We start from the raw sequence: 144,179 nt of genomic DNA on the forward strand, positions 1-144,179 counted from the left end.
GGTTTATTAGTAAATGAATGGTGTATATACAAGGAGCAATAGAAAATAAATTACTTTTTGATGCATCATGTTTTATGTCATTCCATCATAAAAAACATTTAGAGAGGTTTTTCAGATGACATTTTCCTAACATATGCTTCCTTAATCTGGAGTCTAGCAGTAATATATTTATCCTATTATTATCCATGGTGCAGCATAATGAAGATTCGACTGTTCATCATATCTTTGGCAGTTAAGCAGTCAAAAGTAGAGTTACTGCATCAAAAGACAGGGATCACCTCTTCCAGTGATGGTATTCAGCCAGTTTGCACCAGTTCGGCAGAACCAGTAGCTAATTTTTTGTTGCCCAGGCCCAGAATGGATTTCCGGAAGCGGCATCTATACAGGGGACCCGTTGTTTACATATTTGAATCCCATCACTGATCTCTTCCCTATGGAATCTTGCTGCTCCATAGATTTGCCTAGTCAGAACGTCATTTTAGAGTGAGGAGGAGTCACCAAAGAGTATCTGAGGAACACATTTTTATCTACTGGGCACTGTAGACAGTTGGATTCCTCATTTGGCTCAACATGCATTGTCCATAAGACTTCAATGCTAATAAAAGAAGAGATTAGCACAGGGTAGATTGCATTTGCATGCATTACTGAATAAATGCATTTTCAGAGTTCCCACAATTCACTTAACTGTTATTCAACAAAATGGGCTGGGTTCATACAACATGTTAAGACAGAAAGGTGCAAATAAGATAAAAATGAACATTATTTCACATTTTACAAATAAGAGTACTAAGTTTGTAACTGATCTGGTGAAGTGTGCTGAGCAAACACAGGCATGAATCAGAACTGGAAGGAATCATGATGGTCATCTCGCCATGAAATATTGTTAAATTAATAAAATGCCCCATTCAAAAGCCAATTTATATTGTCAACATTTTTTCTAAGGATGCAGCACACGTATCCTAGTAATTTTTATGCAATATAAGATGTGTCATAATTCTTCTGGTGGATCAAGCAGCTACAATGGCTGCTTTTCACAAAGCAGCCCATTCCTGGGTTGTGTAAAAGCTGCAGGACTTTTTCAATCAGCTGTCCTGCGGTTTGAATCTCCTCCCTGGGAGAAAGGGAAGAGAAGAGCTGCTCAGATAGACGTAAGAGCTCCCCTGGATCCCCATAATTTCAGGAATTGGAGGGTAGAGTTCCCTCAGAGCCTGAGCCATCTCCGCACTCCAGGACATCTTTATCCCGAAGTTTTGGGATGAAGCAAGGCGCTGCTCCCACATCTGCTTTTTTTGGAGGCTTGTGAGTATTTAAATGCAGACGGAGCAGACCAGGAGAAACTGCGTTTAAGATTGATTGTGACTTTAACTCTAGCAAGTATCTTCTCCTTTTTTTATTGTTTACTTTCCCTTTTGAAGAAAGGGAAAGTGAAAGGCAAAATGGCGATCGTCTTTCTTATTTGATTTAGCAACAAAGTTAAAAGTTGGATATAGATCAATGTTTTAAATATAGAGGCAAGAACTTGGTTTCTTTTTCTCTTTTTTTTCTTTCTTTTTTTTCTTTTTTTTTTTTGCTACTATTTAAAGAACTGTGATTTTATAGGCAAGAATTTTGCTCTTTTGTATTTAAGAGAATGGCTTCAAAACATTTGCTCCCTGCTCCTAAAGCTTCCATCTCCTCTCCAATGTCTCAGTCTGTTTCTCAGAAACCAAAATCACCCCCACCCTCCCCTCCTGCAATTTCTCTTAAAGACTTACAAGAAGCTTTAAAAAAGAATGCTTTGGATATTAAAGAGGAAGTAAAAGATCTTATAATTGCAGAGAGGGCTATTACAGAAGAACTATTGGAGAAAAAAACAAGCAAGTCAGGGAGGACATCCTATTTGCATTTCAAGGTCTTGCTCTGCATATTGAAAGAATTGATGACAAAATGGAGGAGATTACCGAAAATGCAACAAGATTGGAATCTAGAATGGAGGAGGTGGAGAATAAGATAGAAATTACACAGGATGAACAAATTATTTCACAATACAGAGAGATGGAGTTTGCATTGCGTATCAGGGGATTGAGAGAAAACTTTCAGGAGGACTTAAAGATGCTTATTGTGAAAGATATTGCTATTAATCTTGGATGGAGACCTGAAATAATTGGGAATGAGATAGAAAAAAAAATTAGAGTCAACTCATGGGTTGCTAGACAGAGAAACCTACCAAGAGATGTGGTTATTTATTTTTCTAGAAGATTTATTCGTAATGAAATTATACAGGCTCTTTATAAACAGAAGTTTCAAATTGCAGATCAAGATGTGATAATTTTAAAAGAAATACCTCCCAAAATTCTAAGAGGCAGAAAAGACTTTACTTTTCTGTCTGATGAGTTAAAACATCGTCAAATTCAGTTCAGATGGGAGATTCCAAGAGGAATAGTAGTGAATTATGATGGGATACGTCATAGATTAACTACAGTCTCAAAGGCAAGAGATTTTTATCATTCTATTTTAAAGGCAAGATCGTCTTCACCCTCACAAACAAGGATAATTGAAGAGTTGTTATGGCAGGAGCCTCTTCAATGATGGTCATGGAACAAGCTGTACAGAATCTTGAGACAGTTGATTTACAGGCCATGCTCCAGAGGCTCCAGGCTGGTGGAGATGGCCAAGTTCTTGACCTGGAATGTTAATGGCATAAATTCATCACAGAAACGGAGAAAGATTTTTCATTATTTGAAACAACATAATAATGATTTGATATGTTTGCAAGAGACTCATATAACTTCAAAGGACTCAAAATTTTTGATAAACTCTCATCTGGGATCACATTTTATGGCTCCAGCTCCAGGGAAAAAAGGGGGTGTTGAAATTTATGTGAAGAAAAAAAATTTTTCTCCTTTTTTTTCTTTTTCTTTTTTCTTTTTCTTCTTTTTTATTGTCAACTTTGTTATTAATTACCCTGTATTCTGCTCTGGGAAGTGAGGGGAGGGGGGTTGGGGTGGGTGGGTGGAAGAGTGGGTGGGTAAGGATCATATAGATATGGTAGTTTATAAGAAAGGTACAGCCTGGGCATTTCCCCTATGCTGCGTTCATGTGTTTGAGAGGGATGAGAGGAGAAGAAGGTGTAGGGAGGAAGTAGGATGGTAAGAGGAGAGGGGGAGGGGAAGAGAGTAGGAGGGGAGGAGAGAAAGAGGAGGGAAGTAGGGAAGGTTTTAGAGAGGGTGGAAGCGGCCTGGGGGGAATGAACAGGCGGTACCAATGGTTATGAATTTATTTTATTCCAAAATTGTATTTTGTATGATGTACAAATGGAAAAAAAAATAAAAACTTTTAATAATAATAATAATAAAAAAAAGATGTGTCACAATTTACTGCCTGTAATCCTAAAGATAACAGAGTAACAGTTAATATAAAATAATAAATAAAAATAAAAATTAAATTACATTTTAAATAAAATAAAAATAAAATAAAAATAGACATAAATTTAAATTAAATAAAAATAAAATTATAAAAAGTTAAATAAAAAACATTAACTTCAAAGTTAAGATGTTTCAGAGTAGTTTACCCTTCCATTTATGGTACACACATTTATATATTTGTGTGTGTGTGGTTTTTACTTGTGTTCTTCCTTGTTACAATTATTTTCCATTTGGTTTTTCACTGCATTTCCAGCATTACAAATTTTCACTAACTTTCCAAGGAAGCCTCTTTGCTACCATCTTGAGAGAGAGGAGAAAGAGCAATGCATTTTGAAATGCATATGTTATTTTTGCTGTACCATGAGAAATTGGCATGTTACTAGAAATGTTTAAATCTCTCTCCCAGGGTAACTAGGATAATTTGACCAGCTGCACACAAACTGCATTCAGAATGGATATTCCACAAATTGTTCTCTAGCATAAAAGTTTAAATTATAAGAAAAAAATAGCAATTTAAGTGGTTATCTCTAACAGAAATGTTCCATTTTCATATAAACTTCATTTCCTTTTTTTAATTATACAGAGTTAAAAGGCATTCATTTGCCTTTTGATTATAAGCTGGCCTTGCCAAACACCTGTGACTGCTAAAAATTCCAATTTGTTATTTATTTACTTCAAAGCAATTTTATTATCTAAAAGATATGAAGCATCAAGGACCTTAATTATTAATAGTCAATTTGCTTAGCTATGCTTTCTGTGTCCTTGGGATGGGTACATAGCTTTCAGATTCTTTTACTCAAGTATAAACTTCATGGGAGAAAATGTCATTGTTCCTCAGGATTACAATTAATCAGGTTTAAAGCATGGCAGAGAATAAAACTGGCCTCTGCTGTAGGAAAATCCAGATGGCTAGATGTCAGCAGAGTCAAGGTTGCCTATATCTGATCATTCTCTGCTAGTGGCAATTCATAATTTTACAGTCCAAATCTGGTTACCTTATTTATGGTATTAATGAAGACTCATATCTGGGACCATTGCACATTAGTGCTTTATTCCAGCATTCTGGAATCTCGCTTAATCACAAACCAACAACACACTGCCTTGTTGTCTTGATACTATTTTTCTCCCAAGTCCATATTGCTTCCTGCTTTTATTGTGCTTCCCTAGAGTTCCCCAAATCTATTTAATCATATTGCTTATATACCCCTGATTAATTATTGTATTTATATACTGCTGATATAATGAAAGTATTTATAGACTCCAACAGTTTCACAAAATAAATAAGAATAAATTTTCAGCTTAATTCCATGCACAGGATATTATAATGGTATTATAGGTGCATGAATTATTATTACCAGAATCTCTTCCCTCCAGAAAGGCCATAACTGACATCCCAACTAAACCTAGGCAAAGGTTGCTCTACTAACAATAAACCCCACTGAACAGCCATCCTGATTGTTGCTACAGTAGATTGTGCTTTCAGTATCAGGTTGGGGTGGCGGTAGTGACTCAGATGTCACTCCTTACAGAATTGCAACTGTAATATTTAGAAAGCCAGATGATTTCCAAAAAAAACAACAACCAGCACTCCTGTCTTACAGAGATGCAACTTCAGCTTGTTCTTTCCAGTTTAGCCCCTCAGAGCCTTCAGGTACTAGATTAAAGCTTACACATCTCCAGCTTCATATAGGGAGGTATATTTAACTGAGTTTCACTAATGTTCTAAAGATGACATATCTTTTGGAAATGAAGAAAGCATCAAGATTAACTTTGTAGGGTTCAGCTCTGATTGGTTTCCCTACTTCAGGCATCTTAAATATGTAAATAATACACAGCTTTACATCTCAATCCTAATCAAACAAGGCTGTTGAGGCACCATCAAAGTGCCCGGAGGTTCCTGGAGGCTGTTAGGAACTGAAAGGGCAGGAACATGATCAGGCTCAATCTTAGCAAGACAGGATTAATTTTGGATTCCCCACATCAGGGAAATAGAAAAAATGTATTACAAAACCATAGCAACCTATTCAAAAAAGGAAAATCACAATTTATTCTGTCCCTTCACCCATGGAAAAATCAAGCTTTCAAGATTTTACAAAGCCAAAGCAGAATATTCAGGTTATGTATGAAAATCATCAACATACCATATTCATACAAAGGCTCAGGATAGACATCATTCAGCCTATACTGGTTGCACACTTTCTGAAAACTATTGAATATTTAAATAATGAATAGCTAATTAACTGAATAACAGGATCATGAAAATAATACAAAAATGCCCAAACATTGTTTTATTTCTGTTGAATTAGAAGAGAAACTATGTGACCAGATAATTCAACAGCAGGGATAATAAATTGTTATTAGTTAGAGACAATAAATTTAGATTGGTGACTGTGTTTTATATACCTCCATAGCTCAGTGGTAGACCACAGGCCCTGCATGCAGAATGTTTCAGATCCATCACTGACATCTCAAGGTACTGGAAGCAAACAGCCTTGTATGATTCAATTTCATAAATATTCCTCATGTTGTAAACTTTATTGTTAGCTTTAAGCTGAAACAGAACTGTACATGTTACTTTTAATTGTGCCTGTATTGATTGCTATTAATGAAAAAAGAATAATTTGCATAGTGAATCTGAATAAAACATTCATAACCTAGGCTCAAATGAAGTTTTGTAAACACCCAATTGTTGGTGAAATCCAATCCATTCATTCATTTCAGCATTTATATCTTGCCTGATGTGTGCTGCCAAATTTGGCATACTAATGAGGAAAAAAAAACCTCAAATCAAGTTCCAATATTGTTGTCCCTTTATTCATTTACCATACAACAAATATGCACAGTCAATCACTCTGTCTTTTGATGAATTAAACAGGATTTTTTTCATTGAAGAGAGTAGGAATGCCTCTTATTGTCCTTCTATTAAAAGAAGCTTACGCAGTCAGTTTAATGTAGGTTACTACAGGACAAGGTATAGACAGAAAGTCAACCCAAAATAACTAATTAATAGAATTATTTAATCTGCCTCATTCACATAGTGAGCTTCTCTCCACATAGTGCTAGGCAAACATAATTAGCCCCCAAACTACCCATTTTTGGGAACTGAAAGAATGAACAATAATACCACTGCTGCCCTTGGACATTTATACTGCGGAGTTTGAATAGGCAAGTCAATTATTATCCATTTTCTAAGCAGAACTGTGATAAATCCTCTGGCATGAAATATATCTTGGGTAATTTTTCATGCCAAATTTCTATTTGAATTGTAACATCTAAAATGTTGGCTTATTTGCTAAAGTTGCTCTAATTCTTCCCTCATATGCAGCACCCCATTCACACAAGCAAAATAAGAGTTGTAGCAATCACTTTTTGTTTGCTTCACAATTGTTCAGTTACAAGTTATATACATAAAGAAAAAAAATAGATTTATAGTCTGCCCAATTGTTTCCACTCAATAAATAAATAAAAATAGCTAAATCTATAAAGGTAATTTATCCATTTACTACTTGGTGCACATGTGTGCATTTCTTACCCAAAATGAAAGCTGACAGGAGGATATTAGGAATCAGTTTCATTGAAGACAAAACTCAGTGAAGATCTGACTTAATTAGTCCCTTATCTTCTTATAATTCAAAGCAGAACCATGTGTTCAATCTAATCAACAGTTTTTCAGTTAACCAAAATTTAGATACTATTACAATTTTTAGTCTGTTTTGGGAAGACAGATATTGAAATATGTTTTTACTGCCCTCGGGAGCATAATCTTCAGAAAGGGCACTTTAGCTATTGATCCTTTATCTTATTCATCATGTCTGCTTAACTGCTTATGACTATCTTCGATAAACTAATGCTGGTCTATCTTTTTGTTCATTCTGTCAACACTTATTTCATTAGTCCTGTTTACAAACTCCTGGATCTTCTTACCATGACTTTTCATTAAGTTGATTATTAGTCCTGTAATAAACAAATATTGAGAACATAGTCAAAGGTTGTTTTCCACTTAAACATAGGTACATTCTCAGGTTTGCTCAAATTCTCTGTCCTTTCATATTTTGTTACACAGTAGCTGAAGAACTAAACCATCACGTCTCATTCTGTGAATGAAATGACAAACCTCTCCTGCCAGCAATAGCTATTTCTGTTACTATCAGTTTACAGCTGTCACTGAGCATGGAGTCACTCAGCTATCAGGGACAGAGGGAGGAAATAAGAGAAGGAAGGAATGCAGTATATTTTAAAGGGAAAGACAACCTGCATTTGCCTTTCATCCAAGTGCTACAGAGCAGTTATGGGGGATATGTAATGCTTGAAAAGTGATGAGAAGCAGTAGATGCAGTTTGTCTGGTGCTAATTATGGATGTTTTGTGCCTGACTATGCCCATAATGGCAACCATTATGGAAACATGAAATGACTAACCTCACAGAATCAACTTTCCCATGTGAGGGGAAATAGTCATATCAAATATCAATGTAAATGTAGTGTCCTAATATGTTTGCATTCCATAATGTCAACTCCTATCACCCAAGAAATATTTAAAAGTAAGAATTATTATTCCTTATTTATCTGATATTTTTATCCCACCTTCCTCTAGGTTCTTGCAATATTTATAAAAGATATTGCAAAATAAAGGTTAAGGTAAAGAGTCTGTATTATAAGACAATCATTATGCTACATTATTATTTCACTAGCAAGGAATAATAGGGAGAGGCAAGATTGCAAATGATAAAAATATAATCATTTAGAAGAAAAGATAATCAATTAGACCACTAACTGAAGTATAATAATAATATGATTGCACAAACTGATCTGAAATAACATTTGCTGCATCTATACTTTCTATTAGCAGAAGACGGATGACAAAATGAATCATACCCTGACATTCAAACACTAATAATCCCCTTTCTTGAATTTAAATGTTCTGACAGATACCATAACCCTGAGAAACATCATAGTGAATGATTGCTTTGTAGTTTGCTGATCATACCAGTAATACAGTAACTAACATTTACAAAAGACACCTGAAGTCCAAATGAAAAGAAGAGGACAGTGCCAATATTCTGACTTTTAAAAGGATGTTGGTGGTCTAAGATGGTCAGCTAAAATTGAGTGCCTAAAGAAAATGTATATGTCAGGCATTTTTTTAAAACACACACACACACGCACCACTCTCTGTGTGTTGTATGTACATCTTGAAATCAGTCTTGATTCCATGTCAAGATCCAGCCAAATTAAATGTTTGTGAATGGATATATCTATTAGACAGATCTCAACCATCCTAAAATGGTGCTACCAAGGCCCATCACTTCTGAGGTATATACTGAAAACTGATAACAGATTTATTCATTCTTTCATTTTTTTTTTATTGAAAAATTTTAAAATTTTTTACAGTAAAATCCCCTTCCCCAGTCCCTCCCAACCCATCCCAAAACCCTCCCCCAATCTTCCCAGAGCTGAATACAGGCTTAACTAGAACTTAAAAGAAAAAAAAAGAATTTTTTTTTTTAAAACCCAAATAAACCTTAAACAAATATAGTTACAATCAGTAAACAAATTGTAAAATACTCCATTATATATAAAGAACAGAAAGAGGAAAATTAAATGTAAATTATTCAAAAGCTAGATGCTATTCTCTTGTATCATACTTATATTGTATAAAATTTATCCATATCTATAATTCAAAACTTCCGTTTCTTTCACAATTAATAAACCAATCATCTCTCCAACTTAATAACATTACAAAATATCATATTGCATATAAAGTGAATTAGTTAGAATCTAATCCACCATTAAAATATTATAAACTTTAAGTATAAATTATTCAAAAAACTAAACAATATTTTCTAATATCATACTTATATTATATAAAGTTTATCCATCTTTCTTTGTTATCACCATCAAAAACGCACATATAAACATTGCTTGTACCATTAAAATTCCCTTATACATATTTAAAACAAAATATTCCTTTAAATGCTCCTTAAGTTTCTAAGCATGCAATACTTATCTAAAATTTTCATTCAATCTCCCTAATATCATACATATATTATATAAAATTTATCCCTCTTTCTTTGTCATCACAATCCAAAATACACATATAAACATTAATTGTACCATTGAAATTCCCTTATACATATTTAAAACAAAATAATCCTTTAAATGCTCCTTAAATTTCTAAACATACACATCTTATCTAACGTTTTCATTCTCCATAATCTTCTCTCCTCTTTTCCAATGACCAGTTCCATCCGCAATGGACTATGGATTACACCCCAGAGTTCTCAAGGAACTGGCAGATGTGATATCGGAGCCACTCAACTATATTTTTCAAAGATCCTGGAGCACAGGGGAACTACCAGAGGACTGGAAAAGAGCTGATGTAGTTCCCATCCTCAAAAAAGGAAAAAACATGGATCCAGGAAATTACAGACCTATCAGCCTGACCTCAATACCTGGGAAGATCCTGGAAAAGATAATCAAACAACGAATCAACGAACACCTAGAGGCAAACAAAGTCATTACTAAAAGCCAACATGGGTTTGTCAAAAATAGATCATGCCAGACAAATCTTATTGCATTCTTTGACCAAGTGACAAAATTCGTGGATCAGAGGAATGCTGTGGACATAATTTACTTGGACTTCAGTAAGGCATTTGATAAAGTAGATCACAACCTACTACTTGACAAGATAGAAACATGTGGGGTAGACAGAACCACCACCAGATGGATCTGTAGCTGGCTGACCGGCCGTACTCAGTGAGTGGTCCTCAATGGAACTGCATCTATATGGAGGAAAGTGTGTAGTGGGGTGCCCCAGGGCTCTGTTCTGGGCCCAGTACTCTTCAACATTTTCATCAACGATTTGGATGAAGGGATAGATGGGGAACTCATCAAATTTGCAGACGACACCAAGCTGGCAGGAATAGCCAACACTCCAGAAGACAGGCTTCAGATACAGAAGGATCTGGACAGACTTGAACACTGGGCACTAACTAACAAAATGAAATTCAATGGTGAAAAAAAGCAAGGTTCTACATTTAGGCAAGAAAAACCAAATGCACAAGTACAGCATAGGTGGCACCATGCTCAATAGTAGTAACTGTGAGAGGGACCTCGGAGTCCTAGTAGACAATCACCTAAATATGAGCCAGCAGTGTGCTGCAGCTGCCAAAAGGGCCAACACAGTGCTAGGCTGCATTAACAGAGGGATAGAATCAAGATCACGTGAAGTATTAATACCACTTTACAATGCCTTGGTAAGGCCACACTTGGAATACTGCATCCCGTTTTGGTCACCACGATGTAAAAAAGATGTTGAGACTCTAGAAAGAGTACAGAGAAGAGCAAGAAAGATGATTAGGGGACTGGAGGCTAAAACATATAAGGAACGGTTGCTAGAATTGGGTATGTCTAGTTTAATGAAGAGAAGGACAAGGGGGGACATGATAGCGTATTCCAATATCTCAGGGGCTGCCATAAAGAAGAGGGAATCAAGCTATTTTCCAAAGCACCTGAAGGCAGGACAAGACGCAACGGGTGGAAACTAATCAAGGAGAGAAGCAACCTAGAACTAAGGAGAAACTTCCTGACAGTGAGAACAATTAATCAGTGGAACAGCTTGCCTCCAGAAGCAGTAAATGCTCCAACACTGGAAGTTTTTAAGAAGAGACTGGACAGCCATTTGTCCAAAATGGTGTAGGGTTTCCTGCCTGAGCAGGGGATTGGACTAGATGACCTCCAAGGTCCCTTCCAACTTTACTACTATTATTATTATTATGTACATTCTTTACCCATCTCTCTTAACCAATAACCTCGAAAAAACTGCTTGAAGATCTGCCATTGAAGATTGCGCCAAAGAACTCTTAGGTCTTGCTTCTCCCACAGACTCAGAAACAAATTCTTATAAAACTTCCTTAACCTCCTTCTTCTGTTGTTCCTTTTCCTTGCGTTTATATGCTGCCCGAGTCATTCTCTGCTCCTTCATCTCCACTTGTTGAGACCCCTCAGTCTGTGATTTTCCAACTTTTCAACAATAGAGGCAAGTCCTTTTAAAGCCAAAACTATATCTTGCCTCAAGATCCTGTTATTTTCCACTAAAATCTCTTTCACTTCTCCCCTAATTTGAGATATAGCATTTCCCATTACATCTTGCAAATCTTTTACCGTTAGTGACTGTACAGGAGAAGAAGGTAATAATGTTGATTTAGGTTATTGCACTGGTAATATCACCAAAGAAGAAACCAGCTTGGGAATTGTAGAAATTACTGGGCGTTTTGAAGCCATCTTGAAAGAAAAAAAATTATTTTCCTCTTTCCTCCTTCTTAAAAAATACAAAAAAAAGAAAAAAAGAAAAAAGGAAAAAAGAGTTAAACAAAAGAGAGGGAGATTAACTCAAAAAACCCAAATCCTCCTTCAAAAAAATCATTGTAATAAAAAAAAGAGAAATAGGAAAAGAAGAGAAAGAAAAAAAAATAATAATTAAATAGACAAAATCCATTCCGTCTCTTTAAAAGAAAAAACTTCAAATCGCCATTTTACTTTCCCTCTCAACAAAGGAAAAAAAAGAAAATGAAAGTAACTCTTTAAATTTGAAATCCAAACTTAAAATCCAAGTAAAATCAAAAAATAAAATCCTCTAATCAGCTCTGTCCGCTTTTTAAATAACTCACCAGTTCTCTTTAAGTGCGGAGGTGGGAGCGGCGTCTTGCTTTGTCCCAAACAACAAGGGACAAAGGCACCTGAGAAGCGGAGACACCCTGAACTCTGTGGGAGCACTCCTTTCACCCCAAAAGAAACTCCTTTGGGGATCTCAGAGGATCAACCACTATTCAGGGTGAAACTCCCCTCCCTCCCTTGGCCCGGGAAGGAGGTTTCGAACTGAGGAACAGCTGATGCCTGCTGTTCTCAGCGGTTTTAACGCTGTCTCAGGAGGATGGCTACAAAGTAGCCGCCATCGCCAGCGCTACACCACCGGAAGACTCTTCATTCTTTCAATTTGTATGGCCACCTATCTCAATAAGTTTCTCTGGGTGATACACAGTTTTAAAATAAATTAAAAAAAATCCAAACACAAATAAAATAATTAAAATATACAAGAACCAAGAAAACTATCACAACAGTAGCTAGCACAGCCAGCTAATGGGATCCTTCACACACACTATGCCTCTGTCTTTAGGACCCTTTGAGAGATCAATAGATCAGGGCCATCCTAAATCCAATTTGAGTCCAAAGGAAGGAAGGGGAAGGACAAAGCCTCTCAGAAAGGATCTCCTTAGGTTGCCTGGAAGAAAAGGGCAGGTGAGGGGAAAATGCTTTGAGTGTTGATGCTGTGACAATGGATGTCCACGCTCTGACAACTGAGAATCAGCAGCCATTTTACTTTTGTTTTTAATATGCCTTTTGCTGTTCTTTTAGAGTTCAGATGTAGAAGAGAGGATGGGGTAAGTGCTTGAGGGTTTAGCTATCCATAACAATGCAGAAGTGTGGGAATTCAAGGACGTTGTCTGATAAGCTTTTGGCGGGCTGAGGAGCCAGAGAGAAAAGCTGGCGTTTTATGCTAATTGGGGAATGTGATTTATGACAGTTTTTGTGGGGTGGGAATCACAACTTGTTACTTTGTATCTGGGGGGAGGGAATCTCAGTCTTTGATACAACTATGTAAGTGCCGATACTTTGTTTTCTGAATAAAATGTTCTTAAAGGAAGAATTCCTTGCCTTGAAGATCTTTTGTTTGGTTTCATCTATCAGAACCATAACATTGAGACTTGGAAGATTCTGTTACTTTAACTGTACAATAAGGTACAGTTGTACTTTCACGTTTCATGTCTGGACTATATCGAAAGGATGTCACTATGGCATGCATAAATGCTTTATGCATTATGTAACATATTTGCAACTTACAATTCTAAAAGCAACAGCAATCAAAATGCAATTTTACCTGAAAATTAAGCCAATGCATTCTCTTTCTGTGTCATACACAATGTGTCATTAGCCTTAGATAGATTATTTAAACTGGAATAAATCTGTATGATCCTTTTAAAAGGAGGTGGTGCTCAGTCACTATAAACTGAGTAGCAATGCTACTGTACATCCTGCTATCTTTTAAAAACTGATTATTTCAGGTTCTATCCACAACCACCTGCAAATCAATGAAATGCTTTATTGATACTCATTTAGTGCTTTTGCTTGTCAGTGCTAATCTCTAATTGTGCATCATAGAATGCTGATAAGAAGGATAAAACATGGCATTCAATTAACCAGCCATGCTAGTTAAGAGATATTGGCTGAATTGTTTTGTCAGGCATATGGCTCTCAGTTGCAGATGGACACATTTCATTAAAGCTGTTTACCATATGTTTACACTTAGAGCTGCTTTGCAGTACTCCCATAGGAACAAACCAAGTGCTATAAGACAAGAAACTTCAGGCTTCATTATTTTCTTCAGTCTAGTCCCAAATCATCACCTTTCCTTTCCTTTCCTTTCCTTTCCTTTCCTTTCCTTTCCTTTCCTTATTTGTTTCTCAGTTATCATTTTCATACTGCCTTTCTGTTTAAAATATCTTGATTGTAACTGAGATATCTGTCCACATTTAAGTGAAATGGATACAATGACAACACATTACTGAACAGGTTGAGGAGTTGTCTATCCTTTTAGTGAGTTTCTTTGAAAAGTAGCCAATTGCTGTCAATGTATCTATCACCTTGCCAAAATAACTTAAGAATGTAGAGCAACAATGTTTAATTTTTGAGATGGTTGCTATGATCAGTTTAGTAATTTAATCTCAACATTTTTCCAATTCAAAAAGTCTTTTGGAATCAGAGATTCAAGAAACTTTCCTTTGTCATTACTATACTCTTTTGAAATATAAGTTAATATAATTTTGCAATAAATTGTCTACATAGCCCATAAGCACCATTCTTAATTATATGTACTTAAAGAAGAATGATTTGTAAGGATTATACACAACTCTTCCAAAATATATTTTTCATATATAAATATTTTGTATGAAAATTTAAGGTAATAAATATTTCATGAATGAGTACTGGAGAACTCTGTGAGCTACATGTTTATTCATAATTCAACAGATCATAATCTGGCAAAACTCACCATTTTGCTTGAAAATAAACCTGTGATGAATTCTCTTATGTCCCTAGTTTCATAAATGTATCAGGAGAACAGGCATATATGAATTTACAATTCCAAACTTTCCTTAATCCATGCCTAACATGACTCCCAAATATTCCACTTTTTGCTGGCCCTGCTATCAAAGTGTCATGAACAGAACAGTGAGAATAGATGGTTCTACAAAAGTATTGTAACCTTAATGTTATGTTTTTTCCCAAGATCAATCCTCAGAGAGGTAAGAAAATTTTATATAGCTTCAATACAAACAAAATGAAGTGAGAAATAATGATAATTGGCTACATAAATTTTTCAGACATCATGTAAAGAGATAAATTCTAGCCTTTCACCCAGTTTATTGAAGTTAATGAAACTATTTTAACAAAGGTACACAGTTGTTGCTGATTTTATTCTAAGGGATAAGCAGGGCTCTTATATATGTTTTTGTTTTCCTCAAGAATGCCATTAAAATGTCCTTATATTTTACATCTGTACATTTTTTTCTCTAAAGTTTGTTTCTTCACTTTTACTTTATTGCTTTAGATTTACTTCAAAAGAAGTTATGGTTTTCTTTGTTCAGTATGTTATTTAGGCCATAAATTTATAGCCAGTTAGTTTTATGGTGTCCAATACATTAATAGAAATATGGCTTTATTTCCATTATTCAACACATGAATATTATAAAAAGGGAAGTCTATGGAATGGAAGCAGAATCTACAAGTTAGATCAAGCTCCTTTCAGTGAGTCTTTGAAACTACTATCAAAATTTAGTTGTGATATTTTTTTTATAATTAAAAGAAAGGAAAAGAAGTATTAAATCAAATATAGAAAAATCTATACCTTATTAAATACATTGATTTTCATATGTAATGATTTCATATGTAATCTTTGTAACTATGTTGCTCTTATGAATCTTTTGAAAGTTGTTTGTAATTAAGAACTAAATTACAAATCTTCCTAATGCCGCAACTCCCCAACCATGTGGTCATAAGTCGAGGACTACCTGTATTTCCCTGTGGGCGGGGCAGGAGGAGGCACACACGCTCCGCCTCCTCTCCTGTGGCTGGAGCACATGCTGGGCAGGCCGAGGGTGCACGCAGGCCATCGCCCAGCAACTGCCTTGGCCCGGGAGCGTGGTGCCATCCCCTATGCCGGCTGAGGCATAGCTGGCCCAGCCCAAGGGAGGTAAGCCACCCGCGGGGCCCCACGCGTGCCAGCAACCCTCCCTGCGCCCACCGGCATCCCACCTCCCACCCCTGGCCTTCTTTTACTTATATTTAGTAGTTGCTCAGCAGGAAGGGGTGGAAACATCCAGAAAGCTCGCCTTAGCTACAGACAACTTGCAGCACCATTTGCAGATGGGACTTTTGGTGGGCTCAGCAGGGCAGAGACAGCCTGGACAATTCCTATTGGCTTTTGAAAGCCAATAGAATTAGACTCTATTCAAGAGAGTCTATTCTATTGGCTTTCGAAAGCCAATAGAATAAGAGGGAGTAGCACAGCTAAGGAAAAGGGGGGAAAAAATGGTGGACTGCGTTGTTTGGCAACCCCTGTGAAATGGTCATTCAGCCCCAAATGGAGTCGCGACCCACAAGTTGAGAACCACTGTTATAGATGATATTTAAAAAAATTAAAACCACCTGTTTGATTTAAAAAAAGAATGACAAAAAAAAAAAAAAACCAATCCATGAGATACTGCTAGAGCAGAGGCCTGATTGAAAAGAGGTTCTTCAAGAGGTGTCATCAAACAGATGTAATTGAAAGAACCTCATGTAATTTGGAGAGTGAGCATTTCAAAGTACTGATGTTACAGGCAAAAAGGTAAGTGATTTCCAAAGTCATATACAGTGACAGATCCCATTCTCAGTTATTGGGAAGCTCACAAGCTAGATGATGATGATGATGATGATGATGATGATGATGATGATAATAATAATAACAATAATAATAATAACAATAATAATAATAATAAAGTTGGAAGGGACCTTGGAGGTTATCAAGTCCAACCTCCTGCTCAGGCAGGTAACCCTTTACCATTTTGGACAAATGGCTTTTATAGGCTTTTACAGGAGCCTTGCTTATTTACTTCTTTATGGGGTTAGGCGAAACCTATTTGATAAGCAAATTTAATTGCCTTTCCAATCTGTAACTACAGGTAGTTCTTGACTTACATTTAGTGACCATTAGAAGTTACAACAACACTGGAAAAAAAGTGACTTATAACCATTTTTCACACTTATGACCGTTGCAGCATCCACATGGTCATGTGATTTACATTTGGATGCTTGACAACTGACTCAGTTTTACAACAGTTGAAGTGTCCATTGACTTTGCTTGTCAGAAGGTTGTAAATCAGATTCACTTAACAACCATGTTATTAATTTAAGAATTGCTCTGATTCACTTCACAAATGTGGCAAGAAAAGTCGTAAATTGGCGCAAAACTCACTTAACAAATTTCTCATCAATGGGGGGCTCAGTTGTAGTTATAACTTGAGGACTATCTGTACTTTCCAGTTAAAGTCAATTAAATGAAAAATTAAATTAAGATTTTATTTGGTCTCAACACACTTATTTCTCCTCGCCCTGGCATTGAAAGTCAAAGGTGTCACCCACAGTCCCCAAAGATATGATATAGCTCAGGTGAAAGATATACATGTGGAAAGGGAGGGGAAACCCATCCAATTATCCTGATGGGGGCACCAAGGGAAGCTAAAGTCTGACAGCCTCCAACACTCGTTTTTCCATTCTCATCCAGTTTTATTTTGTCATGAAGTGAAGATCTTCATCTAAGCTGCAGTTCCATCTTAATCCACTTTGTTTTTACATTGTATTTTGAATTTATTATTTTTTATTTAATTTTTATGTTTGTACTAATAGTACTCATTCTGAAATCTATTAATATAGGAAGGATTATCTCAGGAATTGTATCATTTAGCCATCCCTGAAATGTACCTTTGCATTTTTGACAACAAAGCAAAGAGTGGTAGATTAAAAAAGTTTTTTTTTAAATAATATCAGTTGATGAGACAATGGGAATAATGCGGAGCCCTTAATAATAGACTCCTGGATACAATGTAAAAACATGCAAACTATTGTCTTGTGCAAGCTATCAGTGCTAAACTATCTATTCCACCAACAAATTTTATCTATCTCACTGATAACCTATTACAGGTCCCTAAATTTCTTTCTCTCTCCATTCTTCTTTACTTTCTTCCCAATCACAAGTTAAAATAAATACAAGGAGGAGTCAATTAACCATGAAACATATGTGATAATCCAGAATTACTAAACTTAAATATTCTGCTATAGCTCACAGCTAGAAAAGAAAATAAGACTCCATTCTTAATTTGGATCTCAGATATATTTGGAAAACAGAAGTTTTACTGCTTTCTGGGTATCTCCAAGGTTGAAAGTGACCTTAAAATGGTGAAACTTTCTATTTCTCTACATCATGGAGGTAGGGAAAAAAAGAGCAAAGTCTCACTTTTATCCAGTGCTTTTTTTGTAAAAAAAAAAAAAAAAAAAAAAAAAGGTGCCGGAACTCATACATGTCATACAACCCACCTTGCCTATCCTAGAAGGTTTACCTTTGTAGTTGAAAAAAAAACACCCTTCAATTTTTAGTGTATTTAAAACACTAGGATTTTGTTCAAGGTAAGTTAATACTATTAATGTTACCATGCACTGTGTGGCTTTAAATTACAAGAAGGCATTTTATTAATCTTTTAGGACATTTACCACTGGCATACCCATTTAGTTTAATGAGTGGAAATGTCAGCTTTCTATGTGGAATGAAATTGGCCCAATAAAACAAAATTTGGTTGCTTATAAAAGATTGAATTATTTTTAAGAAGTTGTCAAAGAAGTGGAAAAAATTACATTTGGAATTTAATATGGATATTGACTTGAAACAAATTAAAGTTGAAATTTGTCAGTGAACAGATTACTTTTAATTTACCTTTAAATTAAACCTAATTTAATAAATAGATCTGATTAAATCTTATACTGTAGGTCTACCTTTACATCTGACCAATACATAATATATATAATCCCTCCAAATCAAAAGACATTGGCTTTATTTTTATTCTTCCCCTCTGCAGTTTGAATATAAAGTATAAAAGACTAAAAGGAGATTTTCATAGATATCGAGCCATTGAACTACCCAAGAAACTGAAAGAGCAAAGTTTTGCTGTTGGGCAAGCTTCCATGCCAGCTGCCTTTCTTTCTTCTTGCTTACCTCTTTTTAACCTCTCAACATACCACCTTCTGTAAAGGAAGGCAAAAGGCTTGCTCACCCTATTGTGAAAGATTGCCTCCATGTTTATGTGTCCCTTACCGCCACCATCAGCTTTCATAGTTTTTAAGAAGAGACTGGACAACCATTTGTCTGAAATGGTATAGGGTTTTCTCCCTGAGCAGAGGGTTGGACCAATGAAGTCCCTTCCAACTTTATTGTTGTTATTATTGTTATTGTTGTTATTATTATTATTATTATTATTATTATTATTATTATTATTATCATCATCATCATTATCACCACTACATGGTCCATCCCAACCAATCAAGCTACGCTCTGGCTGTGGTGCTCTGGCTCCTCATGGCTCCTCCTAGAGGAGACAGACAGCACCGGACTGGACCCTACTCACACTGTACCACCAGTGGGGCATTTTCAAAAACAAACGAGGCTAGGAAGGGAAACAATAGGAAAACAACGCAACTCTGGAAAATCCATCAAAAAAATATGCCGGAACTCTGTTCTGGTGCGTTCCCTGCCTTTATCTATTCCTGGTCAGGAACTTACAACTACCTGTGACAGAGCATAGCTGAGCAGTCTTAATTTTCCCATCCATTTAACACAAATATCAGAAACATATTTGTGCAAAAATATTGAAAATTCAGTTTTGTTCATAAGCTTTTAGTACAACTGTAGATTGTGTGCATATGTATGTGTGTGTGAGAAGAGTGTGTGTAGAAAATTCTTAGCACTCTTTAAAATGTAATTCTTTTATTTCTCCTAGCTGAGCTACTGCAGGCTTTTGTTGCATGATCATTTGTGGTTTTGTTGTTGTTCTTTCTTATAAAATTTGAATAAAACATTTCTCTCTTTTTTCAAAAAAACTGCAGTTGTTTAGAAATGTTACCATTAAATAGCAAAATGTTTTATACACTTCACTGGTTCTTCTCTGAAAATATTTTTAAAAAGTGGAGCTATTATATTTGGGAAGAAAACTAAGATAGAAGGCTTTAAAAAAAACTTTCCTACTAACAATAGATAATGTGAGATTAATAAATATACATACAATGTGTGACTGATTTGATTCTGCAGATAAAAACAATATCAGTGACAGGGGAGATCATAAAAAGAGAATCAAACTGAGACAAATAGTTCATAGTATCACTTGGAGCTCAAACTATTAAGAAAAGCTGCTTTTACAAACTCATGAGTTGAGGGATTTTTGGTGCTCTCTGAGCTTGGTTGTTTTCTTGCAGATGTTTCATTACCAAACTAAGTAACATCATCAGTCTAGCAGTGATGATATTACCTAGTTTGGGTAATGAAATGTCTGCAAGAAAACAATCAATCTCAAAGCACACTAAGGACCCCTTCTTTCATCCCTCAGCTAAAAATATTCTCCTTTATTGAAACTCAGAGGTATAGCATTGCAAGAGGCATCCTTAAATTGACTCTGCTTCTTTATACAATAAAAACAAGTTGAATATAAGAACATTAAACATAACAATGAAGGGAATAAATAAATCATACAGAGAGTAGGAAATGTTTGCATCTTACTGATTGTGTATCATTCAATATCACAAGTCATCTGGGGAAAAATGGTTTAAATGAGAGAAGTAAAAATACTTCAAAATATTGTTCTGCAGAATAACTATCTGGCTTATTTTCTTATATGGAGACTTTGCAGTCAAGTGAGATTAAGGACAAACTCACTATACTGTGTCAGTAAATATACATTTACTAAACTTGCATTAACTCTGCCAGGTCCAATCTGTAGGCCTCATTTTGTCTTAGTTTGGAATAAATATGAACTTAAAAGGAGCCTTGTTTAATTTCTCTTTTAATCACCTTTCTGTTTGTCCTGACAATAGGAAAGAAAAGAAGGAAAGATATATGTAAAAGGAAACCTTCAATTCCCCTTTTCATCAAGATCAATAAGCAAGAAAACTATGAAAAAATAATTAATTCCAAAGTTACAAAAGAAAAATATAATATTTCCTGACAATTACATAATGTAGAAATAGAATTTCTTATGAAGTTTCATTATGAAGCTATTGTATAAAATAGAAACTATATATGTTAGTGTTGATTCAAGAAAATCCAAACATTTATAGTTTAATATGCATTTCAGAAAACTAATGGAGTGTGTTTATTTCTTAAAAAAAAAACCACAAGGCTGAGAGAAAAATATATATATAGAAAGTTATGAGATAACATGGAAATGGAAAAAATGTATTACATTAAGAAAAAGGAACTGCCAGAAATGTTTCCAATTCTTTTTTTGCTGCTTATTTCTCATACTCAAATAGTCACTACAGATCTTTTATTTTATCTTTATCTATCTATCTGTGTGTGTGTGTGTGTGTGTGTGTGTATGTATGTGTGTGTGTGTGTCTAATTATATTAAAAATACAAATCCTGGGTAAAGCCATGTGATAAAATAAATAAATTCGAACACCAGGATAATATCAAACTAAAAGCTGTTTAATACAAATGCTGAGCTTTCGTCAGCCAATACTGCCGACATCATCAGAGCATAAAAACAAGTTAATGGGAGTTCTCTTTATGTTACTAGCTGGCTTTGTGCCTGGCTTTTCGACCTGGTCATTGGGCCACTCGATGTCTCTAATTGTTTTATTTTTAAAGGGCACGTGTTTGCTGCTCCCTTGGTAGTTTCCAAAACTGCTGTTCCCTTTTCCCCTTTCCTTTCTCCAATCCCTTTCCTCGTATGCAAGGGGGAGAAAAGGGGAAGGGAGAACAGCAACTTTGGAAACCAACAGTGTGACAGAAGACAGCTGGATGCATACAAGGAAAGGGATTGGAGGAAGGAAAGGGGACCAATGACCAGGTCAAAAAGCCGGGCGTAAATCCAGCTAGTAACATAAAGAGAACTCCCATTAACTTGCTTTTATGCTCTGATGATGTCGGCAGTGCTGGCCGACGAAAGCTCAGCATTTGTATTAAACAGATTTTAGTTTGATATTATCCTGGTGTTCAAATTTATTTATTTTATCGCATAGATAGATAGATAGATAGAGAGAGAGAGAGAGAGAGAGAGAGAGAGAGAGAGAGAGAGAGAGAGAGAGAGAGAGATAGATTCATATTCAATACTACACAATCTTCGAACTCCAGGATAAATATAAATCAGCTGTTTATTGTTAAAAAATTTAAAACAATAAAAACAACTTTTTACAATGTTAAAACAAACTTAGCTTTTGCTGGTCCACTGCCAGTGTCTCCAGAGTAAAGCATTGGGGTGAAGAAAGATCTCTTATAAGCCTTGCTAACCTAGTTTTTTACACATTGATTGCATGATAGGGCCATTTGTCCTAACTGACCGTAATTGCCTTAAATGTCCCGCCTCCCCTTGTTTGCACTCCAGTTCCACAACTTCTCTCTCTCCCCTCCTTATCCTTCCTCTCCTTTTTGGTGCTGTTACCTACTAACCACTCCCCCACACTCACTTTGGGCCATGGATCTGAGTCTAGTATCCCAAGTGCTCTTACACTGCTGTTCCCCTCTCCTCCATTCCATTTGTCTGTCTGTTGTTCTTGTCCTCCAATGGCCCTATCACACGGTCAATGTGTAAAAAACATTTCTCATCATGTTTAAAATTATTAAGTTCCCTGTAGATATTATAGCAACAACTTCAATACGTTTTGCAGTTTTAAAATTATCCTATGGTTTCCTAAACTGCATTTTAAAAAGGAAAAGAAAGATTATTCTCTGGTGATATTGCTTCTGCCTCCAAGAAACTGCCAATGTACCTTCACTTTATATTTGATGTAGAATTAAGACATGCTGTCTGGAAATGTCTTTTCCCATTTTTCATAAGCACAACTGTCACTGGCAGTTCTATGGAGAAAGCAAAAGACAGATGGAAGAAAAAAGCTGAAGAAGCTTGCCAATAACATTCAACAAGATCACAATACAAGACAGTGTGTGGCAGAGAATTGGCATGCTTCAGCTGATAAAAGGGATGAAGATTTAACATTAATTCAAAGAATGATAGAACATGCTGTAAGAACTGATAGAGGAAGCAATTTTCTGGCCATGAAGATACAGAATAATGACCAAAAGCAGGATATCTACTGATATCTTGCATCAGTAGAGGTTAAAGACAGCTTTGAGGCCCTTGAAGAAGAAAGATAAAGAAGACATCATGGAAAAGAGAGAAGAAATTAGATCCCTGAAAGGTAGAAGGGATGTAGCTGCACCTTGGAAGAAGACAGAGAAATCTTGGTAGCAGATGACTCACTATAATAGATGAGTAACTATAATAGATATGTGAACCCTAACTGAAATGGCTGCAGATAATCCATGTCCAATAGAGCCAAGAATAGAATAGAATAGAATAGAATAGAATAGAATAGAATAGAATAGAATTGAATAGAATAGAATAGAATAGAATAGAATAGAATGAGTTAGAAGCAGACTTACTGGGTGACCTAAGGTTGTGATTGTAGGAATGGCACTTTTACGGATCCTTTCCAGGGTTCCTGGCTTCTCTCTCTCCTGGAATGAGGCAATAACTAGAGTCTCTATTAATACTGTGTCCCCTCTGCCAGCATGTACAAGCATATAGGGCATGGGTCCAGAGCACAGGGAATACAATTCACCAAAGACTCCATCTTCTTTCTCTGGGTTAACAGCATCAAACTGCCCCCTGCCCCACCTTGCAACCTGTCATGTCTTTGGTGTCTGTCCATCTGGCTTCCAAGTCTGAGTGAATGCAAGTTATTTTATCTGCAACGGTTTCCACTATCATCTCAAAATTTCCTACAATAGTTATTCTGACCCATATTTCCCTAAAGTAGTCTATATCCATTTTAAAAGGATATTGAATAATGGCAAAGGAGTAAGTCTACTTCTTTTTACCACCAGTATTTCTCTAAGCATGTCTTCTGACATTTACCTCCTGGAGTACTTCAGAAATGAAAGAGCTCCCCAAGATCAACACATAGAAGATAACTTTTAGTGCTAACCTGTCAAGAGTCCTCACCACCTTCTTGTTCCAAAGACTGACTAAGTTCTCAACAGAATTGCCCACCAAGTTGTTGGGGAATTCCCCAAAAGCCCTCTAAAATCCAGTTCAATACATAAGATGCTTAAGATGGATCATTCAAAAGGGTATAACCTCTGGAAGAATCATGATACTATTCAACTGATCTGTCATGAAAAAGATATCAATGTTATATCCACCATTACCATTCAAATGCTGCAGGATATTAAAAAAGATTTAATGTGTAGCCTTCATTCTGCTTTAGGCCTATGGTCACCTGGGACAATCCTATAATTGTCATGGCATGAGGAACTCCTGATTCCATCCCTAGCATCTCTGCATATTATCAATCACCAAGCAGTTCCCAGATATCCAAGTGGGCTCAAAAAGAGTTATTTTGCTTTCCTTCCTCATTCTCTTTATAGAAAGGGCCTGAATAATAAAGAAGCAAATGTAAAGTTAAATTGTCTAGAGAAGGAATTAACATAACAAAACCCAGAGATTAAGTTAGGTGATATGTGGATAAAGATGAGGGAGGAAACGAGAGACAGAAGTTGAAGAGCATCAAGGGAGCTTTGTAGATAAATGTATGCTAGATTTGTTAATTTAAGCTTAATTTAATTTAATTAAGAACTCACATGCAGACACACTCATCAAATTGATAAGAACACAGATTTGTAAATTATTCATTGTGTTGGACTTTGTATAAGGATAAAATGCAACTTAGTTGATCCCTGATCTTTATTTGTCTATTTTTTTCTATTTTTTTCCTATCCACAATTACAGACTCTTTAGAAAAAGAATAATACGTAAATATAAGATCTATTACTAAAAGATCTATCTATATACTACTAAAAATCTCATGTCTATTTTGTAAATTTCAGTTGGGTAAAATGGGCAACAATTTTTGAATGAATGTACTTCAAATGGGCTAACCTACAGAATATGTTTAAAATCCAGGAACCATCACTTCTTTGGGATAGCAATAACATTTAGCACTGAAATATTAATTTTTGTTACTATTAAACTTTTATGCCACTTATTTTGCCAAGGTGACTCTAAGTGGCTTATAGTCATTAATGAGGATTAAGTGTCTAGCAGGGTGCCTACTATGACAAATGAAGAAAATAGTTACCTGACTGTGGTTGGAACAAAATTTGTTATCACACAATATGCAAGAGTAAATAGGAAAAGCCAGCTTGTCTAAGCAGTCTCTCTTTCAGGTGTTAATTGAAAAAGTCAGATCATTCTACAGAACAAGGACACGTAAGATGCATGGGAAGATAGAATGAATCAGAAGAAGGTTCAAAGTAAAGAAAGCAGAGCATTCTGTACAAATAAAATGCAAAAGAGTTCCTCTTTAGATAGATAGATAAATAGACAGATAGACAGACAGACAGACAGATAGTAGATAGATAAATAGATAGATAGATAGATAGATTGATAGATAGATAGATAGATGCATGCATGCATGCATGCATGCATGCATGCATACATACATACATACATACATACATACATACATACATACATACATAATTCGTTTGATCTTTGGGCTTGGTAATTAGGTTACAAACCTTTTGTCTCCATTCAGGAGGGGGGGAATCTTCAGTGAGGTTTGAATTTTGTTTGGTTTGTTTGGAATGTTGCTTCCAGTATTTCAGTTGAAGTAACTCTCTCGCTCTCAGTGGTTGGTAGGCAGGGTTGATGCCAATGTGTCTACTTACTGATTAGTTGGTGGAGAATGAGGCCCCAAAGAATTCTCTTTCTCTCCTTGATTTTGCTTGGGTTATAATTGTGGTTTGCAACCTAATTACGAAAGCCTGGAAATCAAACCAACTGCCACCAATCCCAGCTACTAATATTCAAACACATTTCAGACAGACAGACAGACTGACAACTAATAAAGAATGAGGCAGATAATCCTATCTGAAAGAGTTAAAGGGTAGAATATTGTGGCAGTTAAACTATTGGAGTTTTAGCTGGATTTATAAAAATGATGTATTTTGAGGGCTACCTGTTACCATTCTGCTAGTGAAATGGATTTTTAACTTTCTGAATTTTCTTCTAGCTGTAGGAAGTTATGTATGGAACCTTTGTACATAATAACCCTTGTTATTATGGCCAAGGATCATGTGTGAATATTCTGTCATTCACCTGCTCAGACATTTCTCCTGGGCATCAATTCAATTACTAAAGAAGATATTGTGTGGAAACTTCTCCCACTGGACATTTTTTGAGTGGAAATTTAGGTAGCTAAGGGGACTTTAAAGTGATGGAAAGATTATGATGAAATAACAGTCACAATAATAGCATTCTTGTCATTACTCAAGTAATCTTAGAGATCGAAAAAAATACTCAAAGATCTTAATATCAGGTATGAAAAATGGAATACTAATCTGTAGGCATATTTTGGCATGATTCTTCATATATCAAATCTAAGGCATATGCAAAGTGGGACGCGGCAGGGATGAGCAGCAGTAGGAAGCCACATTGCCCAAAGAGTAGTTCTAGATTTGGGTAAGAAGATTCTTCTATGCACTGAAGCTTCACAGAACTTCAATTCAAAGCTAGACTTTATCTCAGAACATCCTGTTGTTTCATGCCTTATAAGAAAGGAGAACTATGTTTTTATGTTATCCTTGGCCAAAATGATTTATTTTTCATAACTGTTAAGATCAGAACACTGCTAATGGTTGTTTTTTCTACTTCTCATTCTGAGAGCAGAATGACAACTAGTGACATAAAGAAAACACAAACACAATAGTGTCAAGGTACACCCACCACATGCTGCCTGGTTAATGCATAACTCCAGGAAATGAGCAGAGTCATTTCAGTCACACTCTTCATTGGAACAGTAATAACCCATGGGTCCATTTTCCCTAAAAGCCCTAGAGGCAGAACAAAATATCCTGTCAAAATGTATCAACACAGTGGAACAAGGAAAAGAGAGAGAGAGAGAGAGAGAGAGAGAGAGAGAGAGAGAGAGAGAGAGAGACTGTATACAATCAGATGATCCGCTAAAAAATGCTCACACTGAATACACACTATGAATGCTGTTGTTTTTTACAGTCAATGTTCAGCAATTTTTAATAAAGATGTTTGTTCTCAGAGTTTTGTTTATCCATTTGTCCCACTATTTTACTTGCACAATCTGCAAACCAGTGTAAATTTCAACAGAATAGAAAGCAAATGATATTACATACTGGAATAAAGAGGCAAGACAAAGTAAGCAGATTCAATTTCTTAAGCATTGTTAAACAATATTTGCTGTGATGATGAGTTTTTCAGGAGAGTCACTTCTGAAGAATCTGCTGAGCAATTGTATTTGCTTATAATTTGGACAAACTTTTCTCTGATGTGAGTTAGAAGTAAAAGAAGACAGCCCTTCTTTCAATGGATTTTACCTCTTCAAATATTGATAAAACTTCGCTGACAAACTTCTCTCAGCCCTAGAATTCAGGTGAGGTGAGAGTAAATGCAGTAAATTTGGGGAACAGTAGAATGCCTCATGATGCTTAGCTAAGATCTACCACTGCAATTTTTCCACTGCCAAAATGTGAGCTTAAAAATACAACTAGGACTATATACACTTTTACTAAAATATAAATAAGAAAAAGCAAAGCTATCTTATGCTCCAGTTCTCATTTTATTGTTGATTATTTGCCATCAAGTTGTTGTCCACTTTTAGCAACCACATAGATAGATTTTCTCCATGATGATCATCTGTCCCTAGTCTGATCTTTTAGGTCTTCCAGTGGTGCATCCATTTCTACTGTAACTGAAGCCACCACCCACCTTGCTGCAGGTCAACATTTCCTCTTTCCTTCCATTTCTCCCAGCATGAAGGCTTTCTCCAGAGAGCTGAATCTTTTCATACGGTGCATGAAGTAGGATAATTTGAGCTTGGTCATTTGTGCCTCAAGAAAGAACTGATTTGATTTGTTCAATGATTCTCATTTTACTAACCCTAAATTTGTTCATTTCCATATCAATAAATATTTTGTTCCCCCCCCAAAAAAATGTACCAACCAATTCATTTGTACTATTGTGCTCGTGCATATGTATTGTAATATTTGTATTTTTGTATACACATAACCTGTTCTTCATTTTTTCCTAATGTCTCTAATGTGATTTCCGATACATGTAGTTACATATTTTTATTGAAGAGCTGTACACTTTTTGAATTAGAAAGGTCCGAGGGCTCAGATTATGGTGTATTACTTTCAGTTTGTATGGACCCATTTAATAAGTGAAGCAAATAAATACTTTTCTTGAATATAAAAATAGTCTTGCCCTCTGTGCCATATCTTCTAGATACTTAGCTGATATTGAAGAGAATTTTCTCCTTGATATTACTTGTCCTGTGGAATAATTTTTGCCTGTGTTATACTAAACCATTAGAGAGACATGTTGTAGGAGTCTTCTGAAAAACAAACTTTGTAAATTGGTCTTTCCCAAACATTAAATTGTTCCCCCTGACATTTATATTTAATAACCTGCCTTTATTTTGTTTTTTAATTGTATTTATAAATCACTACAGATTTTTTTTCCTGTGCATCTGATAGAAAAGCCACTTTTAAAAATAAACAATTAAATGAGAAACCACAAATTATACCCAATTCCTAGACACATTAGTATTAGGATGGGGACTTGTACTGTTACCTGTGATATTAGTCTCAGTTGTTATTGTAATCACCAAGACAAGAACATTGTACCATCATTTGTTTGGAAATATTCCCCTTTTTTAATAATACTTTTTAAAATTAATTTTATTATATGTGTTCTTATTCATCATTAGATTATGTGCAGTGCATTTTTATATATATTTATGTATGTAAGTAGCCTACAACTGAATATTTTACTGTGATTTGATATTGTAATCACCAATTTCACAAACAAAGGAAAACCCAGAAATCCAAAGTGGGCAGAACCAAATTGAACTAGACTTGTACCATCTGATAAAATAACATTTCATCCACATGCAGAACAAAAAGTAATCAAACAATTCTGTGATAACTTGCAATACAACACCAACGATATCATACTAATTATCACAGTCTGGAATGCTAACTATGGAAGTAAAATAGCAGTTTGACTACTAGGTTAGAGCCAGGCATGATTGATAATAAATTTAAATGGGTCCTAGAATATATCTATTACTAACAATAAAGCTACACAAGTTGGTGAAAAAGCATTTAAAATGTTTAAAATCTTGTGAACTGATGCAGTTAAAGTGTCACTCTGAAGTTTGTAAGCAGAAATGGAAAAAATATATGAGTTGAAAATATAGTGGAAAAGATCACCTTATATTTCAATACCGAACATAACATTACATTACTAACAAAACCTGCAAATGACAGATGCCTCCAAGTCATACAGTAAATATCTGTATGACTTGGAGGCATAATAAAGATATCACTTTATTATCTCTATATTATCTCTGAAAAAATCTATTCTCTAACTTTGGCTTTTGCATATAGAACCTTTGGGGTGATCAACAGGCCACACTTTCCATATACTAACCCCCCCCCAAAACACACACATAGGTAGTTCCTTTCTGGTATGAAATTGTTTCATGCTATCTGTGATCTGAGAACATAGATAAAAATGGCTGCATCAATTTATTATTGTTTACAACATGCTCTGATAACTGGCATATTTCCATTCATATAATTATGACAAGATGTTTGCTCTTAAAAGTAATTTCTAATTTACTAAACATGTTAAAATCCCACAGCTGCTTACTAACTTGCACATATATTTACTGCTGCAATTTATAAATTTACCTGATGTTATGAAATAATCCTTTCATTGCTTTTATTAAAGAATTATCTCATCATCAAGCCAAATAAAATATAAACAAAGATGCACTAGTGGTTAATGGATGGACCTGATTATACAATAAAAACAGATTAAAAGACCACTGAATTTCTTTTTCCCATCTATTTCTCATTAAATATTCTATAGAGAAAGAAAGCAGCAAGAGTGTTTGTTTTCTTATCTCTTGCACTGTACTTGCCAAAAAGGATGATTGAAAATTGGTATGAAGATCATTTTCTTTGGTATCTGATATAAATGGACAATAGCTGAATTCTTGTTTATAAAACAAGAAATAATGAACTGGGTGGGGATTTACTTATACAATATCTGGTAGTATTAAAAAAAATCCTAAGAAAGAAAGGAAGGAAGGAAGGAAGGAAGGAAGGAAGGAAGGAAGGAAGGAAGGAAGGAAGGAAGGAAGGAAGGAAGGAAGGAAGGCTTTCCAGATTTTATGCTTAGATTTCATCCATACTGTTTTATAGCAAGCAAAAGAAACAAAACCTGTTTTAACCCAAGACCATCATCCATGCTGGGGAATAGCAATTAATAGCACAAATTCAACATTTCATTACAAGGCCATGTAGCTTGAGGTGCTTTCTACTAAATGTATGGTATATACAATATCTATGAAGGTCTTTTTCTGTCTTTATAATTTCATAGATTATATTCATAGTAGTAAATATATGCATAGCCAGAAAATTTTCTAGAATTTTTTTAAAAAATTCCATTTTCAGACCAAGAATAATAACTTTATTGTCACGTTGAAGGTACACTAATCGGAATACATTAAAATGAAATTTCATTGCATACAGCTCTCAAAAGGTCACCACCTCCAATATACACTACACAAATATGACAAAAATAAATAAATATACCCACATATATTATATGATGCAGAGAAACAACACAATCTAGTTCAGATTATGTATACATGTGCATGGCGAGAAAAATGAATCTTGTGAGTTTACTAGATGGATGGTATAGGAAACAAAGCTATTACAGAATTGGGTAGTCCTGCTAGAAATACTTCAAAATCTCCTCCCAAAGGGGAACAACAGAAACAGACCATAAAGTGGGAGCTCTAAGCACATAGCGCTTATAAGCAGCATCCTGAATACCAGCAAGTATACCAGCTTCCTACAATCTTCTCAGCTGTCCTTACTACTCTTTGTGTGGGCTTTCTATCTGAGGCACTGATGCCACCAACCAGACAGTAATACAGTTTGTTAAAATGCTCTCAATTGTGCTTCTGTAAAAAGTGGCCAGGACAGAAAAACAGAGCTGTGTTCTCCTCATCCAACACAGGAAATGCAGATGCTGGTTTGCACGGTTCACTAAGGTTGAGCTGTGGAGAGACCAATTCAGATTGTTAGTTGTCTGCACCCCCAGATACTTAATGCTGTTGAACTACAGCTGCATCCTTGAAACCAAGTGGAATATGACTGTGATTCAGTCTTTCATTCTAATCTTAAAATTTGTGAACTAATTGCTGTTTTAAAAAAAACAAAATTAAAAAAATCAATTATTTTAATCGGATAATTTAGTATTCTTTTAAAGAGGTTAGAACTACAGCAACTGATAACACTACCCAATATATATAAGGTAAGGATTATGGTTCTCCCTCCATCTCCACCATACAGTTCCTATTTTTCCTCTTCATTTCTATAGTTTCAGAAGTTACTATCAATCAAAGATACAGATATGAGAGGTTTAGGTTCAAAATATAGTCAGGATTACACCATATTGCTCTTTGAAATCTTGTAATAAGCAGTGCAACGATCTATATTGATGAAAATGTAGTCCTCACATTCTCTCATTTCAATTCTTACTCTGTTGAGCAGCAAAGTATCTGAAGACACTTTTTAATTTTTAATTATATGAATGGGCATAAAGATCTTTATATTGCATGGACTGATTCCAATGACAGCTATAGATTACTCCATTAACAATAGAAATTCTACATCTCCTGTTTCATCTGTACTCCTTCTTTTGCAAGTATCTAGGAAGCGCTGAATATACAAGGATATTTGTGTGCAGGTAGTTATTGAGAGTGTAAGCATGATACTGTAGGTAGTTAACCTCAGCAAACCCCTGCTTATGGGAATAAGCAAGGCAATCTCATATCAAATCACTAGGACAGGAATTGCAGAATCCTTCTGTGCCTAAGAAAAACTGGTTTTTTGCACATTTTAGTTCATGGAACGAAATGGCTGATTTAATATTAATTCACTCTTCCAGCACTGAAATGAATCAATGACCAGTACTCTTCTTTCATGCCTTTCAGGAAATTGAAATTGTTATATTAAAAAGTATCTGCATGTGTATCGTGGGGCCTGATTACTTGAGGACAACCTGTCTCCCATAATATCTGCCCAATTTGTTCCTGCAGGGTTGGCACTCCAAGTTCCAACAATCAAACAGTGCCACCTATCAGGACCCCTGAAGTGCACCTTCTTGGTAACAACTCCTGTGCACTGGAATGAAATTTTTCTTTACATTCAAACATCTCCCATCCTATGGATTTTCAAAGGGCCTTAAAGATCTGGTGCATCTCACAAGTCTTTTGAGAAGACAATTGATTCCCCTTTCTTCCTTTCTCTTCCTCTCTACCAACAATATTTCATTGTCTTGTGCTGTTTTTGTCTTTTTTGTATTGTTCTATGTTTTTAACAGTTGTGAACTACCCATTTTATATTTTATCATATTAAATAACAAATGATCATGGGGCATAAATGCTATGGGAAGGAATGGACGGAGGAGGAGGAGGAAGAGGAGGAGGAGGAGGAAGAAACTGATGTTGCACCTTTTGTCAGTCTCCCATGAAAACCAGACAGGAAACAAAATGAGATGAGCTAATACTGCTTTATTATAAAGCCACATTTACAGATTCTTGCAAGTCTGAAAGTGCAAATCTCCTGCTTTCACTTTATCCCCTGATTAGTTAGACAGTTCCTTTCTAAGTTTCCTTCTCAGCCCATTACTCAGTTGTGAGTTTATTTCTCTTTAATATGATTGGTCTCTAGGCAGCATCTCTTCATCCCATCTTCCAAGGCCATCTCAAAAAAAAAAAAAAAAAAGGAAGAAAGAAAGAAAGAGATCTTTGGAGATCTATATATGCCTAGAGACTTCTGGGCTCACTTGTTGCTCTCCTGGTCAGTAGAACTTGTATAGTTCAAGACACCCATATATTGTGACGATGATTGAACTTTGTGATATAATCAAGGGTCATCCTTTGCCATATTTTAATTGACATTTCCCAAGAGAATGTGATTCTAGGGAGAGCATTGTGAAGTAATTATTCTTCCTTTTCCCGTCTGTGTTTTCACTCTAAGTGATGTAAATATATAATTTCATAGGATCCATTATCATTGCCTAGGAAACCATCTGCTATAGTAAAACTATGCAGTGGCACATGAAACTATCATGTGTTTCTGGGGTGAACAATTTTCCTACTAATATGAATGATATTCTTAAAGGTTTTCTGGCAACACTGCATTTACACCCAAAAATTCTAGTCTACATTTGTCATTTTTTTCAGCTTGAGTAGCAAGAAAAAAGGTTAGCTGAATGAATAAAATAAATACATAAGATTCCATTAACAAAATAGAACTTTAAAAGTGGGACTTATTCATTGAGGAAGACATTATAAATGTATTTTTGCTTATATTCTTTCTTCATTGAATCTTCTTTCTACTTTGAGCATACTTAAAACTTTCTCATAGGTAATTAATCAATCAGACCTAAAATCGGTCCAGAAAGTTTAACTAAATGACAAAATACAAGTCAAAATTTAAAAATAATTATGTAAATAAAAGGTAGTTATTCATTGTGGTTTGTTGACTACGTGGCATTTAAATTAATTTTCTTATGCAAAATACATCTTATTCCTTCAAAAAAGACATTTATGACTTCTTATTTCAGTGTAATCAAAATGATGACTTGCATTTAAATATTCAGTTTCCTAATAATTTAGCTTAATTTGACATCTCCTTCTAAGAAATATTATTTGTGAGAAAAGTGATTTCTGCTGAGAAATAGCAGTTACCTAGTGCTTTAACATTGATAATGACCTGGTGAATATTTGAAAGTTCTATTTATTTAATTAAAAAGTGATATGCTTTTAACATTAGATAAATGATGATGATGATGATGATGATGATGATGATAATGATGATATACAAAAGCTAAGACAACTTTTTATATTGATAATTATGTATTATTATTCCAAGAATTGGTAACCAATCATGGCCTTATCTTCCAAGAATTTAATCTTTTATTTTATTTATTGGTGCCTTCAAGACTGTGTTCACTTCTGGACAAGTCCCTGCAGTCTTCTTTGCATTGTTTTTCATACATAGTTTATCATTCCTTTCTACCTAAAGTTGACTGGCCCAATGTACCCAGCTGGATTTTTTGCCTAAGGAGAGCCTAGAAACCATACTCTCTCATTTTCTAGTCTGGATCCTTAGCCAATATACTAAACTAGCTCCTCAATTTGATCTAATTCCCTCTATCTGTTGTCTATTTGCTGTACAAGCAAATTCTATAGATTAACTGTTATATAAAGAAGCACTGACTTTTAAGTGATGTGAATCTCCAACTATTCACTGAATCCTAATATTGTCTCTACTTTCATCACAGCATGTTTAATAAAAACAACATTAAGCCATGAGAAATTTCAAAAGTACCCTAGAACTTTTTCTTCCTTGATTTTTGAAAGCAAGGTCTGGCCAATAATAATTAAGTGGTCTAAATCTCCTACCTCACACCTGATCACTGATAGAACCCTTTCACATCCAGATAGTTTTACTTTATGGTAATAGCCACTTGTCTCATCTTTTTATGAATAAATGGAAACTTTCTTCTTGCTCCCCTTTACAGACCTGACAAAAAAGACAGAACAACTTTCCCAGATGTGACAAAATAAGGTGACAATTTTCTCATGATTTTCTCTTTATTACATTTTGAATTTGCCTTCTTTCTTCAAGATTGAGCAAATTCAAAACAAAATAAAGAAAAACACACACATCCAGCTAGGAAGGAGTTTTTATCTGAGCAAAATAGTCTTCAGCTAGAATCAGTTATAGAAAAACAGTTTGCAAATGGGATGCATTAATAAAAACATACTAAATGCTATCCAGGCTATGTGCTTTAGCGGCTTTACTTTGTTTAGATAATAATATCCATTTTTGAAAAGTCTCAGGGCACATAATAGTATCAACATAAAATAAAGCAATAATCCAATCTCCTCCAAATAATTATATAAAGCACAGCAAAAAGAAACAAGCAAAACTTCTAGGAAATAAAAGAATCATGTGCCCATGAGCCCACTATCATTATGGCACACCTTCCTTTGTTCCAGGCAGAACAAACAGATCTTTAACATATTCTGGAAGCCCAAAAATGATGAAGCTGGCCAAATCTTAACTGGGAAGCAATTCCAAAGATCATTAATGTATATCAAAAGTTAGTGTGTATTGTGTATATTTTTAGACCACATTTAATTTGCCATCTAATTTGTCACATTTAATTTACTCTTAAATCCCAAAGATGCTTTTTTTTTATGAGGCAACTGGACTTTCTTGTTTTTCTTTGAAAATGTTTTGCTTCTCATCCAAGAAGTTTCTTCAGCTCTGACTGGATGGTGGGGAATGGAAAGATTTATACTCCTGCAGACAGCTCTTCATTTGCATTATTTTAGCGAGTCATTAATGCTACCTGGAGGTTTATCTGTGTCTTCAGAGTCACCTGGTATGCAAATGGGTGTGGAGCCTTCTTGAAACTGTTGAAAGGACTGTGTTGTAGACTGGAGATAAATGATGTTGTGTCCCTCCCACTCTGTTGAGAAAGGGCAGTTCAATTTTGTCATAGATAGTTTGACCCCTCTTTCAAACCAGCAGTCCTCTCTGTCCAAAATGTGGACTTTGCTGTCTTCAAAAGAGTGACCTTTTTTTTTTAATCCAGAAAGACTGCTGACTCTTGTACTGATGGGTTTGTTCTCCTATGTTGTGCCATACATTTATGAAGTTGTTGTTTTGTTTTCCCAATGTACAGATCTGTACGTGGCTCACTGCATTGTACTGCATATACCACATTGCTCAGTTTGTGTCTTGGTGTTTTATCCTTGGGTTAGACAAGCGTCTGCCTTAGTGAACACTGTTCCAGGAGACAATGCTTATTAATGAGCTATTTCACTATTTAGAGGATTACTGTCCCTCAAAACAAACAAACAAACAAAAAGATCTTACCCATATGACAAGGACCATAATGGAAGAGGAAGAAAAAGAGGTTTTTAAAGGCCAGAATGAAATAGTAACCCATAGATTGATTATTTTATATAGTTTGAGCTGGTCAGATCTTCCCTTGCTACTCTACTTGGTTGAATAAGAATTAGTCACCCTTGCCTAATAGGCGTCTGAGCCAAATGTCAAAAGAATTGAATGTTCTATCTGGCAAGATGAAGCTAAATTGCCTGCAACTGTTTCTTCTTTAATCTGTGTAAGGGAAAAATGGCTTTTCTTTATGAAATTCTTCTCTAGAGATATGGGGTACAGATTCCTACTGAGTTTGATCTGGCCAATGGCTAACATAAGAATATGCTTCTCTTCAGGACTTCTATTACAAGGTATTCAATATGGAAATGAATATAAACTCTGCATCATACAAATTAAAAAAATTATAGTATAATTAATATAGGGCGAGTTGGAGATAGCTTAACATTCTAATCTAAATTGGTCAGGATGGTATATTCTTTTCTGCTTTATCAGCTGCCCTATTGATCTAAGTTTTTATCTGCAGTATCTAGGTTTTTGGGATAATGAAAGATTTAGTAACATACTTTTGCTTTAATTTCTGAGAGGTGTTCAGGGGATAGGAGCTGCATGATTGTCTTGTCTTATTTTGCATCATTTTATAAATACATTCATAAATCTGCCTTTACTAACCCAAACATACTTTGTAGTAGAACCATATCCCACTGAGACCAGACCAGCAAGGAGGTCATTTCATCTCCCTATGCAATCTAGAGAATTAATCATAGTATAGTTGCAAGTGAGCTTATTGGACTAATGCATAAATTCAGCTGTTTTCAAAAAGGGTTGGTTATTTAAAAGATAAATGAAAAACTATCTTGATAAATTTTGATTATGTATATTAATTGAATTAGTCTCCAAAGCAATCATTATGTGTCAGGGCATATCTGTATTAGAAAAAAAAATTCCTATTCTCATAAAAGAGAGCCAGTTGAGTGTAGTAGATAAGGCTCAGCCTAGAGCAGAGGTCCCCAACACCTGGGCATGGCCCATTTTGAAGATTCGGTTGTGTGAGCACATGCAACTCCATTTGAGCAAGCAGTGGATGTGTGTGCCTGCCACTTGCACAAATGGAGCTTTGTACACAAGCGCCTTCTGCTTCTGTGGAACCATCCACTCTCTTCCCTCCCCCCATTTGTACACAAATCTAGAAAGTTTGGAGACCCCTGGTCTAGAGACTGGGAGACCATGAGTTCAGTCCAACCTTAGGCACAAAGCCAGCTAGGTGATTTTAGGTCAGTCACTCTCTTTCAACTCTACAAAGGAGGCAACTGCAAACCACTTCTGAAAAGCCTTGCTAAGAAAACTACCAGGACCTGTCCAGGCAATCTCTAAGAACTATACAAGATTGAACAGAACAAGAAAAACATTCACAAAATCCTGAATTCCTTCTTGTTATGGCTTAGAGACTTCTGTCCATTCCCAAACAGTGGGAAACTTGTTTGCCATTATTTTCATTTGTCTTTTTTTTTCTTTTTGATTTACTGATTTAGTCTTCAGTAGGTGAGAACTACTCAACTCATTTTTTACATCCGTATTTACCCAAAGGGAAAAAACAGTCCAACCTATCAAAAACAGTACTGTTAAAAAAAAAAGAATAGAAACACAAGTTAAGATAGGTAAGAAAATGGTAAATTAGAAAAAAATGGATCCAGGAAACCTCTGATCCATCAGCCTGAGCTCAATACCTGAGAAGATCTTGGAAAAGATAAGGAATGAATCAGCGAGGCAAACAAAGCCAACATGGGTTTGTCAAAAACATGCCAGACAAATCTTATTGCATTCTTTGACTAGGTGACAAAATTAGTGGACCAGATGAATGCTGTGGATATAATTTATTTGGACTTCAGTAAAGTAGACCACAACCTACTACTTGCTAAGATAAAAAAATGTGGGTTAGACAGCATCACCACCATATGGATTCGTACCTGGCTGACTGTACTCAGCATGTGGTCCTCAATTGAACTGCATCTACATGGAGGGAAATGTGTAGCGGGATGCCCCAGGGCTTTGTTCTGGGCCCAATGCTATTCAACATCTTCATCAATGATTTGGATGAGGGGAAGAGAAGGACGAGGGGTGACATGATAGCAGTGTTCCAATATCTCAGGGGCTGCTGCAAAGAAGAGGGAGTCAAGCTATTCTCCAAAGCACCTGAAGGCAGGATAAGAAATAATAGATGGAAACTAATCAAGGAGAGAAACAACCTAGAACTAAGGAGACATTTTCTGAGAGTTAGAACAATTAATCAGTGGAACAATCTACCCCCAGAAGCTGTGAATGCTCCAACACTGGAAGTTTTTAAGAAGAGTCTGGACAGCCATTTGTCTGAAATGGTATAAGTTTTCTTGCCTGAGGAGGGAGTTGGACTAGATGACCTTCAAGATCCGTTCCAATTATTATTATTGTTGTTGTTGTTCTTATATTCTCTGAAAGTCTTCCATTCAAATACTAACTAAACTCAATCTCATTTAACTGCCAAAATCTCAGACAATGTTGGACATGTGCTATCATATGCTGAGATGACTGAAGAGTACAAAATGTTCATGAAGATAGTTTCCAGAAAGTGATGAAACTATGTGAGTTAAAATGCCTTAACAATTTACCACAGTGGTCAACATAAGTGTAGATATACTGAGTCAGGATTCATAAAAAGCACTCTGTTTAATTGTGCAATTGGGAGGGGGGGAGAGGTGTATATTCCAATCCACCAAATTTTATATTTTTTTTTAATTAAAGGTTTTGTTAAAGGAATCACAACTCCTAAGACTGTCAGAAATGAGCCTTTTTTAAGGAGAATTTTCAAATCGGTTTAAATGATAGAAGATATCCCTCATAAATTTTGAAAAGAAGTGAATCCCTATCTATCCCACCATGGATTCTTTTTCTTGGGAAAGGATGAATGATAGTTGTACATTATATATTATAGTTTAATGTATATAACCTATATTATATCTTCCAAATATCCCAATTCATCGTAGCACACTCTATTATTAAAGCCATCCTTTTTCTTCCATGTTAAATATGATTTCCAATACAAATGACTGATTTAAATTTCCTCCATCAATTCTTCTCTGAATATCAGCATGCAGTGCAACAGCTAATGCTGGATACAAGCTTTAAGAAAAAAAGAGAAAAGAAGAAAAGCTTTTACATTGATGAACATTTTCATTAATTTATCAGACATTAAAGTAAGTGGCAAAGGAAGAAATATCTTCTATCCCAATTCTGTTTTGTTCTATTTTGTCTTTGCTTTTATATGAAGAATTGTGAGGTCAATGTGACTCTGGGATATTCATTATAATTTTTCCCTTGGGTAATACCGTAAAGGTCACAGAATGGAGTAATCATCTCCTTTATGTCTTACTGGCAAGCTTATGACTGAAGTATTGCTGCACTAATATGTGTTTAAATGAGGAGCAGCAATGTTAGTGGTATTTAAAAGAGTGCTGGCATTTGAAATAGTTGACAACAAGAGATCTTGCTGGTAAACAGGAACACTTTTGATGTCATAGTTAGTTTGGTGGGTGATGGCTTTAATGGATGCTCTGAGAGTTATTATTTACTATAGTTTTATTTTAAAATATGAGAACATTATTTTGAATGCCATAGGGACTATGATAATAAAGAAATACACAATGGTATTAAAATGCTTAAACATATCAGCATATAAAACTAGCTGGAAGCATCAGTATCTGATCAGAGAGGAATTAGCTCAGCAAGATGGAATGACATAGATTCAGAAATTGGCTGATTCTAGGTCTTTACTACATTTGATTCTCAATTTGGTTGAGCTCTCTGGAGAGAGACCAGGTTCACTGTCTGGGTGTTTTCTTGGACTAGTGGCTCTTGCAGGAGTGTCAAACTGAAGCCACGCCCACCCCATTGCTAGCAATGGCGAAACCGTCCCGATACATTGTGTGATATCATGTGACATCACAAGTTTGACATGTCTGTGCTAGAGGAATGAGTGGAGTTATGTCTTTGTTCAGCTCCAGCAGATATGCCAATTCCCACCTTACCTGGAACACTGGGGATAGTAAATTCTCTTCTGTTGTTTAAACTACTGTAATTAGTAATTATCTTTACATCAGACTTCCCTTGAAGATCACTCAGAAACGTGAGCAAGAGCAAATTGCAACAACCCATTTATATACTTTTGTCTGTGGTGAGTTAAGTGACGCTGCAACTGCCTTCTCTCTGTGCCTAGAGGTTTGTTGAGGTCTGAATGGAAAACAACAGTCTAAAACTGAACCCTGGCAAGATAATGGCTTTGGGTTCAGAGCTCTGTGGGTCTTGGACAATTACTCTCTCTGGTAACGGATGAGGTTGCACTAATCAAAGAGATCTGGTACATAATCTGGGGGTTCTCTTGGACTTGCAACTCTTGCTCAAGGAAGGGCTTTGCACAACTGTAAGTTGTGCACAAGTTAAGCCCATTTTTGGACCAACATGCCCTTCTCATAGTCACTAATGTCCTAGTCACCTCCCGTTTCAACTAATGTAATGTAATATGGGGCTGTCTTTGAAGAGTGTCCAGAAGCTTCAGTTGGTTCAAGATGCTGTGACTGACACAGTTTTGTGCAAGCCTAGATTCCTATGTTACCTCTTCTGAGGGACATGCACTGGTTGCCAATTTACTTCCAGAAACAATTCAAGGTGGTGGAACTTTAAAGTCCTACATGGCTTGAGGTGGTCATTTGAATGCCCACCTTTCCTGAGTAAATCTACCAAGCCCATCAAGGGTGGATGGGAGGGTATATTGCAGGCCCCATCTTTTAGAGAGATACATTTGGTGGAATCAAGAAAAAGAACCTCCTTACTGGTGACCCCACTCCATATGGAATATAATTCCCCAAGAGATAGTAGCTAGAGTGACTGTATTGATTGTTGCTGCAGGGAGGGAGAGGCGGGTTTTCTGTTGTGAATTTTTAATGCTATAAGTTGCCCAAAGCCACCATATGTGGGTTGGGCATCTACATATATATGTTTAATAAATAAATAGATTCTTCCATATTAAAACATTGCTATGAGGATTATATTAATTGCCAGTGTCTTTCCAAATACAGTTCAAGGTGCTGGTTGAAGTCCTCACTGTTTCAGAGCCTAAGAACTTTTCCTTGATAAATTATTCCCATTTGATTTGGAAAAATCAGAGAATGCCTACTGGGAAATGCTCAGGAAGGATCCTGTCAGTGATCTCTGAAGGGGTTCCACTCCAGTAGAACAGTTTATCTTCTGAAATAAGAACACCTAAATGTTTTAGGACTTCCAGAAGTTGTAAATGTCTCGCTTTCTCAGAAAACTTTCTGGGATTTATTCTAAAGCCATTGTTATAAAATTTATAATAGCAGGTACAAATAAATAAATTTAGTTTTATCATGTTTTATATTATGTTATGTTTTATTATCATTATATTATACTTTATTCTACAGTAGAATGTTTGTGTATGTGTATACACACACATCCGCACATATACACATGTGCTGTTTAGCGTTCAGCTGGAATGAGGCATTGCATAAATAAGATAGATTTTTTTCTTTTTGCTAAGGCAAATCTATGTTAATTGAAATATACTGAAAAGCAAGACAGTTTAATGAGAGTTTAAATTCAACATGTATAAGTTTGAAGGGGGGCTTCTTTCAGTTTAATTAAATGTTAATTTAATCTATTCTGTTCTCTTGGCTATTATCTGAAAGTCTAACTATTTAGTGTGGGGAAAATTCATTCAAAACAAATCAGTCTGAGGCTCATGTGAAGATTTATGATGGTTCAGTGTTATCTGTGGTCTAACACAGTCACTAAATGTTTATGATCAGACAGAAATGCTGTTTTGAGTAGCATACAAGAAGACTTTCTGCTACAGCCTCTGCTTTTCAGATTGTAATAAAGATACTTACATGTGGATGAAGAGGAATATTTATCAGTTTTACAGACATTATAAGCCTGAGTAGAATAAGTGACACAATGGACAACAGAAACAAGATTCAGAATCTTAACAGGTAATAATATTCCACTGAAATCAAAAGCATAAAGTTTGGAAGGGACAAATGTAAAACCTTTTATTTAGGTACAAAAGCAGACAGTTCAAACAGCAGATAAGATCTGACCAGGAAGAACTACACACAACAAAAGGTCTAGGCATATTGATTAACAAAGTATATAGCTTCTAAAAAAATCATGTAATGTTTGGTTGACTTAAGAGAATTTAATGTACACATTATGAGAAGTAATCATTTTACTCTTTTCTTCTCCAGCTAGGCCACAATTCCAGAAAGTCACTGTCAAAAAGAAAAATGTTAAAAGGGCAACCAGGATGTGAAAGACTGGAATAAATTCTTATGAGAAATAGCTTAAAGAATCTTATTTATTTTGCCCAGAGAAGATTAAGGAGAACCACAAAAACTGCCTTCAAACATCTGAAGGATTTTCACAGAGAAACTGAAACCAACTTGTTATACATTTTTCAGATGGCAGATTTAGACTCACGGGTGAAAATGGCAAGGAAGGAGATTTCAGCTATAGTCAAGATGAAATTTCTAACAAAAAGAACAGCAAACAATCTGGAAAAATGACTGACTCTTCATTGGGGATTTTTTAAGAAGAAGTTAGTTTAAAGTGAGGACAATATATATGCAAAGTAAGGTCAGATTGGATGATCCCAAATCCTTTATGATTGTATGATTGTAATGAATGTCTGATCATGATTAATATATGTACTGTTTTACACTTAAAATAGCCCTAGATCATTTCATAGACTTGTGGCTGAAGTCACATATTACCAAACACAAATGTGCTGGGAAATATAAAACTGCACAATTTCAAAATTCCTCAGGTAGCTTTCTTACTATTATGCAATAAAATTCTTAAGCACTTAAGATGGAAGAACCCAACAATGAGTTTCTTTAAAATGCACTCTGGAGAATAGTAACAAAATAGCTCTCCAGTTATAAGGCTTTTGTGTAAATAAAGCCAGTTTTTCATTGAAAATAATTATGACAAACAGATTTACACCTTACTACCTTTTGCTTTCTTCAAGGAACCTTACATTTTAATAGTTTCTTTATTATTACACTTTTGGTTTCATTTACCGCCAAGTGCTCAGGCTCAATCACAATTTCAGCTGGGAAATGGTGAACATTCTAGGCCAAGTTAAATACAAAAATGCAAGCTAATTCCTTGAAGCTGGCATCCAAGGAAATAAAAAGACCAGAACACATTCCTTCCAGCAGTCAACCCCCAGATAAATGGGGATTACCAAGGAAAATCCACACACCCACCAACACCAGAAGGACAAGCTGCACAGGGAGCAAACCCCACACTCACTTGCACTGATGAGGCTACTTGGTTGGGGACTGAAATGTTTGCAAGCAAACAACCAAACTCAGAGAGGACCAAGGACCACAAAGTACACTTTAATAGCTAAAAACACTTGAATGCATGAAAGTATTAATGGTTTGTTACCAGTTGCCAGAGGTCTAATGGGTTCATTCCTGAGAGGCTAGATGTCTTCAGGCCTGCTTAGCCTTTTCATATCATCATGTCCAGCATTTTATTAGATCTTGCAAAAAAAAAATAAATATCTTCAGTCCTCTAAAACAAAGAGAAGAAATGTGGTTTCATCAGTTACTTTATAATTTTATTCACTTGCATCTTTTTTTTAATTTATCCACATAAATTTATCTGTGCAACAATCAGGTTTTTCTCATGGAGTCCAAAGACATTGTTTCAAGATGTTTATATTAGGTATCTTATGATAACAAAGAATATGAAGCCAATAATGTAGCTTTTATACAGGGATGTTCCCTTTAAAATGTCTATGGAGATAACCCAGCTGTCAGAAAAGCTATTTCACTCTTGGTTCATCAGGGAAGCAGGGAAGAAGGAAGGAAGATATTTGTCATACATAGACACTTTTCTAATACAAAAAGTTGACTGGGCAGCTTACATTTTAAAATGTTACTGTAGTGCACACTTCAACCAAGAAAGTTTCTGGAGTTAAAATCAAAAGATAAAATATTATCTGAAGTCACCTTTTGTAATTTACCCAAACCACATTATGTCTAAGTGGGTGTTGAATCCTGGTGCCACATAAAATAATAGAATAGATAATATAAAATCTATCAATTTTCGTAACAGGTGCTAATATACAGCCATGTAGGGTAAAGTAATTCATTCTATCTTTTCTCTACCTTCCATCCTGGTGGGATGAACTCAGAAAGACTTTTGGGTTGCAATTCATCCATTATGACTTTCCCCCCTCTCTGAACTAGAATTGTTTTGTTTCTGTTATACTTGCTTAAGTTCAGATAAAAAGGTGAGCAAAATATCATACAAAAGGAATTTGCATGTAATTATGCATATGATTACTGAACAATGCTTTGGGGGTATTGACACACGTCTGTGTTGCTAAGAAAGAGAAACAAAAAGTACTTATGAGAAAGAAGAGATAAATTCTTATTTATGGAATTAATTTTAGAAATTTAAATTTAATGGATATTCAGGGCAGCTGCAGGAAAAATAAAGGATATAAGGAGAATCTTCTTATCTGCACACAAGTATACCATTCAGATCTGTTGCTCCAAGTGATAATTTTGCAAGAGTCCCTTTGCAAGATTTTAGATGAATTTTTACACAATAGGAGAATTTTATACAATAGGAGTGCAGTATGTGGCAGCCAAGAATGAGAAGGAAAATGGCTGCAACTATGCTCATTTCTGCTTTATTCATCTCTATCTGTTGGAACCATGACAGTATGTTTCACCCGGGTTCAAATTACAGTTCCTGGAGTAGATATAACAGTCCCATTGAAACATATGTGCCTGGAAATACTTCCCTTGAGGTCTGCCAAGCTCCCCTAGCTGCCTATTAAAAGACCTCCCCACCAATCTTTAGCATAATCTTCTAGCCCAAAATAAAATTGGTTTGTGGCTGCTTTGTTAAGCTGGATTCATAGAGCTCATTCTGATGACAAAAGGGTGACAAAGACCAATCTTGCTATTTGTAGCTGGATTATCCATAACCATGATGGCAGCCATTTTGTTAATGAGGGGTCCTTGGTGCTCTCTGAGCTTGCTTATTTTCTTGCAAACATTTCATTACCCTTGCCTGAGTGGGTAGGTGGGAGTGTCTTAGGGATCCTTTGGTTGGGCTGTATACTAATAGCTCTTTGGCAATTTATTGATTGAGGTATTGTTTACTTGATTATTGGTCTGAAGTTGACTTGGAGTTAATCTATGCTTTTGTGAATGTACATGCTTCCAAAATCAGTAAGCATTCTTAAGACATGCTCTTAAAAGGGTAACTGTTTCTACTTTTTGTTAATTCTTTATCTAGAATATTGGTCCAGCACTTATCATTTACAGTATACAGTTCTCGATTATCTATTTGCTACAATGATTTGAAATGATTATAAATCTAATTGGTGACTTACAGCTTTAGAGCATGCCCAAATTTGAAATTGATATAAAATGGGGGGGGGAGAGACAGAATGTTAGGTTGCATATTCTGCTGTTCCTAAGTTCATATGTTAAGAAAACAGTCATTTGAAAATGACTGTTGATGCTGTTAAGGCCCTTGTATTACTATGATATGGTGAGTACCACCTCAGTTATTGTAGAACATGAAATGTCAGGTTCTAAGAGAACCCTATGGCTCTAGGAAAATAAATAATGGCCTGCTGAATTGGACCCCTGACCCATCTAATCCAGCAGCATATTCTCACAATGACCAACCAATTCCACAAGTAAGTCCACTAGTCTCACAGCAGATGGTTGTGACAGATGGCTGTCACAGAGAGGAGAGGATCAGCCTGTTTTCCAAAGCACCTGAAGGCCAGAAAAGGAGTAACAGATGGAAACTAATGAAGGAGAGATTCAACCTAGAGATAAGGAGAATTTTTCTGACAGTGAGAACAATCAACCAGTAAGAACAATCAACCAGTGGAACAGTTTGTCTTCAGATATTGGGGCAGTTTCATCACTGGAAGCTTTCAAGAAGAGACTGGATTGCCATCTGTCAGAAATGGTGTAGGGTCTTGTGGTTGGGCAGGGGGTTGGACTAGATGACCTACAAGTTCCCTTCCAACTCTGTTATTCTGATTCAGATGGTCTTCAGAGATAGTCATTCTATATTCAATGCTAATAGTTATTAATTCCTATGATTTCCATGAATTGTTCCAATCCCTTTTTTTATAACCAGCCAAGCTATTAGTCAGCACCAGATATCATGGTAACAATAAAGCAGATCTGGACACTGGAGTGCAGATGGTGTAAATCTCAGAAGATGACTGATTATAGGCTAGAGTACATTACCGTATCTATTGTAAAAGACATGAAAAGGGCATTATTTTGGTCCACTACTGCATTTTTATTAGCTATCCAGTACAATGATATCATATGGTTTGAGAGCATTTAGCAATTATCCCAACCAATGGAGTATTAGAGCCCAGAGATGTGTAGGGGCAATTCATTTGAAAGGCATCTTGAGAATAAAATCATCTAGGCTTCCAGGACTATAGTCTATATGCTTGTAATGGTTGCCATAAGTAATTCAATGTCATTTTCCCATCTGGTCCAGTACTATAGGATCATTTTCACTTATGAAATCTGAGGAGATGAACAAGGTGCTTTGTAGTTACACATCTGATCATGTGTTTTTGTGAGCCCTGTCATTTGTAGCTGCTTAGTTCTAGCAGAAGATTTAAGTGGAGAATGCAGAGTGTGGAAAATGCATCTCTGCAAAAGTGAATGCCAGATACCTTCAAAAGTTAATATTTTGTCTACTCTTCAAGAAAATTGATTGGATAACTTAATAGCCATCAGTTACTAATATCTTATTCCTACAAAGGAGCAGATATTCATTCAATATCTGTTTCTCTGAACAGATCTATCTATTCAGTATAGATTCAGAGACTGGTTGTGATGGATAACTTTTAGTGGGAGAAGAGAGGAGAATACCACATTGTTAATTCTCAGATTTTTCTGTAGATTACCATATCATTGAAAAAGTATCCTTTAGAACTGGCTCTGTGAATTGGGAGTTGATGGCATTTTTAAAAAAAGTTTCAGACCTTTATGAGGTAACTCATCTATACAATGACTCTGGATAGTGTGCAATAAAAACAAACATATATTAAAAAGATAAACCCAAATGCAAGAAAACAGCAACTAATAAAATACAATCAAACATAGAACTTATTCTCTTTCAAAGCTCATTTGATCACAGCCAAATTGCGGGGAAGGGGGAGACATATCTTGGGGACAATTAAGTTTTAAAGAGCAGATGTCGCAACAAGTAGGTACTCCTAGGTCCCATCAGGTGACATTGTTTAACAGATGGAATCTGGAGCAGGGGAACTGTGCCTGATAGTTCTGGCTGGAAAAGCTGTTATGGAAAATAGTCATTTAGATAATATGGTCTACTCCATTAAGGCAAGTGTGTCAAATTTGCAACATCACTTGATGTGTCATGACATATCGCAACTTTTTTTCCATTGCCAGCAATGGGATGGGCGCAGTTTCGGCATGATGCATCCAGCCCGCAGGCCGGTAGTTTGACACCCCTGCATTAAGGCTATAAATAATAATAATAATGGTAATAATGGTAATCATCATCATCATCAGTTGGAAGGGACCTTGGAAGTCATCTATTCCAACCCCTGTGCTCAGGCAGGAAAACTTATACCATTTCAGACAAATGGCTGTCCATTTAAATAATAATAACCAGCACTTTGAATGACACAAACTTCTATAAGTAAGCAACGCAGCTCATGGAGGAAAGGTGTTATATGAGCCTGACAAGGTATGTTGACAATTCCCACTCTTCCACATTCTGTACCAGTTGCAGACTATGATCAATTTTCAAGAGCAGCCCTAAGGACAATGCATTGCCATAGTCCATATCCATCAACATCATCAAAGAATAAACAAATGGTAAAAGGCCTCCCAGACAAGGTCAGGGCACAATTGATACACAAGATGGATATGTACAAAGGCTTTCTTGGCCACAGTTGCTAACTGCTTCTCAACTGGGAAATGTGAGTCCAGAACTTTCAAACTATACACTAGTCCTGAAGGGAAAATTTCAATCACAATCAGGACTAAAGGTGAAACATTCCCAGACCTGGGATGGGGGGTGAGTCCAAAAACCTGCAAATATTGCTAGGTTGATTTAAGCCTGTTCTCTATGAAACAAGATTTCACTCTGCCTGAATACTGTTCAATATCTATGCAAACATTTCAGGGACAATCATTAAGAGATTTGGAGTGAATCAATAAAATAAATAAATCTTGCCTAAAATTCCCATGATCTGAAAAAAATACATTTATCAAAAATTTCCTTTTTTGTTCTATCATTTTCAACAGCCTATCAAGTGGGGTAAAGGAAAGAATAATTCACCAGGCAAGCAAATAAAATATTTTTAATAGAGATGTGAAGATTTCAAGTTTCATTTTCAAGCAAAATTCTAATATTTTGGATTGGGCATGATATTTAGCTTATTCATATTAGTCAAAACAGAAATACCCATATCACAAAACTGATTCATTAAAATAAGTCTCATGAATCTGTCTTATAGGAAGAGAAAATTGTACCCTTTCTAACAAATTAATTTGTTTAATTTATTTTTTCTATCAGTTAGAAGTAGCTTGCTACTGTTTAGTCTATATGCAACTCATGCCCCTTTCATATTATTTAATCCTTGATTAGCACATATATTTTCCACTTCAAAACTACTTTAAAAAACAATTAAATCTGCATTTCAATATATAGCTAACCCTTTAACCAAATCTGCATTTTAGCTGGACTTTTTTTTCATAATTTCCATTTTGATTCCTTTCTGAGAAATTTTAAAAAATGAAGTGCAAAATCTGAAGATATAGTCAGGACGGTATGGATTGAGTCCATTCACATTGTAATTTGCAAGAAGAAATCAAGTTCTCAGTCATTCTTAGTACTGGCAAGTCCTACATACAAGGTAGAATCAGTAGACCACTTATATTAGTACTTTATTAAATTTCATTTCTAGTTTTAGAAAATCAGATTTTTAATTTGTGAAAGTTTAAAAAGTTGTCATTTTAAGAAATGGCAGATCATACTGGTACTGTCCTCTCACTTCTTCTCTCAATACTTCATAATGGAGTTTTCATAATTTCATAGTCATAATTATGTTCTCATTATTTAATGAACATTCTAAGAATGTGTGGCGTAACATGACTATTGTAGAAATATGTTTTAAAATGTCATATGTTATTTCTACATTCCTTATTAATTAAATACTCGTTACAGTTTATAGATCTTTCGAGCTATTTTAAATAGTTGTTTCCTTATTCTACACTTTGGGTTAAGGTTGCTATATCAGCCTTCAAATTTATATTATCCTCTCCATGAGGAAAATATTTTGTTTTAGTATTTGTATATATAAATTGACTCATATTGTTTTTATTTTACTTACCATTTTGAGTCTGTGATCTTTAACAAGCACTGTCTTTAACCCAGAAAATTGCAAACATTCAAATTACAAATATAACTGCCACATTAGCAGAAGACATCAAAGCACAGATTGGTTAATACACGTGCTTTGATTTATCTTTAGACCATAGCATTCCTTCTGCCAATATATATTATTTTTGATAGGCTTTCTTCTCTTCATCTTCTGCTGCTCTAGGGTTCAAATGACAGACTAATAAATAGTCATGTACTCTAGAATCACAGCCAACCCAAATCAACTCAGTGGAATCTGTAAACAAAAGCAGAAATCATCCAGACTTGTTAGTGAAGTTCAGTATGAAGAATAGATTCAGTAATTTGGCAGAAAAGCTTCTCAATGTTCAAGATGATGTCAAGTCAATAATTAATACATTCATTCATTCATTCATCTTATATCTCATAGAGGCATCTTTGGCTAGCGTACAACACATTAAAACAATTAAAAACATTTTCAACAAAATATAAAGAACTTACTATGAATGCCAAGAATAAGATAAAGTGATCTTCAGGACAACAGTATGAGGGCCATCTTATCACCTGCCTCCAGTGGTGGGATTCAAATATGTAAACAACCAGTTCTCTGTGTGGATGCCACTTCCTGAAGTCCATTCTGGGCCTGGGCAACAAAAAATTAGCTACCGGTTCTGCTGAACTGGTGTGAACTGGCTGAATCCCACCACTGCCTGACCCTCATATTCTTCACTTCCAGATTTTCAATGCTTTGCAATCGCCCAGCAGGGTTGAGGCCAATGTAATTCAATGGGGAGGGGAATGTTCCAGAATTCAAGCACTGCAGCAATAATTCAAGAAGTTAAAGCAAGAAATAAATTCAATACATTCAAAGTCACAAAGTCATGGAAGTTGTTCCAGCATTGCCCTGTCCTCAGACAAAAAGCTTTTATACTAGAAGAGGCTATATCTCTCCAAACATAATGGGCTGGAATAAAATGCAGAAGCCAGGCTATTTAGAAGAAAAAACATATTCCCAAGTAGACATCATCTTTAAGGTACACCTTTAAGCAACCAGGCACTTCTCTGCTTCTCTGCTATTTGTCAAGATTCTCACTGATTTGGAGGCTATGTTTCTGTATCAAGATCATAATCCAGGATTATAGAGTTAGGATCAGAGATAGTTGATTATGCTGACATTTCTGATTTAATATCCTGATATCAGGCTTAAATCTCCCAATTACTAACAGCAGGGGTCTTCAAACATGGCCCTTTTATGACTTGTGGACTTCAACTCCCAGAATTCCTCAGCCACCATGCCTGGCTGAGGAATTCTGGCAGTTGAAGTCCACAAGTTATAAAAGGGCCAAGTTTGAAGACCCCCGACTAACAGTAACAATTATCACCACCACATGTGAACCACATGGGGAGAGCAGTGAGATCTAGATTTTTTTCTACATCTTCACATATGCCTATGTGAATGGCATAGGTCTCCAATTAAATGGTGGACTAATTTTGTACAGATCATTTTGAGACGTGTCTGCTGATGTTGTTATATTGGGCTATCATAGTTGCATACAAAAACCCATATGATCAGTACAGGAGTACAAGAAATTGGACTTCCTATCTCTTTATTGTAACCTATTGGCAAAATTTGCAGCCCAAAATGATAGCCTTTGAAACATAAGTTAATGTTATGTGTCTTAAAATCAATCATGTCCATATTCTTATTGATCTGTTTTTAAGGTCTGCTGCAGGTAGTTCTCAACAATTGAACCCAATATTTCTGTTGCTAAGCAAAACATTTGTTAAGTGATGTTTACCTTATTTTACAATCTTTCTTGCCATAATTGTTAAGTGAATCACTGCAGATGTTAAGTTAATAACATAGTTGTTAAGTGAATATGGCTGCCCCATGGACTTTGCTTGTCAGAAGATCACAAAAGATGATCACATGGCCCCAAGACAATGCAATTATCATAAATATGAGTCAGTTGTCAAGTGTCTGAATTGTGATGACATGACCATGGGAATGCTACAATGGTTGTAAGTTTGAAAAATGGTTATAAGTCACTTTTTTTAGTGCCATTGAAACTTTGAACAGTCACTAAACAAACCTCTGTAATTCAAGGACTACCTATATTGTCTTAATAGAAAATACATTTCTTCATTCTTACAACTTTACCAGTTCTTTAAACAACATATCAAAGTCCCACATTCATTTTCACTAAACTCTTTATCTATCATTCTTAGATTAATACTGCCACTCTAGACATTACACAATCAGTTGATTCTTTGGCTCTAGGAGTAGATTAACAATCTCTCATAGATGTTTATATTCTCCTGAAGAGGAAGAGGAAAGGAATGGTGGACAGAATTGTGTTGTGGTGGTAGTTAAGTTTTTAACTCTATTGTTTGCTTCTATGTGCTGTATTGTTCCTGCTTCTTTATATATTTAGGGTAATATCTGGGATAGAAAGCTAATTCTAAATCAAGACATTGAAATATGAAAAGGGACTTCTTTGTTGCTCATATCTAGTTGCTAAATAAGGTATCAATTAGACTAGAACGATCATATCTAATCTGCAGAAATGTAGATTGCCATTAAATGATAGTAGATATTAACATTTTGCAGTCATCTAAGGTTGTCCAAGGCTCTGTGGCCCAGATATGGTAGCCTAGCAAAACAGCACCAGTGTCAATTAATCACAATTTTAAAGGTCAACTTTAAGGTTAATATCACTACATTCTTAAACATTGTCTGCTGAAACTCTTACTTAAACATTTTTCCCATTGGGAAATGGTGGTGAGGAGGACAGAATAAAAATTAGCCGTAATCAGAAAAAATGTGTCTTATCTTCTTCCAATGCCTCATCTATTAGACACTATTTAATAAACAGCTCAGTGTAAAGCCTTCCATCATTATTAGACACTGCCAAGAAAGGTCTCCTTTTCCTTTGCCAAGTTCACATGGACTGAATGGATGGAGCAGACAAAAGGGCTATATTTCACTTCCTATGGGTCTTCCATCATAGCTCAGGCATAGACCTTTTGCTGTTGAGTGTTATCGTAGTTCCAGCTGCCATCATAATGACAGAAAAATTAGGGATCCTTATGTTCTGAGAAGAAGCAAACATAATCTTTTTAAACCCTTGATACCAAAAAAAGCAACTTAAAAAACCCCACCCCTCTGCAGATGTTTCTTATATGTGACTAAATGTGGTTAATTCTGATATTTTCTACCTACAAAACCCAGTGGGTTTAGATTATAGCCACGTTGGAAGTCTGAATTAAATTTGAGGCTTTGCTAAATAGAATTGTTCCCTGAAAGTGGACAGAACAAATGATTACATCCTTCAATTAGCAAATTCTGCAGAAGTTTATGTCATTTAGTGTTTAACTGAATTTGAAAGCGATCCCAAGCACAATGAATTTCAGTTCTTATTTTAAACAAAGCTGTGTCAATTCTTCCACCAGCAAGGCACTTTGTTTCCTTCCAGGGCATCCTGTAAAGAAAATACATTATTGCAATTGCAATTTTTATGGATTTTACTTATCTCATTAAGTAACAATATACACATACACAAACAGTATAACACAGATACATTAGTATTTTTAAACCTCACCAAACTATTTAACTTCATAGGAAGAATTTCTCCAACATCCTACAACAGAGTTGCTTCAAACTGGGAGTCTTTTCTCTTATCCAACAACCTGAGCAGTCATTTTAAAGATAGAGTATTTTCAAAAGTGTGGGCCATATGCCAACTATGCTTAACACTATCCTGTTTAATGAAACAAGTGCTGATGCCTTTGAATTCTGGTGTTGGAGAAGAGTTCTGAAAATACTGTGGATAGCCAGGGAAACAAACCGAAGGCTCATCAAACAAATCATGCAAAGTCAGGAAAGTGGCTAAATTCAGTTACAGTGGCAATAAACATACTATTGGGAGACCTAAAAGTACAGGATAAGGATAGATCATCTTGGAGAAATTCATTCTATGTGGTGCAAGAAGTCAAAAATGGCTTGATGGTACATAATTAATAAAACAGTATGCCAACAAGCATACTGAAGGTAATTTTTCTTGCCTTCTTGGAAAGTTGTCAAACAGCTGACTTTTCGAAGTCTCCATTAACAGATTTCCTCATTCTCTTTCTTCATGGCTGCTTAATCACTCCTTTGTTAGACTTTTTCCCATTTGGCCTTTATGAATCTAGTGAGTTTCTTCTCTTTTCAACTCTCCCACTCTCAAACCTCCCCCACCCATATCTACTGTAATTTCCTTGGGGATGAAAGTTTCAGTTTCTATCCATATTTATTGAGCTGCCATTCACTGTTCCTAAATTCTTTATGCCCAAGATACATGGAGTAGAATCCTAGTAGAGGATTCTATATAGGCAAAGAGGGAAAAAAACGTTCCTGTTTTTCTTCTTTCCATTCGTGAGTAGTCTTTTTATCAGCAAAGGAAGGAGTCCCCTCTCTGTTGGCTCTCAATAACCTTCTTTTCTTCTTCTTTTCTCTCCTTTCTCTGACTTGCAACATTCAGAATCCTATTTGTTTTTGAGCTAAAACTCTTCCTAGTTCCAAAACCAAATCATTTTCTCTTCTACTGTACTCTTTCTTCCTACTTGTTCTTAGGGATTAGTTAAACTATGTCCTGGATGGGAAAGGATGTAGCAGGAAAAACAATACAGTTCTAAGATCTTATTTTCTGCTTCCTGAAATTCAATTATAATCTTTTCCTGGGTTGTACCAATTTTACTGCAATTGAGCTGCATGACTATAATCATAATATTTATGAAATAAAACATCTAAAACATGCTTTCTTAATAGTGTGGGAAAAAATTAAAGCTAAAATATATTCAAAAATTCCAGGGTAGTTATCAACGATGGAGGCATTTATTCATCCGAACCTGATAGACTTTGAAAAAACATGGACATATAAAGATATTTTAGATATGAATGGGAAATTAAAATCTAAACAACAGATTGGAAAATCAGGGAATTAATCTGTCTTGGTGGGCAGATTTACAGATACAAAGTAGATATGAAAAAGATGTAAAAATGTATGGATTTTACAAGGACCAATCTGTGTTTGATAAGATTTTGTTATCCTCAGATGAGTAATCAAGAAAATGTATAACTTTTTGTTAATTTTAGATATGAAAAGTGAACAAGTGAAAGAAACGATGACAAGATGGGCGAAATTTTTTGGTTATAATATAGAATTAGAAAAATGGCAAATGTTATGGGAGAGAAACTATAAATGAACAATGTCAACTTCATACAAAGAAAATTTGTATAAAATGTTTTATAGGTGGCACCTTCCACCAGCAAGATTAGCAAAAATGTTTAAAAATATGTCAGATAGATGTTGGAAATGTAAACATAACATAGGCACATATTATCTTATTTGGTGGACATGTGGGAAGGCAAAGGCTTATTGGAAAAATATACATACGTGGTTAGAAAAAATATTGGGTGAACAAATGGATTTTAAACCTGAGCTTTTTCTACTAGGCATTATGCCTGAAAAGACTAATAAGCAGAAATTATATTTAATTGTACACATCACCACAGCAGCGAGAATAATTTTTGCACAATACTGGAAGAATGAAGGATTGCCATCAGAAGAAGAAATAATTAGGAAAATACTGGAATGTGCAGAGATGGACAGATTAACTATGAGATTGAAAGACAAAGAAGATACAGACTACTATCAAATTTGGAATTTATTTTATTCTTGGTTAGAGAAAAGAATGAAGGATTAGGAATTGGATATGTATTAGCTTAGCAAACTCCAGACAACTTTGTTGATTGGAAAAATTAACATATGTTGATGAAAAAAAAATTAATAAAAAATAAATAAATAAGAAATAAAACATCTGAAACCTATCATTACATGAGAAATGGCAAATGAATCGCAAATGAATATTCAGAACAACTTAAATATAAATGTTGCTTGTCCATGGCTGTTAGCTTAGGCAATAAAGTTCATTACATTTAGCCTGCATGCAATGCCTAATGCTGTTGAGAATTAACCAGTTTACTTTGCTATAGTCAGTGCTTTTTTTCTAAAAAAAAAAAAAAAGGTGCCAGAACTCACACATGTCATACAACCCACCTTGCCTACCCTACAAGGTTCCATCCCAAAAAGGTGCCAGAACTCTGTTCTGGGCATTCTATGAGAATAAAAGCCCTGGCTATAGTATTATCTAGCACGATGCAAAGGAATACTAGTCATATATACATTCCACTTTCTTCTGCATCCACTTTACTCTGTAGTCAACACCACTGATCTGAATTTAACTCATCCAACTCTTAATTAAATCAGTCTATTTCATCAACCAAATACTTTGATTTTTCCAATTCATACTAAGTAACCTACCAATTTATTCATTTTTCCCCCATCCTTAATTATTAGTTTGGTACCATTTCTTCCAGGTTACATACAGGTTTTTTAATGAGTCATTCAGGAGGAGTCTGGTGTCTACATGGAAGTCTCAGAAAATGCTGCTTCACAAAGGTGTTGTATGAATCAAATGTAGGTCAGAAATGCTAAGTCTACATCTTCATCACCACTATGTAAAAATCATATACTGTTGTTCACTAAGAATTTATTCTAGCTTCTGTTAGTCCTGAAAAATCAGTTCAACTCTATTGAGTAGGTTCATGCATTGTGAGGAATTCTGGGAGTTGAAGTCCACAAGTCATAAACGACCCCTGCATTATGACCATTATTAATAAGCAAACAAAACATTCTTCTAAGAAAACCTACTATCAGCCCATCCAACAGCTCCTTAGGAAAGGTGATAATTAGACTTTGGGTGAATCTAATGGTGAACTGATATTCTTCTAAAAGAGAGGAGCACATTGCAACCACAAATCAGGCAACTCAATCTCTTTGGAGTTAAAGAGAGATTGTCAGATTAACCACATATACTCTGCAGAATTGCTTTTGTGTGTGTGTGTGTGTGTGTGTGTGTGTGAATGGAAGGTAGGAGATGTGTTTTTGCAGTCAGCTTGCGATTGTCTAGATCAGGGGTGTCAAACTGCTTGCCCGCAGGCCAGACGCATCAACCGGAAGCCGGGCCCACCCCATTGCCAGCAATGGCAAAACTGTCCCAATACGTTACGCGACATCATGTGACGTTGCAAGTTTGACATTGTCTGGTCTAGAGGTTATGGGATTCCATCATGCTTATAGGCACTCCTATATGAATTCTAAGTTCAACTAGCTCATCTCTTAATCACTTTGAACTTTATTTTTTTTATTCTTTCTCTTACTTTAAAGATTTAGAATCTTTCAACTGGTATGTTTTATTGAAATCACTGGGTGAATGTCCTTTAATCCTTAAAAATTTTTAACTATAAGTTAAAAAATTGTATTTTAGGTAATATACAGCAAAAGGATGATTATTGTTGGCTTTGGAAAGTTTCACACAAATTAGGCACTCAGATGGACTTGATTTAAGATTGTGATGTTGATTGAAAGGATCCTTTCCCATAATAGAAGCCTCTATTTACATTCTATACATTTTGTACAGACATCAGAGAGCACCAGATGACTATTTTAAAAAAGTGTTTGGCTCATGGTGATAAGAGATTTTTGAATATTTAACTATTTATTAGCCTTGGCTGGTGTAATTGAAAAGGATCAAGCCCTATTAAATAAAACTGATTTACAGTTTTAAAAAATCACAGTTTACAATGAGATGGAAAAATGGATTTACAAATGAAAGATGACAGCTCAAAAATTGAAAAAACAAATAGAAATAATAAACCAGATGAGATTTCATATATTGAGAATATAATAAAACCAGATTAATTTCTTATACCGAATTTACAAGAGGGTTTGCTAGAGATACTCTATTGAAAATACAAAGAGGGTTTGATAAAAATAAAGAAAATAATTTTGAGAGAAGAGAAAGGCAGATGCTATAACTTTTTTTGAGAATTTTAAAGACTGCAAAAAAGAAAAAGAAAAAAATATGAACTTAATTTATCTGGCCAAAGTTAAAATAATGAGTTGTTTCTTTGAGGGATATACTATAGTCTTAATTAAGACATGATGACAATGGTTATTTCTGGTGATGTTTAAATTGTTTTTTGAATGGACTATATTTTGATTATTTGAAAACAAGAAACAGGAGAAATTGTTTAAAGGAAAAAGATGGATTCAGATTGAGTATAATAGATATAGTTTGTAATACTTATGGTTATTTTTCATAATCTCTATTGGACTTTTTTATTTGATAAGGTGGGTTTATAGAAATTAAGGAAAGATATAAAATGAACAAATTTTTGGTTTTATTTTAAGAGAGGATAAATTCTTAATCTTGATTAAAATTGCTGGGGATGAAGATGAAAATTTCTTTTTTTCTTTTCTGTCTTTCTTTCTTTTTTCCTCTTTTCTGCATCTTATTTTTTGTTATTTTCTTTAAGGTATTTATTTTGTACTTGTATAAGTTTTCCTTGTATAATATAGTCCCTATTTTTTTAAAAAGGAAAGATGATAAACTTTAGATGGAGTCTATCCTTCAAAATCCTGCAATGCCCATTTGGAAAAAAAAATCTACTGTTTTTGATACTGCTGATGAGATGCACAAGAAAAAGAGAGCCTGGGAAGGAAAGAGAATTGTCAAAATATAGCAGTCACATAATAAACTGCTGTATAACATTGCTCTGAATTAAACACCAAAGACATCCTGAGATCTCTTGAGATGCTTTACTAACCACCCAGATGACCTCTTATTTTGGAGTCATATGCTTTTGTATTATTTTATTTCTGTGATTGAACTACATTGTCTTAGAGCATAAATCATAAAAAAGAAAGAATGGTATATTTTGATTGGGTGATTTCAACCTTCAAAATTCTGGTTTCAAGTATTTATTTTTGCTATTGTTTTTATAGACTTTCAGAATTATTTGAAAGCAGTATTTCTGGCTATAAATTAATAGAAGAAAGGTAGAGAGAGTAAGAACTATTATTCCATTATTTTTATTTTATAGGAGTATTTTATTTAGTTATTTCATTACTTGCAACATGCTTTTAATATTTTTTCTTGTTTTACTTATTTTTTATATCAAAGAGAAAATGAAGAAGATAAGTCACTGTTCTATCAAATTCCATCAAACCTTGATAAAGTAATATAATCACATTTAGGAGTGAAGAGTATGATAATCTCAGTATAAAAACAAATCTTTCTTGTTTTACCCATTGATCATTTGTTATAAAAGGTTCATTTCCAGTTTCATCATAATGCCTCAAATCCCAAGACATTGTTATTCATGAATGAAGAGGCAGAAGACAAGAGATAGAGACAAAGAAATAAAAATAATAATAAAAAAGAAAGGCTAGAGGTTACTTTTTTATAGCCTATAATGGGAAGAGAAAATACAGTAAGTAGAAAAAGAGCTAGATTTTGACAATTCAGAGTACAAAGATCACTGAATCTGTACTAGTAATGTATAGATAACAGAAGCAAACATAGGAAATATTCCTGCTAGCATAGTTCAGCTATTTTCAGCTATTTTCTCTACAGTTACTGTTAAATTCTTTTTGAATAGAAAACAAGTGACTAAGGATGTTTGAATCAAACAATAAGCACTGTTTTGGGAAAAAGTATAGAAATGCCAAAAGTCATATCTTCTTGTTATGCTGCACGTAGTGAGATGCTTTAGATTAGCAGTTCTATATTACCAAGATGCTGTTTCAGAAATCTATTTCCTTTCACCATACTGGAAATGTAACTGCTTTGATTCCTGAGAATTCCATGAACAACCTAGAAAACAAACTAATAGATCATTGAACCAATCAACCCAGAGTTTTTGCTCAAGGCATAATTCACCAGATTCAAATTATCCTGCATTTTCTGCGTTGGATGAGGAGAGCACATCTTTCTCCTTCTGTCCTGGCCACTTTTTACAGAGGCACAATTAAAAGCATTTTAACAAACTGCATCACTGTCTGGTTTGGTGGGAGTAGTGCCTCAGATAGAAAGTCCATACACAAAATGGTAAGGACAGCCAAGAAGATCATCGGAAGCCTGCTTCCTGGTATTCAGGATGCTGCTTATAAGTGCTATGTGCTTAGAGCTCAAAGCATTGTTAGAGACCCCACACACCCACTTTACAGTCTGTTTCTGTTGCTCTCCTCTGCGAGGAGGTTTTGAAGTATTTCTAGTAGGACTACCCGATTCTGTAATAGCTTTGTTCCCTATGTCATCCATCTGATAAACTCTCAAGATTCGTTTTTCTCGCCATGCACATGTATACATAATCCAAACTAGATTGTTGTTTCTCTTTGTCATATAAAAATGTGGGTATATGCATAATTCTGTATTTATTTATTTATTTTTGTCATATTTATACAGTGTATATTGGAGGTGATGACCCTTTGAGAGCTGTATGCAATGAAATTTCATTTTAATGTAATGCCAGTTAGTGTACATTTAAAGTGACAATAAAGTTATTATTCTATTCTATATTATTCTATTCTATCTAATTTCAGACACATTATGTGAAGACTTAGCTGCCTACAGCAGGCTCTAATGCTAGGAAAGATAGAAGAAGAAGAGGGCAAGCAGGGCAAGACGCAAGGGCTCTTTTAGGATGACAATAGGTATACCTGTGGAAGACCCTGTTAGGGAAAGATCATCATGGAGAAAATCTGGGGTTGTAAGAGTTGATACTAATTTGATGGCACATAATCAGAAAACAATTGTATGTACAGACACATATCTTGGTATGTGTGATCTATGTATCTGTCTGTCTGTCTGCCTGTCTGTCTAGCTAATTAGCTATTTCTATTATTTTTCACTGTCCTCAACCCTATAACTCTGGTGTACATTATATATGATATATACAGAAAAATAATCTAACCTTGGTTGCAAAAAAAAAAAAAAGAACCAAGTAATTTTATGCTGTCTCTCACATCTCTGTCTTTCAGAGACTTGCAGCTTTATATCTGGAAGATTAATTTGGTTGCTATAGATTTTTCTTGGCTTAGTAAAAGGTCTGGAGTTAGAAGGAGGAATATTCTTATATTTCCAGAGCATATACTGAAAGTTAATTGTTTAATGTCAAGATAGAGCACTGTCCCATGAAATCCTTCCATCACAAGATATTCAGTAGGTGTCACTCTGTAAGGTGCACTAAATTGATTTGTTTTTATTTTCAAGATGGGGCAGTCAACCCAAAACAGATGAAATTGCTGTGATGAATAGTCTCTGTACATTCATTTTGCCACCATTGCACACATTTTAAAAATCAGCCCATAAAGCTTTTGTTTTTCCTGTTTTTGTTGTTTACCCTTTTCCTCTAATTCATATTTTATGTAAAAGTAATTTCTTTTGAGGTCTAATTGTTATGTAGGCACACTTACAGCATACATCAGAAGCAGCTGTTTCCTGGATTTCCCAGTTATTTGCTACAGTTTATGTGTGATACCTCAAAAACTCAATATGTAGTTTAAGAAGATCGTAATAAATGCTGCATGAATGCTCCCTCATGATTCAAATTGTATTTTTCTCATAAAATTAGGAACACTATGCAGTACTAGGTATTGTGGAAAACAATGTATTTAATACATTTGATTAAATACATTTAAATATGTAGTTGTAACAGTGTTTTAATGGACATGTATTATTGTATCTTTGATTGATTATTTTTATAAACTGTCATGCATAAAAGTGTAAGATTGAGAGATATTTCTGTCCATAAAACAAATTAGGAGTACTCAGGATCAATCAAAAATAACTTTTCCCCCCAAGTAACTAATTGAGTTCAAGGGACTTTGGGAATATCTATTTTTGACATTCCTTCTCCTCTACCCAAAGCCCAAGCAATTTTCAAATCTATGAAAGATGATGAAGATGGAAAGGATGACAGCTTATTGAATATTTCTCACTGGGTTTACTAATTGGAAAATTATACTGCTTGTGTTACTTCTCGTGAGAGCTAGATCTGGAAAGGTCAGAAGCAAACTGGTACCAGACTGGTCTATTACAATTTATTTATTTATAATTCACATTTCTAAGGCTGATCAATTCACTGACAAACCTCCGGGCCATACAGTTTTAGTAATAAAAACACATTATATCTACTGGTTCACCTGACCAAAAGTAGAGTGAAGTACAATATTTGCTTCACGGCCCATTGTGAAGCACATATTGGAGTATACATAGAATTTATTCTTAAATCCCTGCATGTAAAGAATAACAGAATAGCAGAATGACAGTTGGAAGGGACTTTGGAGGTCTTCTAGTCCAACCCCTTACTCAGGCAGGAAAACCTATACCATTTCATTCAAAGCTTCAACTTTTAGTGTTGGCCTTTAGACATCTCTGAGTATCCATTGCAGAAAAGGTCCAATGTACTATTTCAGATTCTGAGGCTCAAATATTTTACTTTAGTCTACTAATTTACAATAGTACGATGCTATAATGAGACAATGAGAATTAAAAAAATGCCTTTTTCACATTTCTGTTGGTCTAGGAGGAGGAGAAGGAAATCCTTTTAGTACCATTATTTCAACAAATGATTTCCTTCAGCTTTCGAGAAGATCAAGACCTGAGTTGCAGCCTCCTGTACTCATTGTCCAATTTAGGATCATAGAACCAGAGCTGGATGGTACAATCCCAGCCCTATAAATTGCTGAACAAAGAAAATAAATGTTTAACCAGAGTTTCAGAACAAGTATTTGGGAAAGGAAATATAATGGTTCTCAATGAAGACTCTGATTTATTAAATTACCTGACCACCAATCAAGTAAAGCTGAAACAAAAGCAATTTCAGTTCAGTAGAAGTGAGCCCAGTGATCTTATGTGCAACATATTATATTTCTTGTTTTCACCATCTAGTTGCATCAATGGATGAGCAATCTCATATAGGTTTAAATTTAGAACCTACCATTATTGTGGAAAAATGATTTGAAAAAGGTATAAGGCTTGCTTGGTCCTTACCAAATTGCAGTATGTAAGGCAGCAAATCTCTTTCTTTGCAGCAAAGGAAAACTATCCTCTTTGGGCTGGATTAACAGACAATAAAATCCAAGAGCCAGCACTTGCTATAGTTTTGTATTCCTCACCTGAGGATTTTTAAAACTATTATATTTGAGCTCAGAGGGCCTGATTTTGATAATCACCATTTCATTTTATAGTCTGGTTCATCTGAAGAGAAATGGAGCTTAGAGCCATTCTCTGTAGAGAAATGTTATGACAAGAAAGAATGTCCTGCAGAACTGCCTGGGGTTTTAGGCTGTCCAAAGAGAGCCTTTGTATGCCTAAAATGTATATCTAACCTGGATTTGTTTTGTTTTATTTAAAAAGAGATGCATTTTAGGCACAAGCAGGCAAAACTCACTGTTGTCTGCTTTTATACTTTTTAATAGTAGGACAATGTAAATTGTTAGCTGAACTCCTGATATCATGTGCAAAAGTACATTTAGTGACAATCCCATCTTATGTGTTTCTATTCTGCTGTTCTTTGCTTGAGAGACCATAATTAAAGGCCCAAGTGAACTATAGCCAGAGGTTTGTTTTAGCAATTTTTGTTGCAGTCTTGGATAACACTGAATAAGTATGTAGAGATTTACAGTCAAATAAAGAAAAATATTTTTATCCCAGTGTCTGAATGTCAAACTAAAGCATTAAGTAAAACATGTTCTTTTTAAATTTTAGCATAAGTATGATTTACTAGATAAAAGCAAACAAGAATGTAGCTCTGGCCAAAAATATTTCTACCACATGTAAAAAACAGAATATCCACAGTAGATCTGCCTCAGCAGAAACTGACTTTAATTATAATTAATACATTCTAGGCTTTGTACACTCCTTTGCATGCCTCTATTAACACTGCACTGCCTTTCACATATTGGTTTAGCTTTGCTGAGCCCATGGAGAAAGAATTGCTTCATGACTTTAGGGCAGTGGTGGCACACGTGCCAGAGGCGGCACTCAGAGCCCTCTCTGTGGGCACGCATGCCATCGCCCCAGCCCCGCCTCTCCCCGCCACCTCTCCTCACCAGCAGTGCCCCAGGAGGAGAGTTGCCCCTGGGTGCAGCCTGCATGGAGCAGCACAGGCAAGCACATGGCAGCTGGGCAGCAGGGTCAAGACTCCACCCTCATGCCCCAGATGATGCTCAGGGCATGGGCGGAGGGCATAGCCACCATGGTGCTGCAGGGCTGTCTGGGTGATCTGCTGCGGCGGGCCGTGGAGGCAGTGGGTGGCCCTGCGGGCAGATGGGGTGGGGCAGAATGGGGGGGTGGAGCAGGGGCAGATGAGGCAGAGGGCAGAGCAGGTGAGGTGGGGGCAAACGGGGCAGGGCGGGGGTGGGGCAGTTTTGGGGCACTCAGTCTCTAAAAGGTTTGCCATCACTGCTTTAGGGTATTCAGCTGATAAACTGAACAAAGTTCATTCACTTCCAATAGTTGGAAAGATATGAGACCATTTCTCCCATATAGAATCCACCCATGAGTGAGAGCATACAAGACTTTCAATTTCATAACTGACATTCACAACAAAAATGACCTTCGGATTCATCCCATATTTCTATTTCCATCTATTAATTAAACTTTGTTATATGAAAATTATACACCTATCTTATATGCCTGCAAAAATCTTACAGACCTATGGTCATTGCTGCTGCACAGAAGCCATGGTGGCACTGTGGTTAGAATGCAACATTGCAGGCTAACTCTGCCAACTGCCAGCAGTTTGATCCTGACCGGCTCAAGGTTGACTCAGCCTTCCATCATTCCAGTGTTGGTAAAACGAGGACCCAGATAATTGGAGGCAATGTGCTGACACTGTAAATTGCTTAAAGAGGCTGGTATGACTTGTTTCCATATTTACAGTCAGCCAATATGACCTAAAGTTAAGTGTTTCATCCTTGGAAGCATCTTTCCTATTCTAACCTTTTTAATCAGAGGATATGAGTCAAAGTGTTACAGAACACTTCAGGTTCCCTCCATGCAAACATTGTTTTTTTCTAGAACCTCTGTGCAGCAGCAATTAATTTTAGGATCTAGATCCTTGTGCAAAAGATATCCAGTAGTTGTTTCTGAATACCAAATCTGGAGAGTTGAATGACAGGAAAGGTTATTGTGGGTTCTCCTGCCTCCAGGTTACTATTGTTAAACAATTCTTGTAATTATTTTGTCTTCCTCCTAAATCTGTCAGAATATCCCAATCTATGTTTTATTCACTTCTGCTGTAGGGTTTCCTGCATCCTTCACTTCCACCACTTTCTTCCAAGCAAGAGAAGCAAGCACATCAAGGAGAATCAAAAGGGAAATATCCCCTCCCATCTTCAAAAGCAGCATATGACTCATTTTATGAAGCGCTGGTCTAGGCAGCCATCTGAGACCCTTTCAAATGACAAGGGCAACCTTGGTTGTCATTTTCTACAAATAACTAAGCTGCCCTTTTTATTGTTTCAATTTGAAATGAAAAGCACCCTGTTTCCCACCAAAGGATTTGCAATGACATTAAAGGTGGAAGGATGCTGGTTTCTGTCTATAATTAGAGTGCAGGGTTACAGCAAAGAACCTTTTACACTTTGGATTTTGGACTCAACATAAAGTTTCAGCATTTTTCTGATTATTAATTTTCTTTGGAAGTCCACTGTGGCTGGTTACATATATAACAGATGAAATATTGTTTACTTACTCAGCTTTCTGTTTCTTGTAAGATTGGATGGCTCCAGAGCTTTCAAGGATATCCAGCTTCTAATAGTAAATGGAAACAAAACAAACTTGGTGAAAATGCATTAATAACAGCATCCTCTACTAATAAACATATTAGCTGTTGGTGAACCATAAATCTTGGCAGAACTTAAAGTCTTCAGTAATGTTTCTCTCATTTTTTTGCTTTGCAATGGTAGTAATAGGACAAAACAAATGCTTCCATTTTCTATCAGTCATGCTACATGTTATAATATACTGTATATTTTCTCTTACAATTTAAAGTAATGTGCTATCTCATTTTATTTTACTCATGATTAATTGGTTCCAATGAGTACAAAAAACAAAGAGTACCAAACATAAGGAATAATATAGTGAGTCACAGGTAACCAACATCAACAACTGGCTGACAAACTGTACCCAATGAGTAGTTCTTAATGGTACTACATCTACATGGAAAGAAATAAGCAGTGGGGTACCACAAGGCTCTGTGGTACCCCACTTCTAGTCCTACTTGAGCAAGGAGTTGGACTAGAAGATCTCCAAGATTCCTTCCAGCTCTATTCTGATTGATTGGCAGGTGCTAATGTGCATTGAGTACTAAACAAAAGATGAATATTGGGACAAAATTTTGGAGTCAAAATGCATTGAGTGCTAAATTTGATCAGTTTCAAAGCAGTTGAGTACCAAGGTACCACTGTACTTACATTTGGAGTCTAGCTTCTGTAGAAAATATTAAAGAAGAAATACAGATTCTAGAACATCAAACTATGTGTTATTTTTATGTTATGAAATGTTGACTTCATACTACAATAGGTAGGGCTGTGTCTTAGGTTCACATCCAGATAGAGCTGGAAAAACTAAAAGCTCAAAGGAAGTGATGGCAAGTTGTAACATTAAACTACAATGGAGGAAAAAAAGTAGATTTTTGATTACGGCAGCCACATGAAGATATGTGACCCAAAGTAAAAATTAATATATGAATTCTAGCTTAGGTTTCAATAGTATTCAAACTATATTAACTAAGATAACCATACTTTAGTCCCATTAAAAGTAATTAATCCTGACTAATACCTGTATATCTCAGTGATTTCAATAAGATTAATTTGATATGGAGCCAATATTGAAAGCTATGAATGGGGAAAAGTTGAAGAATTTTAACAGAAACTATTACAATTAGTATTTAATAAATCTTATTCATTTTGCATGAACACTTGGGCTCATGAAAAAGTATATAAACATTTAAATTATGCAAATCATTTGATTCTTATCTCGCAAAGGCAAATGTTCACTGATAGAAAATGAGTCTTTTTTTACACATGAATAAATTTATTAAATATCTGAATATATATTACAAATAAATTAATCATGAAAGCTAAACCTATAAAGTTGTCAAAGACCTCTGCCTCTGATGGTTTTTTAATGAATTAAATAAAGTATACTTTTTTGCCATATGCTACCAGAGGTATTTCAGAAGAACAAGTTCTTGTTATCATGCTGAATTATCACAACTTTAGCTTCCATTTTCTATCATTATTTTCAAATAGATCATGCCTACTTCTGGTGAAAACCTGTTAAAATAATTCTGTTTATGACAGGGAAGAATGAATCTACAGTTGTTGAAATGCAATGACATTTTCAAAAGTGATTCATTCTCAACACATATTTAAATTTTGGATGCATTTTAGATAAAGGCAGATAAACTAGGGAAGTAATCCAATTTTAAATTGACTATGCATTCTATCCCATGTATATTATTTGATCATATACTGTATTCATTGCAACAAATTTATAGCCCAATGATGTGGTTGTATTTTGAATGGGCAAAATTCAGAGGTTTCATATTAGCTATAGTTTGGCAGAATGAAGCAACCACTTCACCAGCAGATTTGGGTGATGAGGATCATGAGCAGAGAGTGACTATTAATATTCTACTGTAATTTCCAAAGACGAGGAATGAAGAATGAGCTACCTGAATATTAGGACTATGCCTATCCTTATGAAAAGGTTCTGGCCTCTGGAAAAAAAAATTCAAAGTATCCAAAAGAGGTATGACTACTTTAACAATGTGAAAATAAGTACTTGATATATGCTGTCATATATCAGGCATTTCTTTTAAAGGATTGAACAGCTCTATTAGGTGTGATGCACCCTGATTTCAGGAGAAAACATGTTGGCTTCTCTAATACAGCAAAATGTCTTGGCCCAACCTCCTCCGATTGTATGAGCTTGTGCTATTCACCTCTACTCCCCTTTATGCAGTTATATGCCCAACTTTTGAATTTAAAACCGTGTTGCTTCTGTTTCAATGCTTTGAGTTCCTCAGGCTGTCTCTGAGATGGTCCCTACTGAAACTGCCCAAGTGGGATTTTCTTTAGAAGTGGAAACATGCATCCTCTGAAGGAAGCATGTCTTTTATTTATTAAAAGCATTAATATTTTCCTTTTCCGTGCCAGTACAAAACACTCAAGGGAATTTAAAACAAACCAACAACTAAAATCAAAATTAAAGCAATCAAACACTATAATTAATTAAAAGGGAATACACACTTAATGAGAGACATCAAATAATAACAATATAACCAAATTATCAGGTTTTTTAAAGATAAAAATTAAACAAAATGTGTTCATCCAGAAGAACAAAATGCAACCAAGAACAGAACTACTTCAGCTTGGATTTGAATGTCATCCAAAGGAAGACCAAATAAATCCAGACAGAAGGGTATTCCACAATTTTGTGGCAACAACAGCAAAAAAGTCTTGTTGCACAATTCTGCTGAATCCTTATCATTCTAATTGACCTAAGAATACTAACTTTTGGAAAGCACAAAAGAAAACAGAAATGTTCATGATTCCATCATTCTAAGACACAGCTTTTTAGGAAAATTGGGAACTACACTTTGAAATGTAATTGTAACAAGGACATAAATCCATACATGCATACATGCTTTGTTGGTTTGGGTCACATTCCTTGACATTTAGATGCTTAATCAGTATAGGCAAAAATCCTCAAAACTGAAAAGTAGATAGCTTCCCACACTGGGGACCAAACTGGATCAGCTATATTTGTAATGATGCCTTCTGACATAAATGTTTCATCTAACTTCTTCCTGGTAGAGTCCCTTTCTGGAAAATCATACTGCATACTTTCTGGCAGCTTAGAATGGACTGACAATCTTGCATGATTTGTGAGGAAAAAGCAGACTTACAGCTGGAAAAGAAACAGAGGATTTGGCCTCTCCTAAAGTTTTCTGTCCCGCTACTTTTTTATAGTGAGGTTAAAGTTTACAAACTGTTGCTAAAAGAACAGATAAATTGCCCCTACTTGCCCCCATATTTTGTCTAGCTACAGTCTGGAAAGGATTTTTAATTGTCAATCCTTTGAGATAGGCCATATCAAGAAATAGACACCACTGGGATATAGAAATGCTACTTTATTGTTACACAATCTTGAAACCTTGCCCAAAAGCTTCAATGCCACTTTTTTATGAACAAGATCAAGGAAGGTCTGTTCCAAGTCTCTTTCTCATGCTTTATACTTTCTCTGTGCCAGTTAATCATTTTACCTCTTTTTCAAGACCAGAATTGAATTCCTCTACATTTATACGTGGGTTTTCATCAACTTTGAAACAATAGTGAATAATGAGAAGGAAGGGGAAGGAAAGAGTAGCAGTAGAATCTATAAGCTATGACTTCCCAGAGGAAACAAAAATGGACATATCTGATCAGGATATTTGATCTTAAGCTATTCATTTTAGATCTTATATATGAATCATTCTTTTACACTAGCTAATATAATAATGCATTAATTCCATTTAGAAATGCATAAATATTCTTTTGAATTGCAATTTTCCCTGGAAAGAGAGATCAGTGTCTTCTAAAATCCTGTAATACCTCTTGTTATGCCTGGGCCTGTGATTGACAGAGCAGGTGCAGGAAGCTTCAGAGAGACCCGGGCAGACTACATGGCTGCCCGGGCCAGACAGGCTGTCTCCAGCCTATTGCGCACGCACAAAGCGGGAAAATACATTGCATTTATTGGCTGACACTGTTCCCTGCAAAAGGGTATAAAAGGGATCCGTGCCATTTTATGTTGTGCTGTTGAAGCTTGAATAAAAAAGCAACTGTTGTTACTCCCGCTTCGTCTCAATGCCTTACCAATGCACAGAACAGGACTGAATCAGAATAGAGCTGGAAGGGACCTTAGGACTGAATCAGAATAGAGTTGGAAGACACCTTGGAAATCTTCTAGTCCAACCCCCTGCTCAAGCAGGAGACCCGTTACTATCTCAGACAAGTGACTGCCCAGTCTCTTCTTAAAAACCTCCAGTGATGTAGCACCCACAACTTTTGAAGGCAAGCTGTTCCACTGGTTAATTGTTCACACTGTTAGGAAGTTTTTCCTGAATTCCAGGTTGCTCCTCTCCTTTATTAGTTTACATCCATTGTTTCTTGTCCTGTCCTGTGGTGCTTTGGAAAATAAGTTGACCCCCTCCTCTTTGTGCAACTTCTCAGATACTGGAATACTGCTATCATGTCCCCCGTAGTCCCTCTTTTCTCTAGATTAGCCAAACCAAAATCCTGCAATGGTTCTTCATATGTTTTGAACCGTTAAGCTAAATGTTATTTGTTATATCACTGGTTTGGGGATTTATAAAAGCTCAGTTTTAAGGTGAAAATATGGCACATCTGGGCCCATGGAGGGAAGGATTAATGGTCCTAGCCTCTTCTTCCAGAAACCTTTTTGATTTATGACCCATGGACCCATCTTTCTGCTATGGCTTAGCTACATGGAAGCTACTGCAGTTCCACTTATCTTTGGAATATCCTGGTATTCATCCCTTAGTCTTACTCTATGAGAACTTGATCTGTCCTTCTGGCAAATAACAAGTTTTAAAATGGAAATAATGAAATGATTTCTGCACTAGGAACCTTGTCTTATTTCATAATGGCATTTGGAAAATGGATTAATCTACAAGAGAAAAAAACAAAATCAAAGGTAGGCTTTATTTTTTTATGGATAACTCAAAAGTTATACTTTACAAAACTGCATGTAATTGTCTCAGTAGACTGGTCTGCTATAATCAGTGAACTCCAGAAATACTGTTTTCAAGTTCCCAAAGCTGATATTTGCGATGAAGGGTGGAGGGCAAAGAGGGTAATTACCAACTCTTACTGTACACCATACTATCACAACATATGTTTTGTTATGTTGGTATTATCATGGTTAGGTAGAAGAATCAGTGACCCCAGATATTAGCAAAAAAGAAGTAAATCTTGAACTCAGACATTATGCCGGTAACTTGCATGTGCAGAGAAATAAAAGTAAGAGAGAACAAAGCTTCTACTGCACAAACAACAACTAATGCTGTTTCCTGGTTGAAAACATGTACTTATTTCTACAGAAATAAACAAGGCTCTTGAAAGAAATGCCCCCTTGTTTCTTTTTACCTGGATTTATATTTTCCCAGAAACTTTCAATCAATAAAGAATGAGGCTGGGAGAAAATGATAAATCCCACCAGTTTCCTGTCTTAATCCAACACTTTTACCTCTAGTTTTAAACCCCCAAACTTTCCCTTCCAGTTCAAAGAATGGGTGGGGAAAACATCACCCTGTTTCTAAATGCCCAAATCCAAGTCTTGTCCTAATGAGAGTACTGTATGTATTTAGAAATAAATGCTATCTAAATGGCTGGGAGGCTACTTAGGTAATAGCACTAGATTTCCTTCTAGTTCCCCAACCTAAAACTTTGCCAATGGGGCAAAGAAAGGGGGAAAAGTTTATAGGCATTACTATAGAAGCCACAGTAGCGTAGCTTGTATTCCTGAATTCAACATAAGGTACTATTTAATCAGTAAAAAAAATAATATTGGTCTACCCACCATGATACAAACAACATAAATTCCCCAAACTATGATGACAATGATTAGACCCAGTGTTATCCTTGGAGTGAAAACTTGTTTTGCCAGAGTATCTCTGTAGTCTTTTTTTTCTAAGCTAAGTAACTAGATCTGATGGATAGAGGGGAGATAATGGTCATACTTTCCTGGATCTCATTTGAACAGGGTCACTTCCTTTCTTAAATGCTGTACTTGATTGTTCATGACATCCCTAGTTGCCCAGATACACAATACAATACAATCTCTCAGGGCGTTGTGAGACTCAGGCAGTTAGATGTGGTAATGTGAACACTTCTCTTAAATGGTTTAGCAGAACAAGCCATTCTTGCTATTAGTTCAGCTAGGGATGAACGAATCTGTCATATTCAATTTTTCTCAGGTTCTTATTTTTGTACTCTTAAATTCAGTTTGTTCTGTTTCCAGGTCAGTCTGAGTTTCTCAAAAACACACCATTGAAAATCTGAACATGTTTTTTCCATATTTCTACTAATATCTGAATGGATATAGATACAGATTTGACTAACATGTATTCATTTATGGTAGTTTTCCCTTTCTTGATGCAATTTGAATGTTATTTTCACAATATTTCTATTTCTTCTGCATATCTTTCCTTGCGTTGCTTTCCTATGTGCATTTTTAATAGGAAAATTGCACTGAGACTTAAAGCTTGAAAGATTGTTGTTGTTGCTGTTCATTTATTTAGTTGCTTCCTACTCTTTGTAACCCAGACTTTGTAAAAGACACTGTGTGTGTTTCTGAGAAAAGCCTGACAATAACAGGACAATGATGTCAGCAGGACTGAATCTGACCCAGAAGATAGCTCAGGGCTAGACTTGATGCCCACTTCGTCAGACAGGATACCCTTATTTTTTTAATCAATTTCCTCACTCAGACATGACTAGTCATTTGGGTGTCATAACTCAAGATCATTCTTGGGCAGGGAGAAGCAATTGGGGTTATTATAGACAGACAGATATATGACATGCTAATCAAACTACTTGCCCTTTTTCATATCCAAACATCAGCTATATGGATAATTTACTGCAAAAATATTTGAGACTGTTAATTATGAAAATTATGAGGCTATTTGGAATACTGAATCTCAATCATGACATTTTTATTTTTTGCCACAAATCAGATTGAACACGATGACCAGCTCTTCTATGTTTTAAATCATTAGCAGCAGTACATCACACACCCTGACAAGTGTGAATACAAGTTAACCATTAGAATTCTTCAATTGTATCTTTCAACTGCTCACATTTCACTGATTCCAGGGAAGCTGATGGCATCCAGAATGCAGCAAACTCTAAAACCTGTATTTGTCTGAAATGGTATGGGGTCCCCTTCAAGGCCAACAGAGATTCCCAGATGACAGTATTACCCCTCTTTCCCTGCCCTGGGGCCTTGGCTGGTGGAATATCCTAAATCCATCCAGGCACATTTCAGAAAGGGAAACTCTCTCTTTAGTCAGCTCTTGGTAATACATGCCAGGTCTTTAATGAGGTTATGAATAAGAAGAGCTATATTATTAATTGGCCTGCCATTAAACAACAGCTGAACACCGGGCCTCTGTTGGTCTGCTGAAGTTAAAGTCATATCATAACATAAGCTGCAAAAATGTACAGAGTTGTTCTAGGCTATCTTGAATACAGAAAAAAAAAGTTCTTGCTTTGCAGTTTAAACAACCTGGCAGGAGGGAGTAATTAGCAAGGAAATTCATTGTATTTAGTTTGCTTGTCAGGTCAGGCTAAGAAATGAAACTGCTTATGCTTCCTGTTTTAATATGCTGCTTATTAAAAGGATTTTAAAAATCTAAAAGGCCTGCCTTTGCATTGTGTCATAACATCAGTTCCTATGAACTCAGAGAATGCTGTGGTCACTGCATAACTGAATCATTTTTGTGATGATACTGTATCATGATGCACCTCTTACTTTTTTGACATCACAGTAGGTTGCTATCAATGCCAATGAGGTTTCTCTCTTGTTTAGCTTGTTGCATGAGTTTTATTAGTGTCTACATTTCATTAATGCATATTCAGTTGTTATCAACTCATTGTATGTGGTATATTTTTCCCTCACAACCCCATCTGAGATTAGTAGACTTCATAACAGAAAGAGTGTAAACTGCCCTGAAGCCGTAGCAGTCAGTAGCAAGTGTTCAGAGTGAAGATTGTGTAGAACAAGCTTGTAAACACTTGCACCAAGTTATATGTGAAAACAACCCCATTTTATTTCAATGTGGTAAGTGAAATCATAGCCCCACTCTGGTAATGAAAATATATGCTTATACAGTACCCATTCGTGTTTAATAGGTTGTATATACACTTCTAGATGACAATTGCACAAAATCAGATCTGCAATAATATACTTAATATACAATATTACTTAGATGTATGTTTCTGTTTGTTTGTCTTTGCAGACAGTAAAGAGCTAGCATGAAAAAAATCTTGTTTAATTGCCTTCCAAGGTCTTTGTCTCAAGAATTCCAAGAATATAATCTTTCCTTTCATGGATATTAATTTTGAAAACTTCAACAACTTTTATTATTGACTAGGACCAGTGATAATTCCAGCAAGATCAGATATTTATATGATATCAACATCAATAAGATAAGAGCCACGGTGGTGCATTGGTTAGAATGCAGTTGTCAAGGTTCCAACTGATGGAACCAAATAAATCAGAACTCCAAGGCACATGATTTCCTCAAAGAACATGTTTATTGGATACATAATGTCAGCACGGTCAAATGTGAAACCAAATCTAAAATCCCCCTCAAGGATTCAGAGTAATTCAAAGTAATAGTTCCCACCCCCCTATTTAGCTATAAATCACATTCTCTGATACAGGCATGTCAAACTCGTGACATCACATGACATCATGCAACGTATTAGAGCTTTTTTGCCATTGCCAGCAATGGGGTGGGCACGGCTCTGGTATGATGAAACCGGCCCGCGGGCTGGCAGTTTGACACCCCTGTTCTAATAGAACTACTTGGTGGGCTTTCTAACAGAATGTCCCTCCTTCTCCACTATGGTGTGGGGATGACCATGGTTCCCACAGGATCTATTCATGTTTAGACTAGCAGAAATGCCTCATCACCCCTCGCTGTCTTGTGGCAGCCTAGATTGACAAAGAGAGCTGCCAGGTTCATTGTAAAGTTGACAGCAATACTAACTTCTGCTGACTCCTGGCTGCCAGCAGTTCAGCAGTTCAATTCTCACTGGCTCAAGGTTGACTCAGCCTTCCATCCTTCTGAGGTCGGTAAAAAGAGGATCCAGATTGTTGGGGACAATATGCTGACTGTCAATGCATCCGCTGTCGTCCGTAAGTAAGAACAAAAGGAACGCCGGTACACACTGAGCTCATCGACCGATTTATTGTGAAGATGAAACAAAGTCAGCACTGGGAGTGGTTTTCTCCCAGCGCTCTATAACTGTGTGCCACACCCTGTGCTCCTGCCCCCAACTCCAAACCAACATCCACTCAAATTGGATAAATGCTCCACCCTTTCCCTGTGCTCTCCCTTTCACCGATGGAGCCCCACCCCCACATCCCTCTGTCCGTGCGTCCGGTCCGCGTGTTACCTTCCCGCCGCCAAGCTCTCCCTGCCTACCGGCCCATCTGTCTGGTAAGTATCCCCCACCCTTTACCCACGCTGGATTCTCCTGTAGGGGCATAGGGTTCCCGTTCCGCGTCGACGTGCCGGCAGTCATTCGACTTGCCGACCGCAGCTGCCCCTCGGGGAATTCCGGGTTTGCCGACACCAGCTGATCTGCAGGGAATTCCGGGCTTGCTGACACCAACTGATCGTCGGGGGATTCCGGGCTCGTAAACAGGCCGGCGCCCGTTTGCGCTTGCGCGTCTGCATGGAGAGGTGGGTCAATCAAGTAGCCCTGCTCAGGTTGGGCTTCAGCTGTGACGGCATGTGGCTCAGCGGATTCCGGAGGTTGTGGGCTGCCGTCTGCTCCCCCCCATCCCCATTTGCATGTCAAGCCCCCGGGAGCTTGACATGCGGCCCCTTCTACCATGTCTCCTCCTGGAAAAGAGAGAAGAGGGTATGAGTACATGGCATTACACCCGTTTTGCCCTGGCTTCCCCGGACACCTACAGTGGAATGCTCGGATCAGCTTTGGGGTGTTTATATCCCCCTCCCCTACCCAGGTTGCGTCCGAGAGCGGATACCCCTTCCACCGTAAGAGGTATTAGAGTTTCCCATACCGCCTTCGGGAGTCCAGGACCTCCTGTACCTCGTAATGGGACCCCGAGACTGGCCCTGGCACCCCGGTAGTGTAGGGACTCCCATGTGCAGGTTTGAGGAGGCTACTGTGAAACACAGGATAGATTCTTCCTAAGGAGGCGGGTAACCGTAATTGGACTGTGACTGGGTTGATCACTTTAGTTATCTGAAAGGGACCTACATATTTCGGACACAGTTTCCTGCGTGGCACCTGTAATCGAAGATACTTGGTGGCTAGGTACATCCAATCTCCTACCTTGAACGGTTTGTGCTCTGCCCTTTTTTTATCCACCTGGGCTTTGACAGCCGCCTCGGCCTTCCTCCGTGTTGCTCTAACCCGTTCCCATAACCCTGTTACTTGGGAATACCATGTCTGGGGTGTCTGTCCACTATCTACCTCTGGCGACCATTCGGGAATTGGGTTAAACTCTACCCCATGCACTATCTTGAACGGGGTATACCCAGTACTGTTGTGGACGGTGTTATTATAGGCCACCTCAGCAAACGGTAGGAGGTCCACCCAGTCCGTTTGCTGAAACGACACATAACTGCGAAGGTATCGCTCCACCATTGTGTTTGCTCTTTCTGCCGCCCCGTTGGTGCTAGGATGATAAGCTGAGCTTAGCCCCTGGGATAAACCCAGTAGACAAATGAACTCCCTCCAAAACCGTGCAGTAAATTGCACCCCTCTATCTGATATAATTCTCTTGGGTGTGCCATGGAGCCTATAGATATGTTGAATGAACAGCCGTGACAGTCGCCGTGCTGATGGCAGGCCTCTACATGGAATAAAATGCGCCTGTTTGGAGAACAGATCGACCTCCGTCCAGATCACGTTATAACCTCGGTTTTCGGGTAGCTCTACAATGAAATCCATGGCGATCTCCTCCCAGGGCCGGGATGGGTTGGCCACTGTCTGCAACAGTCCCATGGGCTTTCCTATCCAAGGCTTAGCACTGGCACACACATGGCATTCTCTTACGTATTGTTCCACATCTACTTTCAGCTTAGGCCACCAGAATTGTCGCCGTAGTAAATGTAAGGTTTTTAGAAATCCAAAATGGCCTGCCTGCTTAGCATCATGGCACCTTCGAAGGACAGATTTATGCAGAGCTTCAGGCACATACATCTTATCGCCTTTCCAGGCCACGCCATCTCGATTGGTCAGCCACCCTGGATGCTCATTCGCCCACTTGTCCGTCAGCATGGCGGTCCTAAAGGCGTCTAACTCGTCCACTTGCAATTTGTGAATTGCACTATTGGTTATCTCCTGCTGAGCACGGGGCATTAGTGCCTGGATGACCTCCTCCCGTTTGCTATGATACTGCGGCATCCGCGATAACGCGTCGGCCAGAAAGTTCTTCCCTCCCGGCACATACCTCAGCACGAACTTAAATCGGCTGAAGTATTGGGCCCATTGGACATGTTTGGGGGCTAAGCCCCTCAGGGATTGTAGTGCCTCCAGGTTCTTGTGGTCTGTCCACACCTCAAAAGGTAATTCAGCCCATTCTAGAAGATGTCGCCATGTCGTCAAAGCCATATCAACGGTTGGCCCGGGCGGGGTTTCCCCGTAAGGTGTTTCGTCCGCAAAAGCTCTGTGAGGGGCTGAACTACGGTGGCAAATGATGGAATGAATTGGCGGTAGAAATTCGCGAATCCAAGGAAACTTTGCAGCTGACGCCTGGTCTTGGGGGCTTGCCAGTCCAGTACCGCCTGTACCTTACTCGGATCCATTTCCACCCCATTCCCCGAAATACGATACCTCAGGTAATCTAGGCGCTCTTGGTGGAACTCGCATTTAGACAATTTTACATAAAGTTGAGCGTCGAGAAGCTTCTGTAGTACTTGTCTAACAAGACGAATATGTTCGTCCCTCGTTGTGGTGTATATTAAAATATCATCCAGGTACACGAGGACCCCTGGATATAGGTGCTCATGCAACACCTGATTTATTAATTGCATGAACACCGCAGGGGCCCCTTGCAATCCGAATGGCATGACGCGGAATTGAAAACTGCCTAATGGGCAGTTAAATGCCGTCTTCCACTCGTTGCCAGCTTTAATCCGTACCCTATAGTAGGCTTCTCGGAGATCTAATTTGGTAAATATGCGGCCCTTTCCTAAATGTGCCAATAAATCCTTCATAAGGGGGAGGGGGTATAAATGCTCGACGCACACTGCATTTAAACCCCGAAAATCGACACACAGGCGCAACGATCCATCCTTCTTTTCCTTGAAGAGCACGGGAGCCGCTATCCGAGAACGGGCTGGCTGGATGAACCCTCGCGCTAGATTTTGGTCAATATACCTACGGAGTTCTTGTACTTCGGTCAGTGTCATAGCGTACATCCGTGGTTTTGGGAGTTTAACCCCCGGCAGTAATTCAATAGCGCAGTCCGTGGGTCGGTGAGGGGGCAAGTGATTGCAATCTTTTTCGCTGAAGACATCCGCTAAATCCCTGTATTCCTCAGGGTATGGAAATTCCCCCTCCTTCTCCCGAAGTTGTGCCGCTAGCCCCGAGACCACAGGGACCCGATCTCCCGTACCAACATCCACTGGACTTGGGCCTATCCCAAGACGCACTTTACGGTAACCCCCCTCCCACCATATAGTGGGGGTCCATTTATCTAGCCATGCCAACCCTAGTATGACAGTCTCCATCATAATGGGCACCATGATAAAGCGTAGTACCTCCCAGTGGTCTCCCAAGTCCATGCGTACCCATTCAGTGACATGAGTAGCGGGGGCTCCTCCCAAAAGTGAACCATTCACCTGTTCAAATCGGATAGGTTGTGTTAATTTATATATCCGGAACCCACTATCCACCGCGACTTTCTTACTGATCAGACATCGTGTACATCCGGTGTCTAGTAAAGCCTGGCACGCCCTCTGTACCCCCGTTACCGGACTCGTTAGGACTATGGGTAGCACAAATGGCCTAATGGGGTCACTCACCATCGGGTCGACGGACCCGTCATCTGGAATGTCCTCATCGTCCCCTGGTTGGTAGCATGCCACCGCCGCAGACTCTGGAGTGGCCGGGGCGCCCCTTATCACAGCCGGTGTTGCCTGCTGGGTGACAGCTCTCGAATTCTCGGCAGCCTTCTTCATGGGGGTAGCTTTACCAATCGTTGCGGGCTTACGTGGGCTAGGCGCTGGGCATTCGGCTGCTCGATGGCCCGGTTGGTTGCAGCGGAAACACCGGAAACCAGCTTCCCCAGATGCACCAGACGATTTGGGTGTTGCCCGTGGCGGCTCCTGGCCTCCCTCTCAAGGCCTATCTCCAGAACGCCATGGCCGCAGGATGTCCCTACTCCTCGATGCACCTCTTTAACGCCCACCTCCAATTCGACCACTACCTTGAACCAGTCCCGAAGTCTATTCGGAACTCCCCTGTATACGCAAGCTTGACATAGGTCGTGGTCCAGCCCGGCCCGAAAATGATGCACCAGCATGCGTTCCGGCCATGAAGAATACAAGCGGCCGGCTAACCTACGGAAGTCCCACACATATTCGATAGCCGGGCGCTTCCCCTGCTGTAGCGCAAGGAGGTCTGCCTCTGCTCTCTGCGCTCGGGTAGGATCTTCGAATCTCCCATGCAAAGCGTCCAAAAACAGGCCCGCACTCCCCAATTCAGGGGCATGGTCGCTGTACAGGTCGGCTGCCCAGGCAGCCGCCTCTCCGCGCAGAGCAGCAGTGACTGCACTGACCATGGCCCATTGGGAGGCATATAATTGGGCATATTGATCTAAATGGCTTATAGCCTGACCCAGGAACATTGCCAGTTGATCAGGATTGCCGTCAAATGTGACAGGGATAGGAGGGGGTCCCCATGAACTCCCTGGACCCCATGGTCCCAGGGGTTGGCCTGACCTGATGTTGGCATATCCGGGTACAGGCCCCTGCTGTTCCACACCCCCTCTCACTACAGGACCTCTAGCCACATTCCTGGGACCAGCCTGCTGGGTTGGTTGCGGGTGACCCGGCGGGCCGCCCGACAGGAGACCCGTGACGGCTGACCCACCTGCTGGAGGCGGCAACCGCAGCCGTGGACTACTCAGATGGAACCTGGACGACAGGGTGCGCGCCGCGGAATTTTCTTCCGATTGCCACATGTTGGAAGCACCCCTGTAGCTCGCCTCGCCAAACCGATGTCGCAAAATCTCCATTGTATCTTGGCCCGGAGCCGTGGAATAGCTCCAGTCCTCATCATCCTCGGCAGTGACACGCCTCTCCCTCCATCCCGAGTGAATGGGTTTCGGCTTGGGCGTCAGAGGTTGCCCGGTCTGCACCCCGGTCAACGCCGGGCTTTGCCACCACTCCTCCTGTGGCTTCACAGCCCCTGTCTCATCCACTCCGGGCCCCGGGTTTGTGGCCAACAGCAACTTTGGCCGCACCACAGGCTACTCAGCCGCCTGGTCCGGCACCGGAACAGCCTCAACAACGTTGCCAGCCTGCACCTCCCCCTCGGCCAGGGAAATGCCCTGCGTGCCTTCCACCATACCTCTCTCCTCTACAGCAAGCACAAAATTGAAGGAAGAAAAGGGAGTGCTGACTTACTGTCAATGCATCCGCTGTCATCTGTAAGTAAGAATAAAAGGAACGCCGGTACACACTGAGCTCATCGACCGATTTATTGTGAAGATGAAACAAAGTCAGCACTGGGAGTGGTTTTCTCCCAGCGCTCTATAACTGTGTGCCACACCCTGTGCTCCTGCCCCCAACTCCAAACCAACATCCGCTCAAATTGGATAAATGCTCCACCCTTTCCCTGTGCTCTCCCTTTCACCGACGGAGCCCCACCCCCGCATCCCTCTGTCCGTGCGTCCGGTCTGCATGTTACCTTCCTGCCGCCAAGCTCTCCCTGCCTACCGGCCCACCTGTCTGGTAAGTATCCCCCACCCTTTACCAACGCTGGATTCTCCTGTAGGGGCATAGGGTTCCCGTTCCGCGTCGACGTGCCGGCAGTCGTTCGACTTGCCGACCGCAGCTGCCCCTCAGGGAATTCCGGGTTTGCCGACACCAGTTGATCTGCGGGGAATCCCGGGCTTGCTGACACCAGCTGATCGTCGGGGGATTCCGGGCTCGTAAACAGGCCGGCGCCCGTTTGCGCTTGCGCGTCTGCGCGGAGAGGCGGGTCAATCAAGTAGCCCTGCTCAGGTTGGGCTTCAGCTGTGATGGCGTGCGGCTCGGTGTATTCCGGAGGTTGTGGGCTGCCGTCTGCTCCCCCCCGTCCTCGTTTGCATGTCAAGCCCCCGGGAGCTTGACACTGACTCTGTAAACCGCTTAAGAGGACTGTAAAGCACTGTGAAGCAGTATATAAGTTTAAGTGCTATTGTTATATTGAATAATATTGATAAGATATGTAACAGAGACAGTTTGGTCTAGTGGTTAAGGCACCAAACTAGAAACCAAGAACTGTGAATTTTAATTCTGCCTTAGGCATAAAAACTGGTCAGGTGACCTTGGGCAGTCACTCTCTCTCAGCGCAGCTCACCTCACAGGGTTGTTGTTGTGGGCAAAACAGGAGGAAGTATGTTTGCTGCTTTGAAGAATTATTATTATTATTATTATTATTATTATTATTATTGCTGTTGTTGCTGTTGTTAAGGATGGGATAAAAAAATCTAAAAAATAATAAAAAATAACAGAAAATATGATCAAGTAGAATGTAAGATTCAGATACAGTGCAATGACAAAATGACAAAAAATAATTTCTACTGGGAAAGTGATCCTGAAAACAGTGACTATAGTTCTGTGCTTATATACTGCACCTCCAGAGTGCAGTGAGACTTATGTCTTTACTGAACCATACAGACCTACAAGAGGATGTAGAACTATTCCTAGTTCTTCTCTTCTAGGACTGATCTTCCAGAAGTACTCCAAGCAAGCAAATATAATCATGGGGTTATTTTTTGTGTGTGAGCATCAAGAACTTAGAAAGGTACACCAGAAATATAAAAAAATAGGAAAATTTTAGCCCAGTTTTAAAAGCCAGGGATTTTTCATTACATAGAGATGGGCAAGTCAGTATTTTTCCAGTCCATGTCCATTTCACAGATATTATTTCATAAATATTTTTCATTCTTTTTCTGTTTTAATCTCAGCTTGTTTTTTAAAACTTCAGAGAAACGTGTATTTAAATACAGATCTTTTATGTATACCCTGCATTTATATCAAAGTATGAATTTTAGATGCATTACAAGTCAACACGCACTTGCTGGCACATAATACACATTTTAAAGTGAACTTTGAGAATATTTAGCTGAGTATTGCATTATGAAAACCTAAAGAAGTGCAAAATCTGAAGAGTAGGTTAGCCTAGGAGGAGTGAATCAGTTCAGCTTACACCATATCAGAAATTTTTAAAAAGGTTTTTTAATGCATCAGGATCTTTGCATTTCTATTTAGTAATGGGGCTTTTAAAGTAATCCCCTTTAAATATTACTTCAGTGCATAGCAACAAAATCTTTAAAAAGTCTTCATTCTGTGGGAGTTACAATCTACATTAGCATAAAGCAAAAAGGCTGCAGATGATTTCACAAGGAGGTGAGAATAAGATATAGGCACTGTTTTCTCAAGTTAAAAAAAAAAGGAGCAACAGATCAGAACAAACAAAAGTAGGGATATATACCACATGGAAAAAGTGTAGATGCAAAAATCTTTATTGACCTACTCACAATCTTAAAATTTTCATATTTTACACCAACTTAATACCCCCAAAATGAATGTGGCACCACTGAAAATTTTACATTACACTACCTGAATGCTAGAGGTGGATATTGCTGTAGGCCATATCATTTAACTGAACAGCAGGTATCATTTTTACTTTTAAAAAAAAATCAAACAACTCTATTAGTATTTTTCTTTAGGTTAGCAACAGGTATTTTGCTGTTCTTATTTGTAGATCAACTCAGAGAAACGATCTCTTTATTCTGTCCTTCATTGCATCTAGAGACAGGAATTGATTATAAAAATTCAAAAGATGAGGAAAAATGCTAGCATTACAATATTTGAACAGAACAGCTGAAAGCAACTGGAGGGAATGGAATGGAGAGATAAAAGTGGTTCTTATCTCAGTGGCTTCTAAAGCTGTTTACTCAGAAGAATACATGGAAGGAGCACAATTCAAAACTTGCTAAGCAAAGGTATAAATACAGTTGGCATTAGGGGAAAAATACATTCCTAAGGGATAAGAAATCATGTGAAGAACTGCAACAATTTTATTTCTGTGTTTAAATCCATTCCTCTCCATCCCCAATTTCTTACAATTAAAAATTGTAAGAATAAATAAGCAACAACTACACATATATTGCACCACTCATGATCATAATTTATATATTTAACAGAGCAAAATTCTGAAAATTGAGAAGATTTTTTTTACTTCAAAAATGTATCATGGAAAATAGATTTTTTTTAAAAAATCTGACACTTCTGTGTTTACTTTTAAAGTCAATAATACAATCATAACTGTATTACATTTCCCTTGTGATGGTTGTTTTATCTGTAATTGAAAGAGGAATGCAATAATTTCCATCAGTCTGAACAAAATCTAAATACCATTAATACAGTAACTATTTGACTGCACAAATGTGAATAACCACTGGATAGCAGCAAAGAGATATAGATTTTTTTTACTGCCTAGGTAATCCCTGATAATGTTTTAATAAGTCTTTGATTAAAGAAGAATAGGTATGGTCTTTTACAACAGAAAAATGTCCTCACAGGGTAACTTCTTGTCATTTATTCTCTTGGTCAACTTTTTTTTGTAATAGATACTCCAACAATATAAATCAATATTTAACCATATTCGAGAAAATGTTATATTGATTTTACTGCAGAGAATGATGGAGAAAAATTGTCCCATACTCTGAATGATTATATACAGTAACCTTTTAGTGGGTAGTAGCTGAAATATAACCAAGGGATCTGATACTCTGGAATGATTTAATTTATAGCAATATGAGATTCTGAACACCGCTCTCACCATTTTCAGTGGTGCTACAAGCAGGAAATGAGCTCGGGAAATAAGACGGTTATATTTGTTGAGTACACAGAAAAATAAAATAGAACTGATGAGGTGAGTACTAAGATGTATTTGTTACTAATGCCAGGAAAAAAAAATATCTTTGTCCCCAATAGTCATACAGCTCATATAGTTTATATTGCTTTCTAAATCAGCTGAAGCTGATTTTTCAGACATGGATAATAAGTAGTATGTTGTCTGTTGCAAGAAATGAAACTTTGTTGAGAAAAGGAAATATCTATGTGTGTGTATATATATATGTATATATAGGAAGTTTTTCAGACAGATGTCTAATTGATTACACCTTGACATATTTTTAACTGCTATACTGCAGTTTTACTTTTTACAATCTCTTTTGCCTTGCAGCCCCCAACTAGGGGCGTTAAGCAGGCTCAAGTTGCAACTGCGAAACATTACAAATCCAAATTTCTTTTTCTGACAAAGAATTAAAGAATTAAATTGGGAGACTAAGATGGCCATTTTGAGCTCATTCTGCTCTCTTCAGTTAGCCACACCCTTTATGGGATTCGAACCTGGGCAGTTTACATACTAGGCAGTGATTTAACCACCAAGCCATAGGCTCTCCTCCCTCTTTGCCAGCTGAGTCAAGGGAGTATATGCAGGAAGTTTTTCAGACAGATGTCTAATTGATTACACCTTGACATTTTTTTAACTGCTATACTGCAGTTTTACTTTTTACAATCTCTTTTGCCTTGCAGCCCCCAACTAGGGGCATTAAGCAGGCTCAAGTCGCAACTGCGAAACATTACAAATCCAAATTTCTTTTTCTGACAAAGAATTAAAGAATTAAATTAAATTAAATTAAAAATCTATCTATCTATCTATCTATCTATCTATCTATCTATCTATCTATCTTTGGTTATTCGGGTTTTCTCCTGCGTCAAATTGGAAGTGTCTTGGCAACGTTTCGATGAAGTCTCATTCGTCATCTTCAGGCTGGTGTTTTCGGCTTCGTGCTTCTAGGAGCAATGTGTGATCGTAGTTGTTTCTTCCTTTTAACTGCCAGTGGGGGTATGAACTGATTGGATGAGAGCTTGGCTGTGTTCTGATTGGATGGAGGTGTGTTCTGATTGGTTAGGAGCTTGGCTGTGCTCTGATTGGATGGGGGGTTGGCTGTGCTCTGATTGGTTGTGGACGCTCCATAACTGGAGGTTGGGAATGTTCTCTTTGGGTGGGGGCTTTGTTGTGCTCAGGTTAGTCTGAGTTGCATGGGAATGTGAGATGGTGAGCTGCATTGCTATTGTTTGGCTTCGTGTTCGTGGTCGTGCCTCATCTTCATGGTGGGTGTCAGTTTGCTTCATGTATGGATTGGAGGGGTTTAAAGTGGCTAATGATGCAGCTGTGGTCTGGCTTCTGGTTTGTGGTCATGCCTCATCATCGGTGTGGGTTTGGGTTTGCTTTTTGCATGATCATGTGGTGGTGACATCCTGTGTGGCTTTTGTGAGTGTGGGTCTGGTGTCATTCTTTGTGTTAGGGAGTTGTTTGTCAATAAGGGCGGGTTTCCAAATGGCTGGTAGGCGGGAGGTATCATCACATTTGTTCATGCTGTGTGGGCGTTTTTCTATCTTGATGGCTTCTCTGATTATTCTGTTATTAAAGTGTTCATCCAATCAGAACACAGCCAAGCTCTCATCCAATCAGTTCATACCCCCACTGGCAGTTAAAAGGAAGAAACAGTTACAATCACACATTGCTCCTAGAAGCACGAAGCCGAAAACACCAGCCTGAAGATGACGAATGAGACTTCATCAAAACGTCGCCAAGACACTTCCAATTTGACACGGGAGAAAACCCAAATAACCAAAGACCTACATACAAACACCCGCGAAAACTGTCTTATCTCCACTTTGTTATACAGAACTAGTTAGTGTGAATAGAATAGAATGGAATGGAATGGAATGGAATGGAATGGAATGGCATGGCATGGCATGGCATGGCATGGCATGGCATGGCATGGCATGGCATGGCATGGCATGGAAGAGAAGAGAAGAGAGGAGAGGAGAGGAGAAGAGAAGAGAAGAGAAGAGAAGAGAAGAGAAGAGAAGAGAAGAGAAGAGAAGAGAAGAGAAGAGAAGAGAAGAGAAGAGACTTGGAAAGGACCTTTGAGATCTTCTAGTCCAGCTCCTTCTCAAGCAAGAGAACCTATTCCAATTCAGATAAGTGACTGTCTAGTCTCTTCTTAAAAACCTCCAGTGATGGAGCGCCCACAATTTCTGAAGGAAAGCTGTTCCACTGGTTAATTGTGCTCACTGTTAGGAAATTTCTCAGTTCCAGGTTGCTTCTCTCTTAATTAAGACAAAAGAAACTGAGAAGTAAGCTGAATGCAATGGGATTGGGGTACTTAACTATTATGTCTGTAAAACATGAAGAGATAGCATCAAGAATAAATTGGTGATAAATGATTGTGGATTGGATACAAGAATGATGCAACCTAGCACTGTGTTGATGAATGATGCAACCTAGCATTGTGTTGGCATTTTTGGCTGAGGCAGCAGTGTGCCACAGCTGCCAAAAAAGTCAATACAGTGCTAGGCTGCATTAACAGAGGGATAGAATCAAGATCACATGAAAAGCTAAGACCACTTTATAACACCTTGGTAAGATCACATTGGAATACTGCATCCAGTTTTGGTCACCACAATGTAAAAAGAGGTTGAAACTCTAGAAAGAATACAGAGAAGAGCAACAAAAATGATCAAGGGACTGGAGGCTAAAACATATAAAGAACAGTTGCTGGAATTGGGTATGTCTAGTTTAATGAAGAGAAGGACTAGGGGTGACATGATGGCAGTGTTCCAATATCTCAGAGGTTGCCACAAAGAAGAGGGAGTCAAGCTACTATATTCTCCAAAGCACCTGAAGGCAGGAGAAGAAGCAATGGATGGAAACTAATCAAAGAGAGAAGCAATCTAGAACTAAGGAGAAATTTCCTGACAGTTAGAACAATTAATCAGTGGAACAACCTGCCTCCAGAAGTTGTGAATGCTCCAACACTGGAAGTTTTTAAGAAGAGACTGGACAGCCATTTGTCTGAAATGGTGTAGGGTTTCCTGTCTGAGCAGGGGGTTGGACTAGAAAACTTCTAAGCTTCCTTCCAACTCTTATTCTTATTATAATGAGCAACCTCTACAAATGAAATGTGTTGAGGCAGTTAGGTTATACAGAGAACTAGATGAACATCAGACTTCAAAACAATTACCTGAAGGAAAAATGAAAAGATCAAGATGAAAGGAATGTTCTATAAAGGTAAGATTGATGAAGTTGATGAGAGCCTTAAAAATTCATAGGTGAGAAGTTTAAAGAACAAATAAACAAGGTAGGATTAGAACAAGAACTATTCACAAGAATAAAAATGAAGAAATGTAATGAATTTTGTTGGTCTAAATTACTTTTAACTTTTTTTTTCTTTTTTCATACTTTTAATTACTTTGACTTGCTATTTCCCATTTATTTCTTGCATTGTACAGTAGCTAACTCTGTTTGCCCTATAGGAAATAGTATGATAGTTCTGTCTTTATTAATATATTGCGTGCATGAATTTAAATATTGAACGTTTATGACAGTATGCTATAAGGAGGTATTTTACATAACACTTGTTTGTCCTGCAATTAGATTTCTTTTTTTCCATCAGCACCTTTTTTGAAGCTTCTGGTGAATTGTTCCTAAAGCATTTTAAAAGGCATACTTTTAAAAATGCATACAATTTATTGTTCCTGACTTTCACTGATGCAAAAATAGATTTTTAACAATCATTTTCATTAGTATGCACTTTAAAAAGAGAAAGCAAGGATACCTATGCTAATTTCATCCACTGTTCTGTGTTTGCTGCTGACATGGAAAAATCATTGTATACAAATGTAAAAGCAAAATAAGTATACAACTTAACAAAATAAGAATGAATTGCAAAGATACAGATACAATCCTGGGTTGTATAAACAGAGGCATAGAATCAAGATCATGTGAAGTATTAGTACCACTTTATAAAACCCTAGTAAGACCGCACCTGGAATACTGCAGCCAATTTTGGTCACCATATCACAAAAAAGATGTTGAGAGGTTGAAAAAAATTCAGAGGAGAAAAACAAAGATGATCAAAGGCCTGGAGACTAAAACATACAAAGAACACTATGGGACTTTGATTTGGCTAGTCTAAAGAAAAGAAGAAATAGGGGAGACGTGATAGCAGTATTCCAGTATCTAAGGAGCTGCCACAAGGCAGAGGGGGCCAGGTTGTTCACCAAAGCACCAGAGGGAAAGACGAGAAACAATGGTTGGAAACTGATCAAAGAGAGAAGCAACCGGGAATTAAGGAGAAACTTCCTGACAGTGAGGATAATCAACCAGTGGAACAGTTTACTCCTAGAAATTGTGGGCACTCCATCACTGGAGATTTTTAAGAGACTAGATATTCACCTGTCTGAGATGGTATAGGTTCTCCTGCTTGAGCTGGGGACTAGACTAGAAGAGCTCCAAGGTCCCTTCCAGCTCTGTTCTGTTCCATTCTGTTCTCTTCTAAACAACCAGAACTGGACACAAAAGGCTTGTAGAAAGTAGCTGGCCCTTTAAGGAACAAACCAGACTTATGGACCCAGAGGAAATCACCTGTTTCCTGTAAGCCAATAGGCAAGTCAGGTTTGGAGTTTTTGAGGTGTAACCTCAATCAAGGGTACTACCTGAAGCAAGGCTGGGAAATAAGGTTGTTCTTGTTGTTGTAGCTTAGAATTAGGGATTTTGAATTTTACTGTGTGTGAAAACTTTATCTTCCTTTGTGACCTTTAATACAGTGGTGTTTATTTGTTTTGCTTTGTTTTGTTTTGTTTTAATCCTGGAGTTGACTAGTTGCCTTCTATCATACTCCTCGGCTGGTCTGAGCTACTGACTTCAAAAAGTTTTGTACCTTCTTAGCCAGTCTGACGATGGAGTGAAGGATTCCCCCTCAGTCTTCTGGTTCCCTCATAGATCTGATGAGAAAGTGAAAAAAATATTTGCAATAACAGGGAGGTGACAGTAAGGGGACCTGATTTTCTGGTCATTGTTAATCCCCACATGCAAATTACCTCAGAACCAGACTACCTCAAGATGGGGTTTGGTTTGACCTTCACATGCCTTATTACAGTATGTATAGAAAAACTGGGGAGATGACTTCTCCATATTTTTCTAGGACAAGAAGGAATTCTCTACCAGTTTCAAATAACAATTTTTCAAAAGTAGGTGATAGTAGCATGCTACTACTTAAAAAGGGGGGTTTCATAAGAGGATTTATTTACTCTGTGATGCCTTTCCTTGGAATTTAATTGAAGCATGGGAAACCAGAATATCTGCAGATCACTGGAGAGACTATTGAATTAGAAAAGGAGAAGGTTGACATATACTCCTTGGACTTCTAATTACTAAAACCGCTTCCATATAGGTTCTCTTTGCAAGATCCAGGAAACTACAGTCTTGCCCTTTTGTAGTCATTCTGCAAAGATTTCATATCTCTCCTGGCTGTTAAAGGATTATTACTTGGAGGCAGTTGGGTTGCTGCTGATTGCTCCCTTTGGGAATGCCCTTAAGATGGTCACTTGGATTAGCCAACTTGTTTTTCTTTAGGTATGACCCCTGAGAGAAAGAGAGAGTAAGGGCTCTAATTGAGGTTGCTGGTTTTCATTAGCTGTAGCCTAGTGTTATGAGGTTTCTCAGGGAGATGGGGCTGAGCAAAATATGATATGCTCTATAAATAAATATTGGGAGAGAAAAATACAGTATAATGGGAGATTAAAATTTAACCTTTCCAAGGCAAGAAGAGGATCCCTTTACATCCTCTTTTCACATGGTGGTCTAATCAAGGAAGTAAAGGTGAGAACAAAGATGATTTCTCAGTGCAATGGTCTTGCTTTTGTTTATTTATTTATTTATTTGCCTATACAGTTGCTGATAAAAACCTTATTATCCAAGTGCTGACATTTCATGTATTATAGAGACCTGGAATTAATTTCTTCCAGCTCAGTATATATTAGGTTAAAGGCTGGAGGGGGTATGTGACCTAATGCTGACATGAAGAAATCAATGTATGCACATATAGAAATATAATTAGCACATCCCTTAGCGAAATAAAAGCAAATTGCATCTGTTTCATCTTTTAAGCAGAAGCTTCATCCAATAGTCTGCCAGTTTTGAGGCTCTGCTGCTGTGATTGGGATGTCACACTTGTGTATATGAACTATTAGTGTAATGTTCGTAGGCCTGCACAAGTGATCTAGCCATCATGATCTCTACTGTGGTCTGCTTTAGGCTTCTTACTTTGGATGGTTTCCATAATGAAGCTGCCACATGGACTTCACGTTTATTCATGGGAATCTTTGAGGGGGGGAAGAGGGTTAAATAATGTATGTGATGATGTCATCATGCAAATATCATGCTCTTCTTAATTATATCAGACATTGTGGTATTTCATACAATATTTGTGTGTGCCATATTTTGCTACCATTGCAGCTTGTGACACATGTTGCTATGCTGACTGCAATGACCATAAACCTGTCGCAATTTGTATTTGATATTTTGTTCAGGTGAACCCAGTAATCTTGCACTGGGATTTCTGACATGAAACTGTGAAACTAAAAATATTGTTACTGTTTTTTTATTCTTTTATATTGGGTTTTTTATTGTTTGTAAGCTGTCCAGAGTAATTGAAAATGTGTTGGCTGCCATATAAATCTTATTAATAAACAAATAAATGAAAAAGAAAGAAAGAAAGAAAGAAAGAAAGAAAGAAAGAAAGAAAGAAAGAAAGAAAGAAAGAAAGAAAGAAAGAAAGAACTGTGGGATCCATAGAATTGTGGTTACTATACAGAGGTAGAAGCAGAGGCTCAGTCAAAATGGTTCAGTATAAATACTTGGTCAAATTGGACAACATTCCAAATGTCTCAAGGAATTTCCCACCTGAATTGTAGCAATATTGAAATCCTGGCTAATTTATGAAAAACAGAGATGGCACATCAATTCACTTCTAATATCTTCCTCCTTCTAGCAGAAATAAATCAGCAACACCATAAGGGAAAAGCAAGAAGAGAGGCCATAATTACATTCTCTTAAACATGATTCAAGTGTAATTTACTGTATACTTAGGAATTCTCTACAACAGCAATCTCCAACCTTTGCAGCTTGGTGGCCCAGCTGGGGGGTGGGAAGAGGGGAACCAGACTGTGTGAGTGGCAGGCTGGTATGCATGCACACATGTGCAGCTCAACTTGTGCGAGTGGCGGGCCTGCATGCATGCTCAGCTCAACTTGGGCTGGGCAGACATCTGCATGTGGGCTGGCCCGCCACTCACACAAGTTCAGCTGTGCATATGTGCACATATCGACCCACTGGTCTCACGGTACAGTTGCAAATAGGCTATGGCCCAATAGAGGTCTGCAGCCTGGGGAGTTGGAGACCCCTGTTCTACAAAATAGGAGGTACTGTATAATTAAAAATATTCTGTGAATCATGCTTGACTTCCATGGAATTTATGATGGAGATGTAGTTATCTTGGCAGCATCATAGAAGTAGTTATCCATTACTTTTATCTGGGATAGTTTTCAGTTTCTGGGTCTACACATTGAGTTTTATGATTTTCTCCCTAGATTTGACCAAATTTTGTTTATCAAAATCAGCCAAAGAAAATTTAATTCATTTTATAATCTATCTTCTGGCTTTTCCAGGGAAAGTTTTATTTAGAAGAAGATGGGGGGGTGGAGTTTTGTCCCCATCACTTTTCTATGTTTAGGGTTTTTGAATACCAAAGGACTATTGTATATGATGGCCTAAATGTTTACTTCCAACATTCTAAATTTATGATTCTTGGCTTTGATGACCATTCCTTTTACAAAAATTAGGAGCAGATTAAGCCAACATTTGTCAAGTGATGCCATGTGAAAGTTAGATGCAGCGTTATGCAATCAGAAGTAAAATAGTTGGCTATATGATCTATATGATCTTGGCTTGGCTTGCAGAGTTCATAGATGTCATTTGCTACAGTCTCAGGCAATGAAAGTACCAAATGCAAAGTTCTCAGAATATATCTAATCTAAAGCAGCAGACAATCCAAATGGCAAAGAGAAAATTGATTCTATGCACTATTAAATTATATAGAATACCGTAAATTGATAGTGGGAAAAATCTTCCTCTTTAAGTAATTATACGTTAACATAACTTGGCTGTTTCTTCCTATTCCCTTGATTGACCAGCCTTTCATCAAAACTAATATGTTAGTGGTTCTAAGTATTCTAACCACAGATCCATATGTTGTCAGATTGTAAATATTTCACAGCTGAGCTTTCTATTATATCAACTAACTAAGGCTTTGAATCCACCCTCTATTGTTTTTTTAGTCTTCATTTTTGGCTCATTCTATGTTTTCTTGTGCATTAAAGTAAACCATTTCCTTACGCCTGCAGGCCTATAACCTGAGTTGATTGAAAAATTCATTTACCATAGAAGTATTTTTCCCCATGCACTCTTCATAATAATCTCCTTTCCTGCATGATTGCTTGGTCATAGAGAACAGATGTGTCCTTGGAATCCTGAAAATTTGGACTGTATTTCATACAATTATTACCTCTATGAACAATGGGTAACTTCTATTTATAGTAGACAAGTTGATTAGCATTTAGACCTAGCCTTCAAATCCACTTAGCCACTGATTAAGCCATTCTAGCTTTTCTCTTTTCTAAATTTTCATATTATAATGGGAAATTTCTGGGAAGAGTAAAGATGTACTGTTATATGGGATTCATCTCTTTTCACAGGATAAAAGTAAAATATGTGAAACAACAGATTATTATTTTCTTTTCTCAAAACCAAGACAAGAGTACAGCCTCTTACCATCATGGCTTATACAACATACATGACAAGATTACTAAATCCACAAATTATTTTTGGTTTCCACATAGAATTGACACAAACATCAATAAAAAAATCAAAGTTCATAGTATAATTGAACAAAATAGGAGACTATGAGTTCTAGTCTAGCTTAGCAATAAAAGCTTTCTGGGTGACTTTGTGCCAATCACTCTCTCACCACAATATTGGTCTTGGGCAATAAGCCCAATGTCACAACCAATAGTTCAACACTTGGTTGACAGAAGAAGAAGAAGAAGAAGAAGAAGAAGGAGAAGGAGAAGGAGAAGGAGAAGGAGAAGGAAAAGGAAAAGGAAAAGAAGAAGGACAACGACAACGACAATGACAACAACCTTGCACTTGTGGGAAAATACTAGAAAGAAAAAAATAATCAGAAATCCAATAGTAAAGGCCTGTTAAGAGAAAGGTCAAGTGAACATTGACTTGGAAAAGCAGGATAAAAAAGCCCAGAATTTAAATGTACTATATATAGAACTTCATTTCTGTTCTGCAGTAGGCAAATCTTTGTGTATAAGACTTGATTGTTTTTTTTCAGCCAAGATACAAATCCTGCAGAACTGCAGCTATGAGCTTTCTGCAATAACACAATCCAGAATAAAAGGGTAAATGTCCAGAAATCTGAATTGCCTGTTGAGTTCACCCACTTGTAAGCCAAGGGAATGAAGCAAATCAATCTTGTTTTCATCTGGGGGAATGTTGAGGCAAAAATGGGTTATATTGAGCTTTGCAGCATTTATTTAATAAATTATGGATTTCATCTTCTCTTTCCAGGCATTGGGCTCTTGACCCTATCCATTTTTGATGCTGCCTACATTCTGATGAAAATTGTGCTCCATTGTTGTAGCAGCAATGCAAAGCATAGAGCTACTCTGAGAGTGAGATGAGAGGTACCTAAATAAATAAATCTGCATTAATGGCTTCCACTCATCCAGATTATTAGATCTGCCTTGACAATAAAAAAACTTATTAAAGGGCTTCCAGGTCCAGTAAAAGTGCATTCAGTTTTCTGGAGCAATGTTTTTCTTGTACAGTTTTAATGTAATTCAACACAGACTTTTAGTTGGTTATCAGTACTGATTTAGTCTGTCATTCTAATTTACTCTTAATGGATGTACAGAAAGATTGAGGGTTAATTATTTTATATTTGTGGCATGATCCCAGGAACAATAATTGGTTGTTCAAAACTGAGGTAGAACACTGTTTATAATAATATGCTATGCTCAACAAAAGTTTTACATGGATACATGAAAGTCTTTTCTTTTATCCATGATTGATGCCTTCCCACATTTTATTTTTAAGACCAGGGCAGAAGTAAAGTATCTTTTTACACATGTTTACTGGAGATTTGAAGAAAATTTGAAAAAAAGGATTTTCTAAACAGAAACAGATAATCCAAATATGTATGTAGTAAATTCAGTAATTTTAGCTTACAATTAGATTTCTTACCAAATTTCATATGTAATAATCTACTGAAGAGAAATTGGAAGATTGCCCACTAACAATTTATGTTCTCTGTTACTTTCTTATTTCCTTGCAGAAACATTGACTGAGAATTGTTTATATATTTTTTTAAAAAATGCAAATGTGGAAGGTCCACCAACAATATGAACTATAATGATTTGACTTTATTTCTTTGCTTGCTGCTGCAGTTTCTCCTGACCATTGCACAATACATTCTTTGTCACACCAGTTAATTTCTGTCATTCTTACTGTAGGTATTATAATTCTATATTGATTTCAAATCTACATAAATCCAGATCTTCTTTTCTGATACTGTTAACTTTGGAGCTGCTGTTGAGTAATAATCTGCCTAATTTTAAAAAGAAATGCTTCAGATCAGATAATCATGTCATCCCATTCAGGATACTGCAAGATTTTTTTTCCCCCAAGAAACCTTATCTTATAAAATTATGGGTACTGAGTTGCTAAAGAATGCAGTACTGTTTATTTTTAATCACTTTCATTTGTTATTTCAGAGAACTTTTTTTTCATTCCTTTTTCTAATACATTCTTATACTTTTATTTTTCGTAGATATGAATTAGAAACAAATGCTGCATTTCTTTTGGAAATCAATGCATACAATTTACTTCAACAGAATTGGTATAAATCTACATCATGTAACCCACAATTACCAAATTGCAACCAGGCTTATGAAACTTTTATAAAATGAAAAGATTTCATCAATCGTCAGAAATGTTCCAGCATAGAACTGGCAAAGCAACATGCTTTGTACTGTTCTACTTCATAAAGCAATTAGCTAAGCTGAGTGAAAAAAGCTGCCTGGCTATACATTGCATTCTAGCATTTCTGGAAAGCAATAGCATTGCCTTTTCTCTTGTTCATGCAGTTCATTTTCCCAAAAGAGACACTTACTTTGACACCTCCTGCTGTGACCCCTAGGGTATCTTCATAATGCCAGCTAACTGCCAGCTAAATAAATCCCAATGATCAGCCCACTTTCCATCATTTGTGAGCTGCTCTACTTGTGATCTGCATAAGTGACCTTCAGCTTTGTAGGGCTGTCAACATCAAGGGGTGACATTTGATATAAATTAATCCCTTGCTGCAAGCTCCATGAAACTGCCTTTTCCAGTGTTTGAAGTCTATTCTGTGTTAGCCATTCCTCAGAAGTGCATCTGTATATATTGAATAAATGCATGGGTGATGGAGAATTCTTTTTCTTGGCTTGCTTAGTATATTACCAGTCAGCTGAATTCATCCAAGCTTCACTGCTGATCATTCCCAGTATGAGAAACAAATTTCTTCTATCTGGCTTTTTATAAGATCATCTTCAATACAGCTGAAACAGGATACAGAATATTATTTGCCTTTCCTCCCATCACACGACAAAATCTTTATAGTATTTTAGAATATAAAAATGTAAGTTATCCATGGCAAAGCAATGTATTGTTTCAAATGCACCTACCAAGAACAGCAAAGATCATATCTCCCTAAGCCAAAAAATATTTTCTGTGAAAAACAAAAATATATGCATTGTTGTTTTGTGGTAATGTGTACTTTTCTAACCCAGTCAAGCAATCTTTTTTTAAAAAGTCTAGTAATCTCAGGCCCTGAAGTTTTTTCTTAATGATATACAAGATTTTGTGCAACAACATACCAGTTTTCTTCCCTCTTTTGCCTCCCCTGATAGTTTGGAAATAAGATTATAAAAGTTTCATACATTTGATGGTCTCTTGCATAGCTGTAGCTAGAAATAAACATTCCACACCTGCTGCCCAAAACAAAGCCCCATGCTGAGTTTATCTTCTTTCCCTTTATAATGAGCAATAATACCCATCCACATAACAAATTGCCACTAATGCAAAGCATGTTATAATAAATGAAAAAGAAAGAAAGAAAGAAAGAAAGAAAGAAAGAAAGAAAGAAAGAAAGAAAGAAAGAAAGAAAGAAAGAAAGAAAGAAAGAAAGAAATCTAAACTTGTGGTGGACTGGCCTAGGTCTCTCATTATGGTGAGTTTTATTCTCTTTTCCCCCACAAGGTTTAGGATGGATCTCATTAATGGATCAAATTATTTGTTCATCTCTATTAAAATGCTAGCATGTTGCATATTGAATTCTAAGATCATAATGATAACTATGTATAGGTATTCATTATCAAACCAATGGTTTATTTATGATGCAGAATATATAGCAAACATTGAAAATGTCACTACACTTCCTTTTTTTGAAGTGGCAGTCATATATACAGAAAGAGGATGAAATAGAGGACTTTTCATTCTTTGAACGCCCATCAGTGTTCCACAACCGTTATCAAAAATTTAAAAAATGGAAAATTGAAAAAAATAGATAAAATGAAGAAGTGGTCAGAATCAGGACAAAATCTCCATTGATTTTATTTATATTTACTTTACTATCTTAAATAGGAATATAATCTTATGTTCCACCTTTTTTACATATATCATGTTAAACATTACAATTTTGTGAAAGCTTTGGGATTTTCTCCAAGGTTTCAAAATTTCTATAATTTGCACAATCGTACCTTGAATTTTGTTCAGAGAAATCTAAATTCAGCCCAGTTTGCATGGTGACTGCTCATATAATGAGCAACCTCTCACCAACATTCAATAATCAAATGTGTTTATGTGTGAACCAGCCATTATGTTGGGTATGCTGTCATTCAATTACTGTACATTTGGCAGCAATATTCTCTTTTCTTTTTTGCATTATTTGATGGTCTATTCTGCTTCTGCCTGTCATTTTGGCTGCTTCTTCCAAAACATATATTTCTGAACTTTGTTGCTATTCTGTGAGTGCTGCCATCTTGGAGATTATATTGCATGTGTTTATACATATATTCTGGCCAAAAAAGAACACCATGATTTTTTTAAAACAATAATAGTTCTAGGTATTTGCAGATACTCTCTTTGGAGGCAGCATTACAAAATATGATTCATTTTTTTTTAAAGTTGATGCCAGAAATTTTAAAGCACTTTTCCATCCTCAGCTGGACCATCTGTCCTAGATAATGCCAGAAGATGTCTCTGAAACTGATGACTGACAAGAGACAGATACTCTAAGGAGAAGATTATAAGCAAAGCAAGGCAATAGGTTGTTTAAAGGAATAAGGGTTCTCAGATCAGCAGTTATTCAGAAAAAAAAGTGTTTTCTCAAACTCTAGGGCAGCCTATCACCTCCAGTTTGTATAGTCCCACCTGCCACCATTAAAAGAGTAAGCAATATCTGTACTTGGAGTGCTTGATATTTATGCTCTTTTTGCCTGAATGTTGAGAAAATCCATTACTCAAGATCTCAGTCATCAAATGCTTCTAAATCACACTATAGGGAACTATGCAACTGCATCTACTTAATAAATATGTATTGATATTGCTTTATCTAATTGCTTCCAATGGGATCCTAAATAGATCCTATGGATCAAAAACAATATGTAAGACAGGAAAGAAAAAAGAAAGAAAGATGTATATGATTCTTGTGAGTCGTGGAGAAAACTCCAGAGGCAACTTTCTTTTTTATCACTTTTTTACTTGTTTTAGTAAGATGGATTGGTGAAGATGGTTGAGGAGAAAAGCTAAACCTGCATTCAAGCACTTAAATCCCAAATGTTTTTCTTTCTTTCTTTATTGTGGATGGTGGGGATACAATTTAAACTACAGTATGTGATGCTGATGCTGTATGTGATGCTGTAGTTTAATGCTGATTTTTCAGAAACCTTTTTCTGTTGATTTATTTAAAGGGAATTCAGGGAGTAATAAAACCATAATTAAGCATTATGTGTGTGTATTATTCATATTATTATGTACAGGTAGTCCTTGACTTATGACCACAATTGAGTCCAAAATTTATGTTGCTAAGTGAGAAATTTGTTAAATGAGTTTTGCCTCATTTTATAACTTTTCTTGCCATATTTGTTACGTGAATCACTGCAGTTGCTAAATTAGTAACACCATTGTTAAGTGAATCTGGCTTTCCCATTGACTTTGCTTGTCAGAAGTTCACAAAAGATGATCACATGACCTTGGGACACTGCAACTGTCATAAATATGAACCAGTTGTCAAGCATCCAAATGTAAATCATATGACCATGGGGATGTTGTAATGGTCATAAGTGTAAAAAATGGTCATAAGTCATTTTTTTTCAATGCCATTGTAACTTCGAACGGTGACTAAACGAAGTGTTGTAAGTTTAGGACTATCTGTATAATTGCGAGAAACAGCTTCTCTTCTTCAGCAAATATTTTTAAATAGGGATAAAAATATAAGAACTCTTCTTACCTATAAACCAGAATCTTGATCATTGAATTATGATCAAACAAACACAGATGAGGTTCCTCCAGTGCAATCATCTATTTTACATCTTTTCTAGTTTAGCCTAGAGGGTTCTCTGGTAACAACCTCTTAGTAATTTGTATTTATTTATTGGTTGATGCAGTTTCACATTATTTGCCAAGGTCCTATTTTATGAATGTTCTAAATCCATTGATTCCAATTCCAAGGCCTCCCCATCCTTAAATAAACATTTTATTTCCTAATTTATCTTAGTTTGATTGTACTCATATACCAAGCAAAGCCTACTGTATCTGACTAATCAGTAAGAATGATGCTCTCATTATGTTGTTTCAGCAGCTACAAGATAATTAATGTCTATTGATAGACACATTCAAAATAGCATTAATTATATTATTAATGATCTTAATTAACTTCAAATGCTTCATGTTTTCCAATAAGATTATCTGTTTAAGAAAATTGTTGGCACAGCCTTCAATCATTTGCTGGTGTTTGTTTACAATAGATTTATCCATGAGGATGCTTTGGAAATTAACTTCAGATCTGTTTTATGAACTACTCACTTGTTTTTATTATATTTGCCAAGCAAAGACTGTATTAACAAAGAAATGATTTAACTTTGCTGGATATTACCTATCTTTTTATTCATCTCTTAAGAGTGGATTTCTTTTTGAATGAATTGTTCTATTAATAAAAGGTAGAAGTAGGTATTATTTGGTCAATGTGTCTATACTCCATTCCTCCAAACAAAACTTTTACATCTGGATTTTTTAACTTATGTATTTATTGAATAACAAATAAATAACAGTATCCATTGCATTGTATCTACTACAATCTTTGCCTTTTGAAAAACATTGCTATAAACATATATTTTTCCCCTATTAGTGTGATTTTGAACTATAGAAAATTGTCATTCCCCAAAGGCATATTATTCTTCCAATAATCTGTTTATTTGTTGTGGGAAAAATAGGAGGAAGAAGGAGTATTAGGTATATTCATTGTCTTGTGTTATTTATAAAAAAATAATAAAGGTGGGGGGAAATTCTTTTAAGAGGGGATTTGTAGAATCAGAGGCTTTCATAAAAATAATAAAAGTAGTATTGTACTGTTACAATGCAAGTTCTACCCCAGCATACCACTGTATTGTTCATCGTTTGCCCCCCCTTTAAAAAAAATTGAGAGAGTTTTGAAAAGTCTGGTTAAATCAGGAAGTGGCTTTATAATTCTCATCATAGTTGCCTTTCCTTTGAAATTGGAGGATCAGTTGCTTCTAGGCATAACTACAGACATGAGAAATGTTCTGAAGAAAAATATTGTTGTCAAATTTGCAGGTGGGTAGAGAAGAAAAGAAACCAGCAGTTGACAAATCTTAGAAATGTGAGGATGATAGAGGCCTTGTGTTTATGTATAATTCAAATTCACATACTCATTGCCATCCTTATGGTATCCTTACAATTGTATATAAAATATTTGGGTTAAAGTCACTTATATTACATGCAGCAAAGTAACATTTTATACTATTATGTACTCAGGTGGTAAATGGCCAGTTAAACTCGGTATTATTACTTCTGCTATTGATCTGAATGCAAGCTGAATCACTTGTAACCTTGCCATAAACCATGATTTATTTTGGTTGTAAAGATCAAACTAATATTGGTTCTTTCCTTACATTTATTCTACAATGGCAAAAAATATTTCTAGTAACTTTGCATAATGTCACTTCTGTGAAAAATTCACATATTCCTTCCCATCAAAAGTATTAACCATGTTAAACACATAGGGTGCATTGAAACTGTTTCCACTTTACTTGGGCTATAAATAACTTTCCATTGTTATGTTTCTTCCATGTTAAGCAATTGAATGAATAAAGTTTTATTTTAACTAGTCTCATTTATGTCAAATCCCATCAAACTAAAAAAAAAAATCTATTGTTCATTCTGGAGAACATTCAGTTATTACTGAACCTCCATGGCCTTTGCAGAAAGTGTTTATTCACTGCTGCAACTAACTGGTAGGCTATGAAAACAGGAAGACTGTACTGATACCTCAATGGCCCTGACCACTTGAAGGACTGTTTGAAAGGTATAGTGACTAATGTTTTTCACTGGACACCCATCCTGCACTGTTCAGCAATCTCTTTTGAGAAAATTGTACAGAAATAGATATACAGTAAGCAAGGATGATGCAACCAGGTTGCTTATGAAGTATTGGTTATAATGGAAAAGGAGACATTTGAGAGTTGTTAAGCAGCAAACTGTTTTCAGTTGGCATTTAGGATGGATAGACATAATATTGTAGTCCTGGAATTAATATAGTGCTACCTCCAGTCAAATAATTCATCTCTCCTCTGCAAAAATTGTAATAATCTTTCCATAGTCTATAAAGTTAGCATAACAAGAAAAAAGATAACTCTATGAAAATCACTGGTGGAACGATTCCCACGAAACATTTAACATTTTAACTTTTGACCTTTTTTGCATGGCTCAGAAACTGAATTAAAACATCATCAATCTTCTATTCAAATATTTTAGTATAATCATTTTTCCAACATGATCTATTTTGTTATCCATTCTGTAACTCCTTGTTAATGTCCTTGTGTCTCTGCTGAACTTGTTAATGTCCTTGTGTCTCTGCTGAATTTTCAGTGGTCTCCCCACTCCCAAAAACAAAACTTTGAGTTGTGAGTAGTATTGTGAAGCAAACAGGAGTCTTCTAGGAATTCAACTCTCCCTGTAATTTCTCTAACAGACATGCATGTAATTTTGTAGTATGTATGTTTGTATATAAGTATGTTCAACCTTTCCCCTCCTTTTCAGCTTCTTCCTCAGTTGATTTGTCTCTCTTATTAAAAGGCAATGTCACTTTGAGTCAATTCCCATGCAGGTTCATGCAGTTCTCTTAACAAGATGAAGAAGTCTTGTCATTGCCTTCTTTTGAGAAACCTTCCAATTTATGAAGCTAGTATATAAACACAATCAACTCCATCCTTGAATTAACCAGCCCCTTCTCTGCCTTCTATGAGCCCAGGCATGATTGACAGTATATTACCACCTACTGAAACTTATTATAAGAAAACCCTGTATGTTCTTGGCAAAGGAATCTTCTTTTCCCCATTTAATGGATATACAATATATTAGTAGCATAATAATAAAATTAATGGGTTCAGTTCAAGTAAAACTCCATGTCCTTTTGCATTTAATAAGCAAATCATACTTTTCAAACCTGAATATGGAACTCTGTCTCTCCATGGAAGAGGAGTTCCAACCAATAGGATTGAAACCTAGCTAATGAAAATTTAATTGTGATCTGCAGTGATGGATGTTTAATAACTGTGATCTCACTGAGAACAATTTTTAGAAGACAATATTTGGGTTTCATGATGACATGTGAGGAATAATGATAAAGATCCAGAAGAATAACTTATAATTTTTCTTGACCGTATATCTCTATCCACAAGTTGCTAAAGCCAGGAAGCCAGGAAGAAAGAGCTTCAGTTGTATTTGGCAGAAAGAACCATGAAATATACTAATACATTTAGTGAGACACCACTTGGGTTTCTATTTCATCCAGTAAACAAATATGAGAGGATGTTTATATGTAAATGATTCAGTTCCATGTCATGAACAGATGAACTAACCATCAAGTACTGAATCAATCTTCATATGGTTTGAAAATAAAAATAGCAGCCAACAACAAGCCCTCTTCAATTATGTCCCTGTATGCAACCTTTATGTTGAGCCCACCCATGAAGTAGCAAGATTATAAGTAAAGAGGGAATTGCCCCAGGATAGTTCTATTGATGGAAATAATTCCATTGGCAAAGGGGGTTAATTGGACATGACACAATAGTTGTGCAGATATCTGAAGAGGTGCTTCACTGCAAAAAGCATTTGAGTAGCTTGGTAAGTGCGATAATGTTCTCTTTTTTTGCCAACTGAGTAAAGACCACTTTCATTTTTTTGTTAAAGCAAAGAAGCCAGTGGAGGCAGATTATATTTTGCCCCAGTACTTTGCAGAGGTCAAACATCTCATTACCACAGAACATTTCATTGAGAGGGGTTGTCTGTGATCCTCCTTACAAGCCTACTTAGTGCCTACCATCTTTTCAGTTTGTGTTTCATATCTGTTAAAGCAGGATGAAGTGATCTTCAGTGTTGTAAACTCAGCATTTGCTTGTGTGCATGCAAAAATCCAATACACTGTAAGTTTTACACTTTTGTAATTTTCTATCAATGCCTTGAACAACCCAAAACTCATTCATGGCAACAGAATAACAGAGTTGGAAGGGACCATGGAGGTCCAACCCCCTGCTCCAGCAAAAGATCCTGTACCATTTCAGACAAACTAGAAGGAAAAAGTAATCCCAGCAGGATCACTGTGTACCAAGAAATGGATTTAGTGGCAATGCCAGACAGGATTCAGCCCCAAGTTGCAGCTTGTTCTAGAGGCCCATCCTGCATGCCAGGGAACAATTGGAGAGAGCTACATTATTTTAAAATATTTGTTCATGTGTCATATCTCTATTATGTTTTCTGAGCACATACAGTAATATCATTACATTAGGTTACTAGAGATAGGTCCAAGACACTGCAGACAATGTGTCAGGATCAGACACATTAAAAAAAAATAAACAGTAAAGGTCCTGCCTCTTACTTCTGGAAGAAGAAAGAAGTATTCCAGATTTGATTGGAACTTTGCTACATCCTCAAACTCTTTAATTCAATATTTTGATCAGCACTCACTCAAATTAATGCAATTTAAGTAGCCAATTTTTAACATTCTAGAAAATTCTGGAAAGGAAAAGATTGGACTAGAGAACTTTAAAGTTCCTTCCAGGTGTGTGATTATCTATTGCACTGAGATAAAATAACCAAAGAATTTGCTTCCTTTCTTTTTATTTTACCTGTGATTGATGCTACTTTTTCTGTAGTCTGACAGGAGGATGAATATGTGAGCCTATCCAACCTGCAATGTATGAAAATTAAATCCTGCCGTTAGGCACCCCAAAAGCTGGGCAACTTGCCAAGGGGTAACAAATTGGAATATGAACCTGTTTTTCAGGCTATTCCCAAAAGCTTGCACAGGTGGGAAGTTGACAGGAACAACCTGTTTTTCCCATCTTGTTTTCAAGTAAATTTTTCTCTCTTTGGGTCTCTCTTACTGTGAGAGAGATCCAACTCTTAAGTTGTGATTATTTGGGCTCAAAATATGGTTGTGGGAATGAGAGAATAGGAGAAAAGAGAAGCTGGAGGTGAAATGGAAAACATTGCAAAATGTTATCACGGAACTGAAATATGCTAAAGTGTTTTGTGGTAGTTTTGCTCCTTATATTTAGGACCATTTATAACATTTGATTTAATGTCATTTTATTGGTTCCCAGGATCACTGATTAATGATAAATAAAGTATTTGGTGCTTTGGGGGAAAAGTTGCACTGATACATTTATAGCTTTTCTAGGTCAGAATACATGTTTTACAGTACATTCATCGTAAGGCTGAATTTAAAGACCAAAATCATATGCATACAAAACAATCCAAAGGCAAAGCAATACTTTAAGAAAACTAGCCCTTAGTTTTCTAATTCCCAGGTATTTTCCTCTCAAAATGCAACCTGGATAGGACCAAGAAGGGACAATTCAGGGATGCAGGAGAAGTTCCTAGTTCCTATCTCACAGAGGAGATAGTAATCATTAGTTAAGACAAAAGATACCAGTATCATCTTGTTTTCTGGATTTTTGCAGCTGTACTATCAGATGATCTTTAATGTGCTAATTAACAACCAAGGGCAACTGAGATGTGCTATGCCTTACACTACAGTATAGTGAACACTCTATTCAATCAAGTCCAAAAACTAGTCCAATCCTATTCCATGTCTTTACTGAGTAACAAATCTACAAATAGAATTCAAAGGTAGCACATAATTTTGTCTACATCCTAACATTTATTCATTTGCAACATTGGTAACTAATATGATCTAGCTAAGACATATTATTCGATTTTATTATAATAGAGTTTTCTCTGAAAAAATTGTACCAAAATAGAACTGATACAGAATATGGCAGCCAGACAGTTAGCCAATAATGAACACAGAGAACATTCAGTGCATGGGACATTTAGGCTTGTTTTTATCTGTGGTAACTCTCTTTATTTATTTATTTATTTATTTATGAGACTTATATACCACTTTAAGTGCAAGCACTCTCTAAGCGGTGTACACCAGTAAGCAATGTATATATATATTTACATTGCCCCCAACAATCTGGGTCCTCATTTTACCTACCTCGGAAGGATGGAAGGCTGAGTCAACCTTGAGCCGGTGAGATTTGAACCGCTGACCTGCTGAACACAGTCAGCTAAAGTGGCCTGCAGTACTGCACTCTAACTGCTGCGCCACCTCGGCTCTTTGTTGTACTTTTACTGAATATGCTTCATGGCAACTGCTATGAAGTTCTGTTTGTGGTATATAGACATTAGAATATAAAATGAATACAATAAAGGCCTAAAAAGCTTTGGCTTTAGATATGTCAAGGACCAGAGAAATTGATTTTAACTCTGTTTTGACCATAGTGACTGGGAAATTTTGGGAGTTAACATCAGATGCATATGTTGAATCTAGAAGTGTCATCTTAATGACAAAATGTATGCCATAATTTGCAATGCAAACTCTACTTCTTATTCATGCCCATGCAATATCCCACTGTGTTTGCCCTCTGAGTGAAATATCGAGATTTGGATGGCTTTGGATGGCTTCTACTCTGAGCCTATTCAAATAAGCCCTTAAAACTTGGCTCTTCAGCCTTAGGCTAAGAAAGTTGGTAAACTGTTGTGAGATATTGGCTTTGTTGGTATTATCATTCTTTTTTCCAGGTAATTATTTTGTCTTATCTGTGTCAAACAATCTAGTAGTAGTAGTAGTAGTAGTAGTAGTAGTAGTAGTAGTAGTAGTAGTAGTAATAGGCATTACAAGATATGTCCCTTTATTTGACCCATTTTACCTTCTTCTGGAAATGTTCATGGATGCAATTCCAACAAGGATAATGTTAGCCAGGGAAGGCTTGGTATATATGTGGGAATCAGGAGTTAACTGACATTACTTAAACAATTTAAAAGCTTTTGCAGCTTACAAGTCACAAAGCTCATTCCTGGCTCCTTTCTTTTTGATTCCAAAATAGATGGTTTCTTAATTTATTCCAGTATATTGATGTAGTTTAGGTTGCTGTGTCAATTTCACAGAAAAAATTCTATAAATATTTGGTCTTCTAGTTTGCCAAATCCTCAAGGTAGAAAGGTTAATACCATCCATGACATCCATTTGCAAAGAACAAAAACACTATTGTTTAATTACAGAATACTCTGGCCAGGAAATTCAAGAGTTAAATATTTCAGACTAAAGATAACATAACGGAAGTGCTCACTATTTGTGAGTGAGAAGAAAGAGTAATACTCTGATCCCTTAATACATATAGATTAGAAAATCATGTCATTTTTTTTTTGTTTGTTTGGGTTGGGTCAGTCTTTTTTTTCCCCTGTGGTTTTGTTTTGTTTTTGTTTCACAACCAATTTATCTATCCAATGCTAGTCAATATAGCAAGTGAGAAAACCAAGTAATGAAAATTTTATATATGAAAAAAGAGGGGTTTTTTTAAAGCTATTTAGCAGGATGCATGGAATTAATGACAATATATATTTTTTTAAGTTACAGCTCAGAAGGCTCACAGACATTGGAACTTGCAGGTAGCAGTGTTATTTATTTTGTAACATTTTATTTTGCCCTCAAATTACAAGACTCGGGACAATTTATACAGCAGAACAACAAGGATTAATGGAATTGTACATTAACAAATCCCCATAAAACCAAGTTCAAATTAATAGCAATTTAAAAATATATTAAAGGTCATCCCATACTCATTAGTAGGCATCAAATGTCTGCTTAAAAATACAGTTTTCAGTGCTTTCTGAAATACCAGAACTATGTGGACTAAGCACACCTAAGAATGCAGCTTATTCCAGTAGGACAAAAACAAAGAAGATCTCTTGTTATACTTCTCTCTCATGGAGACAGAATTTTCAATAGTTCCTTTTTAGATGTCTATGCAGAACGAACAGAATCATTTGGTTCAGGCATACAGTAGCTATAATTGTAACTGTTGAAAAAAAAAAAACTGGGCAAAGGGTCCTGGTCATAATTTCTACCTGCTGTGAGACAAGGAGGACCCTAGATCCCACCTAAAGTTGATGTTTATTTGATTTGATTTGATTTGATTTCTTAAAAAATAACTCTGGGTGGACCACAACAGCAATAAAAACCAGAAAACAGTAAAAACCCAAACCTGGCACCTAGAAAAATGATATGTTTACAACATCTCTGTCTTGTCATTTAATCTGGGTTTGTTTCTCCCCATCTAATCCCTCATACTTTCCAGGCACTGTCCAACATTTCTACAACATCTCCAGCTCAGTCCAGAGCAGTGTTATTATAGAATATCACCAGCACATTGATAGTACCTCACCCTAGATTGACAGATGACCTCTTTCAAATGTTTAAAATATATGTTAATATCATGGAGGGGAGAACTAAAGCCTCACAGTACTCTGCACTGGAGCAACAAAACTCTCAGTGCCCCAATACTATTCAGTGGAATTGCTTCTTCAGACAGAAGTGGAGCTATTACTAATGTGCCTCCACCTCCCAGTTCTAAGAAGTGGTCTAGAAAGTTATCATGGTTGGTGACAAATTGACCAAAAAATCTAATGGGACTAGAGGGATGCACAGACAAGCATGGACACGCACACACACATACACACACAGAGAGAGAGAGAGAGAGAAAGAGAGGGAGGGAGGGAGGAGGAGATAGAGAGAGAGACAGAGACAGAGAGACAGAGACAGAGACAGAGACAGAGACAGAGATTAACACACACTTCTTACCCTTATAGATGGTCTTCTCTGGTTTCTCACTGTCCTTCTTCCTGATACTGCAGATATTAGTGGATGGAAAGAGCTTGACTAAAAGACAACACTGAGGCACTGATCATAGCAGACCTAGAAAAGGAACAAAGCTTAGAAGCAGAGGTCCACCATATTAGACAGGACCCAAAATGCAGATTATGCAGAGAGGCTTCAGAGACAGTCCATATAGTGGCAGGGTATAAGAAGCAGGCAGGAATAGTATACACATAACAGCACAACCAAGTAGCTGGCATTGTGTACAGGAACATCTATACAGAATATGGGTTAGACCCTTCCAAGTGTAGATGAGAAATCCCACAGAAACTTGTAGAAAATAAGATCCTGTAGGATTTCCAAATTCCAACAGACAGATAGGTACTGGCCAATGAACTAAACATTGTGGTAGTAGGCAAAGACTAGAAGACAGTAATGGTGATTGATGTAGCAGTGAAGGAGTGAAACTGATGGTAGTATTGTGTCTTGTTTTGCCATGCCACTTCTTCTGCTTGATCTTTCTCCCACATCTGTTGCTGCCCAAGCATTCTCTCAGCAGCTCATCTTTGAGTGCTATCTTACTGATGTAATTGTGGATGCTTTGTTTTGTCCAGGATGGTGGCTTTGACACTCACCAAACTCCCCCCACCTTCCTTCCACCTTGTGTACAGTCTCTGGGTGTTGGACCAGGGGTGGATTTGGCTTGCTCATTGGCAAATTGTACAAGGTAGAGGAAAATATTTTCCTTTCTCTTCTCTATGCTTTTAACTAGGGTTATGGCAAATGTGGAAGAGTCCTATATTAATTTAGATTTTTTCAGTTTTGAAAAGAAGACTGCAGAAAATATCAAAAGTTCTGAATTATCTCTATTTTTCTTTGTAGCATGATGGAAGAATAAAGAGAGAGAGAGAGAGGGAGGGAGGGAGGGAGAGAGAGAGAGAGAGGGAGGGAGGGAGAGAGAGAGAGAGAGAGAGAGAGAGAGAGAGAGAGGGAGAGAGAGAGAGAGAGAGAGAGAGAGAGAGAGAGAGAGAGAGAGAGGGAGGGAGGGAGGGAGGGAGATAAGATCAGTAACTGTGACAGGACAAAAACCATAATTTCCTCCAACAAATTTTCTCATCCAGCTTAGCCTAGGGTACTATATCTGTGATTGCTCTGACCTTTGAAAATATAACATACCACATGCTTATTATATCCTGAAATATACAGTCAAACCTTTTGTCAAGGCAGGTCAGCTAGATCATGAGCAGGTTTGACAAACATGTCAATCACTAAAATTGCAAAGATGAATGTTTTTAACACTTGCTTCTAATGGCCGACAGCAGAAAAGAGAAAACCACAAGCGAAGGCTTCATCATTGTGAGTGAGGATCAAAAAAGACTGAAACTTTTGAGATGGATCGTTATTGCCCTGGTCCTTCAAAAATGATAAGAGGAATAAGAAAAAAGTTTGGAGCCAACAGGCACTACAAGTTAGCTTTCCATAATATAACTGCATTGTGTGGTGATAAGAGAGGAATATGTGTTCCTGCCAATTGCACTTTGGAATGATGGAGGCATTTCATGTTTACAGCATGGAAATGCTAGCTTTCTTCACCTGATGCGAGAGGGCATGGGCTGGTTGTGGAAGTAGTAAAGTAGTGAGTAACTTGGTTGGCAGGTTATCTCACAAATAGCAGCTCAGCCCAGGTAAGGAGGGATTTGGAAAAAGATATTCAAACAAACCCTGTCTTCATTTACATATTTATTTATTGCTTTTAAAATAATAACAAAAGGAGGGGAACAAAACACAAAGATAATGACAAAAATACATACATTGTTAAAGAAAATGAAAAGAAAAAAGAAAAAAAATGAAAAATATAACAAAGAAAAATGTACAGTAAGGTTAAAAGACACAATAATTATATAAATGTATTAGAAATACACATGCACTTGAATGGTATTTGCATTACATATAAACTTATAACTATTTACTGTTAAAAGAAACTTTGTCTTAATTTATTCAGTATAAATGAGGCTTGAAAATGTCTTTGACGGTTTCCAAGAGTCTTCCTTTACTCCAGACTAGCATTAATGATATTGTGCTGAAATCTTTGTCTTGCCTGTTATGTGAAGCTTGATACAAGATCAAGAAACCTTTAAAAATATCATCCCCAATTATGCAGAGAAAGTGTTTTTCTCATTTAGTTTTATTTAAGTCTTTTCTATGCTTCCTAATTAATGAGATGTTGGCTATTCCGTAACTCTAAGTATTAGTGCAATATCTGAAAAGAGTCTTAAAATTTCATTTTAATTACTTTTTAAAGAAAATCATTTAAGCCCTGCCCAACCCAGAACAGCTGATGAACACAGAAAAACATGAGGCCAGTGAAAAAGAAAGCAGTAGACAAGCAGAGTACTTCTGTTTTTGCCAGATGTAATATATTTGTAGCTTTTCCTTGTGTAGGTTTTGTGATCCTTGTGACCCTGCATACAGTGTGAATGACAGAAAATTTCTTAGAGCATGGCAATAATCATCATTGTGATTTTTTTTTCAGTTATTCCATCTTATTATGAATCCTCTCTCTGTGGAGGTGCATCATGTCTCTTCAATGTTGCACTTTTGACAATTATTCAAGATGCTTCTCTTCATCCAGATATTAGCTCCTAGCTGGCCTCTTGGTTTACTTTTGTTATTTTGCATTTTATTTATGCACAAACCAGCCTCCAATGCTTTGTATTATTCTTACAATTCTTATTTATATTATTCCAGCTCTTTTAATCATGTATCATAAATATTGGTGTCTGGTTTTCTTCTTCATGATTTGAGCCCTACACAAGAATTTGGGAATTGTAAAAGTAACAGCTAATTATGTATGAAATACTCCAAAGTGATGTTGTTTGAAGCTTTGCTATTGTAATTTTTTCTCGATTTAGACTTTCCAAATTCATCCTAAATCACTGTGATATTGCTTTTGGTTTCCCAATAAGAATGGTTACATTGTGACTTCTTTTAGTAGTAATGACAATAACGTGTAATGTGTTGTTCCAGATGTTAATCAATTATTATATTTTTGGTTCTATCATTTTTATGACATCTGTGATTTTATGATTCCTGTAAACTGTATTAACTATGAATCCATGCTTTTCACATAAATATGAATAACTTACTGGTCTTTCCTATTTTTATATTTATACTTGTGCATGGAATCAGAGTCAGAATAGAGCTGGAAGGGACCTTGGAGATCTTCTAATCCAGCAGGAGAGCCTATACCAGTGATGGCGAATCTTTTAGAGACTGAGTGCCCAAACTGCAACCCAAAACCCACTTATGTATTGTCGGGTGCCAGATGGGCATGGCCCATTGGCTGGGTGTGGCCAATTGGGTGGACATGGCCATTGGGTTGGCGTGGCTGCGGTGGTAATGGCAGACTGGGTGGGACTAAAAAGTTCAATCAATCAATTCCAACTTTGTGAGATCTTTTTTTTTCCTGCGAGTTGAAATTGATTGATTGATTGAACCTTTTTTTTTTTTTTTGCAAACAGCGGTGGAGGTCTAAAGTGAAAAGATGTTATAAAACCCAGCTGAAGTCCTAGGAGTGGGGCAATGGCGTGTGTGTCCACAGAGACAGCTCTGTGTGCCACCTGTGGCACACGTGCCATAGGTTCGGCACCACGGTCCTATACCATTTCAGACAAGTGGCTGTCCAATCTTTTCTTAAAAACCTCCAGTGATGAAGCCCCTACAACTTCTTTTTTTTAACAATTTTTATTGGTTTTTTTTTAATTCTTAAGACAAAGTACTCATGACAGGCCATGGTGGTGGGGTAATCAAACCTCCAAAAACAAAACATGTATACATAGTACAATCAATACATCAAATATTCCCTCTCTTTTTCCCTCAAATAGCACAGTATATTTAAAATAATCCAATTCTAGCTTAAATTTTTTCAACCTGAACCTGTTTTAAAGCTTTATGAATTTAAAATACCATAATCAAATTAACTTTAAATAAAAACATTATCAATTCAGGTATCCCTTCCAAATATATTCTAGTTCCTTAATTTTAACATCTTATTTATTTCTTCTTCCACGAATATCCCCTATTTAAACAAAATAATGTCAGACCTTAAATCATTTCAATCCATTAAACAGTCTTGAAATTACATGCAGTTAAATATCATAACTACTAACATCCATGTCATCAAACAAACACATCGTCTTAAGCCCCTACAACTTCTGAAGGCAAGCTATTCCACTGGTTAATTGTCCTTGCTGTTAGAAAGTTTCTCCTTAATTCCAGGTTGCTTGTCTCCTTTATTAGTTTCTATCCATTGTTTCTTGTTCTGCCCTCTGGTGCTTTGGAAAATGAATTGACCCCCTCCTCTTTGTGGCAGCATCTCAAATATTGGAATCGTGCTTTCATGTCCTTGCCAATCCTTCTATTCTCTTGACTAGCCAAATCCAAATCCTGCAACCTTTCTTCATATGCTTTAGTCTTCAGGCCTTTAATCATCTTAGTTGCTCTTCTTTGCACTTTTTCCAAAGTCTCAACATCTTTCTTCTAATGTAGTGACCAAAATTGGATCCAGTGTTCCAGGTGTGGTCTTACTAAGGTTTTATGAAGCAGTACTAATACTTCATGTGATTTTGATTCTATACTTCTTTTTATACTAGCAAGGATTGTATTAGCTTTTTTGGCTGCTCTGCACACTGCTGACTCATGTTTAAGTGATCTTCCACTAGGATTCCAAGGTCCCTCTCACAGTTACTATTTTGGAGCCAGGTTTTTGCTTAATCTGTACTTGTATCTTTGGTTTTTCCTGCCCAGATGTAAAACCTTGCTTTTGTCTTAAATTTCTTTCTTTCTTAAATTTCATGTTGTTGGATAGGGTCCATTGTTCAAATCTGTCAAGATATTTTTGGATCCTGAATTTGTCTTCTGGGGTATTGGCTATTCCTGCCAGCTTAGTGTCATCTGCAAATTTGATGAGTTCCCTTTCTATGCCCTTGTCTAAATAATTTATTTAAAGCTATCAACCTGCTATCTTTATGCACCATGCTGGTTTCTTCTTGGATTTCTTGTTTTTCTTTTTTAGTGGTATTGTATTGGACTGGGCTTTCAGTGTTTCTCATGCTTCTTGAGTTGTTTTCCCCTTTAGGATTTTTATCCATGGAATTTTTCTTAGGCTGTCTCTGAGCTTGTTAAAACCAGCTCATTTAAATCTTAAGACACTGGTTGGATTATATTCTACTGCTTGTGTTTGTAATAGCAAAAGTGGGGGGGTGCAGGATTTACCCTTGGGCTCAGTCTGTGTGGAAAGCTAGTCCAGTCAGGAAGGGAGAGGATTGGTCAGGATGGGGGTACTCCGGGGAGGGGAGAAGGTTGGAGCATCCCGCTTATGACTGGGATGGGCAGATATGGCGGGAGCGAAGGGCAGGCCATCTTTGGGGAATGAGGACTCGCTATATTAGAGCAATTCCTTGTTCCAGCCCCTCAAAAGGCCCATCCAGTAGTACTGGTGACAGGGGAGTACAGGGCCCTAGTTGTAGGCTGCTGTTGCTCAATGTCAGGTCCATTGTCAACAAAGCCCCCCCTTGTCCATGATTTAATATTGGACAGCGGGGCGGACCTGATATGTATAACCGAAACCTGGCTGGGCCCTGAGGGGGGGTGTTTCCCTCTCGGAGATGTGCCCGGAGAGGTTCGTGGTGCTTCATCAGCCTCGACATCAGGGCAGGGGTGGGGGAGTGGCAGTCATTGCTCGGAGGTCCTTGAGTCCTCGTGGGATTCCTGTCCTGGAGGTTGTTGGGTGTGAGTCCCTCCTATTGAAGTTGGGTTCACGGGTTCAGTTGGGCTTGCTGCTGATGTACCTACCTCCCAGCTCTGTTGCAACAGCCCTGCCTGCGCTCCTGGAGTCAGTAGCCGGGTTGGGGGTGGAGTTCCCCAGACCTATGGTACTGGGGGACTTTAACCTGCCATCACTCAGCGAACGCTCAGAGGCGGCGCAAGAGTTCATGGCTTCCATGGCAACCATGGACCTGACCCAGGTAATCCAGGATCCGACTCATAGGGGTGGTCACACACTCGACCTTGTGTTTCTCTCGGGGCAATGGAGACATGATCTGGAATTAAGGGGAATAGAGATCTCTCCCTTGTCATGGACAGATCATTTCCTATTGAGGCTGGACTTCAGAGCATCACTCCCCCATCGCAGGGAGAGGGAGCCAACTAGGTGGTTCCGCCCCAGGCGCCTAATGGACCCAGATCAGTTCCAGGAGGAGCTTGGGGAAATACCTGACTCCCTTGTCCACAACTCGTCCAGGTCCCTGGTTGCGGCCTGGAATGAGGAGGTGTCCCGGGCCCTGGATCGAATTGCGCCTTTGCGACCTCTGTGTGGTGATGGTCCCCAGAGGGCGCCTTGGTTTACTGAGGAGCTCCGGGAGATGAAGCACCACAAGAGACGTCTAGAGCGACGTTGGAGGGGCAGTAACTCTGAATCTGACCGATCACTATCAAGAGCCTATCTTAGGACTTATTTAGTGGCAATAAAGGTGGCAAAGCGTGTTCACTTTTCCGCACTTATTGCGTCTGCAGAATCTCGCCCAGCCACCTTGTTTAGGGTGACCCGCTCCCTTCTTAAAGTGGAGGAGGCAGAGGAACCCTTGCAGGGGAGAGCTGAGGAGTTTGTTCAGTTTCTTTCGGACAAAATCGCTCAGATTCAGAGAGACCGGGACTCCGACTGGGCAGTGCCAGCCGAGTTGCCGGGGGCTGGTCTTAGTCATGTTATCTGGAGCGAGTTTGAGCCTGTGACCCCTGATGAAGTGGACAAGGTCGGGAGGGCAATGAATGCTGCCACTGTTTATTGGACCCGTGCCCCTCCTGGCTGGTTTCTGTCAGTAGGGAGGTGACACGAGGCTGGCTCCAAGCGATAATCAACGCCTCTTTGATGGAGGGGTCTTTCCCGCAACCTTTAAAGGAAGCAGTGGTGAGGCCCCTCCTCAAGAAGCCTTTCCTGGACCCAGCTGTTTTGAAGAATTTTCGTCCTGTCTCCAACCTCCCCTTTGTGGGGAAGGTTGTAGAGAAGGTGGTGGCGTCCCAACTTTTGTGATCCTTGGATGAAACTAATTATCTGGAACCTTTTCAATCTGATTTCAGGCCTGGCTACAGCACTGAGACTGCTTTAGTCGCACTGACCACCACTCTGGCGAGCCCGGGATAGGGGTCATTTCTCTATCTTGGTGCTTCTTGACCTCTCAGCAGCTTTCGATACCATCGACCATGGTATCCTTCTGCGTCGTCTCGGACAGGTGGGGGTGGGCGGCACCGTATTGCGGTGGTTCTCCTCCTACCTCTCTGACAGGTCACAGTCGGTGTTGGCGGGCGGACAGAGATCGACCCCTAGGCGTCTCGATCATGGGATGTCTCAGGGCTTGGTCCTGTCCCCCCTTTTTTTAAACATCTACATGAAACCGCTGGGTGAGATCATTCGGCGACACGGGGTGAGGTATCATCAGTACGCAAATGATACCAATTTTATATCTCCACCCCTTGTCCTTTTGGTAAAGCAGTCGACATAATGTGCCGGTGCCTGGAAGATGTGAGGGTCTGGATGGGAGTGAACAGGCTTAGACTCAACCCTGACAAGACTGAGTGGCTCTGGGTCTTGCCTCCCAAAGGTCAACTGGATGGTCCATCATTAGTCCTGGGGGGCTAAATTTACCTCCCTCAGTGCATGCACGCAACTTGGGTGTCCTCCTGGACTCACAGCTAAATTTGGAACAACATCTATCGGCTGTGGCCAGGGGGACCTTTGCCCAGGTTCACCTGGTGCACCAGTTGCGGCCTTATTTGGACCGGGAGGATTTACTCACGGTCACTCATGCCCTTGTCACCTCAAGACTGGATTACTGTAACGCACTCTACATGGGGCTACCCTTAAAGAGCGTTCGGAGGCTGCAGTTGGTTTAGAATGCAGCTGCGAGGGCGATTGTGGGTGCGCCAAGGTACGCCCACGTGTCACCTATCCTCCGCAAGCTGCACTGGCTTCCTGTGGGTCTCTGGACGCAATTCAAGGTGTTGGTTATCACCTTTAAAGCCCTTCATGGCATAGGACCAGGTTACTTACAGAACCGCATACTGCCGCATAGTTCCCAGAGATCGGTGAGGTCCCACAGATTGGGCCTCCTTCAGGTCCCATCGGCCAGACAATGTCGGCTGGCGGGCCCTCTGGGAAGGGCCTTTTCTGTGGTGGCTCCGACCTGGTGGAATCAACTTCTCCCCGAGATTCGAACTACTCCGACCCTGCCGGCCTTTAAGAAAGCCATTAAAACTCTCCTGTTCCGGCAGGCCTGGGGCTGATGTCCCCGAGGGGGGGATATGATCGGACACGCTGTATGAATGTGTTTATTTTATTGTTTTATTGTCATATTATTGTTTTAAATTTTGTACGCCGCCCTGAGTCCCTTGGGATTGGGCGGCATATAAATTTTAGAAATAAATAAATAAATAAATATTAAATTCCAATATGATGTGGTCACTCTTGCCCAAGGATCCAGCAACTTCAACTCCATCTATCAATTTTTCTCTATTAGTAAGAATTAGGTCTAGTACAATTTTTCCTCTAGTTCCCTCCTCTATCTTTTGGATGACAAAATTGTCAGCTAAGTGGGATAGGATTATGTTTGATCTCCCATTTGCTACAGAGTTTGTCTCCCAGTTGATATCAGGGTAGTTACAGTCTCCCATTACTACTGTGGTATGTTTCCTACATACATTTGTTAATTGATTAGCAAAGAGTTTATCTATTTCTTCTGCTTGGTTTGGTTTAGTGATTAAAGCATCAGGTTAGAAACTTGGAGACTGTGAGTTCTAGTCCCACTTTAGGCATAAAACTGGCTGGATGACTTTGGGCCAGTCAGTCTCTCTCACCCCATGACATCAGGCTCAGGCAACAATTCCTGTCAGAACCAACAGGAAATCAAAACCACAACAAAAAAACAGACCCTGCACTTGTGTAAAAATACTATAAGTAAAAAAAAATGTGCATAGAGCTTGATCTTGCACAGCAAAGATCTTTCTGTTTCCATTTTTAATGGAAATGGTGTCATTTTATTTTTTTCAGTATCTTTTTTAAAATTCCAGATAGTGTTTTGGTTTTCTATTAATTTATAGTTATATCTAGATTCCTTCTTGCAAATAGTTCTACTTTTCTGAGATGGGCTATTCAATGAAGTTCCTTCACTTGTCTTGATATAATCATACACCCTTGTTTTTCTTGCAGTTCAATGTGATTTGTCTGCAAAAAATGTTTGCTTCTCAGTCTTCTTTGGAACATACTATCTATCAGCATCATTTTGTCAGTGTAGAATATTAATCCTGCCCATCAGTTTTATGGCTTTTCAGTCAAGATTTTCAAGGTCTGTCTGAGTCCAGCTGACTATTCCTGAAGTATATTACTCACAAGTTGATGACTCTAACTTCCACCATTTAGACTAGACTTTATGATATTCTGTAATTGCTTGCAATACTGTGAGCTTATTCTTCTTTATTTCGTTATGCAAAATATGTTTTCAAACAGATGTGATGTTAGCAGTTTTCCATTTTTTTAGTATAATTAGCACTTATTGCAATATAATATCATTACTGAATAGCTGATCAGTATTTATTAAGTTCAATCCCTGAAGTAAAGAGCAAGATGGCATAGTCTATAGACTATTTCCACATATACTGAAACTGATCAGACTGCAACTAAATCTTTATTTATTCTTAGCAGTCTGAAAGTTGTTATTAGAAGTCTTTTTTTTAACTCCACATGCAAATTTTAAAAGTTCCAACTAAAAAGCCTCATACATAAATGCAGATGTATGCACTGTCATTTTTACCACTGAAGAAATTGTTAGTTCTGAACAATGAAGAGGGATTAATTTGCTTGACTCCTTAGAAAGATTTGCTCATCTTCAGCTGAGGTAGTTGCAGCTCTCATTTTAGGTATTTACAATTTAATTCAAAATTTCTGGTTGATAATAAGTAACAATAATTAGGATCTGTGTTCTGTCAGAATCTATTCCCAGGACACTAAATTGTATATTATTTTGGCAGTACTTACAACTGTTTTTTTTCTTCTATACAGTTCTGCTCCATATATATATATACATACATACACACACACACACACACACACACACACACACACACACACACACATTGTTATGAAAAATTCCACACAAAGGCTCTGTAGCATTTTGTTATGGTGGGAGAGAAAAAAATAATTTCAGAAGACATCTCTCTCATATTTTTAGTGTTTTTGCAGGGCATAATTATGTCCTGCCAACTGATTTGTAAATATTGCCACCTTTCTGAGATCTCTCAGCTTTTGAGGCTGATGGGCCTCATCAGGAAAATGCAGCCTGATACACAGCTGCAGAAATTATTTTGCACTTTTCATTCTTCACATAAGCTACATGGTGTCTGAAGTCACAAGACAAGGATTAGAGAAAAGCTGGCAATGCTTTGTCTGCACCAAACACCAAACACCCTGCTTGACACATTTCCACTAGACATGCTTCTGTAGCTCACAGAAGGTCTTTTGATTTTTCTCTTCCTCCCCCTCAGTTTGTTATTTTTACCCCTCCCTGTTTAATTTATTTTCTTTTCTAAAGTGCTGCTTTAACAGCTGCATCTCCAGCTGTCATGTGAATAATTCAGGGGCAATTTCTCACTATTACGTGATTGGTCTACAAAACACATTAAACAGTCTTCAAGGGGGAAAAATAAGCTTCATATGACAGCTGTGTACACTTAAAAGAGGGAGAAAAATGCTTTTATTAGAGAACAATGGAGCTCACACAATGAGCATTCAGATTTTACTATTCTTTCTGCATAAAATATATCATGAAGATATTAACTGAACTGACAAGGTCCCTGCTGCACACTTTGTGATTTTCAAAGTTTTTCTTTAACTGAGGCCTAGGAATCTTCTTCCTATTGATGTAGAAATAGGATTCAGAGTGACCCAGAAAATACTTGGAATGAATGTGCTGCAGCAGTGTTGTTAAATGCACCCAACTCTAGATCAAACTGAAATAATATATTTAGACTTTAGCAAGGCATTCGACAAAGTAGGCTACAGTCTCCTCCTTGGTAAACTAGAAAAATATGGGATAGACAGAATCACCACCAGATGGATTTGCAAGTGGATGACAAACTATACTCAACAAGTAGCCCTTAATGGAGGGAAGAAAGCAGTGGGGTACTACAAGGTTCAGTCTTAGGCCTAGTACTCTTCAATATCTTCATAAATGACTTAGATGAGGGAATAGATGGGGAACTCATCAAATTTGCGGATGACACTAAGCTGGTAGGAATAGCCAACACCCCAGAAGAAAGGCTCAGGATCCAAAAATATCTTGACAGACTTGAACAATGGGCCCTATCCAACAATATGAAGTTCAATGTGGAGAAAAGCAAGATTTTATATCTAGGCAGGAAAAACCAATGGCAGAAGTACATAGTAGGCAAAACCTGGCTCAAAAACAATAACTGTGTGAGAGAGACCTTGGAGTCCTAGTGGATTATCACTTAAACATGAGCCAGCAGTGTGTGGTAGCAGCCAAAAAAGCTAATACAACCCTTGGTTGTATAAACAGAAGCATAGAATCAAAACCTCATGAAATATTAGTACTGCTTTATTAATCTTTAGTGAGTTCACGCCTGGAATACTGCATCCAGTTTTGATCACTACATTACAAAAAAAAAAAAAAAAAGATGATTAAAGGCCTGGAAACAAAAGCATATGAAAAACGACTGCAGGAATTGGATATGGCCAGTCTAGAGAAAAGAAAGACTAGAGGAGACATGATAGCAGTATTCCAGTATTTGAGGGGCTGCCACAAAGAAGAGAGGCTCAACTTATTTTTCAAACCACCGGAAGGCAAGACAAGAAACAATGGATGGAAACTAATAAAGGAGAGAAGCAACCTGGAATTAAGATGAAACTTCCTAACAGTGAGGAAAATTAACCAGTGGAACAGCTTGCCTTCAGAAGTTGTAGGGGCTTCATCACTGGAGGTTTTTAAGAAAATATTGGACAGCCACCTATCTGAAATGGTATAAGGTCTCCTGCTTAAGCAGGGGATTGGACTAGAAGACCTCCAAGGTACCTTCAAGTGCTATTCTGATTGGTTGGTTGGTTGGTTGATTGACTGATTGATTGATTGAAATCTGGAAGAGAAGCCACCTGAGAATCCTCAATATACTTTCTTGTATAATGAAATAAAATGGAGTATGGATTTTTAAATAAGGACAGTGAAACTCTGACAAGATATAACCTTGAGTCCTTTCATTATTGACTTGCCATTAAGGAAATATTTCTTCCAATGTAATACTTGTTCATTGGGGAGATGACTTTTTAAATACTACCAATCGATGACTGGTTGTATTTGAAAAGTAGGACCAAGGCATGACACAATGCATAGCAAGTTAGGTACAACAGGTATTAAAATGTCACAAGTATTTTATCACTGATACTATTCAATTGCGGGTTCTAAACCTATAAAGAAGCAAAGTATAAAATTGTGTGGTTATGTATAATTTCACTTCATACTTTTGCATAACAACCCCACACTAATTCTCTGTCCAGAAATCTCTTCATTCCCTCTTCACCTCTCACCCTCACATACAAACATTCCTGAAACATACTTGTAGTTGAGTTAAATTTCAAGAAAGTGAATGCTGGCTATGATATAGCCTTTTTATTATGATAAACAACTTAATTTGCACTTTTTATTATTTAAACAATTCCCATTAACTTGAAGTAATACCTCGTTTTGAATATTCTGATATGATCACTTTTCCACTGTCACTGAACAATTAGGTCTATAGTCACCAAACTCTCTGAAATCTTTTAGCATAGCTGCTTGTGCCCTCCTGGCCAATTTTTAATTATAGAAAGTTATGAATCTTTATTTCCTATCTTATGATTTTCCATTTTGTTGTTATTTTGATCAAATTACCATTTCTTTTTTTGCTAGACAGATTTTTATTTTTTAAACACAGCTTCTAAAACCAGCAAAAAACGTCATTGTATTATTAAAACTACAATTTCCATTTTGCACATTCTTGAAAAAAAAAATTCATCCAAACATTTTTTTAAAAAAAATAATGTTACCTTTTCTAAGTTATGAAGTTTATATGTTTGGCTAATATATAATAGCAAAGATGTAGCCCAGATCTGACTGTGGGATAGATCACAAACTGCTATTAATGTCATTTCCAAGTGAATCAAAAACAGAAGAACAAAGCCAACAATTTTCCACAATGTGATTTTCAGCATATGCCTCTTTCCAAAGAGAACATCAGGAATTGCTTTGAAATCCTTAATCTCACTGTTAGGGAACCATAAGAATTGCAAAATGAAATCAGAGCAGTTGTAAATGAGGAATATGAAAAAATACTGGCAAAGACAAGGAATAGACAAAACCAAACTAGATATCAGAACAGATGGCAGAACCTGCCAAAAATGGAAGAGAAGCCAAAGCCAAGAAAGAAAAGATCCCCGAAAGGAATGTAACAAAGAATTTTGGAGAGCTATTATCAGAAACGATGTTATAATGACATCTGTAACAACGATGAAGATGGAAACTCACAGAAAACAAAACATCCTTCAAAAAATCTTAAAGCTCAAAAAGAGGTTCCAATTTTGGGTTAGTATACTTAAGGAAACTAATGGACAGATAACATCCAATTTAACAGCAAAAAAAAAAAAAAACCCAACCATGAAAAGCGTATTCTGTAGGGCTTTTCAACCAGTCGTACACATAACACTGGTGGTACTTTGGCACCTGGCAGGTGATATGCAACCATCTTAGACAAGTGTAGTGGGGGAGGGATGAGGACTCAAACATAGTGGGGGAAATAATAACTGATCATTATCTCTTTCCCTGTACCTTGCATCCCCAAGCTGGAGGCAAGAGAAATCATTGTTTTATTGATTTTGATCAATGTTCATGTAAGAAAACAAATAAATGAACCCAGATAAATATGCTTTCTAAACCTTGTGAACTAATTATATCTATTAATCACACAGATCCTGGAATTTGTCCTTCATGGAATAAGAGTCCCTGCAGTCACTACCTCTCTTGTTTTCTTTGGACTTTTCAACAATTGCTTCACCTTAATATTACGTTATCTTTTTCTAAGGGATTAATTAAAGCATCTGACCTACTGTTCAGATTAATTAAAGAGCTCAGGAAAAAGAGTTTGTTTGGTAAACATGAAGAATGGAAATAAAATTATTGGTGGGAACCAAAATTAATTTCAGAGATGGACAGCATTCCCTCAATCAATACTCCACACCATTAAACTCCATTTTGGGACTGCTTAAATCAGACATGTCAATTTGCGATGTCACGTGACATGGCGAAACGTATCAGAACTTTTTCCCCATTGCCATCAATGGGATGGGCACAGTTTCCTCATGACGCGTCCAGCCTGCGGGCTGGCAGTTTGAATGATGAAAAAAATGGGGCAGAAATTTTAAGTAACATTTTTGTTTTAGGTTCTGACAGCTGCAGAAAAACTGTCTGAGGAACCAGGGCTGAATTTTTTCCTACTTTTTTAGTGATTTGATAGTATTGATTTAGGGCAAATACCTGCTTTAGTAAAATTCAAGAGGTCTACTCACCTCATTTAAAAAAAAAAATACTTGATAAGGCCTTGGTAAGGCCATACTTGGAATACTGCATCCAGTTTTGGGCACCACAGTTTTAAAAAAAGTTGAGACTCTAGAAAGAGAACAACAAAGATGATTAAGGGACTGGAGGCTAAAACACATAAGGAACGGTTGCTGGAATTGGGTATGTATAATTTAATGAAGAGAAGGATGAGGGGGTATATGATAGCAGTGTTCCAATATCTCAGGGGCTGCTGGAAAGAAAAGGGAGTGAAGCTATTCTCCAAACTAATCAAGGAGAGAAGCAACCTAGAAATAAGAAGAAACTTCCTGACAGTTAGAACAATTAACCAGTGGAAAAACCTGCCTTCAGAAGCGGTGAATGCTCCAACATTGGAAGTTTTTAAGAAGAGACTGGACAGCCATTTGTCTGAAATGGTGTAGGGTTTCCTGTCTGAGCAGGGGGTTGGACTAGAAAACTTCTAAGCTGCCTTCCAACTCTTATTCTTATTACAATGAGCAACCTCTACAAATGAAATGTGTTGAGGCAGTTAGGTTATACAGAGAACTGGATGAACATCAGACTTCAAAACAATTACCTGAAGGAAAAATGAAAAGATCAAGATGAAAGGAATGTTCTATAAAGGTAAGATTGATGAAGTTGATGAGAGCCTTAAAAATTCATAGGTGAGAAGTTTAAAGAACAAATAAACAAGGTAGGATTAGAACAAGAACTATTCACAAGAATAAAAATGAAGAAATGTAATGAATTTTGTTGGTCTGAAATAATGTAGGGTTTCCTGCCTGAGCAGGGGGTTGGACTTGATGGCCTCTAAGGTCCCTTCCAACTTTACTACTACTACTACTACTACTGCTGCTGCTGCTGCTGCTGCTGCTGCTGCTGCTGCTGCTACTTTATTGCAGTACTTCCCAAACTTTTTCCTTCATTACCCAAAACTACTTATGTGAAATTGTGGTTGGGAAATAGATTTGCTTGTCATTACCTAAAGAAATACCACTTTGAGTCAGTTTGGGGTAATTTATCCCAAGCTTGGGAACCGCTGTTTTATTGTCATTAGTTGTGTTGGTCAATTTCCCACCAAATGAATGATGATTTGATTGTATATGACAATGATGGCGAACCTTTTGTATTTGTATTTGTATTTAATTTTATTTATATGCCGCCCGATCCCAAAGGACTCAGGGCGGCGTACAGAGATTATAACAATCATAAAACAATAAAATAATACAGTCATACCGTGAGTCCGATCATATCCCGCCCCCCCCCCCGGGGACATCAACTCCAGGCCTGCCGGAACAGGAGAGTTTTAACGGCTTTCTTAAAGGCCGGCAGGGTGGGAGTAGTTCGAACCTCGGGGGGAAGTTGATTCCACCAGGTCGGAGCCACCACAGAAAAGGCCCTTCCCCGAGGGCCCGCCAGCCGACATTGTCTGGCCGACGGGACCTGAAGGAGGCCCAATCTATGGGACCTCACTGTTCTCTGGGAACTGTGCGGCAGAATGCGGTCCTGTAAGTAACCTGGCCCTATGCCATGAAAGGCTTTAAAGGTGATAACCAACACCTTGAATTGCGTCCGGAGACCCACAGGAAGCCAGTGCAGCTTGCAGAGGATAGGTGACACGTGGGCGTACCTTGGCGCACCCACAATCGCTCTCGCGGCTGTGTTCTGAACCAACTGCAGCCTCCGAACACCCTTCAAGGGTAGCCCCATGTAGAGCGCATTACAGTAATCCAGTCTTGAGGTGACAAGGGCATGAGTGACTGTGAGTAAATCCTCCCGGTCCAAATAAGGCCGCAACTGATGCACTAGGCGAACCTGTGCAAAGGTCCCCCTGGCCACAGCCGATAGATGTTGTTCCAAATTTAGCTGTGAGTCCAGGAGGACATCCAAGTTGCATGCCTGCACTGAGGGAGGTAAATTTGCCCCCCCCCAGGACTAATGATGGACCATCCAGTTGGCCTTTGGGAGGCAAGACCCAGAGCCACTCGGTCTTGTCAGGGTTGAGTCTAAGCCTGTTCACCCCCATCCAGACCCTCACATCTTCCAGGCACCGGCACATCACGTCAACTGCTTCACTGAAAGGACACGGGGTGGAGATATACAATTGGGTATCATCCGCATATTGACGATACCTCACCCCGTGTCGCCGAATGATCTCACCCAGCGGTTTCATGTAGATGTTAAAAAGCAGGGGGGACAGGACCAAGCCCTGAGGCATCCCATGATCGAGACACCTAGGGGTCGATCTCTGTCCGCCCGCCAACACCGACTGCGACCGGTCAGAGAGGTAGGAGGAGAACCACCGCAATACAGTGCCGCCCACCCCCACCTCTCCGAGACGATGCAGAAGGATATCATGGTCGATGGTATCGAAAGCCGCTGAGAGGTCAAGAAGCACCAGGATAGAGGAATAACCCCTACCCTGGGCTCGCCAGAGGTCATTGGTCAGTGCGACCAAAGCAGTCTCAGTGCTGTAGCCGGGCCTGAAACCAGATTGAAAAGGGTCCAGATAATTAGTTTCATCCAAGGATCGCAAGAGTTGGGATGCCACCACCTTCTCTACAACCTTCCCCACAAAGGTGAGGTTGGAGACGGGACGAAAGTTCTTCAAAACAGCTGGGTCCAAGGAAGGCTTCTTGAGGAGGGGCCTCACCACCGCTTCCTTTAAAGGTTGCGGGAAAGACCCCTCCATCAAGGAGGCATTGATTATCGCCTGGAGCCAGTCTCGTGTCACCTCCCTACTGGCAGAAACCAGCCAGGAGGGGCACGGGTCCAATAAACAGGTGGCAGCATTCATTGCCCTCCCGGCCTTGTCCACTTCATCAGGGGTCACAGGCTCAAACTCGCTCCAGATAACATGACTAAGACCAGCCCCCGGCAACTCGGCTGGCACTGCCCAGTCGGAGTCCAGGTCTCTCTGAATCTGAGCGATTTTATCCGAAAGAAACTGAACAAACTCCTCAGCTCTCCCCTGCAAGGGTTCCTCCGCCTCCTCCACTTTAAGAAGGGAGCGGGTCACCCTAAACAAGGCAGCCGGGCGAGATTCTGTGGACGCAATAAGTGCGGAAAAGTGAACACGCTTTGCCGCCCTTATCACCACTAAATAAGTCCTAAGATAGGCTCTTAATAGTGATCGATCAGATTCAGAGTTACTGGCCCTCCAACATCACTCTAGACATCTCTTGTGGCGCTTCATCTCCCGGAGCTCCTCAGTAAACCAAGGCACCCTCCAGGGACCACCACCACAGAGAGGTCGCAAAGGTGCAATTCGATCCAGGGCCCTGGACGCCGCCTCATTCCAGGCTGCAACCAGGGACCCGGACGAGTTGTGGACAAGGGAGTCAGGTATTTCCCCAAGCTCCTCCTGGAACTGATCTGGGTCCATTAGGTGCCTGGGGTGGAACCACCTAGTCGGCTCCCTCTCCCTGCGATGGGGGAGTGATGCTCTGAAGTCCAGCCTCAATAGGAAATGATCTGTCCATGACAAGGGCGAGATCTCTATTCCCCTTAATTCCAGATCATGTCTCCATTGCCCCGAGAGAAACACAAGGTCGAGTGTGTGACCACCCCTATGAGTTGGATCCTGAATTACCTGGGTCACGTCCATGGTTGTCATGGAAGCCATGAACTCCTGCACCGCCTCTGAGTGATCACCGAGTGATGGTAGGTTAAAGTCCCCCAGTACTATAAGTCTGGGGAACTCCACCGCCAACCCGGCTACTGACTCCAGCAACGCAGGCAGGGCTGTTGCAACGCAGCTGGGAGGTAGGTACGTCAGCAGCAAGCCCAACTGAACCCATGAACCCAACTTCAATAGGAGGGACTCACACCCAACAACCTCCGGGGCAGGAATCCCACGAGGACTCAACGACTTCCGAGCGATGACTGCCACTCCCTCACCCCTGCCCTGATGTTAAGGCTGATGAAGCACCACAAACCCGTCCGGGCACTTTTAGAGATCGAGTGCCCAAACTGCAACCTAAAACCCACTTTTTTATCACCGGGTACCAGGTGGGCATGGCCAACTGGGTGGGCGTGACTGTGATGGTCATGGCAGACTTGGTGGGTATGGCCAAGGTGGGTGTGGTCACCTTGATGTTGCTCGTGGGGAGGGATGCCTGTGAGGGCTGGGCAAGTTTGGGGGAGATCCAGGGGGTCTCTGGCAGGTGGGGCGGTGGGCAGGAGGCTCATCCTGCAGGGTGAGGTGAGGCAAGGCAAGGCAGAGCAGGTGTGCCATTGTTGCAAGGCAAAGTGAGGCAGGGGCCAGGGTGGCTGCACATAGAGGCCAGCGAGCACATGGGGGGTGACAGTGTCTGTCAGCAGCCACAGCCTGCTGGCCCCTCGACTGGCATTCTCTGGCCCCGCGACCAGCAGTTCAGAGAAGCCGTCTCTGAGTTGGATGGCCAGCCAACAGCTGAGGAGGTAATGCAGTGGGTCGTGCCTAGGAAAAGGAGAGCATGCGAGGCCAGGAGGGATGGGATGGGGGGAGGGACACCAGCTGTGCTGGGATGCATCCAGCCACGTGGGACCTCAGCGAGTTAGCAGGCAGTTGGTTGAAGAGGGATGGTTGCCATATCTGGGGCATGGCACATATGCCCACAGAGAGGGCTCTGAATGCCGCCTCTGGCACGCAGGCCATAGGTTCACCCCCATTGGTATATGAGATCCTTTTAGCTCTACAGTTGTGTTAAGCTGCAAGTATTTCCATTTGTGTACAACAGGAAGTATTTAGAAGGAATAATAAAAAGGTTTAAAACCAGTAATTATTGTAATCACTGTTAATTATTATAATTGTTGTCTTCATCAGCAGCAGCCACAGTCAGGTGTGTGACTTAGGGCCAGTCACACACTCTCATCCCAACCCTTCTCATAGAATTGCTGTTGTTGGGAAAACAGGAGAAAGGAGTATTATGTATGTCTGCCACTTTGAGATAATAGGCAAGATAAAAATCTAATTATCACCATCATCTGGAGCAGCAGCAGCAATCCTGTACTGTAATATCTTTTACTGACCCCAAATACATGCTATCTCAACATTGACAATGGGTGTCAACAGAAAGAGCCCACTAGTTGCTACCACAAAGGAGCAAACCACTATTACATGCTTTTTAACTGGTAATTGCTAAAGTTGTCTCTGAATAGCAAATATGCCTTTTTTAACGTACCAGATTTTTAAATTATTCTTACATTCATTATTCTTCTTACATCGACTATGGCTAATCCTTGCAGTTCAAAAGTGACTAATTGTTTATTTATTTAGCAAATGAAAATGATTATTTGGGTAAGAAAAGGCATCAAGCAAACCTAAGACTCCTGATCTGTCAATTGTAGCTTGACCTAAAAACAGTTTCCATGCATTAGGTTGCCTTAATCTCTGCAATTCCACTTGTTGCTTATACGTATATTGCCAGTATGCCTCATTCACATGCTTAACTTCCACTGTCTTGCCCAGGAAATGTGCTTTGTTCAAAAGAAATAATAAGAGGCCCCATTTGTTTAATAATATTTTCAGTTATTGAATTCTAGAATCAAATATCTTTGACTGTCAATAGGAGATATTAAACATTCAACAATTGTTTGGATTTCAGTTTCAAAGGCACACATAAGAATTTTGAGAAAAAGATGAATTGCAGAGGATAAATCCATTTCAAGTTTTATTCTACCCATTCCTTCATGTCAGCAATGGTTCAAGATTGATCAATGCTGTATATAGCTAAAAAAAAATCTTATATTTTTCACTACAACTGTGGAACACAGTTGAAGTTCAGGTGTAGGAAATTATATATCGGTGATTTCATTATAACTTTCTAATTTTCACTGAGCTTTGGAAGGCAACATTAACAGATTATTTTATTATTAAGATTTCGTTTATTGCAGTCAATAATATATACCCATAACTTTTTAGGAAGACATAAAATCAGTGCTATTAGCAGACATGTTTACAGTAAAAAAAAACACAACTTTTTTCAGTGCAATGTCACTGAAGGATGTTTCATTTCTTTGCTTTGCTACTCAGAAATATTTCAATTCAATTGGAATATGAGATTCTTTTTCAGTAAAAGCAATTTCTAAAAAATAATCAGGGCATCCTGTGCAAATAAATCTGATTACTTGGCACCAATGAAACCAATGAAGGTCAATGTCGCTTCTGATTAGGTTATATGATGTCGCAAAGCTGAGCTCAAAGAAATAGAGTAATAAATCCAAATGATGGGTTATAAGATAATATTTCAAGTAATACTTTAGTTTGCTAAAATCAATCATGCAGCATTAAAATAAATGCTGTAATGTCAACTTCCTAACGGTTTGGTAAAGAGACATACAAACACTGGTGTGATTCCTATACACAATAGTATACAAAAACATTGAATTCAAATGATATCCATTATAACTTTGCCTCTTGTTTGGAAAACATGATATGAATCAGGACAATAAAATAATAATGCTTAATACTTTGTTCCTGTCCATAAACCTTCAGGATTACTCAGTTACTTTTGTATAGTAATAACAGCTAAAATAGTAAGTGTATGAAATGACACGAGAGCTAATTTAGTGTAAGGCACCCAGGAGAACATGAGTTCTAGTTCCACTTTAGGCACAAAACCAGCAGTGTGCCAGTCACTCATTCTTAGCCTTAAGAGGCAATGCCAAATCACTTCCCAAGAAAACTGCCTGGAATGCAGTGCCCAGGAGTCAGTGCTTGACCCCCTCTCTCCTAAAAAAAAAAAAGATAGTATATGCAACAAGGGAGAAGAGAAGGCACACATATAAGAATGAAAGAGAGAACTCTTCAAAAGATAGGATTTTAAAAAGTACAGACTTAACTAGAACTTAAATTAACCTGCAAGACAAAGCCAGAAGAAGCAGAAGGTACAAAGAGAAACATTCTCTCCTACTTCCAAATGAATTGGTAGATGTTTTGGGTGGTTTTTCTAATACATGGTGATGAACACACTTATTCATAAGTGTGCAGTAAAACCTTGATTTAATTGAATGTGTGAAGGAAATGATATCAATTAAAGCCACATATCACTAAATCCGCATTTATTCCATTTCTGTCAATCATATCATTATGCAAATGACATTCATTGATGCAGATGATATCAAAATATATGCTGCTCATTACGCCAATGTAAACGCAATTCTTTGGCCTGCTTCAGAAACAAAGTAAAATTTCTCCACTTAATCTGAATTTGTTGAGAATAAATTTAAGGTAATTGAGTTGATGATAGATAGATAGATAGATAGATAGATAGATAGATAGATAGATAGATAGATAGATAGATAGATAGATAATGTCTATCATATTCTATCAGGTATATCATAGTTTATCAAGTAAACAAATAACCTGCTTCAGCCAAATGAAATAACCAAAAATAAAACTGTCTTCTTAAACAAAGTTTAAGAAAGTTTAATACAAAGTTATTTTAAAAAATCACCTCCCACTTACAAATATGCTATAGTAAATGATCCCTATTGCATAAACTCTAAATCTTTGAATTCATTTATTTAATTTAAACACGTGGGCCATGAACAAAATGGAAACAAGAAAAAGACTAAATAAATAAAGCAACCATAAAGTATAGTAAAACTTAAGGGGGAAAAAAAACTGAATTACATAGAAAGAAACTTTAGGAATATATGAACAAATTAAATACTCTCCCTGAGGGTAAATGCACAACTCTTTCATCAAGCTTCTAATTATACATTATTTTAAGCCCTGCTTTTAGTTTGTTGTTTGACTTTAGCAGTATTGATTATCTTATATTTTAGGTTTTTTTTTAATTGTTGTAGACATCCTCAGTATCAATCAACCCTCTGAAGCAGTTAAACAAAGGAATGGAGCCCCATGCTTCCCTATAAAAATGAAGCAAGCATATCTCTTCATTAAAAGAAATTTCTATACATTTCCAGATCTTATAAGAGGTGAAGGAAGTAAATCATCCTTGCATCAGGTCATTGAACAGAATGAGTACCTTGATCTGTTTAGGTGTAACATCTCATTGAAGCAGAGGACCTTATAATGATATCATTTTGCATACCATTAGTGCATAGAGTTGGGGGCACAATAGTCTAGATTTGATAGCTCCTGCCCACCTAGCAGTTTGAAAGCATGCAAATGCAAGCAAATAAATGTGTACCACTTCGGTGGGAAGATAACAGTGTTCCACATGTCTCATATATAGCATGCTGGCCACATGACCACAGAAATATCTTCGGACAACTCTGGCTCCCTCGGCTAAGAAACAGAGAAGAGCACCACCTTCTAGAGTCCAGAATGATTGGAGGGAGTAACCTTTACCTTTAGAGCATAAAGAATATGTTGTATGAGAAAAATGGTCTTTAAAAAAGATCTACACAGGATAATTGTAGTTTCCATGAGACAATGCACTTTGTAGAATCTGTTCCTGTATTGCTGTTATATTTTCCATTAGCATTATTTTCTTATGTTGTCTAGGAAATAGCAAACAATTACTTCCATGTATCAGGGCCAATTTAGAATGTTGAATTGGGTTACCTATATCCTAACCCTTCTAGTTTTAATATGCATATTTGTAGCCTGAGACATTTTTATTTGAAAATAAATCCTGGTTACACAAATTGTAAGGGAATCTGGAGTGAAGCTATAATGCAATGTATGTTTATATGAAATTGTATTGGTCAAGTGCTGGAACAGTTATCCATCTTGTTTCAGATTATATTTTGCTCTTATTTCCTAGCAATCTGATTACTGAATACTTGATAAATTGTACCCCATTTCTTTTATGCTTAGAAAGAAAATATTGGCACAAATAAGTCATAGGAGAAACTTGTTGTTTCTATTTCATTACACTTTACTGAATACACTAATCCTACCTTATTTTATATAGTTATTTGGTGGTATTTTGCTTTGTATTTTGATAACTTTCCTTTATATTAAATTTCTTGCTTATAAAGTATGGTTCCTTGAAAGCTGCAGTACTTTACTTCTATGAAGAATGAATGAAAAAGCACCAGTGTGGGAAAATGGTTTCACTATTGCTTCAGTCTCCAGCAACCAGCATAAGGTCATTTGGTTATCTCAGATTAAGAGACTGCTTGCTTTGAAATGTAGTTCAAAGAAGGGTTATCAAAAAGCATCTGCAGAACTCTGGAAAACTGCTAGATGATAAGACAAGGATATAGAAACGTTGGCTCTTGACTGCTACCACATGATCACATCTAGAATATTATAGGGTAGAACTGGTAGCCTTTTCTTTTCTCTTATTTATAAAAAAAGAGGAGGGGATAAATACTTCCAGTCTTGCAATATTCATGTTAATCCTTTCAGGTAGTCCAGACAAGAAACACAAATAGGAGCATCGGCACTATGTAAGGTTAATTTAAACAGAATCTTACAAAACTGAAAGTATTTCCCTCCTCCACTCTTTTTAGTGTCTGGAAAATTAGGGAAGGGAGGGTCCCTTCTGAAACTCTTCCCATTCTTTTCCTCACCTGAAGGCTGGGCTGCCTCTTATCAGACTGTTAGCTAAGCTGTGGTCTTTCTCTTATCTCCCAAGGTTATTCCCACATACTATCGCAAAGACTAACAAAATTATTGAAGCTTTCATTAACTAAATCTGTAGTTATCAAAATATTCATTTATGAAGACTACTACATCATTGCAGACAGGTTTTGAAGTAATAAGGTTTTTAAGTAATTAAGTTTTACTGTATTAATCAAAGTCAACAAAGTATGGATGCTAGGACATAAGTGACTTCCCTTCTAATAGTTATCCAAAATAGGTAGAAGTTAGGTTTTTTAGGAAAATTGTCACTATTTGAAAAGGTCCAGGTTTCACAAGATTGCCAAATTTCACAAGAGTTGCATGTTCTTGCCTGAAGGCTCATTTATTAATGTAAAAATATTTTGGGGTTTTGTTAATGAAAAAACAGAAGTACAAAATAATCCTCACTTGGAAGGTATGTTATCGGACTGATGGAATTATTTTCACTGTTTCATAAATGTGTATCTATCATGCTATTTCAGGTAAGTGACAATATGAACAGTGCAGGAAAGTAACCTGTAGTAAGCAAAACAAAAAACAAAAAAAACCCCTAGAAATAAAAGAAAGAGAAAAGAACTAATAAACTAAAAGAACTAAAAATCTAATAACTCACTGCTTATAAATTTTCCTATTTTAAAATCAATATTATGTTTTAATTTTTTTTAAATTCAATGAACCAGAATGAACAGATGTTACTAAGAGTGAAATTGGGCTATGTTCTATGTTATCACCTAACATATCTTCAGTATTAGTTCAGGAAAAAAATCTTCCACTCTCACTCCCACTGGTGGAAATTAATCTTCAAAAATAAAATTGAACGTATTATCTGATTCTCCTCCCTCTCCACCCCAATTTAAGTGTCATGATTTGATCCAATTGACTCCATGTCTAATGAAAGCCGAATTCTATTTGGGCTCATTTGAATTCTCAGCTGTTCTTTGTTATTTCTATGTTTGGCCTGGATACACTTTGCTTCCTTGGTAATAAACCTCTTGGTCCCACTTCAGATGCAAGGGGAGATTTACATCATTTACAAAGATACAGCTCCCTATCCACTAACATAATAACCTGCAGAATTGATCATTCCAGCAATAGTGCATATCAATAAAGTATTTACACTAATATTTTTTTAAAAAAAATTGAAAATAATTTTGATTGAACTAAGTTGATAAAATAGCTAGTATCTCTATCTCCTGTTCTCTCTGATATAGACTACCGGTATCAAGGTTAGAAAAAAAAAGATAGCAGATTGGTCAATTCCAAAAATCTTTACTTGAAAAAAGATAATGAAATAATATGTTGCTTAAAAGATAATTCATCAGGTTGGAATGAGTGCTTAGAGGTATAATGATGAAAGTGTTGTCTACATACCAGATCCATAATTTTGAATGTACGTATGATAGAGCTATAGTTTAGAAATAATACAATAATAATATTCTTCATTCCTATTATGTCATCATAATTAAAAATAAAAACTAGAGAAGACACATGAAACTATCAGCTGGTTAAAGGAATAGCAACACACTACCCTTCCTCGATATCCTCATCAGCAGATGAGATGGTAATAGTTATAAATGCAAGTCTAACAAAAGAACAAACCACATTAACCAAATGGTCCATTAATGAAACAATATCAATAAAGCAATAATAAAGCAACAAGAGGAACTGTACATTAATATTATTCAGATGGTACAAATGCACCACAACAATCCAGAACACAAGAAAAAGGAAATAGACCATCTATTCAAAAGGGATATTCACACAAGTGTCAACCCCTTAGAAGACAATCAATACAAATATTAAAATGATAACACTGCCATATGTGAAAAACATTTCAGAAATAAACAACAGATTATTATTACTACTTATTTTTTATTAAAGCTTCCTAGCACATAAACCAACTCAAATCTTCCAAAATATCTAAAGTAGCTAATATAGATAAGGTAGCTAAGAAAAACAGGAGTCATCTACAATGTGCTTACAAGGACTACAACAGCTGCAATGTAGGATAGATTAGCAGAACACATCTGTGAACACCAAATAGCAGTCAGAAGTCACAATGAAAACTCCTTAATCTGACAACAAATGGAGAGACTCAACCACAGTTTCAACTGGGACAATCTGAGACCAAGCTAAATCCAAAAATGCTAGAGAATTCTCAGACATTTGGCATTCAATAAGAAATCAGTCATCAACAGACACATATTTACACACTATTTAAAGGAGACAAATGAAAAAGTTAAGAAGAAACAGAAGATCAGAATACTTCCTTTCCAGCAGCCAATACCCAGAGAAGTAGAATCCTAATATCAGGCATACAATCAAGTCTATGTTCACTAGTTTTCTAAAAATGAAAAGATGATGCTGACCTGATCTCAGGGGGCGTGCTGATTACAACTAAGAATGCCATTTTCTGCATTCAATTCCACTTGATGTCTCACAAGTTGGGTCCCTAAAGCACCCCCTATTAGAATGCATAGGAATTTGATGGCTCCAAAAGCAGCATAATGTGTTAGGTCTACAGTACTGAAATCATCAGCTAGTTTGTTTGTTTCTTTGATTGATTGTTTGATTAATTTCTATAGTTGCCCATCTCAGCAAATGACTCTTGGGAGGCTATGAGTGACTCTGGTTAACTTTATGGAAGACTAACAGTATTGAGGCCATTCTAATCTCCAAAGGGAGCAGGAACTGTGGCAGAAAAAGCTCATCGTCTAGTCTCCGTAAGCTGACATTCTTTGGCTGACAGGTTCCGCAGCATGGCCATCCCATTTGATTTAATTGGATGGGTAGAAATTCTTTGAAAAAAGATGATCCCTCAGATACCATTGTCCCAACCCATGTAGAGTTTTAGAGGTAATCACCAGCACCTTGCATTGCACCCAGAAACACACTGGTAATAAACACAGCTCATGCAGGAGTGGTTTATATGGACCTTATATTTGGCACCAGTTATTACCCATGAAGCTGCTTTCTGCACCAGTTAAACTTTTTGAATGATTTTCCATGGCAGCCCCATGTAGACAGTGTTATTCATGTTGCTGGTTGCGGGAGCCACAGTTCAGATTTCAGAGAAAGAATGAACAGCCAAAACCAGAAAAAATATGACTTGCAATATTTTATTGATTAATTCTGTATGCTTAAAAATAATTATCTAATTATTTCAGGGAGGTCAGAACAAGAAACTCACTATTTCCCAACATGTGCATAACAAAGAGAGAGAATAAGGGAAAAAATATTGTGATTAAGTAAGGTATTGTGTGCTGGTCAAAAGTGAAATACATTCACAGTTAAATTGGTTTATAATTAATCTAAACTTTTCTTATTTTGCACTCTTCATCCACTGTCCCAACTCTTTACAAAAAAAAAAACCTGCTCCCATCATAAACACAAATTAGTGATTTGCAGCAAGTTTAAAAAGGAATCATGTAAAGCAGGAAGCAGTGTCTTTCAAGAATTATTGCATTATTTCAAACGATTGTGCAGGTTTTATTATTATTATTTTTAAAAAAAGAAATCACCTGGAATCTCATGTTATCTTGGTACTCTCAGGCAAGAAATTCCATACAAATACTGAATGCTGTGTTCTTGAAACATGGTTTATCTTACGACATTTCATCCATTTAAAATTTTGGATTAGGGATTGCAAATGCTTTCTAGGGACAACCACAAATATAATATTTCTGACAATAAATGGAAAACTTCTTTGTCTCATTAATTTAATAAAACCATGATAATTTTATAATTTTGTGTCCCTTTGAACCTGGTTTGACTGTGCCATTGCTTTCAGTGATACAAAGTAAGATTCTGGCTTTTAAGTTTGAAATGGAAGTAATTATTTTTGTTATTTTCTTACAGCAACATCAAATATTTCTTGAAGAACTTCTTGCAGTTGAAGAACTGCAATGCTTATCAAGAAAATAGACAAAATATCTGGAGGATTATAGCTTCAATAAAAATAACAATTTTCATTCCTGGCAGAGAAAAATGTTGAAGAAACAGATGTGGAAAGGAAAATATAGTTTCGTATCATACATTGAACCACATCAATTGAATACAGGCTATTTTCATTCGGGATTATCAAGTGATAAAAATAGTCAATCTCTTCCACTTCTGTTTCCTCATATAATCCTACTTTATATCAGTTATAGCTTTTTGCTAAAAAAAATATTTAAATCTTGTGCTTTTCCTTTATTTTCTGACTTTTCATTTCTATTATATCAAGTATTTTAAAGAGCAACATTTTCATTTTAAAAGGTTTGGAAGGTGGGTTAAACAAACCCTAGGAAAATTCTAAACTATTGTAGAAAGACTCTGATATTTAGCAACCAATTTTGTTTTAATATACCCACTTTTTTAAAAGCCCAACAAGAATGGACATCTGATTGTTAAATAGTGCTTTGAAAAAAAGAAAAGAAAAATAAGCTTGTAGTAGGACAAATTGAGAGAAATATTCAGCATAGGTTACATTTATCAGTAATATAGTTCAAAAAAATTGTCACGGTTATGATTGGGAAGTATAAAATGACTGGGCCTCGGAGATTTCAATGATAAGAACATAAGATCAGTAAAAGTTTCTAGAAGGAATTATGAAAAAGCAGAAATTCAGAAGAATCCTTTCATAATTTATTTTAAATCTAAGAAGTGACTAAATACATGCTTAGAACTTGGCAAGCAATTTTCCAATGGAACTCAAAGGTTTTACCTATATAGGTACGTATCTCACAGTTTTATTGAGCAAGCTGCAAAATTTGAAAGGCAGCAGTATGAAAAGGCAATATGCTTCAGTTGAAGCAAGTCTATCAATATTTCAAATGAAGCTACGAGCCACTAGTGAAATGTATATGCGTTTAAATACAAGCATTGTCATATATTGGCGATGGTAGTTTTGCCTAAGCATGCTAGAATTTGGGATAAATAAAAAGAGTCTGCCAAGCAGACTTATACATCACATTTACAGTAATTTCTTGGGCAACTTGTACCCTTCACTTTCCATTTTTGTCCAGACAGAATACTTATCCCCAATGAAATGTCTCTCTAGACAAACACACGTAGGGTTGCCTTATTTGGAATGGTAAAATTAAAAATGTACATTTTTGAAACATCTTAAGATAAGATTTCCAATTAAGCAGAATGAAATACACATTTGATCTACAAGATATAACACAAAATCCATCAGCAGAATCAGATATGTACATTTCTAAATACTATCTTTCATCCAAATGATCAGCTACAAGCTTTTCTTTATTTTGCCTGAACCTTATTAAAATGCAATATGAGTGTGAACTTTGTTTTATAGTTGCAATTAATATCTTTAAACATTCTAGTATCATTGTGTAAAATTCTTGTATTGGACTTGTATTAATTTAACCAGGAAATACTGTACATGCAACCCATATTGTATTAAGACTTCCAGTGGCAACATATGAGAAAAAACATCTGAGGGCCAACAGATGTCCCAAAAAATGTAATGATAAATCTATTGCCTTTATTACTGATCCGTCCACCCACAGGTCCTCATGTGTTGCTTCATTGTAAGAAGGGGTTTTGTTAGGGATGAACAAAGAATGTTGGGAATATTTGCCAAGAATATATACTCCTAGCAGCAGCATCCAAAGCAAAAAAAAGCCATCCTAGATGCCCAGGAAAAGGAGGCAGGAACATATATTAGGCAGCAGTGATATAGGAAGATTCTGGAGACAGGTGATCACTTCAGTGACAGTGACAAAAGCATCATTTTGTAAGGCATGGGAGAAGGCAATGGTAAACCACTTTCATATTTCTGTATTTTTACTAAGAAAACTTACTTTAGATATAAAATCTAAAATAGAAGAGAAGAACACAAACTAATGGAACCTTGAACAAATCAATTCAGAGTTTTCACGCAAGGCACAAATAACCAGGCTCAAATTATCTTACTTTGGGCACATTATGTAAAGCCTCTCTAGTGAAGGCTTTAATGCTGGGAAAGTCAGAAGTATGAACAACAGCAAGGTGGATGAACTCAGTTACAGTGACAATGAATGCTGTGTAGAAGACAACCATGTGCAAAGTGGATATGTTCAGTTTTAGTGGTTACCACTCAACCTGTAGCCCATTGTGTTATTCATCACTTCAGATATATTTCCTTACCTAAACAGAAACAGAATGACCATGGAAGGGGAAAAAAAAAGCACCGAGAGTGGGACAATGTTCTAATTTCCTGATAGTTTCATCACTGAGTTTCCTTCTGTGAGCATTGTGAAAACTTCCTCCCTCCCTCCCTCCCTCCCTCTCTTCCTTCTGTCCCTCCCTTCCTCCAGAAGTTTAACTTTTGGATTCTTCCTGGCCTTTATCCTGCAATTCTTCTTCTGAATAATGCTGTTAGATAGTGAATAGATTCCATAGTTTTCACACTTATCAATGAAGTAAGCATCTTTTAAATATGAAGTAAGCAATTTTACTGAAATAAAGCTATTTATGAATATTTAAATTGCGCCTAAATTATAATTGTCTTATGAGAAAATTGCATATAGTCCGTAAGTGGCTCTGTTGGGCTGTGTCTTCAATGGTCATTATAGAATGAACAGAATGCCAGCCATCCTCTCAAATCTGGGCAGAATGAGGGGTAGGAATTTCAGTCCTAGCTCTCCAAGGCTTTTCCAAGAAGGATGTAAAGAATTCCACTATGATGCTTCAAATGGAATGTTGGTGTTCTGCTTTCAGGGACATCGGGGCTGTACAAAGAACATAGCATTTATCTTTCTCCTTTAAAACATATGGCTTACTTTTTCAGATATTATGGTGTTTGGGGATATTGCATATTTCTTTTTTAACTACGGTAGTAAAACACCCACATTTTCATTACATTGCAGAACACTTCGGTATCGTTTAAAACAATTCCACGACTATGCAAAGAATGAAAAGAGTGATGAAAATTAAGTATAAATCCCAATAACGATGTTGTTCAATATCATCATAGAATCAAACTTCCTATTCAGCTATTGATTAGGGGCATGAGGTTTAAATTCTTTCCTTACCTCAGGAGATTCACTTAAGATATTTAGAATACAGTATCCAAAGCAACTAAAAGTGACTGTTGAATGTCTTCACAATTCCATATATGTGTTTTTAGATAGATAGTTCACAACCAATTTAGGGAATCACAGAACCTAAGGATATGTTAAGCCAGTACTTGTGGCAAACTAATTAAATTAATGCAGCCATGTAAACAAAATGCTGTGAAAAAGGGGCGTTGTCTTACCTGAACGCCTTTTCTCAGCATGATGATGGAGAATCCACGGATGGGTTGTCTTAATCTATCTGCTCCAATTAGACTAAGTCTGAAATTTAGTACCGCCCCCTCTGTGCCAACTACACCCCAGTTTTAGGCTAAGGCGATACTCAGACTTTAGTCCGACACGTCTGAACAATATGGGAACCAGGCCAACTGACCTAATGGGAGGGAGTGGATTCTCCATCATCATGCTGAGAAAAGGCGTTCAGGTAAGACAACGCCCCTTTCTCCAGCATGATTGGATGGAGAACCCACGGATGGGACATACCAAAGCCCTGTGTCCCTAGGGTGGGGAATTAGACTGGGCCTGGGTCCCATCCGATGTTAATGCGTGTTCTAGAACCTTGCGGCCAAATGAAGCCGTAGAAGATGCATATATATCCATCTTGTAGTGACAGACAAAGGAAGAGGGCGATGCCCATGTTGCTGCTCTACAAATTTCCTCTACGGAGGCCTGGGTACACCAGGCAGCTGTAGTAGCTGTGCCCCGGTGGAATGGGCCGTGATATGCCTGGGATCTCGCAGAGACTGAGTCTGGTATGCCAGAGAAATACAAGCTCTAATCCACCTGTGTATTGTGGGTGAAGAAACCCTCTGACCTAGTGATGAAGGGTGATAAGACACAAACATAGCCTCTGTTCTGTGGAAGGATGAGGTTCTCTGCATATAACAACATAAAGCCCTGGGCACATCAGATTTTTTCCACTGAACCTCTATGTCATTAGATGGGTTAGGACAGAAGTCTGGCAAAACTATTTCCTGAGATCTATGATACAAGGACTTAACCTTAGTCACGGAAGAGGGGTCTAGCCTAAGGGTTACCCTGTCCTTATGGAAAGTACACAGGTCCTTCCTCACTGAAGAGCAGCCAGTCCAGAGATCCTTCTGGTTGAAGTTACAGCAACAGGAAGTGCCACCTTCATCGATAACTGTTAGAAAAAACAAGTGTCAATAGGTTCAAAGGGTGTGAAACAAGAGCCTATAAAACCGGATGAAGATCCCATGAGGGGTATCCATGTACAGTTGATGGGCTGGCGTTGTTAGCTCCTTTTAGGAAGGAGCGTATCATAGGGTGATGTGTTAAGGATTCATTACTGCAGGAAATAACTGTGGCAAGTGTTCCTACCTGCCTGTGGATGGTGCTTGTAGAAAGCCCCTTGTCTAGACCATCCCTCAGGAACTCCAAGATAACTGGCGTTGAAACCGCCAAAAGGTCAATTTTGAACCGAACACCAATTACGGGAGCCTCTCCACGTGGCATCATATATTGTATTCGTCGAGGGTCGCCTGGATTGCTGAATCATAGCTATGACTTTCAACGAATATGAGTCTCGGCCTAAGTCCTGCCTCTCAAGTGCCAGATGGTTAACTGGAGCCTTTGAGGGACTGGTTGGCGTAGTTCCCCCTGAATGAGGGAAATGCGATTTGCTGGGACCTTCCCTGGAGGAGGGAAGGCATAGAGCAGTTCCCTGGGCCAGGGACTGCGGAGCGCATCTGTTCCCTCTGCTGATGGAGATGGGAACCCGGAAAGGAATCTGGGAAGTTGTGAGTTGGTGGGGGAGGCAAAAGGTCTAAGGTTGGGGAACCAAACCTGTCCACGATCTCTCTGAACACCTTCGGATCCAGCTGCCATTCGAAATGGTCCATGATTGCTCTACTCGGTGAGTCTGCCTGCTGGTTGGTCACTCCGGATATGTGCTCCACCCTGATGGAGGCAAGATTCAGTTCCGCCCAGGTCCCCAGCAATTTGGCCTCCTGCATGAGAGGCCTGGACCTTGTCCTCCCTTGTCTGTTGACATGGGCCTTGGCTGTAATGCTGTCGGTTAAAATCAGGACATGTTGGCCCTGTACTACATCGCTGAATCACTTTAGGGCCATATGTATGGCTCTGAGTTCCAGCCAGTTTGTCTTGTTCTTTAGGTCCTGTTGGACCACTGACCTTGAGCCCAGTGCGTGTGGAGGTGTGCCCCCCACCCAAGCAGGCTTGCGTCTGTGGTAATGGTAATCCTGTCTGGTTCTTTGAATTCTGCTCCCCGTGACAGCGCAGGGGAGTCCCACCATCGAAGGGAGTTCAACACCGGTCGTGGAACTCGGACCTTCTGGTGGGATGTGCTGGTGTGAAGTCTCTGAAATGGAAGGAAAGGCCACTGTAATTCTCTGGCCTGCAGGTGTGCCCATGGCACAATTTGCACGCAGGACCGTCTTCCCCAGTAGCTGTGATAGGGAGGCCAATGTGCCTACTCTGTCCCTTCGGATCCGACATACAAGGGTCTGAATAGATTTCCGTCGGTCCTGAGATAGGTAGACCGTACAATTGTCCATGTCTATAACAGCACCCAAATGGAGGAGCCGGGTTGTTGGTACAGTATGACTTTTCTAGAAATTAAGAGAAAACCGTGATCCTGAAAAACCTTGATGGCTAGGGCGAGGTCTGACTGAGCGTTTCGGAATGATGATGACTGAATTAGTATGTCATCTAAATAGCATTGAATTCTGATTGGAACTTGTCTAAGGTGAGCTGCGAACACCGCCAGTACCTTTGTGAATACCCTCAGTGCCGATGAGAGGCCAAATGGTAGGGCACTGTTCTGGTAGTGGCATTGGGCATAGCTGAATCTGAGGAATTTGCTGTGGTCAGATAAATGGAATGTGCAAATATGCCGCATTTAGGTCTATTGAGGTACAAGAGTCACCTTGCCTGATGCTGGCCAGGATTGATTGAAGTGATTGCATCTTAAACTTTTTATACCTCAAGTAAGGTTTAGACCTTTCAAGTCTAAGATTGCCCTCCAGCCCCCTGAAGTCTTAGGGATGACGAAGAGGTTTGAGTAAAACCTTCGTTCTTCATGCTCTTGTGGTACTGGTTCAATTGCTTGTATTTGTAATAATGAGCTATGGCCTCTGACATAAGATCAGCCCTGGACCTGCTCATTGGAATAGGGTAAGAGCGGAATTTGTCAGGTGTTTGAGAACAAATTCTAGTCTCAGACCTTGGGTGACAGTGTCTAACACCACTCATCTGCAGTGGTGGCTGCCCAAGTGCTGGAATAAAGGGCCAGCCGGCCTCCTAAGGGAGGTGAGACTGTGAGATCACTTGCCTCGTTTAGAGGAATGGCCCCCCGCACCTCGAAGGGGCCGCTTGGCCTGGATCTGTGGTCTGCTTCTGTATGCTGAATGCCCGGGCCCAGTCCCAGGATGGAGGTGGTCAAAAGGACTGTCTCCTGTAATTGTTCTGTGACATGAGTTAACCAGAGTTTTACGTTTGTCCTTACCTTTAGTTAGGTATGGTTCTAGTGCCTTACCAAAGAGATGTCCACCTGTGTAAGGTTTAGAGGCCAGACGTCACTTGGCTTTGGTGTCTGCTTGCCAATTCCTGGGCCAAGGGAGCCTTCGCGCTGAGATGTCTGCAGCGATGGTCCGGACAGTGTATCTAGCCATGTGCCAAGAAGCGTCGGCTAGGAACTGGGATGTAGCCACTAACTTACCCAGATTTTGGTGAGCTCTGAGCTGGTCCGGAAGGATCATGTCCTGGAGCTCACATAAGCCAAGGAATGAAGCCCTGGCGAAGAAGGCCATGGATGTTGCCGCCTTTGTTGCCCAGGCTGATGCCAGATGGGACCTACGCAATGCGGAGTCAATCATTTTATTCTCCACCCTAAGTGCCTCATCTATATCCCCAGGATGTTAGCATTGGAAAACAATGAGTTCAATGGTTCATCAGTCTCAGGAATCTCCAATAGGGAGGTCAGGAAAGGGGCAACATTGAATAATGTCTTCTCTACGGTACCAGGACTTGAGAGGGGTCCTAAATTCTCCCATGTTTTTGAACCATATTGAGAAAAAAGGGGATATGATTCTGAGAGGCTGAGGGCTTGGTATATATGGCACGGGGACCCTTGGATGTTGCAGGTGGGGCCTCCTGCTCTTGAGAGAGGTTTGCAGTTGTGCAGGCCCTGATTAGCAGGGAATTAAAGTGAATGGTCAAAGAGACTGACAGGAGGGGTGGGGTCAGATGAAGTGATACCTTCGTCCTCTGACATAATCAGGCCCGATGGTTCAGCCCCTGTTGATTCTAGATCTGATGAAGGTTCATCCATGATATCTGGAGATTGGGAATGATACATGGATTGTGGGGGTGGCTGTTGGGCGTAGGAAGCCATGAATTGAGCCACAGCCTGGGCTATCATGGACTGAAGGTAGTCCGGGTTTAGAGTCTGGTTCTCAGGAGGGTGAAGCCCTGCTGCAGTGGGGGTGAATGTGGCCTGAGGGCCCAAATTAAGGGTATCCTGGCTAGTCAAGACTGTCCCTGGGGCCGCCCTTGTGGCTGATTCTAGTTGGGAAATTCCCCTGGGGGGGAGACCAGGCCTTTGGGGCTGAGGCACAAAAATGGGCCTTCCCGTTGTGCCTGTCTGACCTGGGGAACCTCTGTGGATTAGTGGTTTCCCTGCGTGACTTGGCTCGTTTGTAGTTAGTCTTTCCGCTTGCCTCAGTAGGATGATTCCTCTTGGCCGGCGATGGTAGATTTTTCTGCCATGATGAATCTGCTTTGGGCTCAACCTCAGCAAAACGACCCCCCCTCGGCTTTATAGCTTACTAAGGGAGCCCAGCAGAGATGATCCAGCCTGGTGAGGGGGGTGGGCCATGGGGGGTTGGTAGGCACTGCGTCCTTCCGGAACGAGCTGGCCCTCCCCAATCCAATCACTCTTGTCCTGTGATAAGGTTGATCAATCTAGAGGCCTCTGTCTCAACTTGTCAGAAAACTGCCTTCTGGAATGATCCTGCAGGCAGTCTGGGCCTCTGTAAGTTCCAAAATGGCGGCCGGGAGGTAATTCAAAATGGCGGCCGCAAGCTCTGCGCACCAAAAACGGCCATTAGAAAGGAGGCCTTGAGGCCTGAGGCCTAAACTGTGATGAGCCCTCGTTCCTGAGAATCGCCTGGGCTCCAAGCGCAGCGGAGGCCTGAACTGCGGTGAGCCCTCGTTCCGAAGAATTGCCTGGTCTCCTAGCACAGCGGAGGGTGTTAGATGGTCAGCTGGGAGGCGCTGAGGCTGGCCGAGGCGATAATGCCTCCAGGCCTCGGAATTAGGTGAGCTGAGAGAGGCTGAGGCAGGCCGAGGCCTAGTAAGGCCTCCAGGCTCCGAAAATTGGATCGGTGCCAAAAACTTTCTCCTGCTGCTGGGGTGGTCTGCTGAGGCCGAGGGACCTAGAAAAGGCTCCCTCCAGGCCTGACGAGCCTCATCGTCGCTTGCGGAGCCCCCCAGTCAATTGGCAAGCTTACCCCTGCCTCCAAGGCCTCCAGGCTCTGGTTAGAAGAACGGAGCCTCTGATGCAGAGGAACGGCCCCTGGTAGGAGATTTCTCTTGCTTCTGGGAATCCAATTTTCAAGCTGATTGTGAAGTTGAAAGGCTCTCAAAGGGAGAAAGGGAAAGTTTCCCCCCCCCCAAAGGGAGGTTTGTCAGCCTGCTGGGCTACAGGTTGGGATGATCACTGGAAAAAAAAATTTCTTCTTTTTTTTAAAAAAATTATCAAATCTATTAATAAAAATGGTTAGCACTAAGCTAAAGGGAATAAAATAAAATAAAATAGGAATACACAGTCTTCTGCTCCAGGAGCGAAGAAAAAATGCGTCTTAGAGCAAAGAGACTAAGTCTAAAACTGGGGTGCAGTTGGCATAGAGGGGGCGGTACTAAATTTCAGACTTAATCTAATTGGAGCAGATAGATTAAGACAACCCATCCGCGGGTTCTCCATCCAATCATGCTGGAGAATCATCTGTTCACTGCACTTTCAGTTTATTTTGATTAGATATTGTAAATGGAATGATTTGATTGACTATGCATGATATAATAAAGAAGAAGATGGAAGTAGTAAATACTGACATAGTAGGTACTGAATAGTAGGTACTGAAACAATT

The 144,179-nt window shown here is 37.9% G+C and overlaps 2 long non-coding RNA genes across 3 annotated transcripts; both read right to left on the reverse strand.

Moving 5' to 3' along the window:
* Positions 1-30,623: 30,623 nt before the first annotated feature.
* On the reverse strand, positions 30,624-51,151 carry LOC120311712. 2 transcript variants are annotated; one of them, XR_005557706.1, is made up of 4 exons: positions 49,859-51,151; positions 49,350-49,634; positions 43,361-43,489; positions 30,624-30,930 (listed from the first exon to the last, which is right to left on the reverse strand). It is a non-coding gene; the product is annotated as an uncharacterized LOC120311712 (long non-coding RNA). The 2 variants fall into 2 exon arrangements; XR_005557705.1 differs by having other exon boundaries at positions 49,350-51,151.
* Positions 51,152-51,404: 253 nt separating this feature from the next.
* Positions 51,405-94,506, reverse strand: LOC120311713. Its single transcript, XR_005557707.1, has 4 exons — positions 94,466-94,506; positions 88,106-88,169; positions 65,007-65,065; positions 51,405-52,839 (listed from the first exon to the last, which is right to left on the reverse strand). It is a non-coding gene; the product is annotated as an uncharacterized LOC120311713 (long non-coding RNA).
* Positions 94,507-144,179: the final 49,673 nt, after the last annotated feature.

The sequence above is a fragment of the Crotalus tigris genome, unplaced genomic scaffold (genome assembly GCF_016545835.1).
Source record: "Crotalus tigris isolate CLP2741 ecotype Arizona unplaced genomic scaffold, ASM1654583v1 scf7180000018371.15429387391:27106975, whole genome shotgun sequence".
NCBI lineage: Eukaryota > Metazoa > Chordata > Lepidosauria > Squamata > Viperidae > Crotalus > Crotalus tigris.